Raw genomic sequence first — 144,179 nt, 5'->3', positions numbered from 1 at the left:
GAAATTCTCCACATACACCAGTGGCTGCTGGTTACTGCTGTTTGGCCTTGCAAGTCCAGCGAGGTGGATGGGGAAGACAGTCGGAAGACAAATGCTCTAAACCATAAATGAGCAGTAATTGTGAAGACAATGGGGATGTACAGTATATGAATATATAATATTTGCTTTACATGTCGCGTGGCATCAAGGACAGCTAATGCAAGTGCAGCATCTGTTTATATATCTGTGTTCTGCATGTAATCTATATTTTACGAACTCTTGTTAAATAAAACAGGCATTAGTGCTGTGAATTGGTTGACAAACTCTTTCCAAGCTTGCCTTTTCATGAAGGATGATGTTGAGGATGAGACATGTGACATTTTCATTGTGCAGTGGTAGCATTATGTAAACTTTTCAAAGCTGATACCCTGTGGTTAAGGCTCATTTCACTCTCTTTTTTTAATATATTATCAGTAACCTCACCAGAAATTATAATTTGCTAACTGATTAGATGTGTGAGCAGACACATTATTTAAACCAGTTCTTTGGGTTTATCCTTGTATTTTATAAATGTTAAATTGTGTTTAAAACCATAACTGACTGTACGCTGAGGTTTGTAAAGAAACAGTTGTCACGGAAGCAGAGAGCAGGAAGTGTTTTCCAATGTATGTGATAGGATAAGGATGGTAGCACTTTATTGATTGCAATATACAATCCAGCAATAATGACAGGCCGGTGTAGTTACTCACTGGGTGGATCTATATTTAATTGTTGATAGCATGGTTTTAAAAATGTACTGGAAACATTAGTAACATTACAACTAACAACATTTTTGTCATTTTTGAATACACATCCACAATGCAAATTTCTCCACATGCGAGATAAATAAAGGGATATCTTATCTTATCTTATCTTAATGCAAATGTCTTTTCCTCTATACCCCAAAAGCACGTTATTGGGTTGAGATCCAACAGAGTCAATAGAGACTGAGAGGCCACTGGAGTAAAGTGATTTAAGAGTGTTTAAGAGTTGAGTTTGAGATGGCTTGAGCTTCATGACGTGGTGTGTCATCCTGCTGGAAGTAGCCATCACAACACGAGTACACTAAAGGGATAGACATGGCCAGCAACAATTCTCAGTTCGGCTGTGGCATTTAAACAATGTTCAGCTGATAATAAGGGTCCCAAAGTGTGCCAAAAAATATGCCTTCAGGTTGTTTACTCAAAGTTCTAACAATACCAACTACAGTGGTCTTCTGCTGCTGTAGCTCAGCAGCTTCAAGGTTATACATGTTGTGCAGCCAGATATAGTCTGGTTATTTTAATTTCCTAGTCACATTCAATAATCTTGAACAAGTGTGTCCATTCTCCTCAGATCTTTGTAATCAACGAGACCATTTGGTCCAGAGAGCAGCTTCATAAGTGACTTAAATCTTTTTTTCTTCATAATTCTCATGCTTGGTTTGAGCTTTAGAAGCTCATCTTGACCATGTCTACATGCCCACATTTACTTGCTTCCTTGGCTGACTGATTATTTGCATCAACGAGTAATTGAACGGATATACCTATTAAAGTAGCTGTTCATTGTATATCATAATGATGTCATTGTACACAGCAGTGTCTTGCTGTGAATCTTGTTGTGGGTGCCAGTTTGTCTGAAAAAAACCCCAGAAATCTCCACCAACACACTTAATTCTTTCACAAAGACTGTAGGTTCAAGTTTGGTTTTATTTGCATCAAAGGCCTTCAGACAGCAAGCACCATACCTATGAGTGAAATGTTATTTTCAGTTATAAATTGTTTTTAATGAATTAGCAGCAGCAGGGTGTGCTGCCACCACAGTGGTCCTATACTGCCTCTACTTACCAGGCAGTACATCCGTGCAAAATCCAATGCTCTATTATTTCTGATGCTGTTGTATTTGTGGTTGCCATGGTCACATATCAAGCTGCAATGCAAGTCAAAAAGGTCATGTCACAAGGAACTCTGACTGCACCGAGCCAAAAGCATTCTCGAGAGTGGCAGCTGCCTAAGCTCTCCTTTCTCCTCTTGCAATTGCTGATCTTGATGGTATAACTGTGGGTGTGTGGAAAAAAAAGTAAATGCTTGCTGTTTAACTCCCCCACAGAATTTACTAAAGTAAATGGAGAAGAGGCCATGGTGGCTACAATTTTGTACAATTATATAGTGCATGCAATGTTTTATCATTGATATGACCACTGATGTTATACCCGACCCATTAACTAATTGCATTTTTTGGCAGTTTTGTGCAGGTTTTTGAAGATTTGAACTTTGCTGGAGTTAGTAGTTACTTTTTGGGGAAAAAAAGCACAAGAGAAACTTGAGCAATTACTTGAAAAAGTAACTTTTCAGACTACTATTAATCGTGTCTTTTAACTAGGATGTCCTAATCATGTGCACAGTAACTGTTTCATTGTAGTGTTGCTGTGACTTATAATGGCTTGAGTTGTCAGCTCTGTAATGACTGAATCAATCCACAAATTCAACTGAGGTTAAATCACCTACGGTACTACCCGTTTGTTGATCTGGATGGTAGCTCTTCATGAAATAAATAAATGTAGAAAATGATAAATGTTGGAGGAAGCAGGAACAAAACAGTGGGGCTAAACTACAAATATACTGACAGCTCTTATGAAGATGAGATTTATGAAATGCTACTGGGATATAAAAGTCTATTGTCCATGTTGCTTAGAGTCGAAGATCCTTCATGTTGCTTTCAGGAGGACATGGTTCAGGATGAGTGCAGACTCCTCCAGTAAACAGGAGTTTAATGAAATAGTTGCCATGATGGCTATTAGCTTTAGCTGAAGCTCATGAAAATGGAGTCGCAGCACCTCTACAGCTCTTCAAATGAGTCACATCGAGCATTCAGTTTTAAAATTCATCATTCTAACACTCTTTCATAAGCCATGGAGGTTTCTGAAACTGAGAGGAGATACAACACTTTTGTTAATTTAAAAATTGGTTTTTACATTTTGTAATATATATTTTGGACAAGGCCATGCTTTTTGCCAACATCATTTATTGTACTTTTCTGGACAGATTTGTGATAAAGACACAGTGTGAGGTGGAGAAAGAGCGTAAGACACAGATTGACATACACATTCAGATAAACGGAGAGAGAGAGAGAGAGAGCGAGAGAGAGCGAGAGAGCGAGAGAGAGAGAATTTTATTAATGCACACGTACAAGTGTTAGGGGAATGAATTACAGCTAGCTTTCAACAGATGTTTTACAGCGTGTGCTGTGTAAGTGCACTGGACTGTCAGAGTGCTTTATCATTCAGTATTTTCCGTAAATGCAAATATGCAGCCTGAAACTTTATAATTTCCTTCCTTGTCATCTTTTGAGAATAACTTTGTTAGTCCCATGGGGAAATGGGGAGAAGATGAAAAGAGGTGGAACTGTCAAAAATCAACTGCAAACTTGGCGAAGTGGAATTAATTTCGACGAAGATTACTATCTAAAAAGCCACAGTCTGCTTCAGCACCCAACTTGAAGCTGCACCGCCTCTTGGTTTGAAGCTGAACTGGTTTCTGTGGATATGCTTGTGTAAACTGATTTGTGCTTTATACCTCCTTCTTTAGGAGAACAATGGGAGAGAAGAAAAAAAAGAAAAAAGAATGATCAAATGCTAAATAGGTAATTTAGTTGGGTAATGACCTTTCCCTGCTTCAGATGATTAAGGATGAGGCATGGTGATGGGACCTGACAAGGGAAATGTGAGCCTGATTCTATGACTGTGCATATAGTCGAAGCAGAAGGACACCACCTGAGCCGTCACCCAGTTCTGAGATCAGAGGACTTCATATCTCTTTTATATTTTCACCCTACCGTGCTAATTTATGGTCCTTTTTAAGGCTGGCATAGCATGCAGATGCAAGGATCACTCCCCTTGCACTTTCCTCACTGTAATAAGCCGTCTCTGGCCCTCTAATAAATCTATTAGTGAGCTGAACACTGTATAATGGCTTCAATTGGTGCTTTGGCTCTATGAGGTGTTGCATATTAAAGTGTTAGTCGCTGAAATAGTACGACAGCTGACTTCCAACTGCAAGATGGTGGATCTGTCCAAATTGAAAGCCCGTACAATGTCGTTTTCTCCCTGGAGAAAATGAGGAAGAGGAGCCATACAATCATGTCTCTCATCTGCCTGATAAAAATAGTGGACATTGATGGGCACGCTAAGCTATCCATCCATCCATCGAGTTCAGGGTCATGGGGTTAAATAGACATTAAATATCATAATTACATTCATGATTGAATTTCATCTGTAAAAGCACTTCTACAATCGAGTTATGTATACACTGACTCATGACAGCTGAGAATGCCAATACATGAACACAGGAATGTTCTATTAACACAGAGGAAAGAGCATGATTGCTTCAGTTTGTTGTGAGAGGATTTCACGTTGCAATGGTTTCACTACATGGCTTTCTGGTCATCTGTGCAGCGTTCACACTACTCATCGCTCCATGGGGAAACTGGCAGGCTCACCTTTGACCGACCTGATTTAATTTTGTCAAATGCGTTCCCACGACCAGCGGAGACCGGTCTCGCCGCTCATCTCTCCCCTGCTTCTGTTCATCATGTTTGAGTCACTGAAGAGGGGAAGCATGCGAGAGAGCAGCATGAGAATAAAGGGTGGTGGTGAGACGGTTTTGCCATCCCTGCCATCTCAACATGCTACCACAAAATCTGGTGTAACTTTCTCATTCGTCCCACTCATTTTTCCGTCACTGTTTTGTCTGTCTCTTTCCTCTGCTGGTGCCCACTCTGCCAAATCCCTCGGCAGTTTGGCTGGAATATCAATGAATCAGTCTCTATTAGGCTCCTGTACATATGAAGCTGTAAGTGAAGCGAAACCAGAGCGCTTGATGAGACTGATGTGGGTGAGCAGCAGTGCCTCTGGTAAGGAACTAGACTCTCTGGTGAAGATTAGCATGAGTTACTCGGGAGAGTCGGAGCTCAGACTTAATTTATTAATATGCAATAATTAGGAGTAACCGATTCTCAGCATGGTTCGGACTTTATTTCGCCTCACAATGAATAGCCAAAGGAAAATGGATGTTGTAATAATGTTTAAAAAAAGGAAATTGTGTTAGTCTCCATGTAGATACTGGGGGGGAAAAGTGAGAGTAAAGAAGGGACAAGGAAAAGGAGGTGGTGATGGGTTGGGCAGGAATCAGTGAAGTCCAGTGGAGCTTTGCCACACAGCCCGTGGGACTGGAACACCTCTGTGCTGCATCACATCCCATTTCACACTGAATTCTTCTCACCAAGTCATTCAGATCTCTCAAGGCTATCGTATATACAGCAAGATGCCCATTTTATTGTGAATACACTCAGGACTCTGATGATTTACACTTTTGAAGAAGATTGAAAAAGTATGGCTATCATCAAAAAAATACAAGAAGTCTTGAACTTCAAGTTCTCCTGACTGGAAGCGGGTTTATGTAAGTAAATAATTGAGAAATTTATGGATTTTTAAAGTTTTGATCTGGTTTTAGTGCATTTCTCACAAGTGCCACAGGAGACACGTCCTTCCTGTGTCCATCTGAGTTCATCACTTTTCTTTGTAAATAGTGTGGTTTCTGTCAATCCCTTCTCTTTGTATAAATTGTGTGATACGTGTTCACTGTTAAGCCTTGGACATATTATTATCATTTTGTGGTGCACAATATGGTAGAAGGTCTCATATTAAAAAGAGGTGACGTAGGCGGACTAGAGAGGTGTGTGTGTGTGTGTTGTTTGTCCGTCGAATCAACGATGACCATCTATTCATCCTGGGAATGGGAGAGTCTGTCCCTGTGGGTGTGGAGATGACTGATCAGGCCAATCTGCGCTCTGAAGGTTCTGATGCAGTATGGACAGGGAATGGTAGCTGCTGTCGGAGACTTTGTGGCGCTGCTTCTCCTGTCTCGCCTGCGTTGTTCAGCTGCAGCAATCCTGTTGGTGAGTTGTGCTGAGTTGAGGTGTGCACACTGACGTAGAGGGTGGAACCGGAGGAAGTGGGAGCACACTGGGTGAAATGTTTGGGATGACAGCTGTTTGCCTGCATGTGAAATAATAAAGCTCTCAACTCGCCCGCCTGTCTCTGCTTTGACGACAATCACAATTTAAAACTTTCAACGAATGTTATGTTTTCTGATATTCTATTCCATGTGCTGCAAGAAATGTAATGAATTATTCTATTCTATTCTATGTGTCATTATAGATGTGTCAATGTGGCTGCAATGATCTGAACTGTTCACTCACATAAAGAAGGTCAATGTATTGTTTGTGTTGAGTTTGCAAGTTCTCCTTGGGATTGCAGAGAGCAAAAATATGTTTGCTGTCTTTGAGAAGCTGTAGCTAAGTTGGTTGAAAAGGTCTTCTTCCACTTTCAAGATCAGCCCTTCAATCCTTCACCTCTCCCTGTCCATATGTGAACTCCTGGTTCTTCCCCTGGAGGTCAAGTACCTTGCATAGAGGCTGTTGCCATTGGTTTGTAAATGTGTGTGGGTTGAAGTAGATTCAAGCTGTTGATGCATTGAAAATGTGATGTATAAGTGACAAATAATGTAATTGGTGACTATAAGTTGGTCTAAACGGTGAAAGCAGGATTTGGTTGGGCAAGAGTCTTTTTGGTTAATTGATTGGAGACTATGGTGAACCTATGGCTCACCGTAGGATCAGTGACCCTACTGAGGTTAGGAATCTCAGGAAAATGAGGGTGTGCTTGAATGGATCCATGACGAGAAGTGGTGAATATTAAAACAATGTGACACTACAGTATGTAATGTACTGTAATACCCCTTTACCTTCTTTTTAACCAATGTACATTAATATACAATTCTGCATCCCTCATACACTCAAGTCGAAATGGTGATACATCGTGACAAAAACACATTGAAATGCATTTGCATATGCACTGGCACTTCACATACTCACCTTGTCAAAATATTTATATAACAAGGTCTGTGTCAGATAATACTACTGTTGTGTTAACTCAGCTAGAAAGCAAAGCACTGCTCTAATCCTGCGGCAGGTACCTCAAAACATTGTCCTCTGATTTTGACTTTCCCTCATATATGTCGGCCAATGGTGTATTTTTAGGTGCCTCCAGCATTCCAGGAAGATATCAGTCTTTTACCTGTGCATGAGGACACTCAAGCTGTAGATTGACTCCTATTGATGTTGATCTATCATTCCACCCATCTTCTGTACAACTCTGGGTGATAGTGCACTGGAGCTGATCCCAATACCAATCATACAAGCGTAACGTTTTACTTTCGTTTTAACAACAAATGTGATGAATGTCTCTCTAAAGTCTCATTTTACTAGATGAACTACAGCATTTATGAAGTGCATTGTACCACAAATATGTTGACTGGCATCAGAAACAAGAGTACATGTTGCTTTTCAAGTAAATTTGTTAGATTTTTAACAAATATAACATAATGTGTCTCAATTAAAACTTATTATATGGAATGTATGGGAGATTTCTTACAAAACAAAAGCCCACAAACTGTCAACCTAGGGGGGGGGGGGGGAATACCTGAGGTATTGTTAAACTAAGTTATAGCACATTTAGGGAACATTTTTATTAATCTGCATAAGACTTAGTGTATAGGGATTCACTGCTGCTCCAGTGGCCTCTAAATCTCCGGGCGTGATGAGGGTGGGTGGTTGAAGGATCACAGATTTATCGATTGGCTGCTGTACAGATGCACCTTCCCATATCCATATAAGCTGTAATATAACTGAGAGCCATTAATCACCATGACAGAAACAAAATGCAGCGAGGCATCCTTTACTTACAACTGAAAACGAGAAAAAGTGAACGGGCGGGGGTCTGAGCAGACTGTTTCATGGGCTCAAATCCAAGCAGTAAGGGCAGTGGAGCACAACATGGTTTTTCTTTCTTGTCTGAACTAAGTGATTTATCGACGCTCTTCCCTATCAGTATGCTTCAAACCTAATCTGTTTTGTACCCCCCAACCGCTGTCAGCTGTTTTGTTGACGAGATCAAACAGACAATATAATAAATACACTGTATTATAATAAATACACTGAATAACCAGAATAATCCTGTACTTATTTTGGGAAAACATTGCAGAAAATATTACTTTGCAAGTCGTTTAAGAAATGTATTTAGACTCAACCGTTGGGCATATTTATTCATGGGATTGAGCAGTGAAATCTTTGAGGAGTTGTTGCAGTATTGCTAAGCTGAAAAGCTATGAACTTTTCTTTGTTTTGTCTTTTTTTTTTTTACTGTCTGTAGAACGCAAACTGATGATTTGTGTTGTTTTGCCAGCAGCACACTCTGCTCAAGATTTGTGTCACTCGAACAGTTGTACAACGTGCAGCATATTACATTGATTGTTATGTTATATATTTTATTGAATGTTTTTCCCCGTTGCTCAGTTCAGTCTTCTGACAGTAAACATTTGTTTTAATCTCTTGGCAGCATCACAGTCTTGCTCATCCTCCTGCTTGGTGATTTCTCACAGCGATATGGATCATAGAATCTGTCTTGTCGCATCCGAGAGCTTTTTCTTCCTCTTGTTTTTTTCAGGCCACTTCACTCCTCACGTTTGCAAAATGTTACTTACTGAAGGGCCTGTTTGTAATTTCTCCATCTCAGCTCGAAGCTCTGTCCAGTATGTGTTAATTTTATGCACTGTAAACACAGAGTTTGGGCTATATATGTGAGGAAATTGGTGTGAAATCAACATATCCATGAACACAACTCCCCTGGTGCCGTTCTGTGATCAATTATTTATGTACTGAAGAGAGCCAAGAAACTATATTTAAAGATCAACTTCTTGGCATTTCCATTTATTTATTTAAATTTTTTTTTATCTTTAAAGGAAACGTGTGTATTGGGTATTTATGTTGATGCTTGTGATGAATGTCAAATGAGCGAAGTAATGTGGTATAGGAAGAGGAAAGAGAAAAGAGATCAAAAGTAGACGGGGTGGGGTTCCTTCGAGAGCTGACAGAATGTGAGCTTAAGGTGGTACCGTGCTGACGGAGCATGTTGAGGAAACGTGCTCCTGTTCCCAACCTCATCTTCTCCCTCTTGTCGTTCACTCGCTGCTGTCGGACCACCGTAATCTAACGGGAGGGAGGAACTATCACCCTGCCATGGCTCTGGAAGCCAATCAAGGATGTTTGTAACTCGATTAGAGCAACCTTGCAACAAACAGAAATGAATTACAGAACGTGCAGATTCAGCACTTCACTAAGTGTGAACTGTACATGAGATAGATAACATCAGTCGGAGATACTTCTGGTTTAGGTTGGGACTTCCTGTAAGCTTTGGCAAGGCGTTCAAGCATTTAGTCAGGCGTAGTTTGGGCTATTGTTACTAATACTTTTGAGAATTTACTTATTTAAAGGGTATGTTTCCAAACATTCTGGCTGATTTGAAAGAATACTTGATCAGTTTAAAATTCATGTATACCTTAAATAGTCTGGGTCTAAGTTTTTTTTGGGGGGGGTTGGAAGAAACTGGATATTGATCAAAGAGTTCTTGTGCACTTAAGGAGGTCAAGTCAAGGACAAAATGTAATCTGTTTTCAAAAAGATCCAGGTGCAGTTTGATGATTTCAGATAATCTAAAAAGTCTCAAATCTTAATTTATGAGTCTGCCTTTTGTTGAATGGATCCATTTGTACTTTATAAACAACCCGATTTTCTTTTTCATGCAAGTATGTGCACATGTGTCATTGACATCCAAGAACATGAGTTCATATTGTGTTCAATTTCCATAAAAAAAAACAACCTGTTCAATTATTTTTTACACTCTTGTGAAAATGAAAACAATACAGTTTTTTTCTATTAGTAATGCAAATACTCATTTATGAAGTGCGGTTTTTTTTTTAATTTAAGAAAAAGAAGTTGTGAAATGCCTTTTAAAGGGGTCATATTATGCAAAAATTACTTTCTAATGGTTTCCCAACAGTAGTAATTGTCTCAATTCCATGGAGTGACGCCCAAGAAGTGAAGAAAGTCTGTCCTCTCTCTCCCTGGCTTATTTCTATTTTTAAAAAGTGTATGAGCAATGAGCAAATCAGAAATAAAACCTTAGATAGTGTCATTGGGGGTTTAGCCAATCCCAATCAAGGTGGGCTCTCCCTTTGACTCTCCCACAAATAGGCAGTTCTGCTCTGGTACATGGCACCAAGAGAGGAAGTACTTCCTCCTCTTCCCAAGATGGAAATGTGTGGGCGGAGCCAGTCCAGCTCACACAGACACAGCAGATTCTGAATGCAGCTCCTTTGCTCCAATATTCAAATGTTTGAAAATCGAGGAAAAGCTGGATTTGGGGCAATAAACTTTAAATACAATGTTTTTGGACCAGCGAGACCCATGTGAAAGTGCTGAAAAGCTGTATAATATGACCCCCTTAAAGTCAGTAGAGCTTCTGAATTTATGTTGTTTTCCAACTTTACTTTCTACAATTTTAAATCCATCTTTTACCTTTTGATAGTATCATGCAATTCATCCACTCGCCCCCTCGCTCCCACCGGCACAAGCAGTAAAGGCATAATGATTACAAATAATGTTCTGTGTATGGCTGAATATTCATTTTAGTGTCTCTTGTTTTTTCCACTGGTCATAAAGTTCTCATTGGCTCTGAGCCATGTAAACAAACAATGCGATAAAAGGACATGAGATGATTCAGAACAAATACACACCCTCACATGTGTGAGAGTTTTGACCTCACAGTTCTCTTCATGCGAGGAAACAAGGACTTAAAAACAGTCAACTTGTATTCAAGGGAGAAAATAATCATTTTTAATCTTCCCCACTTGCTTCTGTATACTTTCCTAAACTGTAATAGCACCACATCTTGGATGATCTCTCTCTCAGGTCATAATATGCTTCCTATAATATTATATCCTTGTTTTTTTCTTCCTTTACTTTTCTGTGAAGCGTGTCAAGTGTTTTTTTTTTCACCTCCACATGCTGAAGCTTGTAAAACCTGAGAAAAGGTCTCATGTGGGAATTTCAACCAATAAGTGCTCTCAAGCGATTTCAGCTAACAAGCAGCATTAGCAGCTCCCACTTTCCCTTGCATATTCTTATTTGCCCTGGTAGGAGGCATCTCAAAGCAGTGGCGGACCTGGCCCACTTCGCCTATAGTAAAATCTGCCACTGTCTCAAAGCAATTGATCAGGTCACCTGAAAGACATTTTGCCAAGTGGCTTAATCAGTTTATGCAATTTCCTTGACTAGGCTGGCTACAAGTAAATGGTGGTGAACTCAGGCATTTAAACTGTTTGGGTGGTTCAGTCAAGGTTTCAAAGGTAATGGACCTAGGTTCCGATGTTTATGGATCATAAGGCTTACGAGTCCACTCTGGTGTTTTATTGATGTTTATAATGGTCGTTGGTGTCACGTGAGGTCACACAGGGTTTGACCATGACCCTTTGAAGCTGGATAATTGGATTTGTTTAGCAGAGAAAAATGAACATTGTTGTAATTGAGAGCGAGATGGTGGCCCCACTTTTTACATGATTTTATACGACCAGCGCGCAGGATTGACAAGAAGGCAGTTCAAAATGTGCCTCGCTAAATCATTTGATTAAAAAGGAGATCACAATTTTTATTGACACCAAAACTCAAATGTGAGAAGAAAATAAATCCCGTTGAACGCTCTGAATATTGATCACTCTCTCGGATTTAAGTGTCATAGCAGTAAAGCTGTGATCCACAACTGCAAAATAACTCTCTGCAGTTTTTCTTTTGCGTGCACTAATTTATGCTTCAACTATTAATCACACTTCCATCACATACTTTTCAAGCAGAGACTATGAAATTCTCTAAAGTTAAAGCCTTTGACTGATGCAAATAAATTTCAAAAGTACTTGCAATAAAAATATGGATGGACAAACACATTTTTCTCTGCTTAGATTATAACCCGTCATCGAAACTACTTAAATTAACTGTCAGTTATTTTCCATTTTGCGGCTCAGGGGTAAAAGGACAGGAGTCAGTGGTTTGGAAGACACCGTTGTGGGCCGTGGGGCCAATTGTAGTTTGCTCCCATTAGTTTTTAAAGAGTTAAGGAGTGTAAGCCAATTACAGCCTCAAGAATTAAAAGAAATTGTGAATTTATCTGAAAATGGTAATTACTGGTGCATTGTGAAAATCATTATTATTCATATGTGTCACTGAGTATAGTCAAATGTGTCTTTTTATATATATGATATTCTTGCATATCTTATATTTACACCTGCAATTACACATGATGTCTTTCTGCTGTGCGAGGGAATTTATAAACACTATTAGATGCATTTGTCATTGATTAGGGACAAACTGACTCCCCACAGCTCTACCGGATTTTAAAAATGGCAAGTGTCCACAAGGACATCGACATCCATTGCCAAAAATTACGAGCCAGCAGGGAGCCCGGTTCTTGGAGGACGCTAGCTGCTGACTCCTTGCTTCCCCCTCAAGTAAGACCACACATTTGCATTTTCATCAAATTTGAATAATTGCATTTTGCTACAACTCACAGAGAAGTTTGTTTTTGTTTGATAGCTTTAGATCAGCATCATCCCAAGGATAATTATTCCCTTTGGTGAGGTGTCTGATTCAGGCTTTCTCTTGTGATACGATCTGTTTAAAGGACCCTTTCTCCATGACCCTGATGTAGCACTCTTTCATGCTCCAGTTTTCTTTCTTTGAGACTGAGATATACTGCGAGTGTGGTACCTGCCCATCGCATGCAGAGAGGGAGAGAGAAGAAAGAGACAAGACAGTGAACAACACAGAGTGAAAAGAAGGCAAAAGTGGGGAGAAAAAAAAAGGCAGAGGTGGTGTCAACAGAGAGACGGCACTGACACTCTAAGGAAGGACTGAATAATTGAAACAGCCTCTAAAGAAAAGACTGTAGTTTTGATGGTTGGGCTGTCAGCATACTGTGAAGTAAGGACATGATGCCAAGCAACTTTACAAGTTGTTGAGGGGTCTTCTTCAATGAGATGGTAATAACCAGTCCTCATAAGCTGTGCACACAGACACTACGTGAAAACGATAGCTTAAAGGAGAATGTTTCAGTCCCCGGACTTTATTAAACTACACAAGGCTCTGTCACCATGACGTGTCTGTGATTAAAGGGTGTGCCACACGAGCACATCAACTTCTGACAATCTGTTACAGCTGAACTGGCTGGTGTTTGCACAGTACAGTGTGTGCAGAGTACTATACTTTCACAGTGGTGTGCCCAGTAACAGTCCTCTATAATGACTCAAAGAGCACTCTAGTAAACAGTGTGTGGCTTTAGGGTGTACTCACTGACTGTGGCCATGTAGAGTGTTCACACGAGGTGTATGATTATTCTGCCATTTTCATGTTGCTAAAGGAGCTGCATGCTTACCTGTCACATAAAAATCTAATTAAGTTTTTAGTTTGTAGGCAATTTATTCCGAATGATTTCTGGACTGCTTGATATTCACATAATGCCTGTACAACATTGAGAGGTGTGGGCACTGGGGGCAGTATGTGGTCATTAGAGAAAAGGGTGATAAAAGTCTAGAATTTGACAGGCTGGACTATAATCATAATACAGGCCTTTGAATAGTACACATTTTGTTTATTTGAAGTTGCATGTTGTGAAACTACAAGGATTTTAACTGATTTTAAATCATCTGCAGCAATATCTAAGTTCCTTCAAAGCAGCAATATGCTGAAACTGTTTCAAGTATTATGGATATTATACAGCAGGATTAGTTGTCACACATGTTAATTATCACATTCATAATACAGTAACTCACCAACCAAATGGTGTTGGTAAAAACCCACCCATCTTCTACACTGCCTCACTCTTATTCAGGGTCGTTGAACGCTGGAGCCTGGGAGAGGGCAGGATACACCCTGGACAGGCCTCGCACCCATCAAGGTACAACACAGAAAACTCATACACACACACACACACATACACACACCTATGGGCAATATTTTGTGTCACCTTGCATGTATGTTTTTGGAATGTGGGAGGAAACATGCCCACACAAAAATCCTAGCTAGTTTTTAAACCTGGGACCATTTTGCTGTGAGGGGAGAGCACTGACCACTGCTCCACCATCATTAGTTTGGCAGAAAGACACCGGGTTTTAAGATGAGAGGGCTTTTACTGTCCATGTAAAAATTTAAGTATATGATAGTTTCATGCATACTGGGTTTATTGTGAAACAGTATTTTGATTGTAAACTATGAAGGGAGAGCTGTAGTTTATGTATTTCTTCTTCTTTTCTTTTCGTTTGTTCCAATTTGAATGTTAGGGATTTCAGTACATACTGGCTGTTCTTTGATTGCAGTGAGCAGGTTATGACGTTGAATGGATCGAGAATTAAAGGTTTCAAACCGTGTGCTTATTTTCTATAACATAGGGACAACCATCTTTAACCAACTCCATGATGGGGATGGTTGACACATTTGCACAAGGTGGACTTGGCATTCAATAATTTCAAAACAGAATAAACTTTGGAAGAATATGCTCACTCGATTGGTAATCGATGCTTTCGGCTTCTGTCGCAGATTGAAAATAAATTTGGCCTGCAGCGTTTGAGCAATTAAAATTAAAGTTAAAAAGTGACACAACTAACCTCTCACCACTAGTATAAAAACACTAATGAGCAAGTTTTTATTAAGACTAGTCTTTATATGTACTTTAGACGTATTTACCTGTATTTACATATGTGTTTGAGACTTTATAGATACAGTACGTGGAAGTTAATTAGAGCCGATAATACACACAGAAACTGTCAATTTCATCAAGAAGTAAGTGTCTATCTGGCTGCTCCCCGATTGCGACTTGCACTGTTGGCTTGGCACTTCTTTATGACCAAAGCCCCTACTGCTACATGTGGGATTTGAACCTTTCACTCAAGCCATTACAAAGTTCAGCTGATAAAAAAGAAAAAAAAAAGTCAAACATCCATTGTCTTCTTGCAGACAGATAAGGTTATTTCAGCTGTAAATCCAGTGGGAGTATTTTGTCCTCCAATAATATAACTACATATTCAACGTAAACCTACATGAGCTTGTCCTCTTTTATTCAAAACCATGCGGGCAGCCCCCCGCTCGCATTTCGGCTTGCAGATGTCATTACTGACACTCACTTGTCACAAGTCACCAGCGGAGAGGTTGGAGCAGATGAGGTATCGCTGCCATCAAGGAACCACAATAATGTGTGGGACGAGAAGCGCAGGTCATTTTAAGTGCAGGAATACAGGAGTGCAGACTCTGCTAAAGGGAAGGAACAAGTCCGCTCAGCATGGCACCACATTAACCTCACATCCTTCAACCATTAACATCTACCTCTAATGTTCTCCCTTTCTTTCCCCAAGACCCTTTAAGCGATTTAGCCTTTAATCATCTACACTGCTGTACAAAATGATGAATCCCCACGGGCAGATCAAGCTGAGCTGTGAGAGAGCATATTTCTCAGCAGTTTGAAAACAACTGTTAGAACATGTTCAAATTGGTCTAATATTAGTACCTATTTAGGTCATTATAACACATTGCGTTTCTCCACAGATCAACAGACTTGATCATCATAACAGCACACACAAATGGACACTAATTAGATGAAAGAATACATAAGGCAGATCTTCAATTTGGCCCACATATTGAGCATTTTCAACAACAAAATTGTTATTCATCATGTTTTCATGAAAGCCAGACAAAGAGATATCCTTGTGTTTCACAAATAGTGCCCATTGTTCTCTTTCCTTTCATCGAGACCACACTATTCCACACAAGAAATTTGAGGGTGGCAATGAGGTCAAAGCCCACAATCTTGCCAAACAGGAACAAATGAAGAAATGACGGAACAAAAGACCCTAGGATTTTTTTTAAAGATATTATATATTCATTCAAAGTTATCATACATTGAGTTTAAGTTTTGTGGTAGAGGGAATCACTGAATGTGTTTCTAGTCCAAATATAATAAACGATGCAGTGCACTTCAGCTAATCCAGTTATTATTTAGCTGATATCAGTGGTGTGGTGGGAAGCACTGTCGCGCCACGAGAATCCTGGGCTTTGTAATGTTTGCCTGCTCCCCCTGTGCGGGTTTTCTTTACACAGTCAGTCACAGTTAGAACACATATGCACTTAATATTTGAGTGACAGCATGAACCCCGCAGCATGCAGGTATAGCCGCTGTGCCACACAGAGACCCCCGGTCTGATGGCGACACCAGCTGCGAGCGAAGCTAAAGTCAGGACATGCCAACTTTCATAGACAGATGGGTTTACGATGCTTGTCAGAAGAGTGTTGACATGAATTACATCCGGTCTTTGTCATTACTGTGATTGATCTGTAAGAGAGGACCTCTGCAACTTAATGTTCAATGACTGGGACCTTTATATGTGTCCCAGAAAACTGTGTGTGTTGGAAGTGGGTTTTTATAGCGGTGGGATGTGTAGCCATAAACATATATGAGATATATCTGTAAACCATAGAAATATACGAGAAGACCCTTACGAGACATGTACACTTCTCTGTCGCCGCCTATTGCCGCCTATCAACTTGGCCACCATCTTGGATGAGTGCCTGCTTCTCCTTTGCGAGATTCACTTCAATTGCAGGAGGTCTTTACACCTTTAAAACAATCATTATGACGCCCACTGTGTGTGACAACATGTGTGAATGAGATTCTTCTTCTTTTTATTGAACCAAATGAGCTCAAATAGAATCAGCAAAGCATTTACTTCGTACAATTTAGTGTGCTCTACCAGTGCAGACAGGTGGCAGTACGAGACTGAGACGCGTCTATGATAATAGAGGTGGCGCTCATGTGCCCCTGAGCTCTCACTACAGGTACATCTCAAAGAATTAGAATACCATGAAAATGTTCAATATATTTTCTCACTCATTTTAGAAAGTCAAACGAATATATGATATAGGCTCATGACACATAGAGTGAAATACTTAAAGCCTTTATTTCTTGACATTTTGATGATTCGGGCTTACAGAGGGTGAAAACCCAAAATTCTGTGTCACAGAAAATTTGAATATTGTGAAAAAGTTCAGCTTTGGAAAGTCATGGTGTCACACCCTAATCAGCTACCTAACTGCAGGCAGTCAACAAGGTCTACTTCTATATGTCTGTTGTAGTCTTCATTTCATCAGTATATCAGCAAGAGATAGGAACATTTTCAGGCGCACTCAGAAATGATGTCCTTGAGTGTAAAACCGAGGCACAATTAATGATGGCGCGCACAGGCAAATTGTGAATTTTCATGGGTTGAGATCAGTGTGTAGAGGCCATATTCACAAATATGTTATGCACTTTACTGTACGGTACTTCTCACAACACAATCAAAACTGGTCCACTATTGAAACATCGAGCAAACCCTGGTGCCTACAGCAAAATGTGCATGCACAGTGAAAACATGCAAACTCTGCACAGAAAGGCCCAAACCGCAATGAGAAAACTTCTTAAAATGTAAGAAAAAAAATACATTGGAAAAAAAAAAAAATCACTTTGTTGCATAAGATGAGACGTGTGTGAGAGGTGTGACATTTTGGGGGTACTGGATGTGATTCAAACTCTGTGACGCTCATACTTTTAACATCTCTATGGTGAATTGGGAGTCAGTTCTCGTGATTGCCCAAAAATAATGGGACCCCATAATTAATATAAAACTTTAATTCTACGTCACAATGACAAAAGAGATTTTTTTATTTATTTTTTTTTTTAGCAGGTGGTGAATCAAAGGAAAATGTCAAGGGATCACTAACCCACCGAGGATGAATTTTCATGGCTCGAAATATTTTCTTTTTGCAATATTGTTGGTATACTGTATCAGACAGTATCTGACAACAGTTACAGCTTATTTTGTCAACCCCATTGTGTCTCCTTTGGTCCTGCTGTATAGTTAGAGTGCATTGTATTGCTTGTCAAGATTTCAATTGGGATCCGCCCTTCGTTTTCTGTAAGTGGTAGATCACAGTGGGTGCAGCCACTACTCTTGTGTGCTCACGCTTTTGTACGAGTCTGCTCAGGTAATTACAGCATCTGTTAAGAGCTTCGCTGATTGTTTTTCATCTCCACATGGTCACCACTCCAGAAAACCAATTACCCCGGGGAATGCTAAATCACTAAGACCGATTTGTTATTCTATTGCAAAAAGCAGGAAAAATGTGAATGGGAGCGGGGATGTGTTCCTATTTGTGCGCTAGTTGGTGAAATACATTAACAGAGACAAATCCATGAGGGAGCTTCATGTAAAGAAACAGGTAAAGAAAAAAAAAGGAACATTTTAAAACAACGTGTGGAGCAGGTCAAAGAATAATGACAATAACTACAGTTGGACTATTGAGCAGGGCAGAAGCAACAGCTTGCTAAACATATTTTCAGAAAATGGAACTTTAATTATATATATATATATATATATATATATATATATATATATATATATATATATATATATCAACACCCCTGCATCCATCCATCCATCCATTCATCTTCTAGTTCAGGGTCACAGGGTGCTGGAACCAATCCCAGTTTACTGTGGGAGGAAAGCGGAGTACCCGGAGGAAACACAACACACATCAAGGAGAACTTGCAAACTCCACACAGAAAGGCCCAGCCGGTATTTGAACCCGGACCTTGCGCTAACCACTCCGCCATCGTGTGGCCGCTTGATATTCATAGTTCTGTTAAATCAGGCAATGCAACTAGGACCTGGTAGTAGACCTCTTTCCTGTTTCCACAATACATGGTACTGATATTTCCACTATCAAGAGCTGCATGACACAGATGCGGAAAAGAGCCCTGGTGTTTCTCAAGTACAGAAGATGCTTCTAAGTTGGCTGCTGCTGGCTGTTGTCCTTCTCTGAAGTATTTAAAATGTCAGAGTTACACAGATCCATTACTTCAGTAATGTGACTCAGTGGAACCAGATTGTTTAGATGGATAAATGGTCTGACTCACATTAACTGTTGATTAATTGTTCTCATTTATTGTGCCGACAGAATAGTTTTCCTCCTCCCCTGACCTCAATCTTCGACGTCCTTTGTCCCCACTGTGATGACTTTGAGCTCTATTCTCTCCTCTCTGCCTCCTCTTTTGCTCTTGCTGCAGTGCTTTTGCGAAAAACCTATAAGCCGATTTAAGTTTCCATTTTAAAAATAATAATAATAAAAAAAAAAAACACATCCACAATGACAAAAGTGAAAAGCTTTATTCTCCTGGAACTGCGCCGGATTGCCTTTATAGCATGCCTGAACTCTTTTTTATTTCGGCAGTTCTTTAAACTACCGTGTCTAATTGCGATGGCATTTTTAATTAAAAGTCAAGGAATCGGATATGTGGTTGTTTGTGAAGGGAGACTAATCTGTTCTAGCCTCCATCACTTCCAGTGCGAGCTATCTCCCATCTATCTGCCTAATGAGAAAATAGAAGAGCCACTGCAGGACTTTTCGATATTTGGCTCTCTCTAAATAGATTTCACTGAATTTAGGATTAACCAATCCCCAGACTATGCTACACTGTAATTCACGACCTCATGGATTACTCATGATGACAAAAACAATTTTTTTCTTGGGCTCCATACATATAAATTCAAGGACTCCTTTTACCTTCTCTGCATGGTGGGATCAATGCAGCATGCGTTAGTTTTTATGAAAAATAATGTTTATCAAGTGAAGGAATTTATGTGTTGGAATTGTGTTTCATTGATTTTTTTTATTTATTTATTTTTTTTATTAGACAAATATGAAGTAGATTTATAGCTCAAATATAAGACCCACAATGTGCTTTATGCACCATTTTTTACACAAACTTTTTTCCTTGATCAGCTGCTTGGTGAGTACTGTATTTTTTGGAGCAGGAAGGTGGCATTGTGAATAGGGAGACAATAATTCAAGCCAAGGACAAGGGTTCAAGCCCCCACATTGGCAAGCATCCGTCTTGCTGAAGTGTCTTTGAGCAAAAATGCAGAATCCCAGCCAGTGCCTGACTCTCAGCACTGACCTCCCTGTGAGAGTACAAAGTACAAGCTCTATGATCAATGAAAGATCCAATTATTATTTAATTTCTGCTGTTGCAGCCAGCTGTCAAGGTTTGTCTACCTTGACTTTATGTTTGCTCTCTTGTGCAGTTTTATTTCCCTCATCCCCATGTGTTTGTCGGAATGTTGACAAAACACATTTTTATAGTTTATAGTTTGCAGATTTAATAATGCCGTAGGTTGAACATAAATCTAACTAATATGAACGTGGGAATAAAAAATCTGATAAAAACGTCAACACACTTCAAGTAATACTGCAGCTTCTTTTTCTACTCGACTCCTAATTTTTATTCATATAGAGATATTGTAAAACCTACTCACAGAAACTAACAAAAACTAAAGGGATAGAGTGTTTAAACCTTGCCTTCAAAGGTAAATTGAAACTCATACCAAACAACAAACTCATTAAAGCAAGAGCCAACATAATTTTTGAATGAAGTGTAACTGGGGTTCTGTTTCCTTGGCTGTACTGAAAGACATGCTGCTCCCCTCCACATTAAAGGGCCCAGTGGGGATGCAGGGCCACAGCTGGGACTCAGCAGAGAGGAGAGATTAACATTGTGCTCCACTATTCTGCTTCATGGAGGGCCCAGTGCCCAGCCTTACAGCTGAGGAGGCAAAGCCTTGCCTGTAGGCAAGCTAACCCCAGAGGTGGCCCACAACCACAGCAAAAAATCCAATTGATTCCAGCTCACACAACCATCAGCCAGATATGGACTCCAGTGGGTTTTTACAATGGCAGCCTTCTCAGCACCTAAGGGGAAATGTCACCTGAAATTGTGCGGCGCAAAGAGGACATTGCAGTTTCTGGAAAAACTACTCTGCCTTATTAGTAATTCAGCAGCTCATCAAATTTCCAAAATGTGTCTATTTTTACATTGTTTGATTAAGACTGTGAATTTCTAATAAATATGTGTAAATAAAATCATAGAGAAAGAATTATCTATTCCTCCACTACAGCTTTATATATAGAGTGGTCTGGAAGGGAACACAGCATCTCTGAAATAAAAAATGCCACATAAAGGTGAACTGCACACTGGAGTTATGTGCGATGAAAATGAGATAGGCTGGCAGATAGTAACCACAGGAAGCCTATTCATCAGCAACAGAAGTACAACTCCAAAGAATCAGCTTGGTAATATCAAATCAGCCAAAGGATCACACTCATGAATAGCACATACGAGGCTTGTATATGTCTCAAAGTAGGTTTTTGTTCCTTATGTATCCAAGAGTCCTTTAAAACAACCTATGCTAAATGCAGAGCATGATGAAACAGCAGGCTTTGTAAGAATCACCAAATCTGCTCCACATCTTGACCGAGAAGGGCACGACAATGACTTTTGTTCCAAGTCTCATTGAAGATATTTTAAATCTTTTAATGGTTGGATCTCTCTTTCGTCATTAGTCTTCTTGCGGTCAGTTTGAGTCCCTTTAGGTGAGCCTACAGTTTAGAGTTTTGGGGTGTTAAGAGCTGGGCGGACTCTGGGCACACTCGCACACCGACTGGCAATATATAGTGATACTGCAGAATTTTGTTCCTGACCTGCAATCCCCTAGTACTTTGCAGTACTTCATCAGACTGGTAATAACTGCAGCATCATGAAATTGAACCTGGAGACAGTAGGGGCCACGAGGGTCTGGATGCTGGTCTTTGTGGACACAGTGGTTGATGGCTGAAGGAGGGATTCACTGCAATCTTGGCTGTGGCTCAGGAGGTTGGTTGCTCATCAGAAGTTTAACAGGTGAAATGAAAGAGCACATTTAATTTTGATGCAATGGTGCAGAGCTGATTGGCTCCAGATTGACAGGCAGGAAGATCATTGGATGGGGAATATTGAGGAGGAAATTATCTGCAGGGAAAAATGGGAGTGACTTATAGGATAAAGCAGCAGGGAGATTACTTTTGAACATGTACTTTTAGCTACTTTATATACACAAACAGCCACAAGCATAAATGCACTCACTCACATATTTAGTTTGGATTCCTTTTCAGAACATCTTTTATTCATTTCCTACAGATACTTGTTCTCAAAAAATGCCATGAAGAGAAATAAAAAAAGTTGCACTGGTGTATAAGTTGCAATTATTATTCCACAATTTATTTCACAAAATGTTTTATTCATCTTTGAAGGCTGTTCTGTTAAACCGCAGTCTAAACAACACTTTTGAAATTTGTCCAGTTCAGGTAATACATTTCCAAAGTAACCTATTTCATAATCACACAATCTCTGGAGAAAGATGGCGTGCCATCTCCCCTGTTGCTGGGCTGTCGTTGGACTCGCCCCTGTCTTTGGATTGAGTTTGATCTTTCTGAACCCTGATTAGATAGTTGTGGTGGTCAAGTAAGACTTCATTGATCCATGCCACGACATGCTGGCAAGTTGCATGTGGCCTCCTACCAATTGCCACGAAGTCGTGTGATGTTGAATGGCTACAGGATGATGTATGAAGGGGCAAGCTTAGTTTTTGTCCCTAATTTGTGGGGTGATATACAGTATCTTCACATAAGTTCCATCACGGGAGGGGCATTGCATTATTTGAAGAAGCCTCCAGGGCACTCAAAGTAGCACTTTTGGATAAAAAAGTTCTTCATGTGTTCATCCATCCACTCTTTTTTCACTTGTCATCACAACAACGGGAAGGGAATTCAACTTTTGGCATTGTCTCTCGCTTGAAAATTACCCTCGACGGCAACGTGCAACCATCTCCACAGCATGCGCTGCTTTGAAGTGCAACTCCTCATGACTAGTCGTCACTGTGCTCACATGTTGTTGCCCCCATCTTTGCTACATTTTTGCCCATGGGGACTTCAAGTGTCAGGGGATCTCATCCGTGTTGTTTATATGATCTGGAAGTGTATGGTCTCTTTTTCAAGAAAGCATGAAAACTGTAATCTCTGGCTTGGAAGTCCAGTGTTCGTTTCTTACGCACTGTGGTTTGTGCTCTGATTGACAGGTTCTTACGCTGCATGAAGTGATAATGCCAAGAAGGTCCACTGGCAAAGTCAGTGATTTTTATTTCCTTGGCAATAACCTGTCCATGGAGATGTAACTGCACCGTTGATATGTCTCGGTCAGTGACTCACTGTTTGAGAATTCGTCTGTGAATTTGTTTCTCCAGCTCTGGCCATCGAAAGGCATTCTTTGTTGTGTTTTTTTTTTTTTTTTTTCCATCAAGGTAATGGTTTTCGGTGCTTTTCTCCAGTCATTCACGTGTCTCAGATACTCTGAACTCTTTCTGCTGCTCGGTTTCAGTTTTTGCTGCATATTTTTTCATCTTTAATTTAAATTATTAGAAACAACAGCTTGCTAAATATATTTTCATGAAAATGGTACTCTGATTTCGTCCTACAATGCTACAACATGCATGTAAGGTTAATTGGTGACCCTAAATTGCCCCTAGTTGTGAATGTGATTGTGGTGGACTTGCTCTCCAGGGTGTATCCTGCCCTCGCCCGTCGTTGGCAGGGATTGGCTCCAGCGCTCTGCAACCCTGAACAGTATTAAGCAGTATGGAAGATGGATGGATGCACGGATGATGTTACTGTAGCAGCATTCTGTCATCATGAAGTGTCATCTCGTTGCCCACGATTGTGAGTGCCAGTATGTTTTGATATATAAGTCACTCATTAGGTTGCTAGAACAGCCAAACAACAAGAGAAAAAGTGTGATTCATAGTCTGGTAAATTGGGTTCTTTACTATATACAACATGTTAGTGTAACATGACACACATTGAGCTGATGACAAATTCTGATCAAACTTGAAAAGTGATGCCTCACTGCACAAGGACTTCATTTCATTTATTTGTTGCCCAGGGTCATCTTGAGTTGAGTTTGCATGTTCTCCTTTTGTCTGTGTCTCTTCTTGTTGTTTTCTACAGTTGAAGGAAAAGTTTGTTCAGTTCATTGGTGACTCCAATATGGCTGTAGAGGTAAATTTATGTCTGGGAGCATTCCATTGTGTCCCCTGCCAGATGGGATTGGCCCAATCCCCTAGAGGGGATAAACCAGATATAGAGAATAGATGGATGGAAATGTAATGTCTCTTGGTGGGAGCTCGGTCTAGGACATCGAGGAAGTTTCTTGGTTTTGCCCCTGGTAGCACTCGCCACAACATCAAAGACCGAGGTGTAGGTGACATCTTATGATAGACTAGCGGTATGATTGATGAATGTACAGACAACTGGGCGCTGAGGCGGAAAACACTGTCACTTGATAAAGGAGTACTATTATTATATACATAAGACGGGAAGAAAAAGTAAAAGACTGGGACTCATTTGCAGAGTTAAATGCATTGCCTTGGGTTAGGATCATAGTTTGTGTATGGAATATTGCTTGGTGCATCAAGGCAGAAAATGGCTCAAATCTGCTGCCAAAACCCCTCAAGTGGCACAAAACTAGTTCATATCCCAAACTGACGATGCTCTGTCTTTGACCTCTATAACATTCATTTAGCACTGTGCTATCACAGCAGTATAGTGTCGCCAGTCTGGCACTTTCTTCAACATGCATGAATCAGCTAAAATGTGTGGAGTTAAGTGTTTTATGTGTGTGTGAGACAGAGAGAGAGAGAGAGAGAGAGAGAGAGAGAGAGAGAGAGAGGCAGTTCTTTTTTGTTTTTTTTTGTCTGTGCCTGCATGGAGATAGAGTAGGATTCATGGGGGCAACTTAGGGCAGAAAAGTCTGTTCATTTCTGGACGTCCAATAGCCTGTGCATGGTACTGTGTTGAGCAGGAGGTGGGTGGTGTAAATTCTCCCTGCTCTCCCAGGCATCTGAGCCCACTCGCTAGGCCTCTTTGGCAAGGAGGGAAGGGACCAGGTGTCGGCTCTCATACAAAGGGCTTTGATGCCAGAGTGCAGTGAGATGTCGGATTTGGAAAAAACCCCTTCTGCATAGCAGTTTGTGTGTGTGTGTGTGTGTGTGTGTGTGTGTGTGTGAGAGAGAGATGGAAAGAGGTTGAAGTCTGAGACTGTTAACCACAAGTAGCTTCTAGAGTTTGAGTACAACTAAACTCAAATGGCTAAATATTTGGTAACATCTTGTCAACATTTTGTAGATGTTCTTCTCATTGATACTTATGAGTTATGGATGTCATCTGAGTTCGCCTCATGTCAAAGACAACTCTAGTCCTCTTATTGTAAATCTTTTTTCATGTGACGATGTTCATAATCAGATGCATTGGGGGGAAAAAACAACATTGCTTTGGATTTAGGAACTTATATTGTCATTGTGCAGATGTTCACACAGATTGCTTTTTGTACCCCATGCAATCGCATATGGCCGTGCATAAATAATCATGGTGATATAGTAGTAATAGTACTGTACAGAACGGATTCAACTTTGAGGTGCGTTGTTGGTACACATGTCGGTTGTTAGAAAAAAAGATCAACTTCTCACACAAATTCATGCAAAGGCAAAAACATATCCAGAAATGTTATAGCTTTTTGGTCTCATAATTGAAATTGCTTTGTAAAGGGAAAAAAAATAAACGTGAAAGGTATCAGGTCCCTTTCACTTTTTGTAGAACTTGCTTGATAATGTCAGCTTAAGCAATACAAATTCATGGGGTAAAGTGACAAAAGTGTTGACAAGTGGTTTGGTGAGTTTTAGATCATTCATATCTCCACTACTGTCAATTTTGGCAAACCATGAATAAAGGAAATCCAGGGAATTCCATCACTGTGTATTTGAATGTCTTCAAGGTGACGCTTAACATATAGCAGATGCGAATTAGCCTCCGGCTAAATCTGGTACGATGCATCAAATGGCAACATTTATGTTTAAATTGTACACGGGTCCTTTTAAATAAATAAATGAAATGAAATGAAACACTTTTCTTACTGCATTTGAAAAGATAGTGGTTTTTGCTTATTCTATATGGTACAGAAAGATCATCACTTTTTTCTCGTTTGCTCAGTGGTGGCAGCAACATTTCTTTTTTTAACACACCAAAGCCAGAGGCCATTAAGAATGGGCGCCTTTAGTAGTACATCAAAGCACAGATAGCAGTGTTTGACGGGCACTCCCTCATTGCCCTAACATGGTCGAAAGATGACTCCCGAGAAGGTGAGAGAACGCTTAGCATCTCAATGAGCTCCGCGCTGTCACAGGTCAACGCTGAGCTGCTGAGTTCATAATGAGGAGGAAAGGTGGATCCCTGATTTGGGGATGCTGTTTTGTGCGGCTGGCACCTATGCCACGCTGTCCTTGAAAGAGGCATTCTCATTATGGATAGTCAGGATGCTTCAAAATCACATTGGAAATTAAATATACTTAATAAAGGTGATGGATAAATGGATTATGTTTTAATTGGTCTGTTATTATGAGTGGTTGATTGGATTGTCCTTCGCAGGCTATTGATCTTGGGGCTGAGGTTGATTAAGAAGTGGACTAAAGGGAGGTTGCATGAGTTTCATAAAACCGGGACGAGATGTCCTGAAGATCGGCTGTTGAAAGACATTAGAACTCCAATCATGTCCTGACTCAAATAAGTTTTTTTTATTCATTTATTTTTTCAAAATGGACTTTTTCGGAGCTGCGGCTGTTTTGGGATTCATAGGCGCTACTATAGTGCTGAAAGCAGCCAGCAGGAAATGTTTCAAAACCTGCAATACTATGAGCTCATCTTATATTTTCAGTGTAAAACCCTCTACTACAGGCGAACCACTGACAGCAGTTATCAGATACAGGCTACAGGTTCACAGGATGTCTTCAAAATCATTTAGTGGGAGTTTAATTTTCAGACTTTTGGGGAATTTTTGTATTAAAAAAAAACAACCTTTGGTAAAACATGTTTCACAAATTCAGTCATTGTGATTTCATCTCTAAGGTGAATGAAAATAAAAAGTATATTGTCCTGTATAATTATTATTTCATGTCGCTCTGAAGGCAAAGGTAACCTCTCACTATGACTCGGGGCTAAAGGTGTTCCTATCCAGGCCGTCAGTGTGACTAACATTTGCTGCCTCCCTGAGCACAGTCTGTTCAGGTCATACACCCAGAGACAACCCCTCATTGAAGTTAACCTGAAAACAATGACCTGTGTGATGCTAAAACACAATCAGATAACTGCACAATTTTGTTCTATGATTCTCCACCACATTTCCGAAAAACAGTCCTTTGCTTTGTCATGTGAAGTTGCACAGAGCTTTGTCTGCGTCAGATGGTTTAGTTGTTCAAAGAAACATACATCATCAATGAAGATGCTTTGGAAGACACACCACCACAAAACAGTTCTGTAAATCAGTGATTGTGTTTTACACAAATACTGAAGTTGAAAATAGATGACAGACAGAGGTATGTTGACTGTCTAAATGATTGTTGCAGGAGTTAAATTCGCAGCATTTCATTCAGCAAGAGCACTTTGTGCAGTTTCTCTGCACCGTACTACCCAACATTGCCTTTTAGCTATTCTCAAATCACCCTCCAACAGACATGATCACCGTGTCACTGCCAAAAGGCAGGCTGCAGGATACGTGTAGCTTAACCTAAAAACATTTTCAAATTCATATTCATTTCAAATTGCTGACTGCTGGTCGCATTTTCCAGCTTTAGTGGAGCTTCTTCCATGATATATAGATTTTCATTGTGTCTCCTGGTTGGGGCGGGGGCGAGTCAGCTCATCTTCGTGGTAGAGTGGGAGCTTATAACAAAGCTTCAACATTAAGTTATCTGAATATTACAAAATCTATAAAATTGCTTACTGTCCGATTCAAAATGATTTGATAAAGGTAAAGAAATACATGTTACAACAACAGCTGTCATAAGCGTGATCTTGTCAATACCAACTAATCGTACTGTTTTATTTGACTTACTTTGTACTAGTATTTATTTAAACTCCTGTCCTCTGCAACCATGGTAACGATATATAAAAAAAAAAAACTTCATGCATGATTGGATCTTTCAAAATACTTGACATTATTTCAACTGCACAAATACAAAAAAAAAAAGAAAACATGTTTGTAGAATGTGTGTGACTGTCCCCGATGAGACAAAAGGCTAATTAGACAGTTTGACACTGTGGTCCAGCCCAATATGTGTGTTAATACAATATTATTTCAAAAGACCGGTTTACAAATCAGCAAGTCAAAGCAGGTTGTAATTAGCAGCCTAGTTATTTGCATTTGTGAAAATACTGAAAATATGAATACAAAACAAGGTATACATCAAATTTGATTATGAATAAAGGAGTTTTACATTCATCCCAGAAAAATGTAAGACAGGTGAAGTTTGTTTCACAGGCAGAGCTGATATATCGTTGTATGAAGGTAAAGATAACGAGTAATGAGGAATAAGGAATCCATGTGGAACCACTGCTAAGTATTTTTAGTGACGACAAGGAAAAGCTCTTTGACTTGCACTTTGTCTGTACCTCCATGTTCGACTTGCTGAGTGACCAATTTTCAATCCCCTGATTGACTTCATCGCTCCAGGGCTGTCTCTTCAATCGGTCAAACAAAAAATGTTAATGAAGCTGCCAAGTCTCCTTTAAAAACACCAATAAGAAAATGAACCGGGTATAGCACACACAGCAAAGCCACTCCTGGAATTGTTTGCTCCGTTTGTTTAAGAAACAACTTTACACCATCGGTTCGATCAAGGTGAAAGACAGAGAAAGTCAAGCACAGGAAACTGTAGAGGAAAAAGACAAGAAGGCATTTTGGGTGTTTCTATAGAGGTATGCATGGGATATATGATATACTGTATGACTTATAAACAGTATATTAAACTTGTCCTGTACGCATGTTAAAATATATTAAACTTGTATCTGGTAATGCATGCCAAAGTATAAACTTGTGTGTTTCTTTTTAAAATTGGGACGCTCTTCTAAATAATTCAAATCATGTCACCAATAGGCTAGAAGAGGGACCAAACAAGGTATGAGGGAACGACAGGAAGACACAAGTAGAAACCTAACAGATACAGGAGGCCCCTCAGATATTAATTTCGGATGAATGAATGGTGTTCCAAAAATAACATGGGCGGATGTATATGGCAGTGGGTTGAACCAGAGAAATGTATAAAAGGCGAAGTTGAAGCAGTATAAAATCAGTCTTGGACCGGTCGGAGACTGTGAGTTTTGCCTGTTGTGGGAATAAAACTCATTTGCATCCAAGTGCAGCTTCTCATCTGCTTATTGCTTCGGAGATCAGTTGTTTACCAGTAGCGTTGGAGAACTAGAGATAAATGCTCGTGGGATCACCGAGCGCCACACCTGGCCAAGGACACCATATCTGCAACGGACCACAACAACACACAGCAGAATATGGAGGATGGAGAGCATGGAGGAGGCAATCAAACAAATCTTGCTCATTACATTGTTGTGCCCCCTCACTATAAACACAGGATCACCATTGGGGGATTTGCTATCATTTTATTTGAAGAAGAGCAGCAATGGATTTGCCAGAAACAGCAGCAGCAGAAATAATTAAAAGTGCCCTTATCATTTCTGTTTTCCCCTCGCCACATGGGAAAGGCAGCATTAAATGTCACTGCACAGAATTTCACTTTGAATTACATGTGTCACTCTGCTTATGAATCAATTTATTGGTCTGAATTGTATCTCAATTTGCAAGCTAACATTTATATACATTAATAACTCATAGACTCTCAGACCCTCAAATCCAAATATACAGACCAAACTGAAGTGATCACAGGAACCTCATATATGCACAAGAGTATTTACCTCCATGACATTGATACTGTATCCCTGAGAGCTTCTGACAAACAGTGCCAGTGAAAGGATATTCTGAATATCCAATGCACAACACTTGTAATGAAAGGCTGATTCTGCTTAAAATGTGAGGAAAAATGTTTCAAATGAAAAACTGAAATACTTTCTTGTACAATCCAAAAATACTGTCTAGTATTTGTGCCAGAGCCAAGCGGCGAGAGTTTCTGGAATTTTGAATGGTTCATCCAGTTCAACTCATTCAATATGAGTTCACTTTAGGTCTCTACAACAAGCTACCACGAGATTCATTTGTGTTTGTCATTTGTTTGCCCCAACAAAGTATCTTTGGGCAAATTATGATTATGTAGTACACAGTATTTAAAGAATAGAGCAGTGGTTTGGATTACTGGTTTGTATTTATAACATTTTTGTATATTTTCATAAAGTTATGTTTATATTCTGTTATGAACATGTTGATTGTTTTCTTCCCAAAATATAGCCATCAAACTTCCATACTGCTTTATCAGACATAGGGTTATTGGGGCTGCAGCCAAACGCAGGGCAGTTTTAGGCAAAAGCAGGATTCACCCAGAACAGACAGACAGACAGACAGACAGACAGACAGACAGACAGACAGACAGACAGACAGACAGACAGACAGACAGACAGACAGTCATTGTTTTGAAAATGGTAGAAACAATATAATTGATGCAGTTTTCATTTTGGGTCACTCGTGGGTGCTGTTGGGTTTTTCCTCATGAAACCACACAGACATGCACACAGAGAACAATATTCTAAAACCATTAACAATGGCAAGCACATGGACACTGGTATGGACAGATGACATAACTATAAGACTACTAAGTCCCTGGAGAATATTAATGTGTTTTCAGAGTCTCTGGGCCTCATTGTCATAAAAACAGATACCCCAAACGCAACAAACGTTTTCAGTTTTTTACTACCTAAAAATCAAACTCGGTCATTCATTGAAGACGTGGTTTTAGTTTATCAATAACATAATTGTTTTTCTTGCATACAGACATTGAAGTACTCCAAATGGAACCACTAAAAACAAGACCATCACTCTGATGAATGGATAAATGCTTGCATGTTTATTAGTTATTTAAACAATGCGGTCACCCAGCGGTAAAATCAACAACTATGATGTTCTGAAACTCCATTACATTTGCATTTATAGGGCGCAAAAAAAGTTAATAACTTGTCACAAGCTTGCCGTACCCTCTGTGAAAATGTCTCTCCCCCTGAAATCTCCCTGAAACAACAAATCTAATGTACGATAAGGAGAAACGCATTCAGTTAAATGTCAAGAACTTATTAAAAACGTATTAAAAAATGTGGATGTTACTCAGCTTGTGGAGGGATTTAATTTCACCACCTCTGTTCAAGCTGTTTCCCTGGGCTATAAGAGACTTGGAAACCAGTGTTGTTGAGGGATCAGAAACCCTTTAAATTCCCTTGAAGCAAATACAGGCTGATTGCTTTGACAAGGTGATGTCACACAACGACTCACCGCCGCTGTTCTCCTCTGCTCACACCTTTCAATTCCAGCAGAGGGAAACGGCGCCAGCTTAACAGCTTGATTGGTCAAGTAGCACATCAGAGACGCAGAATAACAGTCAGCCTCTGAGCTCAATGTTGCGGTGCGCTGTTTTCTTTTGTGTGCTCATACGGAATAAAAGACTAAAGATAATGGGTATTGACATCCTCAGTGTATTGCCTCACAATTTCTCTGCCCAAAAAAAAAGATTGAGGTTTTTCTAAAACTTGCACAAGAGAGATAGAACGTGGGGTGGAGTGGGAGAACAACAAAGGTTGGAGAGTTCCTTTTGGAGATGGTGGAGAGGAGAAAGCTCTGTGAATTCTCCTTGCACAGCAGTGTATATCAGAATGACCTCCTGTCTGGTGCTCTGCTGACTATTTCATTTACAGACAGGAGGTCATAAGGGGGACACGGTTTGGACTCCTCAAGAATTCATTACTCAAACCCCATTACCTTGAATAGGAAATGAAGTCCACAGAAAAGAGGTAGAATTAAGGAGCTGATGGAAATATGCTAGCTTCAAAAAACATGCCCACATTTGGGCTGCCAAAGGTTAACTCTTTAACATTTTACTGGCGGCAGCGTGGAGGCTTGCTCGATGCCAATCTGTGAGGAGACACAATGTGTTTCATATGATGTCAGCGACGGGGGAAATTGGAATCTTTATCTCCCTGTCTCTCTCCCACTTGGCTCTCTCTTTCCCTCACTCTTTGTCTCTCTCTATTGCGCTCCAGCTGCCAGGTTCCTGGTATTCCAGATATGTCTGGTTTTGTTAATTAGACACAGCGAGAAAGACACAGAGGCAGAAAGAGGCTGTGTGTCATACTTAAAATTCCATCTTTGGCAGCCTGGCAAGGAGTTTACACAGTTATCGTTTTATGAAGTCAGATATCATCAGCTAATGATCCTAGGATAGTGTTGACAGAATTATATTGTTGGGCTGCAAGAAAACTCTCTCAGACTGAGCAATTCTAGTATTTCAAAGCATGTTGTATGATTTAATTGTAACTTATATGGCATTTCTGGACAGGTGAAAGGAAGTTTTTTTTTGTAATAAGTGTCAACATATCTGGGTCTGTTGCAAGAAGGCCCCATAGAAAAGCACATGATTATCTCTCTATCTCTCTATCTGTCTATCTTGCAACGCTATATTATAGATGATAGATATAGAATGTAGATTATTACTCACTATGTTTGCACTGTTTGTTCTTCTTGTTGCACTTTTTGCCTTGCGTCATCAAAACAAATTCCTCGTAGTGTGTAAACTATACTTGGCAAAAAACCTGATTCTGATTCTGTCTGATGAGTAAATACCTTTGCAGCTTGATGCTGTTAAGGATAAAAGCCGTGGACTCCACAAATGGACATAATAAATTGCTCCTCATGGTGGGGTTAAGATAAATCTTGCCACAACATGAATACATATAATTTCACTCAGTTGCTATACGAACAAAAATGTCACTGGGAGAAAAACGCTCCCCGCCAGCTCCCCTGAGCGCCAGTGTGGCTGCCTATTGATGGGTCGATTTGTTAAAAAAAAAAAAAAAATTCCCCCGAAGAGAATTAATACAGTACAAAAAAAATAGAAAGATTTAAATGAATAATGTGATGGATCAAATAAAATTTAAAATCAAATCTAATTTGATGTATATAGCACTTTTCTGACACTGGGATGTAGGACAGTGCAGTTTGGATCCTTTGTTTGGCTAAATAATTTGCTCCAGTTTTATATTTGTCACATACACATACGTTGAATACATAAAATCAGTGTTGATTATCTTAACTGGTTCAGAATAAGAAAAATAAAGAAAAAACGACATTGACACTTTGGGGCAAAGAGACAATGTGTAGCCTTTTGTTTGGACAATTCTACTCATTTTGGTATCACAGCTGTGTTAGGCTCTGAGCTCCCAAGTTGAGTGAGAGAGGCTAACAAAGGCTCTGCTTTCAGGATTAGGATTAAAACAATGCATAAAGTTTACTGTTAGGGCTGGGTCAGGTCATGCGGGACCATTATCTAATTACAGGACTATAAGTTGAGACTGTTGGGAGACCTATGGCGCTAAACTTTACTTCTCTCCTCTCTCACTTTCCATCCGGTCATATTGCATGTCACTAAGATTCTGTCTCTCTCCTTTAGTCTTTACTTTCTCTGTTCTTCTCTATTGACTTCCTGCAGCATCGCTTATGTTGGATCAGGAAGTTTCTAATCTGAGTATCTGGCCCCCATTGAGTTTGCAGCGGTTTTTGTCTTGTCTCTGTCATGTCCTGTCCTTTTCTCTCTTTCTATCCTCTGACCTAAACTGGAAAAGCAGATATTCTCTGCCTCCGAGCCTGGTTCTGTAGGTTGTTTTCTGTTTAAAAAAAAGTTCATTTTCTTTTCCACTGTCACCTATTTTTGCTCATGAGCAGTAGCTTTTTGTTGTTGTTGTAAAACTGCTATGACATGACTATGTTGTTATCCGTGTCACATAAATACATTTGAATTGAAAATTTCCTTAAACTTACTACTTTGTTCTATTTCTTTTAAACCCCACTCTGAGTATTTCTCTCCCTATTTTTTTCTGTCCCCACCCTCCTCTCTGTGCTCTGAGGGTGGGAGGATGGGGGAGATGGGTGCATTAATAATGCAGTGCTGCCTGGAAACCAAACACGCTGCAGCGGAGTGCTGTGTAGAATTCTAAAGAGGTATTTGTTTGTACACGCATGCCACCCTCCACCCCCCCCCCCCCCCCCCTTGCAGCCCTCTCTCATCTCATCTCTACACCCCGATACCAGTGCCTGAGCAATCATCAGCGTGAGTGTACTGATGTGTTGCCACCTCTTAGGAGAGATCTACTGTTAGGGATAAGCAGGGACTCAGATATACACTCCCTTGAATTGCTGTTATAATCAAGTCAATGCTTTAACTGCATCCACTAAATTGGCTTTTTGTTTCTGTGAGGAGAAGTTGTGGAACACAGGGTAGATGATACTGAGACTCTGAAACAGTATTGCAGTGAAAAGATGTCTGCCGTGCATTGTCTGGACTGCGACGCTATGAGAACAGCTCAGACAAACTTCACAACTAAGACAGAGAATTAACAAAACTGTGAAAAACCGCACTTTGATGTATTTAAGTCAGAGTCACGGTGCCAGTACCAGCTAGCAGGGACTGCTCCGGTAAGGAAGTGAGTCTTTGTGTGAGTTTCCATAATCGTATGCCCTATTTTAGTGTTAGATTTAGATTGAATGCATTTTGAAGTAATGATAATAGCTACTTAAATAATATGTTGAGGAACACAGCCACACAATGAACACAATTCATTTTAAATTAACTTATATCTAAAACATGTCCTAAAATGTAAAGCCACTGGAACATGTGAAAATACTGCAATTATGTAATCATAAAATCGATTCATAAAGTCCTATTTGATGAGCTCGTGACATGTTCACAGAAGGGATATTAATAATTGAGCAGAAGTAAGTTGAAATGTTGAAATCAAATCAAATCAGATGTTATTAGTGACAATGAATCAAGTTAAAATCATATACGTATGGCTGACTGCTGCAGCACACATAATCGTAGTCTAAAGCCCCTAAACCTCTGAGGAACTGGGGTCATACCATTGTGTTCATGTTACAAAGAAATACATTTTTATTTTTTATGGGCAATTAATCTGCTCTACAAGTCTTGGTATACTTTGATATTCTGCCAAAAATAAAAATCTCTTATTCAGAAACACCTTGATTATCTTATTTAAATGTTGTTGTATAGGTTTCACCAAATGAATTGCTTTTTTAAAAAGGTTATTGATTGGTATATTCCAGGCAAGACAAATCAAATGCAGCCTAGATGGTTCTGATAAAATAAAACAGACTACACATTGAGATAAAGGTGCATAAAACTATATTTCTATAATAACTGGAGCCAATCACAATTGACTTCGGGCGAAGGCTGGGTACACCCCGAACAGGTGTTTCAGTCACCAGGCCAAAACAAAGACACACACATCCACATCCAGAGACCGTGGGCAGTTAACCTCAAATGGAAACCGGGGTAGCCACAGAAAATCCACACACACCGGGGGAGGAGAACACCTGATCTCCACATAGAAAGTGGAGAAAGAGTTGTTCTCACTGTGAGGCCCTGACCACTACATCACTGTATGTCCACAAACTCCCAAGAGCACCACGACTAATACTTAAACTAATATAGAACTTCTGAGTGTATTTGCTGTAGGTAAGAGTTCAATTAAATTTTATTTATGTAATGCCAATTACAACATACCCTGGCTCGTTGCACTTTCACACAGAAAAACCTACCAAATCCACATGAGCAAACAGAGGTGAAAGGAAAAGCTTCTTCTTCACTTGGGGGGAAAAAAAGAATCCTCTTGTTAATCTAAAACTAACCCTGACCCAGACCACACGTGTCAGTCAACTAAACAAGCTCATGCTCCAAACACCTCCTGACAAGTAGTCCAAGATTACGTTGCCAAACTGAAACCTGAGTAACAATCTTAACGAGAGGCTCAGTGGCGAGCTGCTCACATGAAATAGCAGCTGCCTCCGATGACAGCCAAACGTGGTTTGAATAAGTCAGCAACGCAAAGCAGCAGATGCCCGGATCCCGACGAACCTTTCAAGCACATCCAGGGGCCATTGTCGAACAGGCAGATTGGTGTAGAAAAACACATCAAAGGGTAGCTATACTGGTCTGAGCAGGGCATTAGCCACCACTTAAACTGAGTCTTTGTAACATTAACATTATGTTTTTAGTGAGGTCTGCATGGTGGTGTAGTGGTTAGCACTTTAGCCTTACAGCTTAAACACCCCAGTTTGGTTTAAGACATTTGACATTTCTGTAAAGGGGTGCATGTTTTTCCTCTGCATCCAGGGGTTTCCCAAGGGTACACAGGCCACCTCTCCAAATCAGAATGAATAAATAAAAATTAACGCTGCTCTGGTCTCTCCTATAGGTGTGAAGGTGTACATAAGTGACTGAATGTCTCACTGGATTAGTCCTTTATTGGACATGCAACAGGGTTGAGGATGTATTCTGCCTTTGGCCCTTTCTCAAACGCTCCTTGAAAAGCTATTTTGTATGAAGCAGTAATGAATATGGATCAATGTTAAACAGGGGTACAGATGACCGCTTCCTTTTTGGTGGCAGTACTTGCTTAAACTCCACAGAGTTAACATTAAAAAGGATTAACACTACATGGTTGTGGTTCCTTCATCACTGACAGTTGGAAAATCCTATCGAATTACATAATTTGTCACCGTGAAATGTTTATAGAAAAAGAAAAAAGTGATCTCAACCTCTGCGGGTGACTCACACAAACACTCTTACTAGATGTCAGAGCACAGCATTCAGATAAACCGTTACTTTAACTTTTCTTGTACTTTAATGCCTGACTGTCTCTCAGCGAGCCCGAAATACTTTTGAAACACACTTTCCTTGTTTCTCTCCTGTTGCCTTTGCTTGGTAAAGACTTGGATTTGGGCAGTCAACTACCCATGTCAGTTAATTATAGATTAACATGTACTGCTTTCTATGCTATTATTTTTCGAGCATTTTGTTATTGGTTGGCCTTTGCCCCTCAGCTTAAGTTCTTTCACATTCCGCGTTGATTTACATATTCATTAGCTTGAGCTCTGCACCTGCTTGCCACCCACAGATGAAGCTGAACAGATTAGCGGCGCATGACACCCAAATTTCCGAAGTGGATTTGGACTGACTGTTACATTGGGAATCATTGGAATTGGCTGCTGGAAAGCTAAGAATTAACCACTGGAACCTGCTGTATTAGCAGTGCTCTAGGGGCTAATGCATAAATCCGTGTTGGAAAAAAAGGCTTGTAGAAATGTTGGAGGAGCATTTATCATTTTGCACAAATGTGTGATAAATGCATAAAATTATCTTCTAATAGTGTATCATACTTATACCTTCTCTGCAAAAATATTCCTGCCTGCCAAGTGTCAACATTTACATATTTTGCTTTTGTTCCAGAGATGTTCCTCTGGAAACAGGACCATTATATGTTTACTAAATGTTATATAAATAAATGTATATTATATAATGGTGGCATTTGGTCCCCCCCCCCCAACCCAAGCATTGTCTTCTGTTAAAGCAAACACAAATGAGCAGCATATATGCATGCCGATTCATTATTGTTCTATGTATTAGATGTCAATACTTGTCCCCTCTCCAAAGAAAGAAAAACAATGTATATGACATTGTTGCTATTGTGACAAGTCGTTGCCTTTGCAACCTGATTTTTTCATGTCTATATAATGAGTCCAGTGTTCTTTATGCTCTCCACATAATACAATACCTTCAGCTTCCCTCATACAATTAACATTCCTGCCATTATAGCATCTTAGCAGGTCTTATTCACTGTCAGCAGACTAATCTGTGGGTTGATTAGTGTGGCACGCTTTCAAGTGGAGGCACTGTAACTGCACAGTCATGGTCAAACTGAACACAGTTCTGCTGACCCTGAAGACTTGGCTGGATTGATTGCCGCTGGCATTCTTTCCCGCTTACAGATGAAGGCATCCTATATGAATGTGGACATTTATCAGTCCTAAAAACATCAACATTCTGTCATCATCAGCTTTGGATGGAAACATAATTTTACCAGGTAACCACCACGCTCAGTCTCCACTGGATGGATTTGACAGTTTTGTGTCATGACCCTTTGACAAAATTCATTACCTAGCCATGTTGTCATCAACCCACACACTTGTAACCTTGTTATGATTTTAAGGATGGATGTGAAAGGATGTTGCTTGCAAGCAGCACTGTGCTGTATTATCAATCATGCCAAAGCCACTTTAAAGGGCTGCTGCTGGTTTGAAAACTCCATTAGAACTTCAGTATTTTGCCAGAGCGGCTATTTAAATGCCCCTCTGCAACCCTTCAGCCACAACAGATCAACACAGACAGCAACGCAGAAAGATGACTATGAGATAATACAGAATGACCTCATGTGAACGCCTCTATCCCAAACTCTCGCCGAGCAGTGGAATGCGTTCAGGGTTCAAAGCTATGTGTTCATGGGCAATCTAATTGAATTCTTTGTGATTAATAAATCTGAATGGCCCATTCATTTGAATACTAAATGATTGTTTGGCAGTATTTATTTGCACCAAGAGTGTAGAGTGATTTAGTCAGTGGATTAATTCAATAAAGGTTTGCATGATGACATTGACCAACCAGTTGCTTTGAGTATGATCAGGAAGAGATGAGCATGTCCAGCTTTTTGTGCAATCTGGCAGCATTGTCTTCTGCACTTTCCACTTTTGTTCTGCCATTTGTTTCTGAAAACGCAGCATAGAGCATCACATTGTGATGTTTCCTAACAGATACGCACAAAGCTTTGACAGTGGGAGAAAATCCGATGTGCCATTTACACGGATCCTAGCCAATCTTATCAGATCGGAGTGTTTACATGGCACGTTATTTGTAGTCTATATGACAACCACACATGTTCTCGCTTTGAGTTGGTAGGGGAGGGTCCTCCAACACCACTGAAACATAAAGTAAAAGTGCCACACATGAAATGTCAACAGCTATCAGCTGAATATAAATGAGCAATCTCAGCCACTGCAATTACAACATGAACACACAAGGCGACTTGCAGTAAGTGATGAGTACATATCCCCAATGATTGTGTCAAGTATCTGTGGGATGAGATGATGAAGGATGGTGAAGGGAATAATGTGACTCTCAGTAGCTCACTCATGAATCCCTGTTCTCGCTTATTAATAATAAAGCTACCTGGTATAAAAACATGACTGCACAGGCAAGCAAAGGAGATAATCATCCAAACTACATCATGGTGATGCTTCACAATATTAACACTCTCATTCATCTTCATGTTTTCAGTAAATTCAAATAAGCACATGCTGTCAGCAGAGCAAGAAAAGTGAAAAAAGGAAAGACTAGCAAGTAAACGTATAGGCTATACTGAGTGTGCCGTCAAGTTTTTTGGGGGGTTTTCTTTACGAGAAAACAAGAATCTCCTCAACCTAAAAATAAAGAAAACGAAAATGTCTGAAACATATAGGATAGTCAGAAACAACCCTGTGAAGCTACTGCATGCAGAATGCTGCTACAAATCGTTTCAACATACCAATAGTTATTACCCAAATAAACTATTTTACTTGGAAAATATCTATTGGGAAAGAAAAAAAAAAAAAGCACCGTGGCGTAATATGTTAAGGTTGCGGCCAACAGTTTAATGGTACATTTTTCTTTTATGTTTCACAACAATGAAAAAAGGTGGAAATTTCATTTCTACATTTAAACACATTGAGGTAGAAAAGAGCAGCCACCATCAAAATTATGAAATTAACAGCTATGCCACCGCTAATGACAGCATTCGGTTAATCGTTGTCATAGTCACACAGCACATTTCCTGCCTGTTGCCTCTGTGGTCAGGAAAATGGTCACCGTTGATGTCATATTTGACAGTCAACTCATACTCAGGTCGTGAGCCATTATAATTACTTTGAGTAGAAGCACGGATGACTAACAAGAGCATCCGTGGACTGCTGCTCGTGGAAGAGCGTTATCCACCACCTAATGCGACTGCAAGGTCTCAACGACACGTGTTCTTTGGCTCTCTCATCTTTCTGTTTTGTTTAGTCACTCTTTTACACCTTGAATATAAGCAAACTTGATCTGAAGAAAATCAAAAGAATACATTAGCTTGTTTAGCTCCAGTCCTGGTTTTGAAGTATATATTCATTTGCAGAACACCTGCTGACTTCCAAGGTTGCTATTGTCTGAAATGGTCGGGGAGCTGCTGCTCGTCTACTTCAATAAGTCCTAATAGAATTGCAACACAGTTCAATGAGGCCGCCGTTATAAAAGACACCCTGAGAGCAACCTTCTGTGCTGAAATGTTCTTCAAGTTGGTCAAAAAAACTGTCTGACCAACTACACCAAGCTGCAACGTACGGCCATAAATATCTCATAATGAGCCAGGAGGCCTGGGCAGCTCTGCAGACCTAGCAGTAGGAATGAACTCACCTGCATTTCATCAGGGGAGAGGTTGTCCACTGGGAGCCTGAAGGACTTCTGTTGAGGCGAGAGAAAGTTCAGACTTAGTTGACCGCCTTTGTTAGGAAGACTGATCACTTGTTCTACAGTAGCAGGCAGTTCCACAGTCTTTTTACCTCGATTCATCGCCTGTTCCCGAGACAGCGCCAAATCTAAACATATCGATTGAGGGGGTTGCACAACTGGAAGCTTAAAACATGTTCTGTTCGTTTTGACCACAGAGGTTTTGGATGGGGAATTGCTTTTGAGTGGTTTTTAATCTATTCTTTTCTTTTGGCGTTTTTTCTTTTCATGCTGTATTTTAACGATAAAGTTCAGCTCTAATTTCATTTGTGAATAGGAAACCTCATTGGTCAGTGGAGCGTGTGAACGTGTCGATGCAGCATTGTCCTAAGAGAAGTGCATATACCGGGAAAATTAGGAGGTATTTCCTTCTTCCATTCACTTAATTATTTGAAGTAGGTCGAAATCCAATAAAATAAAAATGTTTAAAGAAATCAATTGATGTCTTGGCTACAAACATGCTATAGTAATAAACCTTTTCTATAAAATTCTGAGCAATAAACTGTCCTTGACATGTTTATTGTGAATGTCAAACTCTTCTTTCAGTGAAGTTTGTTTTGCTGGATGTAAATAAAAAAGAAAAAGTTGTTTGGACACTTTCTTCACCTGCAGAGGTCTCTGACCAGTGTTTGGTTGAATACTTCATAAACCCAACTGACCAGACCTGGTGTATATGACAAGTCTGAGCTTCAGGCGTTGCAAACTGCTGCTGCAGAGCTGCGGAGGATAAAGTGGTATTATGTATTTATGGCTAAAACAAGGTACCCAGTTCAATTTCAGACATTTTGCTGTGTGCTTGCTCTGCATGTCAGGAGGAGTGGTCCTGTTATATATAATGAATCTCAGGTAAAAGCAACTAGTGGGAGGCGGATCGATCCAAATACTGACATTATCAATGCTTACGTTGGTATGAATATTGAACGATACAAGTGCAATGAGATAGATACTTCGTTTTGGTTTCTCTCCTGTGTGCTTGCATGCTGCTCCATCCTGAGCATTCCAGCTAAAACATTATTTTGTCCTAATTTGTTCTGGAGTGAAAGTTGTGTACACGTTGTTTATTTAAGAAAAAAATACAGACATTATAATATTTGGGAGAAAATTGTTTTGTTATTGCCGTTTGAACAAAATCGTGATTATAACGATAAAGTATTTTCTGTTTACCTATAAACTTTTCCCAAATTATGTTTAGGTTTAATTTATTAATAAACTGAAGGAAAGTCATAAAAATACTTAAAGGTCATGAACATTCATCCAAATTTAGCAATCTGATGATGCATCAACCTTAAATATTAAAACGTATCGTATAGGCAATACTGGCCCTGTATTTACTTGGTATCAGATTGATAGCAAATCTGGCAATATCCATTATCTTCCCGTCTCGCACACCACTAAAAGAAACTCCGATCACTATATTTAATGCTTTTGAATCACTATGACAGGTGAAACAAATATCGAAGCCAAGATCTCATCCATTGATGCTGCCATAGCCAAGAACCATAAGATATAAAGGCCAAATATATTGTTTTTGGGCAGTGCTCAGTGACTTACTGCACTTTAATAAAGCCAACTGCAATCCACTCCAGTGTCTCTCAGGTATGATAGAGAGGGCTTTGTTATAAAGACAAATGTTGGTTCCGTTTTTAGGCTCATTCACAGTGGTGGAATAAATTATTTCATTACTCAAAACTGCATGGGATCCTGTTAATGAATACGACTCCAACGCTTCTTTTAATGTACTGGAGAGATATGGCACCACATAAAACCACTTTAAGGGAAAAGTGTGTCTGGATGATGCATCGAAGGCTTGTTTTAATTCATGTGTGTGTTGAGAGTAGACAGTAAGCCTGCGGTCACGTTAAATTAGCCCTCCCCTGGGACAGCCATAAAGTTTGCTATTGCTCAGTTTCTTATTCGAATTAAATATCACGGCATTCACAATTAATGCCATCTAAGAGTAATGTTCTTTTAAGTGTTTATGAATTATATATTTGAATGAATTCATTTAGCATAAACACTTGAATGAAATTAAATGCACAGAAATAGCTGCAGATGGGGAAAACACATTGCTATATTTATTCATAAGGAAGTAGCATATCTCGGTCTTTCAGCATGTGACTGGGTCTGTTTTAAAGACAGCAGTGTGTAAGCACAGCATGTAGTTTTATCCAAGTGTGCTATAGAAGAGAATAAATCATGGAATATGGTGAAATGGGAAAAAAAACAAAAAACTGAAAAAAGTGGAAAAAGAGCGTTGATATTAAACATTCATTCATTTTTATGTGCGCTCTTCTCCCAGAACTCATACATTATATAATGTGCGTCAGCCAATGAATACTTAGAATTATCTGTCATTTAAAAAGGTATACATTATTTTTCAATACTTCAAAACTGTCACTCCATGAGAAAACAACTCAGTCAGCCGATCTATTTGTGTTTCTGTTTGTATTTTTTCTTTAAATGGCCGTTGTGCATTTGTGGATCTTGTGATGTCATTTCACACGAACGTGTGTTTTTAACAGCAGGAAATGAGAAACAATTTTTTTGGTGTCTGCGCAAAACAATCTGCAAATTACCACAGATTGGACTGTGTTGTCACAGTGAATTATTGTCATGCTGCAGCCTCGTGCAGCTGGCTCTTGTTGAAAAACCGAGAAATGTTCTAATGATGCCACGGGTTCGGCAATCTATTTTCAAATAATTGTGCATTTGTGGTTGACATGTCCCCAGTTTAGGTGCCGCATGTATTTGAGTGTGGCTGTCTTTCCGAAAGGCGTCACACACATGCCTACGTGTATATATTCACATATACAAGAAAGAGAGGCGCAACTTTATGTACCCGTCACTGCTTGTAGATCGTATGTATTTGAATTCAACTTTATAATACGGGATCTGGAAAGGAAAATTGGAGTAAAAAAAAAAAATAGGATGCGATTGGTTTGGTTATGATAAAAACGATATGAACACATGCTGTGCTTTGACCTTAACCCTCACAAGAGGTCAGAAATATCATAATCTGTTCTCTGGCCCATATGTTATGAATTAATGAGGTTTCAAATTTAGGAAATAATAAAAACTGCACTAATGGGCTATTTTATATAGAATTAAACAATGCAGCTTTTCTTGTTAGACGATGACAATGAAGACAATTTGGAAAGATATTAAAAGTTAAATGATTGCCACCTCTCTTGACTGCTTCGGTATTGGTGAGGTTGTGTCATCTATCCCAAAATAAATGTCAGACGAGTGTAGAGAATTCCTAAGTGCTGTCACATATTGATCTCTGTCCAACTGAGTTTTTAAGGGATCTATGGCTTCAACAGTTGCCCTTGCTATCAGACTTGTTACCTCTGTTTTAAGGTCATCGGCCATCAAACTTCCCTATTAAGTCATTTTTTATTTAACAGGCTTCCTCGTCTCTTCAATATGAATTCCTATGCTATGATTACACTGTCATCGGTTGGGAAATACTGCAGATATCAACGTTGCTGATATACGGTTAACAGCTGTAATGTTTGTCTATTGATGGTTTACCCTGTTTGGCCATAATACGGAACTATATTTTCCCTTTTCAATTTTCGTTTCAGGATTGTGTTGACTAAGACCTGACTGGACTATTTAGGACGGTAATGGATGAATGCGTTCTAGCTGTTGATCTGAGTTATCCGTCCATTTTGTGTGCATTTCGCTCTGCGATGTGTTTGTGTAATATCTTCCTCCAAGGCAGGATGACACTATCGCACATCTGCTAATCTGAGTGTGGCCATGAAATGAAGCTTCACAAAGTCTTGTGGTGCAATTACTGGTCTGCCTTGTCCTCTAAAGCACCCTATACAAACACCACGCTGGAGGACTTCACAGCTTTCAAATCAAAGTGAGCATTAGAAAATCAGCCTTTTTTTTTTTTTTTTTTTTTTTGTCCACGCCAACAACATTACAAATGTCAAACGCACTGAATAGTTCTCTGTCTCCCTCTTTCTCTGCCCATCTAGCTGTCTCCTTCTCATTATTACCGTCCTGTAATCGGGCTGTTATTGCGTCTCTTTTGTGATTTTTATTTCCATGGCGTTCCCCTGTGGAGTCCTAACCTTTAGTAGTCTTTTAATATGCCAGCTCTGCTCCCAATCTTGGCAAGCAGAGTGGCAGTCTCATTTCTGTTGGTGAGTGCTGGGTAATATGACAAAATACCCTTTCCCTCCAGCCAAATTCACCAGGGGACACGATGAGTCAACAATAATGTCTGCGTCACATAAAAGGCAACTGACATGTAAAGAGATTTGGATTTTGACCACGTTTCTGTTGTAAAATGAGCCTTACAATGTTCTTTATTAAATGGAAGTGACTTATAGTTTTAGTCCCTGCACAGAGCCCAGACAGCGAGAAAACAAGCCTGATTGTTTGCATAAAATGGAGACTAATCAGTTGCTCTCTACCACTAATCAACGCTAGTTAGTGATTTGAATATTAGAATTAAGCGGCTACTATAGAAGCGTCACACACTTAACCTTGAAAATACAGATTCTGTAGCTTTGTGCAAAGTTTTTACATAATTTACCTCAATGTTTTTGGATAATGGCTCAGAAACATCGCAATGCTCCCATTAAGTAGACACTTTAAGCAAAAAAAAATACTGTTGTTAAATTTGCAAACATGCTATTTGTGCTTACACATTAGCCGTAACAAGTTTATTAGGCAGAAAATTATCATGTACTTTTTCCAGTTCCCATGTGGCCTGAAGAGAGAGCGAACCATAATTTGTTTTTATCTTGAATTAACTTATTTTGAAAAGCATGCTGTTTGCGAGCTTAAGAGGAGGTGAAATGAGGAAAATACTTTGGGGATTGCTTTTTCAGGGTCATAGAGGCATCCATCCAGGCCTCCGCGTATACTCTGATCCACTTAGCATGTCAGCAATTACTTGGTTGTTTTTAACAGCCTGACACATTGAGCTCAAATGACCTCCATTTATGATCCCTAAAAAAGTTTGGGTCGGGTTTGCTTAGCATGGTGTCGTTTGGTTAAATTCCCAAACTTCTCTGTGCGATATACTCGTTGTTCACACATGCAATCTACCATCCTCTGCTGTGTGTCGGTTCCTTTCAACTCCACTCACATGAGGCTGCAGTCTGCATCTCAACGGTCTTCTATGCTGAGCCAAAGCACGGGCTTTAGGAATTTCCAATATTTACATTTTATACTTTCATGCAAATCATGTCATGGGATGAACTGGTGACTTGTCCAGAGTGTACTTTATATTTCACAATGCTTTGGCTGGGGAAAAAGCTCCACACTCCTGCTTACCCACTAAAGCACATATAGGAAAAATGTGTTGAATGCTGAAAGTCTGTCGGATGAGTTTAAAATTCATTCTGCTACACATTTATTATCTAAAACTCATCCAGGAAACAAGTCTGTGAAATATGGCTAAAAGTTCTTCTTCATACTTATTTTCGAACAGTTTGCGATTTTCTGCAAACTTTTTATCTATGTAAACTCAAAATTTAATCTCTCCCCACTTCCCAGCACTTGCGGCACTTGCAACAGTGTTACATAAAGTAGTGGGTGAGCAAAACTGTTCGCGCAGCATATTACTGCAGGTGAACACGTTGCCGTTTCTTTCTTCTTCTTTTTTTTTTTAATTGTGATAAAAAGTGATGTAACTCTGATGATTCTTTATATTTACTGGTCAGTTTACTAGCTGTAACTGCAGACGCCTGATTCCTCGATCGTGTTCACACGTCTCTGTGAGTGAGCAGGGAGGAGAAACGTTTAGGAAGCTACGGAGCTGCCAAATCTACAGTACAGCCAGGATCAAAGTAAATATACCAAAAAAAAAAAAAACACATCTGAAGGGGATGAGAAGGATGACAAGTATGCATAATTACGTCAACTTGATGCCAAAGACCCTCTCGAGCAGCTAGAATATCTTCTATTTTACGAAAACCTAGAAAATACACCTTTACCTTGAGTAAAATGATAGTTGCGGAAGTGCATTATGGGAAAGATGGGTCTAAAATATAATGCATCAGCATTATCAGAACCCACGTCAACATGCAGATTCAAACGCAGCAGGAACTGAACAATAAGTCAAATTACAAGCCTTTTTGCAAGGTGTTATAGTCGCTTGAAAGGAGAAATCTGAGTTAAAGCATTTCCTCATGTATACCTTCCACTGGAGTGCTGATTGAACTGACAATTTTGCATAATTTTCCACAGGGAAAAAAACCATAGCCTGAAATGGCAATGTGATATGTATATCTGGGTTTTTTTTCTACTTCTATTTGCACAGGTCGAATACTAAATATGGTTTTTTTCCCCTCAAAATGTCACATTTTCTCTGGATATTTCTGTCACAAATATTTTAATGCATGTAATCATCACATTTTTCAGATTTAGGCACCTCTAAACCAAATAAGCAAAAGAATCAAGACCAATACAGAAGTTAATAAATTTGACATTTTGGAAAATGGGGACAGAAAACAAGCAACAGTAGCATCACATCTCATCCTGAGAGAGAGAGAGAGAGAGAGAGAGAGCGAGAGAAAGAGAGAGAAAGTGAGAGAAAGAGCGAGAGAGAAGCCCACAGCAATACTCTCGTCACTCTGGGCCAGCGAGCCCGGACGGCGCCTCCCAGCACCTCGCCAGACCCCAAGGGGGTTCCACCAGCGAATCATCCCAGAGAGCGACATTCCCCAGCTCACAAGGCGCCAGAGGAAGAAAGCAGAGAAGATCACCCCCGGGAAACGGAGAAGGGATACAGGGCCCCAAGGCCCAACAAAAGCCACGAAGGCCGAGACCGGACAGGACCCAGCGTGCCCAGCGAGCAGGCCACGATCCTGCCACATCCCCAGGAGCCTCAGCCCCATGTGTGGGTTCATCACAAAAACCCACAACATTGAATATGCAGTGTCAAAATGCATTGACTCTGTCAGAGTTATTACAACATCAGCTTGAGTAAAACGTCCCCCAGTGTTGGAGTTAATAGTTAAATGAGGCGGTGTTAAAAGTATTCTGAAGAGAGTTAATTTGACACTGCAAAAGAGTAAATTCAGTGTAAAATGAACATCATTGAGATCAGTGACGTGTAGGCAGGGTACGCAGTGCCTTCCCAAGGCTGAATTGAAATGAATGAAATATTCATTTTGATTATTTGTTTTAATTCCGAGTCTGAGTTGTTGTCATCTTCTCCGTGTTTCTGTGTTTCCAACGCAAACAACGGATGCGCTGCCATGTCATGAGATATATCTTGTTGGGAGAGTCTGGAGACTGCTATTGAATAATTGTTTACGTTCCTTTAATGGTGTTTTATGATCTTGATTTTGTTAGGTTAACACTTGCCAGCCGAAACATATTGTCGCGATCTCGGAGCTGATTACTGAAATGCATTATGGGAGTTGGGTTGGCGGTGTCTTTATTTGGGGTTATATTCCTGTTAGTGCGGGTAATGATTGTGTCGTGTTGTGTTTTGGTTGCTTAGTTTGTGTAGTTAGTCAGTGTAGTTCAATATTTGTAAGTAACCAGGAGTGAAGGCAAAAGTTCACTTCTATGTGACAGTACTTCGAATCTCTCGCCACAATAAGAAACTGCCTTCAGAGTCGACATTGGCGGTCTTGATTTGCGACGCGCTGCCAACCCAACCCTGGTGCTCAGGCGCGTCACTGATCCAGAGATACTTTCAGAAATATTGTCAAGTTATGTTAACACTGTGCAGTGTTGACGGATTTGAGTATTTACTCTGAGTTTAGTCTTCACTGCAAGAGAGTAAATAGTTAACACAGTAGAGTGTAACTTGTTTATTTGACCACCAATGCAGTGTAAATGAGCAATTACATTTACCTCAATAAGAGTTGATTTATTACCACGGAAGAGTAAATTATCAACACTACTCAGAGGACTATTTACACTCTCCAGAGTTAATAAACCTGTACTGTTAAATTTGAATAACACTATACAGTATATTTTACTTTATTTAGTGTTAATTTTACTTTAAAAGTTTAACACTATGGAACGAGTCATTTTAACACCAGTTCAGGTTAGGACCAAATAGACTCGGGAATAGTGTTAAATTTAACTCTTTAAGTGTTTATCTCACTCTGCAAAATGTACTGTGTGGTCATCAGTCCATCACAGGGAAAACCCGAGAGACAACCACACATACTCAGATTCACTTCGACATGCAATGTCGGGTCAACAATTAGCCTCACATGTATGTTTTTGGACAGTGGGAGGAAACCCACATCCACATTTGAAACCAAAACCTTTTTACTATGAGGCAAGAGCGCTAACCAATGCAGCCCTGCATTCAGATTAATATGGTAAATATGGATTTTACACGTCAGCATGTATATATTGATTATAAAAAAAATTTTTTTATAGAAACAAAATTGTCATTATAAGTGACACAATCGTAAATCATTAGGAAAGGGAAAAAAAAAGAACATTAGAATTATAAATGGTGACACCATATTTCAGTGTGGGGTGGCATGGGAACTTATGATGGTTTAATTATGGGGTGCATGAAAAGAAATGTCTATATGGGAAAAAGAAATGTAGTTGATCTCTAAATAAGTTCTGTTGATTTATAATCAACGTCTGAAGATTGTTCTGCTGGAATTGTTGCTGTTAGTGCCAAAACCATTTTTAGAGGGGTTAAACCCGAACTTCAACCCTATTTTTATCAAAATTTTCTCTAATATACGGGCAAACGTGCAGGGATTGTGCACTGATATGTGGGATAAACAACCAACTCTCTACCTCAACATCAAACAAACACACTGGCATCTTTTTTTCTTAAAAAAGCCAATTTCTTGTATTTTACACTTGAGTTAATTTTATTGAAATCCATTGTTTAATTTTTTATTCAGCAGTTAATGGGGTGACTTGCAGTGTGCTTTGAATTTGTTGGCTTATTTTCAGGCTCAGTTGGTAGAGCGGTCATCTCCCAATCAAAAGGTTGCAGGTTTGATTCTCGTCTCCACCTATACATGTGTTGAAGTGTCCTTGAGCAACACAGAGAACCCCAAACTGCTCCCATTGGATGGATTGGGCACCTTGCATGGCGACTGCCTCCATTGGAGTGTTGAATGTGTGTGTGGAATGGGTGAACGTGACTAACAATGAAAAGTGATAAATAAGTGTAATCCATTTACCATTTACCCTATTTTAGACCAACATTAACTTATCATCTCCACTGGAATCCTTCACAGAAGAGGTGTGACGAGCGGCAAAAGGTGTACCGAAGTGATACAGTGTCATGACGTTAACCAAGTCAAGTTAAGTCAAACTCTGTGAAATGTAGGTAGTAATCACACACTTAAGTAAGTTTGCATACAGGCAATTTATGTGAGTAAGGTACGCACTTACAATGAACTACCTGAAAGCAAACGCTGTAGAGAAAACATGTCATTCATGTACACAAAGCCGTGCTATTCATTCAGCCTTCAGAGTCTCACTTATGCATTTTCTGAGCACACGGTTCTGGTTTCTGGGAAGTAAAAGAACAATAAATGAGGAAGAAAATCGAGAGGATTTCTTTTTTTTTCTTCTTCCTGTTGACAATGTCTCTTATGGTGACTTCAAATCTGTGTTATGTCAGAAAGTAAGCATGGCCCAAGGCCATCATGCAATTGCCGTCATGACTTCTGGCTACTGATCTTTCCCATTTAAATGCATGTTGCATGTTGAAATGCATGCATGTACACTGTCGCAGTTTTCCAACTCCAACTCGGTTGAGATCAAGATCTTGGAGTGAAAGTCCGACTCAAATTCTTGAAATCCATGTTGCACAATGTAGCAGGCCTTCTTATAAAACACCAAATGCTTTGAGCTTCAATATTACTTTTTCTGTCTCTTTCCTCTCTTTACTTTGCTGTTTTCTTGTCTCGTTTTGTCTTCAGTCCTCTTTTGAATTGCATTAACCTGCCTGAAACGTGCAATGCAAGTAAAGACTCGTTCACTGATTGAAGACTGTAAAAATACACTGATTAAAGCGTTAAAAAAAACCAGTTGTTTATTGAAGAAACAATGTCATGTATAGTTTGTTTTTATCAGTGTGTAGTAAGACATGTCACTCCTTCATTAAAGCCTCATTATGTAATGCGTGAGTAAGAAACTTGAAACAATTTGACCCACTGTGAAATTTAATCAGTGTGAAAAAAAATGTGAAAAACATTCCAACCTCACGCTGACCTCCATCATGTCTCCACCGACCATTTTATTCTGCTCAAGAAAAGACATTACAGTCTGCCCTTTGTAGTCCAAATACATTTACCGTTTCCCTTTCTCCTTTCACATATTTAATTCTCCTGTCAATCTTCTTCAGTTCGCCTCACAACTTCTTACAACTCACCAAAAAGCTTATCTTCATTCTTCTATAAGCCTCCTTTTTTATATGCAAGGATTTTTTTCTTCCCCCCTTCATTGTATGCTTGCAAACTTAACTTGCTCTTCACTTCAGTTTTTTTTTTTTTTTTTTTCCACCCCCTTCAGATACCCACTTCAGCTCTTCACTCAGTTCTGCAGATTGGCCTCCCTACTCTTGATCTCGCGAGTTCCCTCTTGGGTCCCTTGCCCTCCTCGGTGTCTTTGCGGGCCCTCCTTCAGTGGCCCTGTCTGGTGTGTCAGTCTGTGAAGCTTCTGTGCTACAGTACATCCTGTTGATAGGAAGCATCCTGTGCATCATCACTCCCAGCTGCCTGTGGGTTCAGCTGGCTCAGTCTGGCCCATCTGTGTGATCTTCTGCCAGATAACTGGGGTTTGGCTCCACATGATCTGTCCTTTTCCAAATCATTTGCCAGGAGTAGGAGGTAGGGAGGCAAGGAAAAGAGAGGTGCAGGTTGGACAGGGAGCTCGGAATTGACTGCTCTGCCTTAGGGGGCTCTGTGGCGCTCATGCTGGCTCTCCTGAGACCTCTTGAGATTGCTTTCATACGACAGAGGAACAGTGAAGCCCTATGCTGATGGAGGGATGTGTAAGGACGCTCTCCAGGTGTGGTCGTGACGTCAGAACCTAATCCCGTGTGACATTTAAATGCCATGGCTACTATTGATACATGGTTGAAGTGACTCCTGAGCATTGTTCCAATTCTAAATGTCTGATATATTTTGAGAGAAAAAACCTCATAAAAGTAACATGAACTTAAGCATCAGCTCCTCCAGTGATTCTCTTTTGCCCTGAATTTTATAGCTCTGACACAGTAAGAAGAAGCAAATGTGTGGATGTGGCTTGGAGGAACTGTGTGAAGGTCAGAGCTGAGCGAGCATTCAGAAAATGAGCTTTGGCTAGAGGTAGTGTGCCAATGTAACCACATCCATGATTTATGTGCGAGTTTCGTCCAAAGTATAAAAAAAAAAAAAAAGTGCATCAGGGAGACAAAAGTGTTGTTTTGACAGCACAGAGACATTAATCTGTGTGCTCTTAGACACACTGCGAATGTGCACGTAGAGCCTAAAGTGTAAATATAGAAAATATTCCATTTGTATGAACACACAAACAACTTTTATAAAAACCTCGGCTTCACAAATAAACCAAAGGAAATACACAGATTTACATTAAATGAAAAATAAGTCTTGCGATACATGTGGTCATTTTGGGTCCAATTTTTGTGCCTTTAACATCATTATCATTAATATTAGATACAAAATTATGAATTAATCTGATATTTTGACACACTTAAAATGGCAGGGTTGTGGGTTTTGGTGCAGAAAGCCTATATTATAACTAGCAGCAATGTTTTGTACTGCAAGATTTTTTGCACCTAGGGATTATCTGGTATGTTTTATAGAAATTATTCTTAAATCAAAAATACCCCCCAAAAAATCCTATGTAGTATTATTTTCTGCAAAATAAGCATCTGATTTTAATGGGAATACTCATTTTACCATGCTTTATAAAATGAAAGCTTTTCCCCTCTTGTTCCATCATTATGATGATAGCATGATGAAAATGTAATGTGCAATCCATTAAAAAAACATTGCAGTCATTAGACATTATTACAAATCTGTCTGAGAACTCTGCTTTCACGGCCTGCAGTCGTGTGATGCCTGATTCGGTGCTTGAGATTGGTTGGAGGTCAATTACTAGAAGATTGCTCATATTGTACGTAAGACGTTACAACCTCTGGAAAACTACAAGCAAACAACGATTGACAAGTACTATATCGTCATGTTTTAACACTGCCAATGGAGCACTGTGCAGCAGATGCAGCCTAACGTTAATGTTGCATACAGTCGCACATCTTTCATGTTGGCCCCAGGGGTACCGAGTCAATCCCAGGATTAACGATGGCGCTCATCTTCCTGTTAAACAGGATTTTAGTGAGCTAGTAACAGAGCTGCTCTTCGGTGGCGACAGAAGATCCCGCTAATGCTAATGGCTTGATGAGCGTGTCAGACAGATAAAAGCTCCTGCTGCTGCTCTGGGACTGTTTTCACACATGACAAAAGTAATGAGTAATGACCTCTAAATGAACTCTAGCAGATGTAACCTTGTGGCTAAAAAGTTATTAGTGACCACGACCACTTACCAACCAAAAAGTTTAAACATTATTAGTTTTGTTTGAAAATGACAAATGCAAAACATAATTAAGCCATAATAACAGTGTGAATATAGTTTAGTAGTTTGTCTTTTAGCAGTCAGTTTTGGTTTTTTTTCTCGTGAAGGTATCACGCACTGAAAATAAAATCTGTATAGTAGAGAAAGTGTCACTTAAAAAATAAAGTAGGGATTTGTCCTGTAAGACTGTTGCTGTGGGATCACACAGTAATGAATGAGAGAAGTTTCCCCTGTGCTAATCCAGACATCATACTCCAGAGGTCACCCATAGTTATCCTTAAGAGGATTTTAATTAAGCGGCATTAACTCTACCACACCAGAAGTGATAGGGTCAAGAGACTTTCATATTTATGGTTAATGATCATGTGGGATGCACACTTACTATAAGACTCTCTCTCAAGGGCACTATTCAACGGTAAGCTTTTCAATCTCCATGAGCGGCGCTAATTTTCTAAATGAAGCTTGAGAAAAGGAGAAAACATCCAATAGGTTCTTCTAGCTGTTTCTGGAGCTCACACTTTCCTCACTATTGCGTTTTAATGGCTTCTACAACTTTGTACAAGATGTCACAATTTAATGGAACACGTTTGATGTCATGTAAGAGGTTTGAAGCTGTACTTTAATATGGCTGTTACGTGGTAATGAGACTGAACATTGCTTTGAGAGACCACGATGGCTGCTTAAACACTATAGTTGAGAAGCCCCCCCAAGCCCCCCCCACCCACCATCCCCACTCCCTAGTTCCCCAAGGGTGGAGACACCAAAATGTTAACTGGATTACACCACCACTTCTTTGAAATAAATATAATCCTCTGCTGGAGCTTCTAAACGGCCTTGTTATTTTTCTTTTATTCTCTTTTTTTGTACTTTTACTTTGATTCTCACCTCTACATGAATGAACCTAACACTAAGGCATCCACCGAAAGATTAATTTATTATTGAATCCCTTCTGGGATTCATAAAATGCCCTTAACACGTGAGGTGTTACGTCCTACAAGTCAAGTGGGAAAAGTATTGATTGCTCTTCCAGACAGAGTGGATGTGATATAAATGTAAATTTGCGATAGAGTTTGAGACAGTTTAGATAAAGCATTACCCCAAATTTACTGGTTAATACCTTGACAGGCCTTTAAAAATGCAAGGTAAACCTGTTACAGAAGCTGCAGTAACACGGAGACCAGATGGTGCAGCCCTGAAAGCAAATTAATTACACAGCGGCCGTGGTAGGTGTCTTGGTTCCCGCATTATGTTTGCCCCTCAGCCTTAACTTTAATTATATTCATAAAAAAAAAAAAAAAAAAAAAAAAGTCAACTCTGTATGAAGGCTCAAACGCAACAACTGGACAGCTGCACCAACCCTGAATCCTGAAAATGTCTTTTTAAATTGTTAAAAGCAACAAGCAAAAGTACTGAGGTTAGTTAAAAAGTGAAGCAAAGTTCCTAAAGTTGGAGAAAATCCTTAGAGACTTGACACACAACACATTTAATAATGTTTCATTTGTGTATACAAATCATTCCGATTTTTTTAAGGGAAATATTTACTTGCAGTCGTGGTGTAGAAGTTTAATTTCCAGCAGACTCAGATAGCAGCGAGCAGGTAGATTGGTCATAAAGTAGTAGAAAACAGACCCCATTGTCTTCACATCAAACCATGCTAAAGCCCATTAGCTGCTGTGGAATAGATGACAGAAAAGAACTGAATCCAATCAGTTTAGTTCTACAGACGAGTCTCAGTTTCAGACTTGTTGACGTCTCATGATGGATCCTCAAACGTTTTGTCTGTAATATTCGTGTTCAGGCCTAAAAATATGTGTAGCTGAGCTAAATTTCCGAATTCTCGCATGACTACTAGACAAGGGAACATGCAGCCTGAACACATTTCACATTTTTTTCCACTTAAGCCTCCACCTTGTTTTTTCAAGCAGTAAATACACACTTTCACACTATTTGTTGTCATCGTAGAAAGTTCGCTCTATGGGTGAGTGAGCATACGCCAGTTTTCTCTCTGCCAGTCCAAGAAAACATCAACTTGCTTTTGAGGGAAATTGGCAATATTAAAATGCCCATAGGTATACATTTGTATTTGTCATTGTCTGTTTCTGTGTTTTAGTTATAATGAAGTATGAACCTATCCAGGGTGTACTCTTGCTTTGCGCACAGTCAGCAGAAATCCTCCCCGGTGCCCTCAGGTCCTTAGTTTGATGACGCATTTAAAGAAGATGGATAGCGTTTGAGCAACATACTTTTGGTCAAACAAACCAGTAACGTATTTAAGTATGTCCATAAATGTGGTTTCAGCTCCACAACAGGAAAGTTATTTTTAACAACATAATAAACAGAACTTCTACTGCAGATTGTACTCTGGTGCACTATAATGATTTGATACCTTTTTCTCTTTTTTTTTTTTAGAATTTCAACAGAGCCCTCGCAGTCAGAAAGCAAGAGGAAATTAACCCAAATGATGTGTTTTCTGTTTGTACAATGTTTTATCATTTCAAGCGGCCAACCTGAATGTGGAATAAAAATAACACTTTTATCTCAAAAAGGAATATGAAGAAAATGTGTTCTGACTATTTGTGTTAAGGTAAGGTGATTATATAACCTAGTCTCCCTCGTGTTCCAGTTTGCTGTGAGCATTCACTCACCTGTCACTCGAGGTAACCATTTGCACTGGGGTTGTTTTTTTTCCTGACGATAGTATTATTATTATATTTTTTCCTTCTCACTCCTGATTGATAGCATCCCCCCCAGACACAGAAAACAAATATAACAAGAACAGTCTTGTGTTGACCTCTCTGCACCGCTGGGCAAAAGCTGCTTTGAGCCTTAACCACATTATTTCTTCTATTTTAAACAAAAGCCAGCCTGACAAGTAGAGAGGGACAGCGCAGATAACTGATGCAGAAGAAATACACCGCAGGATAATGGATATTTTAGAGCAATCATTTGTCACCGGGGCCACAAATGAGACACACATTTAGGCCTTGAAGCCAAAGAATATTGGCATGTATCAAAGGACTATACAATTAAACATCTCATTTACATAAAATAAGAGCATTATTGTGTCTCCGGAACACATGCGGCACCGTCACAGCAGCTAAATACACAAAATAGATTGAACTGACAAAGTACAGCTCATTAAAAAAACCAAAATTAAACCTGATGTGTGATGATATGTAAAGAAGAAAAAAAAAATAAAAAAATTGTGGTACCTATTAGTTTCTTGATACACCAGGTTGTGTCAAATGAACTTATCAGAAGCAGCAGTGGAGCACCGGGCTTAATATCGCCTCTCGGTGAAGTCGTCAGGCTCCTTTGAGGTCTGATTTAAAGCTTGTTGTTTTTATTCCCATAAATACTTGGATCTGGGGAGGGCAGTGTGTTTTATAGGCTGGCTGTCTCTGTTTCCGCTTACCAGGGTTTACAGGAGGACGGGTGTCATATAAACATGGTAATATACCAGCCTCACTCATACACATTTGGAAGAAATACTTGAAGCTTTAATTCATTTTATCACAGTGTTTTATCATCGGCAGACAGGGGCAATAATCTGCCGTGTAAATGATTGCAGGAATATGCGCGGAATGGATGGAGTGATAAACAGGTGTAGAAGAGATGAAGTGGGAGGCCAGGCAAAATTAGGAAATCCAGGGCCTGCTGTTTTCTTTTGAGGGGACAGAATATTTGTATGAAACCCGGAATTGAGTAATTAGACAATGTTAAATGTATGAAATGTTACGTTTTAACCACTTTTTCTATCTACACTTTCACGAAATCAAAGACTTGTCTACATTACCAGATTATGTTCACTGGCAGAAAAGCGACAACCACTAATGATGCCAACACCTTAAGAGGAGTTTTACAATATCAAACTCAGCATCTGCAGCACCTTATCATGTGACACCAGCTTGAGGAAGGTGAATCTTTCGAAGTCCACATTGTTCGGAATGAAATCTTGTTTATGCCAAACAGCTTCAATGGAGAATTACAAAGCGCGTTCCAAAAAGCTTGGGATGATGAACAATGTGGGGGGGGGGGGGGGGACAAAAAACAAATTGAGGGATACAGTGGTTTGCAATTACCATCCACCTGCATATATTATACTGACCATAGAGATGTAGATGGAATATGAAGAAGACATTTTACCATTTTATAAATATGCATTTGTTCAGATTGAATTTATTGCTGGTGTCACATTTGATGAAAACTTGAGACAGGGGCTGAAATTAATAAGAGCTACTCATCTATCTTCTCTGCCACTTCATCCAATTCAGGGTCGCGTGGTGCCGGAGCGGATCGCAGCGGACTATATTCAGAGAATACCCTGGACAGGTCACAACAGAGAGACACACTCAAATCCACATCTACTTGCAAATTAAAGTCACCTATTAACCTCATACCATGTTTTTTTTTTTCTAACGTGGGAGGAAACTGAAGTGCTCGCAGAAACCCAGCACAGGCACACAGCGAACATGCAAACTGCACACAAAACGTCTCAAAAATGTAAACGAAGCAGGGAAAAGAATAACTAGAAGAGTCATTTATTTCTAATTTAATTGGCATCAGACCAGTAGCGTAATTGAACATAGGAAGATTCTCTTTGGCGTAGAGACGGGTGAAGGTTCACCAATCTGTCTAAAAAAGTGGCAAAATCATATTAATTGTACATTTGCTCAGACCTTAAAGATCCAACCACCTTGACAGAGATTCAGGGAATTTGCAGAATTCCCTTTGTGTAAGGACAAGTCCAAAGGGTCAATGATAAATGTCAGGGATCGTCAGCCCTCAGGGAAGCAATGTGTTAATAACTGGGAAACCACTGCGTGGGCTCAAGAACATTTCCAAGAATATTTATCATCTAATTGAAAGGTAAAGCGAAGTACTGGAAGGTTCTAAAATGCTACTTTCATCTCTGTGCAAAATCTCAATTAAAATGAACTGAAACAAGTTTAATCCGTTTATTAGTCATAGGAATCAAAATGTGAAGTTTGGTCTGCAAACGATGCATGTCTATACCTGCAAACTATAAATAAGTGCAACTCGTGAAAGAAACCCAAAAGAAAAACACTTTAGCCACAACACAAACATTGGTGTAAACACTGCATCAGGCCTGATGCTATGTGGTTGCATACCTTTAGCTGGCGCGCGATTTAAATAGAAAGTTAAAGGAAAGAGAGCAAATCAAAAAACAGATCAAACACCAGAATCAAACAGTTTTACCATTTTGTGCATTATGAAATAAAAACTACTACAAAGATGATCCACAACTATTCTTATCCCAGTGGTGGGAAGAGACATCATCGTCTTTGTCATTCTGGATGCTACAGTATGTTATGTTTCAGAGCTTGTTGTCAACCTTGTCATTCTTCAGTAAATGTATTGCTTTGAGTCGTAGTCATAAATACTACTCGACAATTCTCTGTAGGTTTTCCACAAATGACTTTTTCCATTACAGTACACATAGTGATCTAGTTGATGTTTCACAAGACGGTATAGGAAGAGTATAGGAAGACTTCATTGGAACATCAAGAGGGGAAAGGGTGAAAAATACCTACATTATAACTATGCTGATGACAAACAGCTAAATGAAACTTTTCTTGTGCCACTATAGATGTTTAGGGTGTTTTTAATGACCTGGAGGAAAGGGAAGTTTGCAAAGTCAAATCTTCTGTTGCTTGACTGTAAACAGTACGTCCACCCCGCACGAACAATGGGCATGCTAATTAAACTGCGACGCACTTTACAAGGTGTGTTAGTCAGCAGCTGGTTCATTCTGCTTGGATGTAAAAAGATAGTGAATGCTGCAGTGATGCATTTTCTTTCAGTGAAGACGGATGAGCGAGCATCTCATTGCTCACATTTAAGATGTGCGGAGACAAGACCATCCAATAAATACAGTCCGAGGGTGAGAATTACATCTGTCCTCATTGTGAGAGTCTCATCAGGACATGCTCTTTTGATTGAGGGACACATGGCGGCAGATTATAGGGAAGAACTGTTTGATGAAAATGTACTATGCAGGGCAAAAAGATAAATAATGCTTGCAACTTGAAGGTGAGGTCAATCCATCAGCCCCCTGTGGAAATGAATGTTGTTTTTTTGTTTTTTTTTCTTTCGCAAGAAGAGTGAGACAAGCAAAGACCAGACAAATCACACACACTCTCTGGCGACACGAGGAATAACTCACATGTTCAATCACAGCAAAGTGACGTGTGGTTCTCAACTAAGTGGTCCGAATTCTGTGTCATGACAGTAAGTCATACATACATGTACAGCGGGTGACAACAAAGAATGTTGTTGTTGTGTGTGTGTGTGTGTGTGTGTGTGTGTGTGTGTGTGTGTGTGTGTGTGTGTGTGTGTGTGTGTGTGTGTGTGTGTCCAGAGGTTGCCCTCGTCACCCTAAAGGATCTGCCCTCACTAGTCCAAACTGTCAAATTGATGGACAGCCTTCCACATTTTCTGCCCTTGTTAAGCATATTTGCTCAATGATTTAAAATAGTGAGTTAGCACAACCTCCGGGCATATCTGCGTTCAAATATGTGGCTTCTGCTTTTTTGTGGGGGGTAAGTAGTTTTTACCTTGAAAGGGGATGGTAAAGTTAAACTGAGGTTCAGGATCGGGGCTGGGATGCTTAAAGTTCAGTTTAAACCATAGGAAGGCTGACGCTGAGGCTGAGAGAGAGTTTTATTCAAACACTCCCATTTATGAAATGAATTGCCCTTGTGCGGACATGAAGAAGTCATCATAAAGTTAAACAGAGTTTATAGTTCAGTACTGTGACTGAGTTTAGGGTGAATCTGCAGAAATGTAATTTCAGTTAAATAAATCCGAAGGAGTGCGCTTGTTTTACCTTTTGTGTGGAGTCCCATTCCTGAGAGCACAATAAATCAATGGCAAATGGGCAAATCGATGTACTTTGTCATGGGTTTTCAAAGTGTGGGACGAGGAGACCCTACTGAAAGGAGCACCCAAAGGTGTTAGCCCCCCAATCGTTATTTACTATTGTCGGGACCGAAACGTGTCAACAAATTCATATTATCGGGGATTGGTTCACTTGTGGGTGCAAAAAGAAGAAATACATGTTTTAATGTCAGACTAAAGTTGGAGCAATGGCCCAAAAGTTGAAAGATCCGGCTTGAAACTTTCCTCTTTGATAAAGTAGGGGTTAAGTCGTGTCATCTTGGGCCAGTTTCTAGTTAAGCTGCTCGGTGTACACTGCATGGCTTAGTCAATGCCACCTTTGTATGTCACCAAGATTAATGTCTCTCCTGTAAGTTTGTGTTCTCTTGTACCTGCCTGCAGGATCTCTGACAGTGGAACTGCAAATTGACAATCTGTGCCTCCTTGTCATCTGATAAACTTTTTTGTTTGTTTTTCTCTGTCTCTGCGCTGTCCTTTCCTCTTTCTCAATCCCTTAACCCATCCAGTAGAGCAGAAAAACTGGCACCTCTGACTTTGCTTCTGTTCAAAGTTTCTTACGAAGGGTTTTTTTTCCTTCCTCCCCACTGTTGCTTGTGCTTACTAATGTGGAAATGGGTTTTTCCTTCTGGAAAAAAGAAAAATGCCACGAGGTTACTATGTTGTAATTGTCACCCAATAAATAAAACTGAATTGCATGTCTCAGACAGGCATGAAAACAGAAAGGGTGTGTGATTAAGCATTTTTAAAATCCCTTTAGAAGTGCAATCGGAATGAAAATTGAAACATCTGACAGCCATCTTTTCCATGAAGTTTGTGATTACAAGCTTCACTGGCTGATTTGGTACTCAGAAGCGCTGCGTGTCAGAATTAATGAAAGTTATTCATGCTCGCACGTCTGACCTCTTTCAAGACCAAAGTGTCACATGCTGGAGATGTTGTAGATTTTAAATTTAGATCATGCTGAATAATGGCACACAGACCCCATCCAGGGAGAGACATAATTGAAGTGCCGCTCAAGAGCACAAGATAAGTAGATGGTGGTTTTTTTTTTTGTTGTTTTTTTTTAAATGACACTCCGCTCCCAAGAGTTCACCACTGCAGTCATTTTAGGAGAGCGCAAACGACCCTCACAACAAAGGCTTTCGCTGCTCAAAGACAACTGGCTGCACTTGAACTTGCTCAGTATCACAGCAGGAGGCCTAAAGGAAGCAGCACTTTGTGGGGTTGAACAACAACATCAGGCATGAAGATGCTTTCTTTTTTGATTCTTAAAATTTTTTTTTAATGTTTTTTTGCTCTCGTCACCCAGACAACTCTCCTCTAATTTCATGTTTGTCATGTGGCTGGAGGTTTCAAAAACTCATTATTCAGTGGCTGCATCTGTCATCGTGCAAACACACCACCCAATTAGAGTGGCATCTCAGCGATCGTTTTGGGAGGTTGTTCTTTATCTTTTTAATTCTGCTTGAAAGGAATGTTTGCAGCTACTTGCCAAATAACCTTTTGGCGATCCTGCAGGGAGAATAATGCAGTCAATATCAAGTGGTACACATTGGTGGTAAATGTGAGATAATGACTGTTTGGCAGTTCGCTTCTGTGCTTATTTTATTTGTGTTCACTTGAGAGCCTGGGGCTCGAAGTAAGAAGATAAGCATGTTAGCTGTGTAATGGGCAGTAGTCCTGCCCCCATAATTGATCCTCATCTGAAGCCATGTGAAAATTACAGTAATGAGGCGAGTGATATGAATGTTAATTTGATTCCAGCTGGTGAACTTGCTCACCTGACAGCTCCTCTTACAGTGTAATCAACCGTGCATGATGTTTAGCAAGTGTAAATATAAATGTGCAATTCACTATATAGGGTCTATATACATATATATATATCAGTTGATGCTAAGAACAGGGAAGAAGAATCATCACAACAGCACTACCTCCACACTGGTGATGATATTTGTTAATAGTGAAGCAAGAACATGCTGTGGTTTGAAATATTCAACCTCAGGGTAGCATGAGCCTGCAAAGATCATTTCCCTTTTACTGCTTGATTCAGGACAAATCCTAAATTAAAAAACACTGAAACATGAAAAAGTAGATATAACCATTATAACAATTTAGAGAAATCTGAAAAGAGCCAAAAGGCAAACAGATTTGACTCATTTCATGCATGACTGCCAAGCCTGAGCCACTTTCAAAATAAATGAGAAAAATACATATTTGAAAAACATGATGTAAGGTCTGTAAAATCTGTCAGGCAGTACTGTAAATCCGTTAGACCTTTCATGGGGGGGGGGGGGGGGGGGGGGGGGGGGGGGGAACGTCCACTGACAGTTTCTCTTCCTTGTCGCCCTGATAGATGCCACAATTACACATTTAGCGACAAGTCAGATCACATTTGATCAAGCTGCTCTTTGCTGTCAATTTTTCAGGCCCTGTCAGTCATTTGAATAATGTTGAGGGAGTTTGGGCTGATCCAGCGACAGGATGTGTGGCTCTGTCTCCACACCGTGTTTCAGCATATGTGTACTCTCTCAGTCTTTTTCCACCTATGTAATCTTTTCTTTATTATGATAGTTTTCTTTTCCTCAGCAGAAAGCTCTGTTTTGGAAAGGGGATATTGTCAAGTCTCATTGTAAACTCACAGCTTTTATATAAAACTACAGCTAAATCTGGTATTTGAAACTGAGCTGTATCAGGGTAGTACTATTTGCTACAGATGTATTGCTTTATATGATTTTTCTTCAACCGTGCATGGATTAAATGACATGAAGCAACATTAGCTATGATTACACCAAACGTGAATCATTTCCTGGCATTCCCGTTCGACTCGGCACATGTTTGTCATTCTTCCCTCCTTAATACAAACCCTGTCCTCTTTTCATGTCTCATTTTCATTAGACATCTACACAGTCGTATACACAGTTCAAGTGTAAATGTACCCATATCCCTACAGTAAAACAGTGTCAACTCATGTCAGTTAATTTTTCTTTTCACCAATGTCTCTTGCCGTTATTGAATTCCCACAATTAATTGACCACATGAACGGTACTTTGTCTTAATCCTGTCTAAACTGTTGGGACGCTCTATAACACAGTTTTTTTTTTTTGTTGAGGAACAAACCTTCATATTGCAGAACCCCCCCCCCCCCAATTACCCTCTCGGAGACTGAGTCTCAAAGTTTGACCAGTCCAGCAGGGGTCACTGTGGTCTTTGCATTAGTCCATTAAATCACTGTCTCTCCCCTTGCTGCACTTCTTCTCCTCCTCCTCTGCTGTCACACTACAAACACACATCTCTGGGTGTTTTGGCAGAACCAGACATTTTCCCGTGGAAGGGTTAGGGGTGCCTGCATGCTGAGTAGGAGTAACAGGGTCTTTAATGGTGTTGGCTGGAGTGATGCTGCTCGTAGTAATGAGCTGAAGCACACTGAAGAGTATGAGGATGATGTGAATGCATAGCAATGTTTAGGCTGAGAGCAGGTTCAATAATGAGCTAATTGGCTCAAAATATGAACATCATCAGCATCGCCTTTGTGAGGAAATACCACTGAAAGAAAGAAAAAAAGGCTTTCGCTGCATGAAAAAAAAAAAATAAAATCTTGCTTAGTAACTATGTGGCAGCAAAAGTGCTTGTGGTATTTTTTTTTTCACGATGCAATTTTCTCTTGTGTTGCACATTAACCTTCAGAGCATGTCTGCCACTCCCTTATTATCCAGAGAAAATTTTATTCAAGTTGATGTTATTTGGAGACTGAGAATCATAAAAAAATGGTGTGATCGGGCTATAGCAAGACACCTGAAATAAATCCCATCGTCACTGTTGGAATCAAAGAGATTGTTCTTCTAATCGAAGATGAATGGCAGCAGGCCACCATTTCTTGACTGAGTGTTATATTATTTGATGTATATTGATTTAGTGGGTGTGTGAAAGAGAGTCATATTCAGACAAGGCCTGAAAAGACTATACATGAAAAGATCCTGTGCTTTGATGCAACAGCAAGGTATTTGGGATGTGCTGCAGTGTATTTGGGTTTTCTTCCAGTTGGCTTACATACTGTAGTACAAGTATTCGACAAGGAGAGAGGAGACATCTATAGGGACGGATCAGTATGTGTGCCTTCAGACAGATGTGCCCGCTGATAGCAGTTAATAAAGCACATCCAAGGACAACAAATCCCGAGACATGGAGCAGCTTCTAGTGTGCATTGACACGTTGGTGTTTTTATTTTAATGCGTGCTTTTATGTGAACACATGTCCAAGTGTCAGCGTGTTCAGAAGCATATATATTCATGTGATGTTGAACGCCTAGTGAGCATGCACGTGTGTTTACAGCACATGTTAAAGCCGTAGAGAGAGGCACTGGAGAGGCTTGGTCGCCCTGCCCTCTTGTCCCTAAATACCATTAATAATGCAGACATAATCTGTGCAGTTTGCAACAAGAACGTGGGCTTTGCTCTTTAAGCTGTTGTGGCCTTAGTATTCAGGGAAAGTTTTCATAGAATGTGAGATCAGGACACAGTGAGGTAAGATCATTTCATCGATGACTTGCTGCGTAGGAACCCTTGCCTGAAAGCACTTTACAAGCCTGTCAGCTGGCGCTATCAGGGAGCCCTGTCAATGACAGAAACAAGCGCAGGACACCGTGATAGATCCACCATTGAAGAGAGGGTGAGCGCTATGAGAGGGGCAGAGAAAGAAGGACGCAGAAAGAGATAGAGAACGTCAAACCAAGGTAAATCGATGTTGCCTGCTCTTGTCGTGTGTCTCAGGATTGAGAATGATTAAGTTAATTAGCTAACGATCCTCAAACCCAAGCTTGTGCCTAATCCCTGGGTGCAGCGACGACCCCCACTGAGTAAAGGCTGTGAGACTTTCAACTTGAGGTGTCACACTGACTCCACTGGGCGACATGCAGCTTTAAAGCATGGAGTCGCACAGTGACGTATATATGTTTCGAAGGGAGATACTTTTTCATTAATACAGTGGAAACAGCACAGTGGGTGGATTTATATATGGGACACTGGATTGGATCACAACTGAGGGGAAAAAAAGGCATAATGCATTGATGGGCTTCGTAAATGTATGGAAGTATCTCTGCATATGAATCAGACATATCGATAATTTATGAGCGTGATCTATTTTTCTGTTAGCAGTAGTTTTGCCAACGTAATAGGACATATTGTAACTTTACAACACGGATGATACAGATCTGCAGTTGGTGCTCCCAGAGAGCTCAGTCTACTTCCAGATTCAGGTGAGTGCGGATCATGCAGGAGACTATGCTCACATGAAACTATAAACTATCGTATTTTTTTATTTTTTTTTGCAGAAATGATTGGCTTCACTCTTCTGAGTTGATTTGATTTGAAATCATCTTCCATAACATGGATTGATGTTTTACATAGCAACACAGCATCTCTCAGTCGAACAGCACCCTTGTTCAGTATAACTTATCAATATTGTCATTTTTTTCTATATTAGTGACCACCTGAAGAAATAAACGGATGAAACACAAACAATTCTTCAAGTAAATTTTAAAGACAGTACACCAAAAGAAAAATACTACCAATTCTATAGCCTAACTAAGAAAATGAGGCTATAATATGTGTGACATATTAGAAATGAATGCCCATCTGTTCATAAAGGAGAGCTGTTCTGCTCTAAACAGTGAATCAAATGAAACCATTTTGACAAAACTTAGCACACGATCACAATCACCCACTCGTTTCTTTGGGTCATGGGAAATAGTTAACTCTCACCTGTTAAATGCACTAGTGATACCTTGATTCGAGAGACATTCAGGCAGCTTAGACTCATTTTTGATGCACAGAATATGCAGGGTCTTACCATCCAAAGATGTAATTGTACTAATATCTAATATTGTTGATGTAAATCGTGTAGTACCCATTATTTTCCATTTACATTATGGCTTTTGAGATGCAAGAGGTCAACTGACACCTTTTATAAGCCCTGGGAGTGGATCAGATTTCGTTGAGACACTGTATGAAGTGCACAAGTGTGGACTATTTCTCAGCTTGCAGCCTGAGCGTTACTGTTGGCTCCAAAGTCATATTTGCTGTGGGATTTCAGCTATCATGCCATGCAATCGTAAGGAAGCATACCCTTCATTCACATTTAATTTGAAAGCTGTGTTGATTTCATGGGGCTCAGTATCAGGGGAAGCAGGGTGAGAATGTAAGAGAGAGAAAAAAAGGGAGGAATAAACAGGGTTTCTGCTTGGTGCTGGTGCTTTTATGCAAGTAAAGCTTTCCTTTCAAAGGAAGGTGAGGGGTCAGGAGAGGAGGTGGTGGAGGAGGGAGAGTTCCTCGATAGAGGCTTCCTTGACCTTGTACGGGTTATAAAATCAAAAGCCCTGCACATAGTCACACGTACTTGCTCCTACACATGCATGCACACGCACGCACCGTGGACAAATGCAGATGAATGCATGCACACAGCCAGGCATACTCACCACCACCACCGCTCTTTCATCATATATTTGTAACAAAAAAAAAAAGAATAATAGTCCAATACATTTCCATTTGCATCTTTGAGTAAAGCCAGTGTTTTATTCACTGTGCCGTTTGTAGAGTATGGCACCTTTTGAAACAAAAAGAGGTATAGAATAATTACAACATGCGCATGAGACGTTAATTTACTTTGCTTTGCATTCAAGCCAGTATGTCACTAATCAAGTATCCATTATTGAATTCCCCTTGTAACCAAAGACAAATTGTTTTGGATTTGTGTTTGGACTATGGCATTGGCATGATTTACAGTAACACAACAAAACAATATGTTCTTATAGTCTCATGTAATCTTATACAGCAGTATTCCTCAATGACTATTTACATTGTAAGAAAATGCTTTTTCTTGAAAGAAATTAGGTATATTTTGCAATAAAAAAAATGCATGCATGTCATAATAAAGATAAATCTTGAATTGACTGAAGCGAACACTGAGGTACAATCGTAACATTCATTTTTAAGTTGGGTTAAACGACCCAGCAGTAAAATTAAGATGTAGCAATAACGTTGGCTTTAAACAAGACAAGGTCTCAGCTGACCCATTGGTTTCCATCCCATGGGTGCAGGAAAAACTCAGCCCAGTGTTGTTATAGTGCAAAATCAAACCAAGACTGTACCAAGTCAGTTTGGATCCTTATCTACGACTGCAAACCTAAAACTCCTTTTCATTCTGACATTTTCATCCACATTTTATAAACATGTGCACACGCACTCTTACACCCCTCACACACAAACAGGTGACAAAGAAACATGAACTGAAGTGATCTATTCACAGAAGTAAAAGCTTGAATGAGACAAGGGGAACTGACAATGTGCATGAACTTAATGTGCCATGTATTTTTTTTTCTTTCTTTCTTTTAGTTCTTCCTTCCTAAAGAGGTGAGCATGGAACGAGGAAGATTAACTGCCAGGCTTGTTCTCTCTCCCTATCAACCATAACCAGGATCCTGTTGACGGGGAGATGCACTCCCACACGGCATTAGCCAATCACGGCACTCGAGGGCACATCTAAGCATGAATTTTTATCTGGTCTCCAACATAAGTCCTTTGAATTGAATAGCATTTGTCATATCACCTTACTCCATTCGATTTATCCTCGCTGGGTCATGTAGTGCTCTTCAAATATAGTGTAATGGAATGACAAATAAACCATATTCACAATCAAATTGACCCTTGAAGCAGATGAGACTTCCAATCTCCAGAATATGTCCCGAACTGTCGGTCCGAATTTGCCGAGCCCTTCCAACTACTTAAGTCTCTTTAGAGCCCAGACTTATTTATTTGTCTGCTTATTTTAGGGTGAAATAAAGAACAGATGAGGGATGGAGGCATGTGGCTCTCCCCAGCACCGCAAGCTGTGTAACATCTCAACATGATGGATTTGTCTGGGCACAGTTGTGTATGTGGGTACTGTATGTGCTCACTGTAGTTGTTGAGCACACACAGTGTACAGTATGCATGTTTGTGACTGTCAGCTAGTGCCAGAGTGTGTTCCAAAAAACAAGAGAAGAGAAAAGGAAAAAAAAAAACACTGTCATCCTTCTCCTAGCCCACCATACCCATCTCAGGAGGCAGGTATCACAATCCTGTATTTGCAAGCCAACGGGACAACACCGCGGTCTCTCTCACTTAACTTGACTTGTCATCGTGTGACCAGCAAAAGATCTTGAATGTACCAAACATTCTGCTTCCATTGTGCCATTGTAAAACAATTTTAATTTAAGAAAAGTACTGCCTTCAAACGGCCAGCAACTCTCTTTTAAACTCTTAAAGGTTTGTGCAGTGGTTGCTTTCCACATAAAGAACAACATAGAGTACTTATTAAACCCTGTCAAGCAAAGTGGACACATATTGTCAGAGCATGGCAAGTAAAACAAAACGCTTATAGAATTGCGTGTTCCTGAAGATAGCTGCTGCATAGGATGCGTTCTCAGTGCAGTATCAGAAATCCCTTTAGTCATATGAGAGTATGTCAGGTTGCGACTGCTGTTGTTTTGCAAAAACATCATCAGATGTAATGTAAAATGGCACGTCCGTCCTCAAACTGTGCATAAGGTATGTGGGCCCGAACGTAGGTGGACACATGCAGAGGATACGGTGCAACAGAGTCATAAGGTGTGTTAATCACCGACTTTATCCACTTTCACACCATACATTTACCCAGAGGACCATCGTCTCTTACCACCTCCCACTCTATAATAACCACAGTCTGCTCAGCATCTGTTAAACAGCAGTGTGAGTGAGCACACAACACATACCACCATTACAAACGGGCTGCTGCACAGCGGGCCCTATCTTATACACCTGGGTGACCAGATAAGCCTGAGAATAAGAGCAGGGCAGAGATGAGAGCTGGGGGAGGGATTAACCCATCAACCAATGAAACCGACGAAAAAGCGACCCAGGGTTCACTGAATCAGGGTGAAGGTAAGGTAATGATAAAAACCAGAGAAGAGATTCATGGAGAAGAGATTGTAGTTAAATCTGTAAGACATTTTAAATGCATGCTTATTTTAAATATATGTCCATTGTTTGGGGGAAAACAAATACTTTGGGATCTTTTTAATATTAGAGGTCAATGACAATCACTAAAACACAAAGAAACAGCAAGAAATAGGTCAACCCCACACAATTTAGAACTGACTGTATTTGATACAAAAATGACCTGAACTGTTTTCTCATCAGATCTTGCATCATGTATGCATAGCAGCTTCTCAAGTTGTAGGATGTTCGCTGACTTCCCAACAATATTTACTGTAACTGATTTATGTGTCACCAGGAAATGCATAATGGTGATCAGTTCTGCAGAAATTAATGCATTTTGCCATAGACATGAGACTATGGCAACAACTTAGCTGATATAGATTGCAACATCATCCTTTTTTTTTATTTTATCACCTTTTTGCGCCTCACTTTGATGTTCTTACTTTGCTTTTTATAATTGAAACTTTACTTCCAAAGCGGAGGTACTTATAATCATAATATATTGGTTTGGCAAGTGAAAATACAGCAACAACAATTAAATTACCTGTTGTTATTTTCCAGTGCATTAAATTATTCAAAATTAATCTTCATAAACAGTTTTTATTCTTCTCTTGGACACTGTGAAACGTTTGTTTGCACAGTCTAATTGGTTAAAACCTGATATAAATGCAGATCTTAATTTCTTTTAAACACAATTATTGTATTCTAATGAAAACTCGCAACTGTGACAGGGCTTCGAAATGAAAAAAAAAAAAAAAAGGGACATGTGTACTCAAATGGAAGGATTTTTCCAATGGATTTTATTTTAGATTTGAGTCCAAAGCGATAAAAACTAATAAGGAGACACAAGGTCCCACCTCTGTTTAAAAATACATCCATGTGAATGTTGCGCTGAACTTCTCTGTGTCTTTCCTTTCTGGACTACAGAGCAGTTATTTGCATGAAAAATATTTCTAATGTATCGTGGCTTGCTCTTTTGTTGCACTTGCTTTCATTTTTTTTTTTTTTTTTTTTTTAGTTTTGCAAAGCCTAATTTGCTTGTTGCTTCTAAGAGCATCACTGTGTTCTTCCCTCCTTAGAGTTCCTTTCCATCCATTAAACCCAGCCTCCAGAATGTTGGCATATTGCTTTTACGAGCTCGTTAGGTGGACAATATTGTACTTAGTGTCAGCTCATTAGCGGGAAAATTGAGAACTGTAAACACATTGTTTGTCCATGTAATCGGATTCAATGGCGAATGCGAGGTGACGAGCAGATTTTCTGGATAAATGAGCAGACAGGAGAAATTTGTCAATAATGAATCCTTTTATGCTCATGTGGAAAGTATAAAAGGAGAAGAAGAGAAAACATTTAATTTATTCAGCCTCGGGAACACACACTCAAGGACAGGTGTAGACAATTAACGTCATTTTAAAACGACTATAGAGAGTATTCACTTTTTTGTCTGGCTCGGGCTCAAAAGCTCCAATTGGAGGAGGTATATTTGGCTCGTGCGGCGATGCAACACTCTTCTGAAGAACGAAACCTTCCCAGGTGCAAATCTCCACCAGGTGCTCGTGTTAGAATACTATAGCTTCCTGGGTTTTGTCATTTGCTTCTGTCCTATCACATTATGTGTTATTGACAGTGGCTCAAGCATGCACATACCGTGGGGATCCAAAGTTGGGCATGCTGTGCTTCACTCCTTCATCTGTTGTATTCTCAAACCTGTATTCATTTTTTAGCACTCATTGTTGGTCTCCCTCAAACTTGAGCGCCAGACTTAACTTTTAGTTCTCAAAAGGCGCGTAGCAAATTTAAAGATTACTCCACCTGCAATCACCCAGACGAGCCACTGAAAATGTGAGATGATGCACAACCTCAGCCTGTAGCTGTGCATGTTAGAAGAAAATTCAATTTACACTGAGTGACGCATGCTAAAATTTCAGGTTTGAGATGAAAGCTTTATTATTGGAATTTAAAACAATAGATCCATCTGAATGTTTTAACAGAAAAGTCATGGCATAGCTAAACCTCTAAATTGTTCAGGGTATAATAGAATAAAACTGAATTGAATAATTAATTAGACATTGACAGTTTTACAAATTGTGCCATGCATTATAAATTGAACTTTTAAAAGGGGAATGAGGAATAATAGATTATAAGCCTGCACATTGACATCTGCCATGAGGCATTTTCCCCCGCTTGCTTGACTCAGTGAGAAGCTGTACCTTTTATTTTAGAAGTGAGTCAGCCTTCAAAATGTGCCTGATGTCAATCAACACCAAAGACACAAGTTTCCATGGTAACCGTGGTCCAGCCAATGATTACTCCCACCATCTTTTGAAAGACGGTGAAATATCAATATCACATGTTTCTGGTTGGCTTAAATTGGAACCTCCTGGCACTTCTGCTTCTCATCTCATCCTGCGATGGCTGTAGCTTTTCATTAAGGCAATTTAATTGAGAACCAGAAGTCAATAATTTGAAGTCGTTTGTCGGCTCCAAAAAAGCAGGAGGAAAAGTCAATACACTTGTTGTATTTTAGAATGAATATGGAGGATGATCACTGTTTTTTTGAATCACAACAATCTTTTCCGCCAAAATACGAGTTGAAATACACAGCTGCGGGGTTTGCTCGCAAAAGGGCATGATGGTTTTTAGCAAAGCCCTCAGGAAATAAGTACCTGTCAATCGAAACACACGAGCACTACCTGTTTGGAGCTTATTACAGCTCCCTCTTTTCAGATTCAAATTTGGTTTGCCTCTCACGTCTTATCAATGATTTAGGATGACCTGATTCACTTATTCTGCTCCTTCATCTGGGATGAGACACAATGCACAAGAGGGAGAGTGTGAGAGAGTGAATTATGTACAGTAAGTGAGGGGGAGTGAGCGACTGAAGGAGATGGAGTCTAAGAAGTGTGGTGAGTGAAGTGCTTCCAACTGAATACATGTATTTCTTTGTAAATTTGAAAAATAGTGCTGCTTTTTTTAAAGGTTCACTCATCCATCCCCCCCCCCCCCCCACACACACACACACACACACACACACACACACACAGACACACACACACTTCCTCTGTTCCTGCTGATGGAGAGAGACCTAAAAAGTGCCAACCCTGTTCAATCTAAGCCTGAACTCTGTGTGCAGACGGAATATAGAGTTTAGCTTTTATTTTCCGTGTGACTTTTTGTTCAATGAGATTTGGAGAAGGTGACTTTTATCCCTTGGGGAAGAAAAAAAGAGAGGATGCTCTTATGCACTCACAGAGTGCTGCAATTGGTTGACTGAAAAAATAAAAAGGGGAGTGTGGGGGCTAAAATGAAAAGCTATTGCATAGGGACCCATTTGCTTAGTAACCGCTATCTTTGTGTTTGACTCACGGATTGCTTACTGGGACGAAAGCAGGCATAGGATATAATGAAATACAAAGATGTATTATAGGATATAAGTAATGGAGCCATGCACCCAGATATTTCAAGGCTTACACTATGTGTGTAATTTCCTCCTCGGAGAATGAAATGACCCTCAGTATTAACCTTCAAGGGGAGAGGGAAGATGCTTCCTCTTAAACAATAAAAAGAGAGAATAATCATCAGTGGATTGCGCAGTCACTGAGGACAGAGTTTTGTGCTGAACTCAGGGTTACTCCTCCTGCCTATAATGGGGCCACCATTGCAAGTTCTGTACATCAAGGTGCAAGCCCAGTGCTAAGTTCCTTCCTTTGGCGGCACTGATCAAAACAGTCACATTCAGCATGTCTGACAGAAACACAACATCCATTTCTAATGAGTCCGGCGGGGGCATCTTTCCCGAGAGGTTGCCTCTGAATCTGCCCTGAGGGTCGCAGCAAGATGGGACGCCGGGACGCTTTAAAATTGTGATTAGCCCCTCGGGTCAAAGTAAAGTTGATCTGGAGTGCACCTTGAGGTCCAGTTCAATATACTACTCCCAAGTGAGTGTGCTGCTCTCCTTCATTTACCCTTGTCACTGTCCACATGAGTACAATCGCTCTAATTTCATCTCTGTCTTACAGCAATACTCCCTGAGCTCGCTGTCCTTGTGTGTTTGACAGGATATTGACAAGCCAGAACAGAGGGCATCAGTGGTAATAGTATTAATAATAAATAACAAATAGAAGAAAAAAAAATGCTTGTTATTGATATTGACTGAGCACCCACAGGCCCACAGGTGCGTTTCTTTGCCACCAATTTGTAAACATCATAATTTATAGTAAGTTATAAAAAGTGCAGATATAGTTGATTTATTTTGTACAACCATACTTGAGAGAGAGATAGTGATGCATATTATATATCTTCAATGAAAGAATATGATGACTATTTATTTCAATATACTTGTATTTGATTAGGTCAAAACCTGCAAGAAGTACAGCCCTATTTGTGGATTTTTACAATATTAGCGATAGTTATTACATTTTTTGTTATTAACATTAGTATTATGTGTAATGCTATTTCATACGCTATTAAAGTATGACATTTTGTTATTACAATAATGGATGAAATAGGTTATTATGGTATTGCCAAATGATTACATCGTTGACTCTTTCATTGAAAAAGCCAGGAATATTACATTCCTGGCAGGTATTCCGTCATTGGAATTTTCTTTTTTACGTTTTTGGTTGTTCCAGACCTGTTAAAATCTGGGCATGGAGAGTTACTATATACATCGCTCTTTCTGCTTGATTACTTTAACCACAGTTTTCTCCCCTATATTGTGATTAAACCTTGTTCACCACCTGAATACAAAGCCTGTCAAATAAGTATATTATAAAATCAAAGTTAAGCATAGATGTAGTTAACTCCAAACTCAGACGCACTCAGTTTACTAAGTCATAAATGAAAGTGAGATGATGTATTTCCTTTGTTTTCAAAATAAAAGAAATCTTGTTGACAGATTGACAGATGCACAGGCAATAAAGGACCCTTGTTGATGTTTACCTGTTGATGGTCTTGCACATTTGTTTTTGCCATGCATCATAACATTTATTAGACACACTGTTACATGGACATGTAGTGAAGTTGTCAAGCTTTGTGGTAATATTACATAATTCTCACACTACTTTGTTCTTTTCATTAAATACCTTTCGTCAACCAGTATGGTCACATGTTGTGTTATTTGTTAAACTTATCGTTGCACCCAGAACAATATGCAACATAAAGGGATAGTTGTTATTCATTAGATATGCTATTAAACACAATGGAGCTGGAAACACTGACATAAATACTGTACAACCAATCAATTCCTGCACATTTTTTTTTAAGTGGCAGTCTTTTAGTATATCATAATCTACCATATTAAATGGGTGCTCTTTGTGTTGAGCCTGATGTAGGAGTGAAAACAGTTTTCACTCTCCAGGCTCAGGTTGGACCACACTTGATTTGGCTTACTCTGACTCCTGAAAACTCTTATTAGCTGCGTATAATCTTAGAAGTGTGTTTTTGCCCAGAGGGAGAAATGTGGATCGTGCCTTTTTATTTATTTATTACTAGCAGTGTAGAAACATTAGGATGCGGTCTTCAACTTTGTCAACAACACTGTCAGTGGTGTGGTGCTGTACATTGTGTGAATATGTTCTATTATTGCAGTTAGTGAGTAATTTATTTTTGTTGTTGTTGTTGCTAATAATTGTTAACATATGCGATGGTCTCCAGGTTTGATTTGGACACCCATATTTGGAAGTTTTCACAAATAAATAATAAGTGGATTACACTGACAGAACACAGAGTGTTGTGTATAATACCAAAATGAATGTTTTTGGAATCAGAGACTATGTGTAAAGTCAAGAATGAGTGAAAATGACAAATTGCAACACTTTTGCTTCACATGGACGCATTTTGTCCCGTCACTGTCGTCAGAGATCGTTTTCTCTTGTCAGTCTTATTGACGATTTCAACATGAACATATGAATTATTTGCAGTCATGGTGACATCATAGTTTACGTCTTCAAACAAACACAGCATATTAAAAAATGTGTCAACAAAGTGAAAAGAAAAAAAAAACCCTCAGTATTAAAATATTTTCTTCATAGCACACTCGGTTTGAAATGTTAGATGTCCCACTATTTCGCAAATTTGACTCTGTGGTTAGTAAGAAATTGTTTTTGTTTTTTTTATTCAGTAACACTCAAAAATGTCCATAACTAAAGAAAGTATGGACTGCACGTTTTGTATGACAGTGTTTTCTAACGTATCTTTTATATCTAAATATATAGGGTCAATTTGCATCTATGTATCTGATGTGGAAACAATATGTTTTATGTCAATAAGTTCCCTTTGTGTTGATGTGGATAACAGAGGTATTGAGTCTATTGACTGTGAAAAGGACAAATTCCTCACAGTGTGACCATACCACACTGTCACTTGCAGGATTAGCCAGGGACAGGGCAAAAAACCTCTACGAAGTTTCTCACTTTCCAACAATGTTTACATTCATATTTAATCCAGGTATGGTTGTGTGGGTACTTGTGGGTACTTTTTAAAGGAAATCAGGAAGTCCTGGGTGATGAATGATGAATGAGTGACGAACCTCCCTGAGTTGTATAGTTTTGGTGCTGTCTTGTGTATTTCTGGTTGGCAGAACAACTTTGAGCAGTTTCTTGATAATTTCATAATGCGTCAAGATACAGTATTTGCTGAAGTTTTATATGGGGCTATTTTTCTCCACTGCAAAACTTTCCAGTTCCACTGAGTAAAAGTTGAGAGGCAAGAATCTTACCAGTTAATGCGATCTATAGGAAGATCAACAAAAAAGTAAAACTATTTTGAGTGAAAGGCCCGATAGCTGAAGACGATTCCCCCCTTGTATGTGCTGTGAGGGTGCCGCTTAGCTCTCTGTGCTAACTGAAGTCACATTGAATTACAGAACAGCACGTTCCATGTTAATAGATGAGTCTGATTCTTGTCAAGATTACCCATGCAGCTCAGAGGCAGGCTGTTTTCTTTCTTGCACTTTTTTTTTGGAGGGTAGGGGTGGAGTGGAGGGGCTCGAGTCAAACTAACAAATGACAAAACAGGCAGATCCAATCATGGTTCAGGCCCTCTGATACGGCATTGCACAGACACGTCCTCCAGCGAGAGCCCTATGATACATCTCCCTGGCTGTTTTCTGTTAACTCGGCTCTTTCAAGGCCATCCATTCTACCATGCTGCCTGATGTCGCAGCAAAGTCTTCCAAGTCAGCCCCCTCCCCCTAGGTACCTTTACAATCCGTCTAATGTGTGCTGCAGATACAGTTTTTTTTCCCCCTTCTGTCTGCAATGAGGGAGGAATAGTTGGCTCGCTTACAAAACAAAAACTTTACCTCCTTGCTGTCCACAACGTTTCGTATGAGATGTTGCCCGACGTCTATGAGCCATTCTCTTGTCTTGTGTTCACTATTTTAACTTGATTACATGTGAGAAGATTCCTCGTACATGGTTGAGCACATCTCAAATGCTGACCGTTCACTTTCCTCTCCACAGTGAGTCCTTTTTTTATTGCTCATTCACCAACCTCCGGCAATGAAGAATGCACAATGGCAAGTTGTTGTGTAACGGAGCCCTTTTCAATGGCTGTCTGACCACTTTATAATTCCGATACTGTGGTCAAGAGTACACTGGTGAACTCCAAATGCTTTCCTTCTGACCAACAAACCAGAATCCCGGTCACAAATAGAAAGAAAGAGGTTTCATGAGCAGAGATGTTTGCAGAGAAGAAAACCTTTCAGCGAGGACACTGTGAGATTGAGACGTTTTTCCCCTATCAACATCATCTATCATTGACATGCTTCTTTTCTCCGCATTCAACTGGAGTCTCAACATTCACAATCACTACTGTCACACAAAAGAAGAGTGGAATCTCAACACATTGACATTTCGAGTCATTCAGCATAGGCCGCTCAAGATGAAAATTTGTCACCACCTGAACTCCCTCTTGACTGCAGCATAGTGTTTTAACTAAGAGAAACACATAATACATCAAGACACAATGCCCCTGCAGACCCCAGATTACTGCACTAGATAGCTCATCCATAACCTTTTATTTCTTTTATGCCTCACTCAGGTCACACGAAGCCATAATCTCAGAGGCACTAAAAGGAAGTAAACAGCTCTCTTGAGATGAGGAGGAAGCACTTAAATATAGTTTAAATCCCTTTATTTTCTTCAATGTAGTCACTTCCCTATTCTATTTTTTAAGCCACCTATCTGCAGATTACACTCTCACACTCTCACTCACAATCACACTCACACTCACAGTGTAGATGAAAAGAAACACCACAAATATTTTTTTTCCAAGTAAAAACCCTCTATAGATCTTAAATATAATGCCAACATCTTAACAAAACAGACCTACATCACCTCACAGTGGTGCACACCCAATCAATACATAGATAACAAAAAATGCTCACAGCACTTTGCCATCAATCTAACTGTGCAGAGTCAGCTGCTGCTGCAGGTGGTATAAGGTGCAATCACTTGAACGAACGGGGTAACCACAACAGCCATGTCACTTTTACTTCTTTAAATCTTCTCGGCTGTCTCACAGTGCAATGTTAACATACAAGAAAAAAACTAAAATCAAGCTAACAAAACCACATTCACATATTTCTACATATTTTGGTTAAAGACACAAGAGAGCTGCTTTACTTTCACACAAAAATAAACCCTCATTGTGTTTATGAGGTTGACAACGAACCGATGTCAATGCTTCCTTGTAACAAGACTTAAATTCCCACTTTTCTGACATTATTCCATATGCTTATTTAGCTATAAGCAGTTTTGATGTGCATTATGGTTGTGATGACAAATAACACGAGCTCACTTTGCCCTTGACATACATCTTCTTTAAGGAGGAATCACTTAGTATGAGAGACTCTAGAAGTGAAAGCAAAGATAACTAAACATTGTATATGTTAATTATGCACTACATTTTTATGATAAACAGTGCACGGTATTGGTTTCCCTTTAGCAAAATGACACACAATGTCAAGTCATGCCTGTAACAGTGTAATCAAGTATTAATGAACATATGGTAAATTGATCACCATGATACCCTCTGATTGCTTTGACCTATTTCTGTACTGTGTGGCAGGTTGTATAAAATAACCTTTCTCACTGCAAAGTTCTTAATTTGCATAAATCAACAAGTGGAGAACAACTTGTTGAAAAAAGTTTGCAAGAGCTCCTGACATGAAAATAATAGTTGAATAATGTGGGACTCAAACCTTTTTCTGTATATAAAAAGCTATTTCAATTTCCATACAGATTTTACTATGCACAGTCTCAGTAGTTTGGATTGTAATGATCTTGCAAGGGTGAAAAGAAAAAGAAAAAGCGAGACGTCGTAAAAACATCAAATGGAGAGCTTGATTTACTTTTAAGATCAAAGAACAGCAGCGAAAAGACACGATGCAAGGATGTGTCAAGTATTCAAGGGGAGGGTGGGGTCACATATAAATTTGGCCAAACAAAATTACATCAAAATCATGGGTCAATAAATATACTCAGCTCCAAAAAGTTTTTAATGTTTGTGGGTGTTTTGATGTATTTCACTTGGATAAAAAAAAAAAAGAGTTATTGCAAGTTTGAAGGATGTCAGCCTTGAATCAGGCAGCTTGTCATCTGCTACCTTCAACATACAATATAAGTAAAATTACTCAATCTTGTTGCATATTCACATGTTGGCCTTCTACTTCCTTCATCCATCCATCCAACCAAACACCCATTAGAGTTTCAGGGCGCTGGATGACTATGGATACTAAGAGACACCAAATTACCACAAAGGCATGATTTGGACCGTGAGAGGAAGGTAGAGGAGCTGGAGAAACCTCCACACCAAGGAAAACCTGCAAACACGGATAGGTCCCCGGTTCAGAAAAAGCTTAATTTCGTAATGAAATAGTTAATTTATCGTATAAAATAGATGTTTTTGAGTTTTGTTTTCCAAAAGGTTGTGTGTCATTGTTATCTTAAAATGTATCCCCACAACAAATCAAATGCAGAATACACGAGCTGTGCCACAGAAAATTATGCCAGTTATTATACTGGAACCAATTTCTCTGGTCCATTCATCAAAGCTGTTGGGAAGCCAACCTCCTTTAAAAAAAAAAAAAACTAACAAGCCCCCCCCCCCCCACAAAAAAAAACCCCTCACAATGCTAACATGAAGCAATAGAGACAATACATATCAGTCCTGAATATAGTGAAAAGGCGCAAATTATCACTCTGCAATAAACAGCAGGTGCAGCTGTTTTCAACTGCACAGCCAACTCATTGAGGCTTTTATGCTAATGAAGCCAGCATTGTCTTTTCATCTCGTCCACCAGATGGGAGGATCAGGTTGAAAGGAAAATAAACTTTTGCAGGTGTATTAAAACAAGGCAGGCTAAATAAAACACATGACGTGATCATAAATCAAAAGCTCTGACTCTATTCCCATTTTAGATGTTCAAATATGCAAGGTTACAATGAGGATTTGTTTTTAATCATTTTTATAGTTATATAAGCATTTAATATTACTTTATCCTTTTGGCAAAATATGTTTATAGGTGTTAATTTGTAGAAATGATCATGGGAACAATGTAGCCAGGTAAAATAAAAGGCCTTTATCTAGGAGACGACAACTAGAACCTGAAACAAAGACAATATTAACGTTCAAACCATTTTACTCGTCTCAAGTCAAATCATGACATTCAAATGTACTTCATCAAATAATGTTGGTGTTAAATAAAATTGACTGTCTATCTTGGTTTTCTGCGATGGGTTTTAAATCGATATTTAAATCGAGTTGTTAAAAAGAAACTGATGATTTTTATGTTGTTTTTGTTCTGATGATGTGAAAAAGGCAAGTTGAAGTGCAGAACAGTCCGATGCTAGAGATCAGATGTATTATACATATTTGTTGAAGGAAATTGAGCTCTGAGAAGTAATATGTCACACACATCCTTGGATGCTACACCAATTCTGAGGCTACTGTGTGTGTTCATGGCTTTTTTTTAAATCTTAATTGGTGTCTGCAGGACATGGAGTCTAAATGGACCCTGTTCAAGACCTCCAAAGTGGAAGCAGATATTTGCCGCTGTGGCCAGAAGCCCATTGGCGCCTGTTATGCCGGAAACCCAAGGAAATGCAGGTGGAATCAAGCGATCCAGGAACCAGGTAATGGTGGAGATCAGATTCATTATAAATGTGGGCTAAAATGGCCACAGCTGTGGGAGCAGCTTGGGGTCCCAGGCAAGTTGCAAGGGACTAAGATGTCTATGCTTCTTTGCTCTCTATACAGCCTGTTAGGTTTGGCCTGGGAGAGTTGGAAACAATATGCCAGACTGATCTACCAACCCACCAGGTGACGACTATCACACACTCAGGCACAGGAGAATGACATCGGCGTGTGGAACAGCAATGAAACACATGGAGGGGAAGCCAAGGAGCCTCAGACAAAGTCTGAATCTAGAAGAGACAACACTTGAACCGTGTCACTGCCGCCACAAACCCATAGCGACTGAGCAGTAAAGAAGATGGATGGATGGACTAATGGATGGATTTACATATGTACAGATAGATGGATGAATTGGCATAGGAAGTATGTCCATTTGTAGTGGCTGTCTGTTCATAAATTGTCTCTTATCTTGTTGTTGTTGTCCTTTCCCTGTATGACTGGTATCAGCCTGCTTTCAGGCCTCCAGCAGACTGAAAAATACTTCATATTTAATACCATTATTTTACAGACATTAACACAATTTCCCCCATCAGACTCAAGTAAATGTGTGTTGTTTTGTTTATGTAACATTCAAAAATAAAGCATATTAATTTGTATCATTCATTCATCCATTCAGTTTATACCTGTGTTCCCAATGCATACACAAGCATGCATGTATTTAGATTTTTGGAGGAAGCCACAGTACCAGAAGAAACACCTGCACAGCGAGAACTTGCCCCGCATAATTTCATCTCAAATATAGCTAATCAGGGTACATGTAGGGGTGATTACTTGGCCAAATGAGTTAAACGTCCACCCACTCTCTGTTTGATACCTGAAATATTAATTGGTTTTACATATGTACAAAGCTGCTTCACTCACGTGCAGCCGCCAATCTCTGTTTGGGATCACTGAGCAAATGAGACAGCAGTGCTGAAGGTGACAGTTTTAAAACATAGCGGTGAGAAGTTTTGTTTCATAAATGGGTTGTCAGTACAGTTGTAGAAAATAAAAACAATGTCGCATGTAGGCTAGATGGTAGGTAGTGCAAGATCGTCTTGCACTCATGGCTGCTGCTACTGGTGGTGCTACATGTGCTGACCATTTCACGTTGTTGACCCAGAAGATAGTGTGCTGGTCTGAGAAATTAACCGTGACAATAACCTCACAAGCGATTCTTCTATTTTTCAGTGGAGAAGGTAATTTTTTTGTCTTGTTTTCCTTAATAGAAATAACAGAAGAATTAGCAATGTGTTTGAATGAACAAAAGCGTCCTCCTTCAATCAATTAACCATTGGGACCGAATATAGTGTCATCAGCATAAAGCCAGACACAAAAGAGTTTATTCCATAGATGGATCCACAAGAAGACAGCCACAGTACTCATAAGAAGCAGATTGTTGTACGGTTTTCTGAACCGACACATGCAATAAAAATCCACTGGGATTTAAGTAGAGTGACATGTCTCTCTTCCACCTGTAACCTTTGAACTGTCACTCAGAAGAGAAGGAAAAGCTGGAGAACACATTTGCTGTTTTTCATTTACATCAGGGGACTGTGATTCTGGGCACACAGGCTGTTCTTAGCTTGCAGCAGGCCTGTGTACTGCATCCAATCAGGGCATCTCTCACTCGGCAAGCTCCATCTGTCACTGAGGCAGGGCACTGTGTGTGTGTGACCCAGGCCATGTGGGTGAGCTTTGGTGAGACTGTTTTGAGTTCACAGGCCCAAAGCCTGAGAGATAGGAGGCGTTGAAGACCTTGGCACAAGAACCTTCATGGCTGACAGAGAAGGGAGAGAAACAGATGCCTGGAAAATCTTCATGTCATCTTGGATAATTCACTCCTCAGCCCTCCAGTGTAGTAATACAAAGTAAACATAATCTCATAAATGAGACACCAGTGGATTAATGGAAAGAGTGATTTTCAAAGAAGATGGACAGCAGGGTATTTGACATATATTAGATAGTTATTCTCCTGGCAGCGATCGGAAAAAAATATTTAATAGCACATCAGCAGAAAGCTAATCGGTGCACAGGGTTTGGTTTCTTATCTTAAACATCCCCCAGTTAATGTTGGATTCACTCCCCAAAAATATTGAAATGTTTTTTTGCTGCGGTTAGATAAACATTAATCAATATTTTCTCTAAAAACATGCTGCATGTTGCTCATCCTGCACACTTTAAGAACCCCAGACATTGAAAAGTCGTTTTGACACTGAATGTAACGTGTAAATAGGCAAAAGCTCTGGGTGAAATAATGAAAGGCAAAAAAAAAAATCATGCAATATATTTTTACTTGGGATATCTTTTCGTTGAGGTTTTGCTGTGATTATATAACTAAAGCATTTAGATAAGATGAGGGAAACGTTACCACTACAATTTGTGAAAATGAAAACAATCATTACACCCGGTGTCGGGTCATCGGCTCTGATCCCACATGTGAACTCCCCCACAGCAGAAAGGAAAGGTGGCAAGTTAAACTGCTCAACACTACTTGACCTTCCTCAAATTTCAAATTTACACCTTTCCCAAACTATTGCCAATGCTACAAGAGTGTGTCGCCCAACTTCTTTTTTTTTTTTGTCCAAATTGACTTTTCCACATCATCTTGAAATACCTGTGCAATTCTGCCGGATGGCAAACAAATACCGAATTGAACACACTAAGAATGCGACAAGGCGAAAGTACATCTATTTAAACAATACAGTATTTCTGGGGAATACTGTCCTAATGTGTCAATCTGTCTTGTTTGAAAATCCAGGTATGTCTCTGTGAACCTTCTATTCCTCCACACCGCTCATGTTGAGGTATCGGCAATTCATCTATTGTCTGAACAAATCCCCCCCCGAGTGTGCTTGTCATGTTTAGCTGCCCAAAGGAAAACCTTGATGACTTATTCCACACAGTAATGCTGAATCAACAGCAGCTAGAGTATAACTTCAGGCCTCCCGAATTGGTAATCAAGAAGTGATAACCAGACTGATCTTTTTGCACGTTACAGAGAGCACATCATCCTCTTGTGTGCTCTCCTCGATTAAATGTCGGCCTTAGATTTTTAACTCTGGCCGGGTGTGAACAAGAAAATTCAACAGGGGGGCTGGACCACCGTCTCATTCTCCTCCTGATTCCCGTTCTCTGCTGAGGTTTCAGGACTTTGCATCTGAAAGTATTTTATATTAAAAAAAAGCTGTTTACGTCAAAGAGATGACAAGAGAAGAGTATAGCAAGGATGGGCTGAAAAAGCAATACAATTTATTTCACTGATCTTCCAGGAGAGGAAACACATCTGCCTCCACAAATGTCTCATTATGTTAGACTTTCTTCTAATTCTCTTCTGACACAATTAGCGCGCTGCGATTTTGTTTTTAATTCTCTCTTTTGGAACTGGAATAATTCATGTGCAATTCAGTGGTAAGCCTCGATGTTTTTTAGATTTGGTTTTAAAATAATTGTGGTCTCATCGCCCCAATAGACAAAGGCCTTGTGTTTCTGAAACCCCTCACCAATTGCTTATTCCTCAAAGTATTATATCATGGTATTTGGACAGTAGATTGTGTTTTATCTTTTATGTATTTAAGGATTATGAGTGCTTAAATAACCTATTAGTGCTTAATCAAAATGTTCAATATTTACACACTTCGAATTTATCGATATTTAAGCACTGAAAATCGTATTTTGAGTGTTTGACTATGTTTACAGCTTAAGTAACATTTGAACTGATTTTTCTTTTTTTTAATCATAATACAAGCATGCCAATTTAGACGCCCTGTCTATAAAACATCACAAATTAATAAATCTGACAATTCATTAAGTGGTTGGCATACTCTGCCATCTCGTAGCTCTGTTATTTTGGGTTAAATATATTTCTGGTAGATGTCATGGTTAACATTACGTTTAGGTTTCTTGTTTAGTTTACTGCAGATTTTATGTTTATGTTGTGGTGATGGAAGTGTTTTAGTTCATGCTTCGCTTCATGTTTGTGTTCATGTCCTCTTTCGTTCATCCCCCATGTTGTGCTGCTCATAATGTCTCACCTGAATTACCCTTGATTGTTTCCTGTGTGTGTGTGTGTGTGTGTGTGTGTGTGTGTAAGTTCAGTTTCTCGGTTTCCTGTAGCACTCTGTTTAGTCTTGTAAAAACTCTGTGCCTTGTGCACACATTTTTTCTTTTTTTATATTGAATTTCATTTTCTATTCTTTCCATGGATTCATTTGGGGAATTTGGTTTTGGTAACAGTACAATTGGACTCTATAATTCAGTGTGAACCTGGTCTGTGTTTGAGTCCTCAGTCCAGGCACTCTGACAAATGCAAATGTTCTCAGTTAAGATGAATGATGAAAAGGTCTGTTTGCGCCCTCATGTAAATATTTATCACAAACTGCTATTTTTGTTGGAATATATTGCTCCCTTAATCTTTAAAAATCTGATTTAATGACGAGTGAAAAGTTAGTAATGGCCAAATCGTATTGTTGGAAGGTTTTATGAATTTTTGCTCAGGAAAAAAAAGCATCCTTTATCATTTTCTTCTCTGTTGATTTTAAGTTCACCATTTCCCTTTGTATGTGTCCAAATGTAACCCCACAGTGCAATAAGATATAAAAGTAATGACATTTTAAATCATACTGCACTGTTAGGTTACATCAGATATGTATTCCCTTAAAGACTAATACAGTTTATGATGTCTTGATCTATAGTGAATTGATTACTGCAGTATTTCTTAACGTGGGCTTGTTTGCTCTAACTTTATTCATATGCATACTCATTAAAATGATTTCTTGCTATTTTGTTCTGCAAAAGCCTCTGGAAGTCCCAAATTAGATTGAAATTATGAAATGAAAAACAGTGTCTCCTGCTATTGTTTCCAGTCCCATATATAACTTTGCAATTTTTTTTCCAAGAAAGTGTTGTGGTCTTATAAGTAATCCCACCTCCATGTGACTCGTTCTTTGTATAGTTTATGGGAATAGTCCCTGTTCCACAGTAAAACAAATGTGAAATACACCTATAACTCCTATATCTATGGTAGAAAGTGCCAACATGTGATAGACTATGCGCTTCCAAAAAATGTCTTTTCAAATGTGTTCTTAGCACATTAAAACTTTCAAAAGCACTAAAAGTACATACGTACTTCATGTATTGATACAAAGAAACATGTACAGTCAAAAGTCCTCCCAGAAGATGATAATGTGTTTGTGGTGCTATTGAATCAGGTGTTGATCCCAATGAAAAGTTATGTCAAATGTTATTAAAGGTTTTCAAATAAATCTTTTTGGTGTGATTTTTCACCTTGAATATTTTCTAGAAACCGAAAATATCCCTTTAGGAAAAATGTTGTTTCACCATATTTATTTTTAGACGTAATTTCTGATGTTCACCATTCGATTATTGTACTGAAAAAGGTAAAAGCTCTCATAGTGAAGAGAATCACACCAACAGAGTTTACAGCTTTCTGAAAGTGCATCATATCCACAGGAAGAGGCGCTGCTTAAACATGAAATTGACTCCTGCTATTTGCAACTTCTTCCACTCAGCTGGAGCCCTTCAATCTAAAGAGCCTGGGGTTTACGAAACCCTCTCTCCTTGTACTGTTGTTGGAAGTGCATCCTAAACAAACAGTAGTGCTGCTCTGAGAACTGTGATGGCAGCCAATATGCTAAATGTATTCAAAACGGCAGCTTTTTGCATCAGCTTTTGAAGTGAACTCAATAGGATGATAGGTTGTTTTCTTGTTTTCTTCGCAAATGAATGAGGAAAATACAAAGCAGCATTTTGCATCTAGGTCAAAAATCATGGATTGATCATTTCACACTTCTCTGTAAAAGGCTGTTAGCCCATGGAGAACGTTGATTACAAAAGTCCAGCCTCGGGATAAAAGACATAAGAACAAGAAGCCTAATTACATTTTCACTATGATGAATGGATCTACCACGGCTTTCTCACCGACAAATATTGCATCCTAATGATTCACGTTTGCAATAGTCGGTAGTTAGAAAATCGTTTCAACTTGAAATTTTTGCCAAAATGCCAACACCTAATATATACGGTTCAGCTGAAAAAAAGCCACGGTTTGGATGTAAACAAACACATTAATTCGCCGATAAATTTCAAACACACAATTTGAAATGTCTAAGTGTAAAACTTATTAAAAGCAGAGTGTTTTCTCAAATGTAAGCTTTGAGGTGGCCTTTAATTCTGTCGATTAAAATAGTCGTGGTTGGTGACTGGACCTGCTCAGCCGAGCAACATATGACTGGTAATGTGTTAGGTGACAGTGCGAGTCACTACACCACTATGCATCCCCGAACTCCCTCTTTATCCACTTAATGATTAAATGCATTATTGTTCATTGAGATTATTTCGTGTTAGTATGTGTGTATGACAACTTTATGTAGGCAGACCATAAGCTAAAAAAATGCCTTGGGCGAACATGGAGCAATTTCAACAGTATATTCACTTGTTTTTGATTGTAAAATCAATAGTAGATACAGGATATGTATATATATATATATATATATATATATATATATATATATATGACAACAGTTCAACAATTTCTGAGCTTACTAAAAAAAAAATCTGAATCTCTTCATCCCATTTAGCTGGATCTGTTTGCCGATTTTGTCCCACTTAATTTTTCAACTCGGCCCCCGCTTTAGGTTTTTTTTGGGGGTCTTGTTTGCTTCCTTCCATCTTTGTCGGTCTGGTGCTTTTTGCAATTAAGAAGCAGTACCCTCAGTTCATCACTGTCAACTCACAGTGGGGAATGCAGAGTGTATGAAAGACGACAGGAAGACAAAATGGGTTAGAAGTGGATCTATTGCTCAATAGCTCAAAATGGAAACACACACAATCCTTCATTAAAAGGCTTTTTGGGTAAATTCAACCAATAGTAAGCTCACTCGTAAAACAACACAATCTGCTAACATTACAACAAGCATAAAAATACATTGCATCATTGAGCTGGTGCAGAAAGAAGAGATTCATGCTCAGCCTGGATGAGTGTATACCTTACTCAGTAAAGAACATGGGATGCTCTTTAACCTATTTTTTTGTCTCTGGAGGAGGATGTGACTTATCTCTTATCAAAATGCACATGTGCTCCTTGGCTCCCTCATCGTACTTGCACAAAGTTTGACGAGGGATCACAAGAAAAACTCCTTTAAAAAATGGCTGAGTCCAGCATTTTCTGCTAAGACCAATGATTAAGCAATAGTGCTTCCAACACATCAAGATTGAAGTCACCCAGACACTTGAAATGCTGCAATTAAGACGTTTAAATCGGCAAACGGGTCACTTGTGCAAAGATGTTGCAGTAAGAACATCTTCAATAAATTATTCCTGTTTGTGTCTGGCTATGAGGTTCATTAGTTGAAGGCAGAGTTTTTCGAAGTGCGCGATTTAACAGATGCAGTTGCCGAGCTGCATCTTGATTCAGTTCCTCACAGCGGATGTTTTTCCCCGTCTCTGCTCTTGCAGGGCTTCATGCTGTTGATCTAAAATACAGCATACGTAAGCATATAAGACAAACTTTAACTTTGGAATTTTTTGCACAAGGAAAGTTGAGAATATGCATATATTTAAAAGCAGGATATACATATGGTAAAATTTGAATTTGTTGGAATAAGAGAACCCACTAAAAGTACTTGAATAGCCTAAAAGATGAGCAAAAACTTGAGTTTGCTCTGATAGTACGACAAATCATTTCAAATTTGATGCAACTGTGAGGATATTTCCTAATTTGTATCTTTAATCCATTATATATCATAACAGTGCTTTCTAATAAAAAACTTTCTTCCCAGAGTATATAATGCATTAAGTCATAAAACACATGGTTTCTCTAAGAGTTTGGAGATACGTAATTGCCCATATTCAATATATACCCTCGTGGGACCCTTAAGTCTGTCTTTTGTTTAAATCATCACACAGAAAGCATTACTTGAATTTTTAACAACTTGTATCCGATCTGCTCCAAACATCGACTGGTTTTTACTGTGACACAGAAGCAGCTGTGTTTTATAATGCAGTTTGCATTCTCTGTTCCCCATTAAATTCATTCCTCAGGACAGACTTCAACTTGTGACCCCTCTATTAGCCCTCATGCACCCGGCCTGGTGATTAGAGGAACATTAGGAAATTAAAGGCAAATTGCATTACCAGAGAAACAGATGGAGGTGCTACTGAGGACCCAGCATACGGGACATGGAACCTGCTGATGCTCAGGCTTTTCACTCTTTTATCGGCCTACGTATGACGCAAAGTGTCACCCTCAGGTAAGAGTTTCTGAGGTGGCGCATTCTGATGAAGCACAAAGCCTATTAGCTGTGCCAAAGTCTCCTCATCTTGAAGTTTATTCAGATACATGAAAAGACTCCAGCATTATTACACTTTGAAAATAAATAATCCCAAATTGCCAATAGGACTTTTCTTTTAGTTTTTTACCAATTCACCATAATGCCTAATTGTACAGTATTTCACACATTCGATGTATACTTTTCATTGTAGTAAATGAGATTAATTAAATATAGATAGAGCATTTCATCAAGACATTGCTCAGCCTCAGTCTGGAAGATTATCTCCTTCAGTCCCATGTCTACACCACCTTGACCTGATCTACACACTTTATATAAAAGGCAGATCATAAATGGGGACATCTAATGATAAAGAGAAAATTACTCCTCTGCATTTAACTCTTCCTATTCATAGTTAAGCCGAACACTTATTCACTCACACCACTGATGTTGACAGCCTCCTTGTAGGGCGCTTGCACGCCACTGGCGCCAACTTGGTGTTCAATGTCTTGCCCAGAGGACAACCTTGAGATTGGAAAACATTTCACTCCACTAACACCCCTAAATGATCATTTTGTTGCTTTAATGTTGCTTAGTTTATGAAAGAAAAATAGGTGCAATTAGAATTCTAGCAGTTCAAGAAAGTGCACACAATCTACAGACTTTCACAGCTGAAATCTCAAATGGGACACTAGATTTTAAGTACTGTTATAAATTAGGAAATAAAAGCGCATACAAGTTTAGTCTACCTAATTTATTCTGAATATCCTCCCCGTGATTGTCCATTCCACTTCTGGGATAGCTTATGAGACATATTAATATTTTAAATGTTGCCCCAGTGGAACTTGGACTCATCGCTCATCTTCAGATGACATAGGCACGGCAGTGAACGGTGGTAAGACTTTATCACATGCAGCCCATGCACCTTTTACTGGACCAGAGGAGGATTCTTTTTTTTTTTTTAAAAAAAAGGATAAATTATTAAAATGGTTTTGCTGCATCCGTCGTAATGTTTAAACAATTCAAACCCAATTAATATTGCCTTCATGTTGCTTCATCCGCTTCTGCCTGAATATGCTGAAAATGGTGCAGCGACTGAGTTTGTTTTTCAGACTCACACGTGAACAGAATGCCTTAAGTTACATACTTCATTGCTTGTATTTTTCACTGAAGCTAATAAATATGTATTTTCCTGTAGTCTCACTCTTGGCCGGTGTTCAGCGCCTGGAGATATGGGAGCTATGCTTTGACAGAGTGACGGGTTTAGAGCTAGAGGATTGTCAGATGTTTTTTTCTGCCAAATGTTGTCCTCACTATCTACTCACAGATTTCCCCTGAGTCTACATTTCCTCACAAATACAAGCCACACATTAGAGTCACACCAAGGTGACATTTGTAAACTGGCTCAAAGGATTAATTTAAATATATAATGAATGTAATTATTCATTATGATATGCTGGTTTATATAGTGTTTCTTTTTTTTATTAATATATCAGTGAGAAGCTGCCAACTGTTAAGATAATTGAGTCACAAAGCCATTTCGCCATATGCACTCATTGCTAAATTCCCCGTTTCCTTCAATCACAATGCTATTTCTGTCTATACAGTCTTCCACTGACTGACAACCTCTCCTTGCAGAAAACCCCTTCTTCACTCTCTGACAGACCGCATTCATAGTATTCCACTTTGACGTTATTGTAAATAAAGTCATTCTCAACACTGGTAACGTTTTTTTGAAACCCTGAAACTCGAGTGAATAATTGTTAAACAGAACCGATAGACTGATGTTTGCCTCTTTTATCTATTTTGACTCAGAAAATCACAATCTACCATTGAATGACTGGTCAGATCAAGGTTCTAGGCCAGGGGCCGGCAACCCGCCACTCCTGAGCCGCATGCGGCCCACACCCTTTGACTTTGGAGAAACAATTTGAAACGATTTCATCAGGAAGACCTGTTGTATATAATGGACACATTTCAGGTCATTAGGACCGAGGACCCCCTTGGAGGATTGAATTCCATTCATAATGCTAAATGGTAGACTTTTTGTATGGCTCGATGTGCTGCCTGTCTCCCATATATCTTGGATGTAGGTGGAAAGTGTTGCCCGATGTAGATGTTACAAATGCTATGGAGTCATTTTGCCGGACACATGTGCAATGACAATAAGGTCAAAAAAACAAAAAAACTGTGCACATTTTCATGATGGTTTGAGCAGTTTAGACTGTATAAAAAGAACAAAGTATAATAATAATAATAATAATTCTTCACATTTAAATCAGGTTAAAGCGAGGCTGTCCGAGGTCTAACTTGGTTTAGTTACACACAGGAAACATCTCCTACATATATTTCTTATTTTTGATGGCAACGTACCATCTCCCTCAGCAGTGCTCCAGAGTGGTAAATGATGTATTCATTCTATATCACAGCAATCGTGATGGATACAGAGAGGGACTCCCTCTCCGAATGTGGTAGTTATGTCTCCAAAAGCTCCCATCACCAGACCATCAAGTGAGTGCAACATTGTCATTTTGTCACAGTCTGCATGTTACTGAATAATCACTCTGCTTTGATGCAGGGCGGCTCGAAAACTGAAGTGAGACATCCTCTGAAAGCAGTAATTTATATCCATCTTTCGAACTTTGAAAGACAGACTTTTTTTTTCTTTTCTCATTTCTGTCCCCTCCTTGTTCATCAACCTTTCTTTTTTTTTTTTTTTAATCCTTGGTGAGCTTTGATAACGGTGATTGATCCAGTATGCGAGTTTCAAGCAACTGACTTCTCATAGATAATTCTTCCTTTTTTCTCTGTTCATGATTAGAAGCTGGCACGTGGCAACTTGAATAGTGCCCAGAAATGTGATTGTGTTAACGCGATTGGGGTGAGGTTGGGGACTGTAGAGACCCATGGTAATCATCACACAGGGATAAGTGACGGCTTCAAAGTAAATCAAAGTGAAAAGGCCTCACTCTCCTTAACATGTCCCTGCCGTGATTTGAAGCTATTCTATGGGGTTTTGAGACACATCACAGGAGGCTGTTTACTGCTCTGGTTTTCCTCCTCCCTCTTTCTCTGACTGTTTTTTTTTTTCCTGTTTTTTGGCACATTTATGTGGGTGTCCTCCTGCAGGTTGTTCCAAGTTTGGTATTTTGATATGTCCTCATTGAAATTATCAGCATTTTCTTGCACATTTTTAAAAAATTGGGGGGCTACTGTGTTAAAATGTGTCTCAGAGAAACATCTAATAGCCAATTTCATGCAAGAATGATGAAGACAAAAGTGGAGCGTTATTAGTGGATAGGAGAATAGTTTGGTGTCACACCTCAGGGATGTTCGATAACGAGTGAAAGGAACTATGGGCAATGGCAGAGTGGTGAGACAGTGGTAAAGGCTCCTTGTGACACAGTGATAAAGTAAACAAACCCACAACAAGGCAGAAGCATGTCTCACAGATTAATACAAACACACAAAGAAAAGGGATTGACAGTCCTATTTGTGCCGGAGCTTACCCATGCGGAGCTATGGACAAGGCTGACATTTCAAATGTTTACATCAAAGCATAAAGCATTGTGCCCGCCTGGATAACTGGTACGCCTATTAGCCTCTTAACATATGTCAACATTGCCTGGAGAAGCACACAGAACAAAGTAAACACTGTTAAGGGTCCTTCAGGATGAAGCTCTTCTTTTACACAGGCAAATTAAGGAAACGGGAGATTAAACATTTATGATTAAAGCCATACAATATGATCTTCACCCCTAACTCTTCGCTATATTTGATATGTTTAACAATCCCAATCACATGCCGGATACAAACAGTGCAACTGGAGCAGACACATCTGACTAAGCCCATGTTAAAACAGCAGACTTTTTAAAGCCCAGTAATTCAGTAGAGAAAAATTTTAAAAAGGCATTAAAAGTTACCAGTTAGTTATGTACATTTTCACCAGTGACATACATTTTAGTCGGTCACTGTGGTCCACAGGGATTCAATGGAATATGACGAGTAAAATGATGTGGAAGAGATGTAAAAAATATTGAGAAGGGGACAAAAAAAAACAAACAAAAAAAAAACTTTGCCAAACCTTTTATAGCATCCATCACAGCTCGTGATAGATCAGCCTGTTGGTGATAATTTCACATGAAAATGAAGCAGAGAAATAAGTCTGAATGAAAAATAATCCAGACAGGTGAAAGCTGAAACTTGGAGACTTTCTACATTCAATAATAATGAAAATGATAATGTGTCTCAGCAGCAGTCCAAAAATACAGCCGCGTTCCTCTTTGTGTCTTTATTATGCCGAGAGACCAAGATGTCTTTTAATGTTTTTCATTATTTCCAGAACATATTAAAGAAAGATTAGAGAAAGTCGGAAGTATTGAAGATGTGTCAACAGAGAGCATGGTGGCATCTACATTGTTTCTTTGAAAGAATCGAGCAAAAGCCTCCCTGTGGATTCCTCAGCAAGCGATGACAGTCAGTATCACATGCTATTTAACAGTTTGAGAATCATATCAACAACTTGATGAATAATGTAATGAACATTATTGGAGATTGCAGAACCATGCGTGTTGATGCTTGTTAGACGACCTCCTCGTATTCCACATCCATAGATTGGTACTGCTTACCTTGTATAGTTATTTGTGCATAATAAACTCTACTGCCAGCATGCAACTGTAAGCAAGAACTGGTTAAAGACCAAAAACCTCTTAATATTCAGTAGATCCAATGACTGTAGCCATTATCTTTGGTTTGGGTAATACAATCCTTAACCGTCCCGGTAAGTACAGGAAATGCTACACCTGTCATACTATGACAGCAGCACAGCAATCTTTTGTGAGACCAAAACCCAGTAAAAACCCTGCAGTGAAAAAGCGTGTCACAAGCCCAAGCTATTTTATGAAATCTTAACTCTACTCTATGAATTTCCAATGTAGCATAAAATCTAACTCTCTATAACAACTCTCCATGGTGGAAAGTGTCTGCACTTGCAAGCTTGATTGAATGTCTATTAGTGCATGGGGACATGGCCCAAACCTGGCAGTTGCTATTGTAGTGTAATTGTGGTGTAGGGTGAATTAATCTCTGACCTCTTTGAAGACACTGCACAAAGGGAAAACGAAAGCACAATCATAATTGGTCACTTGAGAGGTGTTTGATTTGCCCTGCCTAATCTGGACTTGATCTAAATAAATGTAGACCCGGGACACCGAAATTTGTCTCCCACTCTTCCAAAACATGCGGTTGCATCATTGTAAGGATGTGAAAAAAGACGAGGTAACATGTGTCCATCTCAATGTTTTCTGTAAAATGAACACAAAACCTTTTTATATTTTCAGAAACTGGTTGCCGTCAGTGGAACACAATGTTCTGTATGAAGCGCTGTTTTATTTTCATAAAATTATTTCACAAACTATTTTTCTGTGACAATCTGTGAACGGAGACTAAATTTCACAGGAGCTGGCATGTCTCCATTCTTTCTGGTATGTGAATATTTATTTGCATACCAGATGTTGTATTTGTATTCATATACCATCAGAGGTAGGTCTGGTTTGGACTACAACTGAGAGTTTCGCTTTATTTTCAGGCCACACCGTGGTGCAAGGGTTCGTGCTCTCACCTCACAGCGAAGAGGTTGGGGGTACAAATACAGGGTCTTTCTGTGTGGAGTTTGCATGTTTTCTCTGTGTGTGTGTGTGCGGCTATCCTCCTACAGTTCACAAAACACGCACGGGAAGTCCCTGAACAAGACCCTTGCTCCCCACCAGCCCCCCAAGAGCGCATGAATACCGATGGTTCAATTAGTGAAGAAAGTTTCCCAAGGGGAATATAAAATACGATTCATCCTCAGGTATAACTGACATAACACACCCTCCTGTTTAGAGTTTACAAACGCTTTTGACATCTTAAAAGAATGACAAAGAAAATCAAAACCAATCTGAGGTAGAACTCAAATTGCAAAAAGGTTGCTAGAGTAGTATAAATAGTGAAATGGATTGTAAAATGTGAGCAGACGACAATGGTTCACAAGTCTGGAAAAATAACAATCACTTGGATCTTACACATCAGTGAAAGCACTATCAATATTAAAATGTGGTTTGAGAGAAACATCTGTTCGGATGTCCTTCATGGCATATTTCACCAATACCATGTAATACCACTTACAAACAAATGGTGTATCGTGATCAAAAAGTATTTCACTTAAAATAACTGATGCTCATGCTATACAATGGTAAGGCTCTGCATTAACTTTTTCGACAACTGTTGTTACTATTAAATTCAAAATGAAAATAACAGCAAATATTTATATCTACAATTTGTATTTAGTGAACAGACAGTGTTTAATTATTATTGAACCGCTACTAAATTATATGAATAAAAAAAAAAACAGAATGTCCTATTCCCCTGAAATTTTTAATTACCTCCAACAAATAGTGCCTGTGAGGTACTAAGCCAAAAAATAATGATCAATATTAATACCAAACACGAGACTTACTTCTCAAAAGAACATCTAATTTTGCTGTGTTGAAAAATGTTCCTCAAATTTCTCTGAGAACACATGAACATATTTCATAAGTGAAGAGATGTTGAACTCATGTTCTGTTGGTTTCTAGGATATATTTTGTAGCTGTAGAGCAATAATAATGAGTGTGAGCAAGAGTGGCAAAGTATCTTTCTTAAGGATTATTTGTAAGTCCTCTATATCAGAAGATAATCTGTGTGATGTGGCAAAGATTCAGAAGCCTATTATTCCACCAGGGTGCCAGAGGGTCGAACAATAAGTAGGAGTGGATCAGTGACCCGGTCAGGGACAGATATTGGGAGTGAAGGAACAAAAATGGAATTTGGTACAAATGAAAGGCACAAAGGGGGCCTGACATTATGAAATTCTTCAACGCACTTCAGCTTTTATTATTTGTACTCCATAGAGTCCACGAAACTGAGGCCAAATTTCTGCAAGTCTTTTAAAAGAGCACAACACAATCATTACCTCCGCGCGACAGAGAAAAACTTTTTCCAAAGCGAGTCGGAGGTCTTTTGAATTTTAATCATGCTCCAGTAAGAAGGACTATGAAACCACAACGCAGTTAACCATGGCATGCAACCACTCTGTTCTGTGTAAAGTGAGTGGGCAACTCAGAGTTGTACAAAGAATAGCGTGAAATGCAGCTGCTGTCTGTCTGAGAGAGAGTTGACAGGATTTCAATGCGTGGAGAATGGAAATAAGAAGTGTCTTTGGAAGTGGCGAGTTCCCTCCTGGAGGAGTTATTGGTGTCTTCTGTCTGTCTCTGATTACCTTGACAGTGCAATTTCCTCAATTCGCGTCTTGTTTACCCCCCATTTATATTTACATGCACAGAAAAAGAAGAACAGTTATCCATGTGGCGACTAAGTGAAGATAAAGTAAATTCCTATTACCCATGCTTCAACTTAATTTTTGCTTTTTTTATGCAAAGTGGAACTAATGTTGCCTGGCTCTGTATTTGTCTGGTTACAATACAATGTGCCTCATTGTACTATATGCACATCCATGTGTCATGGTCAAGAGCCAAAATAACCATAATCATCAAGAATACAGGAGACATTTATGCATCTATTTAGTCTCTATCCAGGTCACTTGAGCCGATTTGGATGGAGGCTTTGGATGGAGGGTGGACCTTGGTTACGAATATAGAAACGCAACTACAGACACACACGTTCAGATTGGGCGGGGGCGGGGGAACCAGAGTAACTTGCAGAAAATCCTTGAGAGCACACAGAAAACATGCAAAAAACCCTCAAAAAGCTACTCAAGTCCAGCCTTGAACTGGCAAACTTATTGCTTTGAGGCAATTGTGCTAACCACTACCTCATTATGAACCCCAGGCAGTAATCACCACTTGACAAATGTGATAGCACAAAGACGTTCTGCCCCAAATCCCCATCCTTGTTGGGAGAAAAAGAAAAAAAAAAAAGAAAGATAATTGCCCCCTGAAAGAGTACAATGATAAAAACTGAAAGCACTTGAGTCAATAATGTAACAAAGTGATGCATCTGTAAAGCTTTAAAACGGTATGGATCAAGCTATAAAGCCATACGGATCAAGCCTCTGGCAGATTTTATCATGATTTACTGATGGAACCCCCCTAAAAGTGTGTGTATATATATATATATATATATATATATATATATATATATATATATAATATTATATATATTGTAATAATATTTTGTGTTTTCAGGATTTCATTAGAATAAATGAGAGATAAATGAAGTTGCTCGATAATGTGTATTAACATCAGGTCTGGTCTCGCTGTTTAGTTGTGATGATGATGTCTGTCATGTTTCCTTGTTGGTGCTTTTCACGTGTGCGGCACTCAGAGGCGGAGGACACAAGAAAGGGCTTGTACAGGTAGGGTGAAAAGTGTCTTGCTTCACACTAATTTTTGTATGGGAGAGGGTCCTTGCTCTCAATTATATCCATGAATTTTTCATCTCTCACATAAGCAGCACACTTCAAACAGCTAAAAATGCTCCAGCAGAACTATACAGCCCACAGGCAACCATCAACCGTCAAACAACCTCCGCACTCTCCGTAGATCTGTCTTGAAGCAGTGAATGCAGATCATCACTGGCAGAGCAGGATGTCAGGGTCACTTCAAAGTGGAAGGACATCATGTAGGAATAGAGTTATTCAAATGCCATTAAATACGAACATCTCTTCTCATAAATAATGCACATTTGTTGGATAGCAGCTGAATATCATTTGTCGCAGTTTTAGATAGGGACATATCAGAAATCGGCTCCTTCGTTGATGGGACATGTGTTGAAATCGAAATGATCTCATCTTTTACTGACAGCTGCTCAACCGTCTGTTAATTATTTATGTCAGTCAACCAACCATTTCTTTCATCCTTTGTCTTTAACGCACATGCAGTTCCCCTCAAACATAAAGACATCAGGAGAGCAGAGTGACTCAAGGTAAGAAAACAATTTCTGTTTAATTTGCAGTTTAAAGACCACTGGAGAGGGTCAAACTAGCCTCCCAGGGATGCTTCTCATCCGGCTTTAACAGATGAAGGCAACCATATGTTTTTCCTGACTGTCAGCACTTGACACAAACCCCTCAGAGAACGTAGTTAACAACAGGTGAAGGCAGACCCGGGGGAATAGTGTTATTGGCTCAACAGAATGATCAATTCAACCGCATCATTAGCATGTGAATCTGCTCCTTACAAAGGAAATAGTGTTCTCAGCCCCGATACTCTATGCAGACCCAGCATAAAGTGTGATTGCTGCAGTCATGCCACAGATAATTTACTGTGGTGTGACCAGCCCTTACAGCATTATGTACAGCATTATGTACAGCATTATGTACAACCTGCAGGATCTGACAAACCCAAACTCAGAGGCTTTTCTGATATTTTACAGAGAAACAAACGGCACAAAAGTCATGACTGGATGAAGTGTTTTACATTTAAAAGTGAAATGTTTTAGCTATACGTCACTCAGCAAGAACATGTTTCTGATGCTTTTTTGTGAGCATCAAGGTATCTATTTTTATTTTCATTTTTTATTATCAGTTCATTTCAGACGTGGTATTTTAACCTGTGTGCAATCATATATACTCCATCTATGCGCGCACACACACACACACACACACACACACACACACACACACACACACACACACACACACACACACACACACACACACACACACACACACACACACACACACACACACACCCTTTAGTGATGATACAATGAATTAAAGTTTATTTAATGAAAATGTATTTAGAAAAAATAGATCTATATTCGAGTATACATAAATACATACATACATATGCCTGAAAAGAGTGAATTATAGCACTTTCATGTACTATGGTGCCATTCAAAGTAAAATACCTTACAGACTAGAAATGAATGCTCACTACTCACTGATGCTCATTTTTAGCTTACAGGTTAGGGCAGCCACTGAAATCGATAGATTTCAGATCAATTAAAAACAGAGTGAGGAGTATCTATTTTTTTCTAATCTGTAGAGCGATTGTAGCCCAGGTTTTGCTGTTCAGCAAGCCTCATGCTGGCTGAGATATCCCCATTACCCCAATGCAGTCTTGTATAAAACGAGGTGAATCATCTAAATGTGTAAAAACTGTCACTGATGTGTGCATTTTCATCAGTAGTGTGGAAGGCAGGACTTTTGTTTCATAAAACCCACTATCAATGTCAAAAAGCAAACCAATCAACCATAACAATATAACACCCTTCCATGGTCTCTGAAGACCTCGGAAGGTATGATGTGGTGTCTGGCGCCAAGATGCCATTTGCCATTTAGTGACCAGGAACAGCTCACAAGACCTGCACTTATGGAAATGCTCTGGCCCTGTCATCAACCCATCGCTGTCCACCGTATTTTTCATATTAATATTGCCACCTCTGCATTTAGTAAATCACAACATCAAACATTGTGATGCAAGTTTATTGTTGATTCTTTTCCCAGCCCTATATGTCCCACCCATCGAAAGGGATTATAAAAAGAAATAATCTGTGTAATTCATTTCATCAGTGAATTTTCTTTTGTAGGAAAATATGTTATTGATACAAGATGAACCGTTGGAACTGGTTGTCAGTAAAACCAATACAAAGGCAGATTTCATATGAACTGGAGGTAAAACTCAGCCTGACTGACCTCAGGAGAGGAAAAAAAAAATACACCGGAGTTTGTAACTTTGACTGAAACTTGTCAAAAACGTAACTCTATAAACTAATCTGCACTTTATGACTGAGGTCCTTTCTAACTCCTTTAACTTGAACCCATGAGATGACTCTTCAGTTTAACACTGTGAATCCAACATTACTGAATGAGGTCATTCTAAATGTTTGTGTAGCTGGATTGTGTTTGAAGTACCAGGCAAAAGTCACGGGATGTTTCAGACCAATGATGTAACTTTGTCACTTAGTTATGCAACATTTGGCAAACCTGTGGTGTAACTTGAGGACTCTGCACTCCCTTTGTGATAGACCTCCGTATTTGTAGGACTACTTTTGCTCCAGTAGTTCAGCTTAAAAAACAAATACCTGAGCAAAATTATTTTACAATTACTCCCAAAAAGAAGACAGCCTTTGTTGTAGCAAATGATAAATGTCTATATCCTAAAAGTAAAAAACAAAACAAAAACAAAAACTGCTCGGAACAACAAAAATGACCAGAAGTCAAATAGCAGAACGGTTCTGTGGATGTGTGGCTGTAGGTTAATAAAATTTCAGTGCATCCAAAGTGTGTTTTCTGAAAGCATCTCAGCTGTGAGGGCCTCCAGGCAAGGAGCCCAGTTCAATTGCATCACTCACACAGCCCCTTCAACTGTGCTGTGTGACAGTCACTCACTGGAGCTTGGGCATGACTAACAGAGGTGAATATATTGTAATCTGCGCCAAAGTACCGAAATAGATCTGACAATTTTGTGCCTTGGCAGGTTTTCGTTGCTTTCCTTTTTTAGTTACTCAGGTTTGCAAAAAATAATATCAGTACATTTTTCATTGAGGAACTGAGTGAAACATGTTTTTCCAAACAAATCCTTTATCTTGATTATGCCTTCATATGGAATTATATATATATGAGTGTAGAACTAAGATTATAGACAACCTAAAACGATACAGGGATTTCTACAAGATATAATGTATGTCAAGCAATACATGAAAAAAAGTATTTTCTCCCTCTTTGACTTATAAAAAAGGTTAATCATTCAAAGGAAATCAGCAACAGTCCACTGTTTTCGGTTTTGTGGTTACAGACTTATCCTTAACAATAGCATGGCTATAGCATGAGACCAAGTCAAAGATCAGTTACCGAGTTGAGGACGGATCTAAAAGAGATGGCAGCCAAACAGAAACAAAGAGGGCTGCAGTCAGCTTGATGCTGCTTATCACTCTTTATCAATATTACAAATCTGCCTTTCTCACATGTACTCACTTACATTAGGTATATCATGACTTATTGTTACTTTGATGTTTTTAACTTTTTCACTGATCATTCAGTTTAAGTCATATTCAAAGCTATATAAAAACTATTGTCACTTCTTGATGTGCATAAACCAAGTGATTTCTCTGAGATGATAAAGCTTAACTTCATACATGAGGGGCCGCACAGTGATTATAGTGTTTAGGACTTTAATAGTGAGAATATCACAGATCTGAACCCTGCCTTGACCTTTTTGGGGGAATTTGTGAGCTCTGTGAGGGGCACCTCATCCTCCCACACTTTGAAAACCCTGCGGTATGTCGTTATTCCGCACAGGACACACACAGAATTCTCCGGAGTGAATGTCTGTGATAAGTTTGCCAAACCGAATCGGCCTTAATTAACTTCACAATCTGTATATCATCACATGACTCTCTTGATTTCTGTATAATCAAGGAGAAATTAATTTCTATTAAAACTTATCTCAAAAGATGTTAGTAATTGACCATTGCTATCATAGTGAGGGATCCAACAGTTTATATTAGAAAGACTTAAATGCAGCATTTGTAAAGACAAAAATAACATCAGCAGTTTTACCTTGAGATGTTTACAGGTTGTTGATATTCTGTCAAGAAGGCACTGTGACTTGAATTAATTAGTGAGTATTTAAGCATTTAATTACTTGTGCGTCCAATTGTTTTGTGAATTTTCTTTTTCAGCTTAACTCGATTATACAGCAACATAATTGCACTTTTCACAACGTATCAAACAATCTGATACAGCACAACCCACTCGGGAATTGAGGGGGTTTTTTGTGGTTGGATTCTGTATGGCAGCCAGACCTCAGCTTGACAATGGGGCATCCTGATCAGAGCCACAGATAGGTGGGCCGGGGAGAAAACCACTTCTAATTGGCCTGGTGATTAGCTCTGAGGTCAATTGTGGGCCAGGTCTACAGGTCAGAAGAGAGACCAGTGGTGAGCACAGAGCTGTGGTTATACTCCCCAGGGGGCATCGGTTGCCATTACAGTCCTGCACACATCAAAGAAATTGATTCGATGGGAGGGATGGAGCCTTTTTTTCTAGTATCGGGGTTTTAGAGTGGAGTGGAAGACGGATATCGTCTTAAAGGAAAAGTCTTTTTTGACTGAAGGACTTAGATTTCCTGAACAGTTTAAATTCTAAATGTCTCTATACTGTTTCATGCCACCATGTGTTTATTAAGATATGTGGATGATGACTGCTTAAAAGCAAGGAGGGTATTCGTGTTTTACATTTTCATAATTCTTTCATTTCAAAAAGCTGTATATGACATTCACAGTTCTAAAAGAGCCACTGAAATTATCTTGTGATCTGTTTCATCTTCTTATGGTCCAAATACATAGGAGAAGTTAATTAGCACCAACTGTAGCAGGTAGAAAACATGCATTGTCTGTTCCTGTAAACTCATACACATCCTGGACATTTTCCTTATTCCTTTCTGAGTGCACAGTGAGAGCCTCCATTCGGACTGAGGTTGCATAACATCAGCAGGTCAAAGTAAGAGTAAATGACCCAATGCAGGGTCGACGTGTCTATTTCCTGAGTTCATGTTGCTCTTGCTGTTGTGATTTGTGTGAATTTGTCTGTAAGAAAAGCAGACAGACAGAGGAGTGATCTTATTTGTGCAGGTTTGATGTGGAATGACTTGTTCTCGGTGAGCTTGTATCTGATTTGGTTTCTGGCCTTTCTATCCAATTAACGGTGATCACAAAGATGTTGGATGCATCACTCGTTAGTATTGTTCTTTTTATTTAGGCATGGAAGCAACATTTTTTTTAAAGATATTAAGTCTTGTTAGAAACTACAAAAAAAATACAGTTTCATTAACTTTTGAGGTTTCACATGAATGCCGTGTCCACTTATTTTACTGTCAGAGAAGTACCTCATTAACCCGTATAGATAGAACTGATAGAATAGATAGCAGTCCTTTATTGTCACTCTATCAATGTTAAAAAGGTGTGAGCAGCAGTGAAATGTTGTGACAGCAATAGAAAAAAAGGGAAAAAAACACAGAGAGATAAGATATAAATATTGAAATATTAAAATATGTACAACCAAGACATATTTACAAGTCATGCAGAAGGGAGTGTAGCAGCTGTGCAAATTGTTCAGTGCAAAATTATTATTCAGTGTGTATGTACGGGGGGGGTCACTTTGAGGTTGGATTTGGGGGGTGGGGGGCTCTCACAGCCTGCGGGAAGAAGCTGCTGTACTTGTAGCAGTATGTTTTCATTTTTAGTGCCCAGTTTCTTTTACCGGAGGGGAGGGGGGAGAACAGGTGGTGCCAAGGGTGGGTGGAGTCATGGGAGATGAAGGTGGCCTTTTTCTGGGGTTGGCCGCTGTAAATGTCTTTAAGAAGAGGTAGTGTGGTCCCAATGATTTTCTCAGCTTCCCTCACAACCACACCGTGCAGCAGTAGGTCAGGAGGTTCTCGATGGTGCGCTTGTAAAAGTTCACCAGCAGGGGTTGAGGAGGTGAGGCTGCTTTAGCTTCCAGAGGAAGTAAAGTCTCTGGTGTGATTTCCCCACCTGGTGGGAGATGTTGTTGGTCCAGGTGAGGTCAGCACCGATGTGCACACCAAGGAACTTCAAGCTCTCCACCCTCTCTACCTCCTCTCCGTTGATGCAGAGGGAAGAGGGCATAGTGCTTTGTGCATGTGGATCGTCTGAAATCCACAACTCCTTCCTTGGTTTTGCTGGTGTTCAGGTCCAGGTTGTGGCTGTTGCACCATCCTGTCAAGTGCTGGACCTCCTCCCTATAGGTTGGTCCAGGTCAGCAAGTACGGCAGAACTGATGTGACTCATGATGAGTTTCTCGAAGCATTTTGCTACGATGCGGGTCAGAGCGACTGGGTGGAAGTGGTTCTCACTGTGTTCTTCTTGGGGACAGGAATGATGGTGGAGGTCTTAAGGCAGGTGGGAACCGCAGACTGTTGTAGCGAGAGTTTGAAGATGGTGGTGAAAACCTCTGCTAGCTGGTCTGCGCAGGCCCTAAGAATCCTCCCTGAGACGCCGTCTGGACCAATGGCTTTCCTTGCGTTGACCCGACGCAGGGTGGCCCTCACATGGTGCTGGTGCAGCTGGATTGCTCCTCACGCTTCTGTAGGCCTGCTGGTCCCCTGATCTGAAAGTCTTGGTCTCTGTTACACACTCAGCACAAAAGGTGATGTAGTCCAGCACAGCCTGTGTGTGTTCATCCAGGTCTGTTCCCTCAGCAAAAACACTCCAGTCCGGCAAGGCTGAGGTGGCTTTCTCAGTCCAGACACTGACTATGTCAGCTGTATGGACATATTGCTACTGCAAAACTGAATCTGTGTCTCAATCACTTCCAAGTCCTTGCATTTCATCATATCACTGTATCGTTCAAAATCCTCTTCAACATAGTACACTTAAAATAAGACCTATGTTTGTATATCTTGTATAGAGAACCTCTCAGATAGTTGTTTACAATGTTGGTAATAAAAGGCCACAGTCCTGCATGTTAAAGGTGTCTCTTGTTGAGTCTGGCTCAGAAGAGGACAAGACACTGTCTTTGGTGGAACAGAAACTCTTCCATTCAATTCCATTCCACTCAAGGTTGAACCTAAGTCCATGAAATCCACTTCACATAGTGTTACTATTACCAGTGCTAAGCTTGTAGAGCCTTTGAGAGGAACTGAGTTACATATAGATCTGTACATATAGGGGCAGTATAGTAGCAGGTAAATCTCAAAAACTGTTAACACTCCTGACAACATAATCTTATGAGAGGTGAAAAGGTTCCTCTTACCTAAAGTACAGATATTTAGACACAACCTGGCAGGCCTGAGAGTTTCTTACTGAACGCAATTCCGGGTGTTGGCATATGTAAAGGTCATAACAGTTGAAGAAAAAGTGTGTGATAAAGAACAGAAAGGTAGAAAACTGTTCACGAGGGAGGTGGTGCACTCAAATTTTAAAGGTCTCAGTTATATTTGACAGTGTAGTGGAGTTTGAGAAGCATTTATGAAAAATCATTTCAATTCAGTTTTGACCTTGGGTTGAATTTTGAGTGGAAACCTGTACTGCTGCCTTTATTTCAGCATACTTCAACATGGGGAAGAGTTTGGTGGAGTGAACCGTTTCTCTGACTTGAAGTGTAATTAGTATAAGGGTTTGGGTTTTTTTGGCCTTTCCAGTTTACATAATGCAGATGGCATTCTTTCTTTTTCAGTGTTTGTCAGCTGTTTTGGATCATGTGGCTTGAGCCTCACAATCCAAGTATTATTCTTAAAAAATTAGAATGGGGAGACACTGAAGCGAGATATTTCGATTAATTCATCTTCATTTGTGTTTGCAGAAATCCATATGTAACAAATAAAGTGACACATAAATTGGTCATTTACTGTGCAACTTATCATTTTCTAAATGCTGAAGATAACAATTCACAAGTAGGCATGAAACCCAAAGAATGAAAATCCAAATTAACTTGATAGATTTGATTTCTATCAAGACCAACAATATGGGTAAAGACGATGTGGAAGTGAAGTCAGCTATTTCATCAAACGGATTGTTCCATTGTCAGGTGCAATTACCTTTTTTTTTTTAACAAGAAATTTGGGCTTTCTGACAACAACATACTCTACTGCGATTATTTTCATGTTATAAAAAAATCCCCTTGGTGATGTGATGAGCGACACAAATCTTGTGTTCACCAACATTATTATCTCTGTGCAATACACAGCCATGATACGGCGGCCCATCCTGTGCTCATGTCCAAGCAGGAGAAATGGATTTAAGTGATTGTGAGTTGTCGGTGAAGTATACATCAGCTTTGTTGAGTATAGAACAGCAAGAACACTTTTTCAAACATTTAAATGGTGGTTCTTTGACCTGCTGGTCGACTCACATCTGCACACGCTTGTCGATCTTGATGCATGTATCTGCTTCCCTGAATGACAGATAAAGTCTCAATACAGGCAAGAGTAAAGCGAGATCCTGCTTGTCTGTATCCAAAGCAAAAACAGGAATACAGTTAAAGCAGTACTCTCAAGTTATGTTAGCTGGGGGGTGGTATCAAGTGCCACATGGATTGTAACTGTCAAGTGTAAAAAGTGAACTGGAGTACAGAGCTTGTGGTGGACACTGATCGGTTGGGGAATTGAAGGGAGGAGATAGTCATCTTCTTTCATCATTCTACCTCTGCCTCTAAATAACATTTACAGTCAGCGTAACACAGACAATCAACAGCAATACAAAAACAATTTGTGAAGAAAGAACCATTACTATACCAGACTGGTAAATAACTTCACATACATGAGGGAATTCTGGAAAGACGCTTGGACTTGGAACACAATAAAAACATAGCCTATCAATACGTGTTTGCACAGAACCGCTGCAGAGTTACACATATAGTCGGAAACATCAGCGAGAGCCTGTCTGTGTATTTTTATTGCCGTACTGTATGAAAACAGCAATATTAAACACAGTCTTCTACTTTTTTCATATTTTTTTGCTTCAATACGCAAAAAGTAACATTAATGAAAATAAGATTTTTAAAGAGCTTTTCATTTGAAGTTTTGCTAAGCACACATTTTGCTCATAAAACATTTAGTCATCTCAGGTTTTGAAAGCAGGGGATATTTTAAGACGTGGCAGTAAACCTGATAACCCAGTGAGCTTTGTTGTCAAAGAGAATCCAATCTTTCAGCCACATGTTTTTGCTGCAGTACATGGATAAATGGCATGATTATATAAATAAATAATTGAGACATATTCCACGGTGACTTAAACTTCTATCAGACGCCTCAGACCACAGCTTTTTATTGCAGCACACATTATGGCCGTCACATCTCTGGGATTACAGCTATTATTTATTTATTTACCTTTATAGAAAGCAGTCATCAATCCTCTGTGACAAACATACAGTGTAGTCAGCTCCCCTAAGGCGCCGTGTCTAATGAAATATACCATATACCTGTCCTCAGCTGCTTTTTCCTCTGCTTTGACAGCCACTGGCCATTTGCAACTGCTTTGGGGAAAGCAAAATCATTCAAAAATATACTTGAGCCATTTAGTCATGTTTTCGTGGCCCGAGTTTTTCTCCCCTCTGTGTGTATGACTCAAATGCAAGCATATTTCCTGTCAGGCTCGAGATTAATCAGCTTTAGTCGTGTATAAATGCCAACATGCTGTTATCACTGTGAAGCTGATGGGAAACCACAGAGTGACAGTTGCTGTGTGGGCAGTTCAAATGTTAACTTACCTTGTAATACAATACTCTGTCAGCGAACCAGGACTTACGCATGATTCATTTTTAGGTCAAAAGGAACAAATCCTCATGTTTAATGGAAATACTTGAAATCCTGTTGAAACAATGTTGCCAGTGGAAAGTGTGTCACAGAGCGCTGGAGCTGTACTTCGACTGCTCCGTGTCTTTGCAGGATGCTGCATTCAGCTGTGAAATTCTCATTTTCAGAGCCAAAAGGTCCAGGCTCCAGACACTGTGTTGGTGGAGTATCTTTCAAAGATTTTAGGAAGAGTCATTTGATATAATGCAACACTTTGAATTAGGCTTTTCCGTTTGAATTTCAGTATTTAGTAGCATTAGTATTTGATCAGTGATTTACTCATAAAAGATCATATTTTTCATTAACCTTCAACAGAATGTTGAAAATTAAAGTGAATGAACAAGTTGTCATATAAACTGATGGGAATTTGTATTGCTTTTCCTTTTTAACAATCAGCTAGGATTCTTTAAAGCAGAGGAGGAAGGGGAACGATATATTAGGCATTAGCATCGATAGAAAGTTTATATTATTTAGTACCAGGGTTATTTCCTTTCTGCACTAGATGTTCATACCTTAATTATTTATTCAGTTTCCTCCACACTTGCATTGCAGTCATAAGCAGAGGGCAGAATACTGAATAGCAAACATAACTCCTCAAACTCATATTTTGGCACATCCTGCTTTCACATTATACTGTACAGTTTGAAAAGGTGTTGGTAGATAGCATGTTGGACTTTTCATTTATTCAAAATCTGGGGTTGTTTGGCTGTTGGGGACTGTGTGTCATTGGGTCAAACTTGGGCAAGTGTGATTTTACAGTTATTACTGCCTCATTATTGACACACTCTTTGAAGACTATTCCAGAATGTGGCACTGTGGTAATGCCATTGAAGGGTGTGAATGGTGCTACTGTTGTTCACACACTATAAATATGGACAGGTCTTAGTTTGCTTTTCATATTACTAATGAAATTGCAGTCAGAATTGTATAAGGACTTGCAAACTCCTTCATAATGAATTATTTGCTGAGCAAGTATAGATGAGCGAGACGGGCAGTCTTGAAGTCAACATACCAGCTTAGTGGTAGTGGCAAGCATATGCGCTCAACAAAAACAGAAAAAAAAAAAAACCCTCCAATTTTGAAATGTATTTGTAGACAATAAAAGCAAAACTCAACTTGAATTGAGGTTTTAAATATTCATAGATGTGGAAAATGAAGAAAGGTTTGGACCAATAAAACACTCTTGACAACCAGCTCGAGAGATCTCTGTTGTAAAAACAGTGGCGAGGACGAGGTGGTTGGCCTCTGTGTGTCCCACTGCTGGAGGACAGTAGTGAGATAGTGTGTAACAGCAGGATACAGGACAGAGGCAGGCAATCCATTAGCAACAACCGCTGTGCTGCTTTCTCCCAGTGGAGACAGACATGACTTTTGGACAAACATGTTGGTGAGGCAACCTTGTTGCGCTTCAGCAGCCTTCGATGCCAGTTTACAAGTGGAGGAGCTGTTATTTTCATATGGAATTGTACAGTACAGGTAGCTGTGACCTCTGCTTTTACCGTAAGAAGCAAAATAGAAGATACATCTCATAACAGTCACACTAAAATAAATATTGTAAAATAAAGAAATAAAGTCTAAATTAGAAACTGTCAAGAGTGAGACAAGAAGTGAACAAAATAACAGCTAATTCCTTATTGATTAAGTCAAATATATTATCGATACTACGATATGTACCTACAGGACATACAGAGTTTCGAATTGCCGTTTCTCTCTGGCCCATGGTGTGGTACAGTAAACACAAAAGCATAAAAATGAATAAATATAAATAAAAGCAGGAAAATAAAAACAGCAAACCAAAAGACATAAAAACAGGTCCCTGACTTATTTTTTATCTTTTTAACTTTAACCGATTTATCTGTAATTTAATTCTTAGTTTATTATCAATGTCCTTTTTTTTAAAATACAATGTTAAGACTGAAAATCAACCAAGAGACCTTATCTCCATTTTACTTATTGAGTAGAAGGTCATTTTCAAAAATGACAAAGAGAGAGAAAAAAAATAAAGTCTAAAAAACATAATCTTTTGAAAATAGTTTCATGCAAGTCAAGATGGGAATCAAAATACCACTATACATGAGCATTAGAACATGACTACATCTGAGCTCTCATAACTTTGACCCTCTCCACAGACTGCTGTTAGATTGTGAGTGCTTTATTTTCAATGAGCTGGGAAAAAAATGCTGCACAATGCTATTATCAAGGCTTCATAAGAACGATAACTCCTTAAAGTTTTACTGGCAGCTTCCGGGGCCTAAATTGAAATAACCGATGCTCAGCAAAGCAAAGGCAATAGTGGTTGCAAAGCATTTTCACTTCTGTCTTTCAGTAAGCGTATGTGAGTAATCAAGACATGGCTGTAACATAAATGTACAGAAGTTTTTTTGGACTTGTATAAAAACTGTGAAAAACTGTCTGAAAGATTTACCTCTCGATTCACAAACACCTGAAGAAGATTTAGCATAAAAAGTTGAAAAAAATTATATTGTGGCTTAAAAGTGAAATTTACTTCACCAGCCTACTGAAAATAATTAGTGATGATCATAATCGCAATGAAAATCAGTGAATATGTTTAGTATGTTTATGCAAATGTTTAGTAAATAATCTTGAAAACTTAAGAATGTAAAAAGAATTTCAACAAGACCTGAAACCGTCCAGAGGACAAAAAAGGATATCCAAACCAAAGCACAAGTGCTTTTGAGAAAATGAAGGACGAGCTGTAGGATGTGACAAGTAAAACAAAAATGACTGAAGCCTCTGAAGTCTGCCCAATGAAACACATTTTGTAAAAAAAAAGGTCCAGTGTATGAATGATAAGCTGGGCTCTTATCAACACAAAAAACAGTCCCCGACAGATAACTTGACTGAACACTCTAGTTTACGGCCGCCAAAAATGTTGTAAAACTAAAATGGACTTGCCTGGTGTTACTTTGAAGACTTGCCCAGCTTTTCGGTGCCCTTGCAGTCCACCGGTTTCTCCGAACAGAAGCTTTCCTTGCAACAAACACACATGGCATGCTGGTGAGCACGTCTATCCCCGACGTGTTGTGTGCCAGTCGTCGGAGTTCCTCAACGCTGCCGCACAAGAAGGAAAGGCTGATCAGTCGACACAAAACAGCTGTGTCAATTAATCTCATGCTGGCGACGTTCCCCTGAAACACCTACACAAATATCTCCCCTGCAGCTGAACACAAATCTTCCTGGCCACCTCCGAGAGAAAAATAAACCATTGTGCAATGGACAGGATGTCAGCAGGGATACTCCATGATCTCCAGAAATGACTCAACTTCAAAAGGTCAAACTCCAAAATCTGTCTAAAAGAAAAACCTTCCCCAGGAGACCCTGTAAAATGTCTTCATCCTTCTGACATACAACATATGAACATTTTGCTGAGTTAATATGCAAGTCTTGTAGGACACAATGAAATTGAAAAAAACGGAAGATGTTTCGCTCAATAAATGATCAACAGAGAACAATTGAAGAATGAAAGTTTAATTACAGACCTGCGCGATTCAACAAACCTAAGCTCTGTTTGTGCAACCCTTGGATATCCCAAATACCGTTGCTAACCTCCCTAGCTAAATGATATGTGCCATAACACCTTACCTTTATATGTAGTCATTGACTGCCATTGTCCAAATGGTTTTGCCAGCGTCTGTGTTTATGTGAGCTGTACTTTGGGGTACAACTGTGAACTTCCAGTCCTATTGTCGGAGATCCTGCTGGAAGGGAGAGAGAGAGAGAGAGAGCGTTAGTGACATATTCTAGTGAAAGATGTAGTGTGAGAAATAAAAGGATGAAACTCAGTGTAGGTCTCTCAGTGCTCACTAGAAAATGGTCCAGGCTGGTCTGAACCATTGTCAAGCATAAGAGCACAGTTGTGAGGTATGGTGATCTCAGGATATAAAAAAATCAATTCTATCAGTGACCAGTTGAACAATGGTTATTTCTGCTAGACAACTTTTTATGCATCTTCAGTCACGTCCGTGCAGTAAAACATTAGAAACCTCAGACTTTAGCTCAATAGACACGCTCCATTGCGATATTAGGAAATGCTTAAGTGTTGGGATGAACAAAAAAAAGCAACTACATGAAAGTTCACATGCCTTAGGTTTTGCTTTTCAATCATCTTTCTAACACAGTGAGGACCTGAAAGGCACTATGCTGCATGCATCCTATACTTCTTGTTACAGTCTGGAGCAAAACATTGACACAGAACAGTGAGGATATAAGATCTGTTCTCAAACATCAGTGTGGAGTTAGGCTGAAGCCTGACAAATGGGTTCTGTTTAACAACAGAGTGGGCTTTTTCGAAAAAAAAAAAAAAGAATTATTTCAGCTGACAATAACTCAATATTTCAATTGTGATCAAGAAACACACATTTTGGTCAGAGAATAATGATGAGAAGTGAAAAAAGAACAAGTACTGAATGACAGTGGTAGAGCGGGTGATAACACTACTGATCAGTCTCTTACGTTATCTAGAAAAGACTCATCACACATTGAGACCATGACTCATGTCACAACTCGTGCGATGACAGATTTCCCCTCAGTGACTCAAGGTGACAAAGACTTTAGTCAAAGCCAAAGATCTTTCAATACACAGTCTGGACCAAATATGAAATTCATAGAAAAGGTGAACTATCCTAAAGAACCTTGAACATATTCAGCTGCCTCCAAAACAAACATTATATTCAATTTACTGGATCCGAGACAGAAATTCACAAGCATCGCAACACGTCTTTGGTTTGTAATACATGTGGAATCAAACCCAGAACATTGGAGGAGGATAATCCAATATTAAGTAAATAAAGAGATCAAAATGAAATGAAAAATCAGAAGATACGCTGAGAACATTAATAGACTTCTAGGGAGAGAAGCCACCACGGCCGGCCTTAAGAGACCATTCATCTCTTGACTCTCTGTGCTTGTGGATATCAAAACACATTTTGGTGTCGGGCCATCAAAGTCACACAATGACAGACTAACCAAGAAAAGCAATGAAAGACCTGAAAGTCTCTCATTGTGCCAAGCTAAATGACTTTTGTGGAGATGGGGTCTTGCAGTTTTGAAGAGAGTAGTGTAATGGCTTAATTTCCGATCAGATAGGGCTGCCCAATTGCAGCGTAAAGCTGTGAAAATATACTAAATATAGAATACACTTTCACTGATATTGATTTTTTTAAGTGGAACCTCCTTCAATTGTCGAAAATGTTTTGTTGCTGAGGACACACTGACCCCTATACTGCGAATAGTAGACGATCAAGACGTACTTCAAATAACTTTCACAAAAGTCAAACTAATTTTTTTGTAATGTGAGGCCTGCATTTTATTTTTCTATCCATAAATTACCTGGCCAATGGTCATTCCATGAATGCTCTGTTTTAGCAAATATTTGTGTTCTTGTCCATATCCAGAGTAACTGCGGACTATTGAAAGTGCTAGTGTACCGGCACCTATTTTCAATGGCCTTTCAAGGTGAGAAAATTCAAGGAAATATTTCTGTGGTGTAACATGAACAGCACCAGTGAATGTGGGTGAACAAAAATTAGTTTAGAACAACAGCAAAAATTGCAAACAAGAATGAATACTGCAGCATGAAAGAAAATAGTGGAAGAAGCTCGTGGTACGACTTCATAACACCGTCATACCACAATCAATCTCTACCGGGTAAGTTAAAGGTGCTTTTTTTGTGAAACTAGAAAGTTTGGACAGTGGAACGGTGAGCTGCTATGTTAGAATAGAATAGAATAGAATAGAATAGAATAGTGTTATTATTATTATTATTGGTAGATTTGTGGTGATCTAGCACTCCATGAAATCAGATGAACATGTAGTATATAATGTGCATTTGAAAAGTTTGTCACCTAAAATACAATAGAAAGATTACAAAGGCATGCTTTGAATATTTGTGTTATTATGCCTGTGGTTGCAATTACATTTTTAATGTACAGTTGTGTGTTGGACACATTCACAACTTAAAGATAGAAAGTAGTGCTGTATTTCCTCTTCAATAGCAGGGCCATGTGTATTTTGTGCGTTGAAATTACCCTCGGATCACGCAGTTCCAAACAAGCTGCCCTTTAGTCAATAGGCTAAGCACTTGCATTTTGTTTTTATTATGTCAATGCCAATGTCATGTTTCCAAAGCTGGTTTATTTTATTTCCTCACTTTCTAAAGCAGTAGGTCGCCAACACATTGCGCGTGGGTTTCTGGTAGCCTGCAGGAAGCTCGTGAGTGGCCTGCAGGACGAGTTCTGAAGCTATCGAAGTTCAAATGCTGTACTCTGTCCCTTCAAAGTGAAGTAGCTCAGGGTTTCAAAACGGCTGATGATCCTTGTTCTGAAGAATATGTGATACATTTTACGTAGGCCAAAAATGACTGAGTTCCGATGATTCAACAATCAAAGACAATGAAAAAGCAGAAGGTGAGCCAATCAGTGCGTCTTCATCTACAAGTGAAGTTTAAGACCATTCATTCCATCCAGTATGACTATTCAGTATTTGGGTTCATACTGTCCATGTGTGTAGTCTGTTTAATATTGAAAAATAGTTCCATTTCATGAAATATTAATGGGTCACAGCTATTTTCGAAACACAGAATTGAAACCTACTACTAATCACCTCGCACCAAACAAACTGAATGACTCATTTCATTACGTTTTTAGCCAAGATAAAATGTCCAGGTGCTTTCATCATTCTCATTGTCCACTGACAACATGCCCACCTAAACCTCTGCAGGCCTTAGAGGTTTTCAGCCCATTCAACCATGATCAAAATGACAACTCTGCCATAAGTTGAATTCATTTGTAGGTTTCGGGGAGCCCGGCTCGGTAATTGAGTGTGAGGAATTGGGGGCTATAACCATTCCCCATTTTCTCTTGTCCACCCCATCACCTGCCATCTTTGTAACTGTCCATCTATTGTCCTCATGGGAATCCTTTTCATCATTGCCTTTAATGGCTTTTGCGTTGTCCGGGTATTGGCTATGAGGCTTGGTTGTAAATTCCTTGTCGCGTTGGGATGAGTGACAGATTTGAAGCTGCGCATACATGTATTGTATTTGAGAAGTTTTTGTCCCAGATCAATCAATCATATATCAAGTGATTGGACATGAGAATTGCAATTAATTGAAACATTTTGAATGTTGTAGGACAATCTTGTCAGAGCAAGGTGGCATACTGGATTCAGCACTGTTAATTGAAGAGTAATGTATCAATGAAAAACACAACCTCTGCCTTGGTTAAACATGAGCTCAAAATCGATATAGCAAGAATATAATGGAGGGGGACGAATCATAAATAGGCTATTGAGGCTGTATCAACTAAGTGTGTATTAACCTCTTTTTTGACGTCCTTCGTTTGTAATCCTCTAATGAGTCTATGCATGCACAATCCCATCACACAGACCAGTCTGCAGGCTCCATGTGTGATCGTTTCTCTCAGGACTCTTTATCTACACTGTTTTCTAAATTGAGGGAGTCTGAGTCTTCCCACTGAGTGTGCATTAAAACAGAGTGAAGCATCAACAATGCCACCATAAAACACAGCAATTTGATTAGATGATTAGATAAGCTATGCTGCCTTTAACTAGGCTAAGCACCAATTATAACATGTCGGTCATCTAGTTACAAAGCTATTTCTTTGTCTGGGATACAAGACCTGCGCCACTTTGATTTCAAGGACATTTTATGCTGAAGGACAGCACTCAGAATCACTTAAATTGACATAAACCCAATTAGGGTTTCCTGCATGTCCATGATTGAATTTTCCTTGAAGGCTAAAGACAGAGTCTCTACTGTACAGTGTACCTATAGCTTACTCGTTTGGCAAGGGATTGACAAAACCAGAAGAAGGTAATGTTAACAGAAAGTACGCAAAGACTTTGTATATGAATGATTTAATAGACTTGTTCTATCCTCCCTCCCATCTGGCCGATATGTGGTGAATAATAACGTGTCCAAAATGCAGTTTAAGCTGTGCTGACTTTTCCCTGATGCACCAGTAGCGGTTGGTTTCATTCTCTGCTTGACAGCTTGTGACATTCTATTTCTTTATAAGAGCTGTCATTCTGTCAAGCTGCAGGAAAAAAGTAGGGAATGGGAAAATGGCGCCACATTGCATACTGCAAATGTTGGATCTGGGTAGAGGGATAGTGCTAAAACTGTGCATAAAAGCTGGTTATAGAGGACATGTCTCTCATAGATCAAAGGGACACTTTTACATTCTCCAGACTGGATATATTGCAGTGTTTCTTAACATACCTAACAAAGTATAAAATATGTTTAGTGGTAGTTTATGTGCAATATGTTTTTTAAGTGCATTTTTAATTTATGACTTCGAAGGGGTTAGTCCTTGGCTTGCAGAAAATAGGAGTCAGTGACTGCAACATTAGGCAGATCTTTTCACTTTTTGGAAATGTAAATGTATGGTTTACCAATCCCATGGTGGCAGGCCAAGGCAACTAGTAATGTGTATATGATTAAGAAATTCTCTTTAGGCCCAAATTGGGCATTCATTAGAAAAGACAGGTTGATTTGGCACTGGCGTGCTCGACGTGCTCAGCAACCTTTACACTAGCACCATTGAGAGTGTTTTGTACCGGGAGTATCATCACCTAGATGGGCAGCAGCACTCAGCAGGACTTTTTGGCCCTGAGGAGGGTGGTCCACTCGGCGGAATGCACCATCAGAACCACCCTCTCCAACCTGCAGGACATTTACAACAAATGATGCAGGATAAAGGCCAGGAAGATTCTGAGTAAGCCCGCCCACCCCAGCCACAGACTGTTCTCTCCGCTGCCGTCAGGGCGGTGTTACCGCTGCCTGAAGGCAATCACAGAGAGAATGAGGACAAGCTTTTTCCCTCAGACTGTCTGCCTGCTGAACTTAGAAAAATAGACTCAGCAATTTGCCTTGTATAAACTGTGTACTTGCACTCTTGATACTGGTCTACCTATATTTTTGTATATTTATCTATATATCTTTTGTGTGCCTTAACTTTCTTTATTATTATTAATATTACTATTGTCATATAGTGTGTATTTACATTATTGTGTTCAAAATGATTTTTTCCCCTTCTATCCTATAAAAACTGTTATTTCGGTGCGGAACATGTAGTTAAAGCATTTCACTGCACAATATACTATGTATAATTTCTGGGAGTGATAAATAAAGGACTTGACTCGAATTCTTCAAAAGCTGCTGTTTTATTGGTATCCACATGTCCAACCATCTCTTGGGTTTACAGACAATGGCTTAGAAGAGAGCAGCAGTTTTATGGGACTTGGATATCTTGCTGATTCCAGAGGTTTGGCGTGGCCAAAATTTGGCATAAACAAAATGATAGCCTTGTATCAGTAGTATCAAGCTTCTGGTGATGGGGTCATGGTGTTTTTTGAAGACCACAACCTGAGCATAATTACTGAGTATGACTTTAAGACCACAGTGCATCTTCCACATCCACCATGATAGCACCACTCAGTGCTCAGATGATCTCATATCTGGTTTGTTTTCTCTCAATTTGCTTCATGAATGTCCAGTCACAAAGTAATGTGGTAAAATTAATCTCTGCCAAAAAAAATTAAGTCAGTTGTGAAGGGAAAAGAGGGTCCAAAGTTTACCCATTGTAAACATTATTCATTGGAAAATAAAATGTGAAAAAAAAGAAGTTCATTCTGAATCTTTTTTTTTCTGTTGTCTTGTATTTTAGTCCTGTTACAGCAGAAGCAGCCCATTAAATACAGATGAAGTACCAAACCTCAGTACACAATAGCTGATGATATGAAAACAAACTGTCAATCAAAGATTATTACATATATGGGATTTTCAATATACCCAAGTCTACTCTCAGTGAAATACACTAAGCTTATTTGGTCTTCATATTATTGTAAAGGCACAGTAAAACAAACTCACCACTTTCTCCTATTCATCCGAGTAGATAAATATATATACAATTTAATTTATTTATTTTTGACATTTTTATTGTTCCATAAGAGTTCATCCTTAAGGTATTTGTTAATCCCTAAGATATTACAGATCTGTATATATTAAATGCAATGCAGTGGACATCATAATCGAGACCAAAGGAAAACAACTCCGCAGCCAAACATCTTAAGATTTGTTTTCAAAAGGGGAAAATAAGACATGAGACATTCAGCTAAGATGGACAGAAAATTAGCCAGATCTGGTGAAGAGGGATTCTCTGATATATGGATGACCATCAGAGCTATATATTTGAAAAAAAATAATGCACAATTAGATGGTCACGGCTGCCTCTCAATGTGACCCAGCCGTGTGTGTTTTTCAGAGCAATTTTTAGACGTATTCCAGCTGCTCAGTAAATATGTCATTAAATCTGAGCTTTAATATGTAAATGTGATCCTATTTAAAATGGCAGATTTCATTTCCTCACTTAAAGAACTTGTTGGTTTGGTAATAAGATTCACAATGCAACAGAATCTGGTTGTGAGCTTCTCTCTGGGATCAAGAATGTCAAACAGCTTCGACTTTCATCTAAATACATTACATTGTGTTGAGGTTTAACATCATTTCACATCACTTCTGATCAGTATAACTGACTGCCGCCTTTTGCTCTCGCATGGAAACCACCACAAATATACCGTCGCCGGCACAAGCTCAAGAAGAACGCCATTGCACAGACGCAATGATTGGATGTGAAATTTCACAACAAATAATGGAGACTCTGTGTGTGTGTGTGTGTGTGTGTGTGTGTGTGTGTGTGTGTGTGTGTGTGTGTGTGTGTGTGTGTGTGTGTGTGTGTGTGTGTGTGTGTGTGTGTGTGTGTGTGTGTGTGTGTGTGTGTGTGTGTGTGTGTGTGTGCAGGATAGAAAGCAGTTCAAACAAGCAGATAGTAACTACATAGTGTATAATGGATCAGTGGATAGAGGTTTGGGACTGCAGATAGAGGAACTGTGGTGATACAAAATGATTGTTCAATAAGATAAATGACAGAAATAGTATACAGACACCATCACAACATACAGGCCAGCAACATGGTCATTTTAAAGAATAATCATATTTTTCCCCCTGTTATGAGTGTCAGAGTGCAGTATTGCTGCAGTGCAGAGTGGAAACTTAATCAAGTTTTGGAAAATGTGAAGTGGAATGAATTTATTCCACTATACATGCCTTATCATTACTCTACTGAATAAACTTCCTATCTGTGAATATTGACATGGCGGGAGCTTTTTTTCCATGGGGCTGTAAACACACAATTATAAAACATCAAATATTACACATCAACATACATTTTTACAATAAGGCCAAATTGAATATGATGTTGAGCTCTGCCCCCCCAGAAGAAGGCAATGAGGTTGTACTCAATTTTGTGACGTGAGGGTAAAGGGAAGGCCACAACGGGGTTAAGATGGATCTGTCCTGTAAGTGTTGATAATCACTTATTGCTAATTATCCTTGATGCAACAATGTCAGAAACATGGGACGCTTTTTTTTCCCAAGGTCATATTTGTAGGGAACACATTCTCAGAAAGGAAACCGTCTGTTCACAATAACCTCTTTCGTTCAAAATAGATATGTGGCAACGCAATAAAGAAGAAACATGATTTGGTGCACCTTTCTAAACCCGCCAATGCCGTTAACCCGAATTGTCTCTGCATGATCAAAAAGCTCCTCTCTTCCTCATGTTTGTTGCAATCTAACCTTGCATCCAAACATAATTAAGCGGGATTAGAGGAAGCCCTTTCTCATTATCTCTTTAGAGTGTCTCAGGCTCATAAAGGTTTTAATTGCGCTTGACTGGCAGGGCCTTGGTGCCCCCTTGTAAGCATTTGATCTTCAAAGAGTCCCCTCCATGTCACAGCACAAAGAGCACCAGATGATCTCCTCTCGCCGCTCTGCTTCTTGGCTGCTGTCGGCACCAGGAGCTCATTTATACCGAGCATGTAGAGAGTTGTGTACACCTCACGGCACGGTTACACAAAAAGATCATTATGCGCCGCATGATTACTGTACGCAGCACTTATGAACGTGTGATACCGAAACACGACAGAGCAAGAGAAGAAAGGAGGAGAACAGGAACACCGAGCTGCACGGTGTGGGTGTCAGGACATAGTATCAGCTCGCGCACATCATATGAAACTCTCTCACCCGAACAGCGTCAGATCACAGAGAGAAATGTTTGTCAAGTCTGAGGCGTCCTCCATTTGATGATCAGACGTGCATCAAACAGCTTCAAAACAAAAGGCCTCAAACAAACGTCTCACAAAACTGTATTCCAGAGAACAGTCAGGCCGCCTGTCCTGATACAGTTTTATCCCTCACACCAAACAGCCTCAGGCAGATTTTAGCAAACGTTCCCACTCCTCTTCATCACATGAGTACACTATTTCAATGATAGAAACATTTCTGCTTCTCAAAGCAAAATCATTTTTTGGGGGGGGGGGTTGTTTTTTTAAGTGTACAACATATCTATTGAATGATCTAAAACGTTTCACAAAAACACCCCAAGTGAATACTTGTTCCAATTGTGTATTTGAGGCTACAGACTGACTCTGTCCATTCAGTCGTTTCTCAACAGTGTAACATGCTCTTGTTTAGGTCTGCAAAGATGATGATGCGGGACAGAAAAATAAAGAAGCATATCCGCGTTTGGTATTTCCAAACGATTGTGCAAAATGCAATATTATATAACGTGCAAAGTGAATCAAATAATGACTGACAATATGCACAATGCCTGAAAAGTTTCATTTTTTATCAAATCTTTTTTTTTCTGTTGTTTCGTTGCTTCTTCCCACAGTTTGGCAGAACGTCTCACAGTTATTGTTTATTTTGTGTCAGATTTTATTTAATTCTTTTGCTGTAACGCTCCAGATTGTTTATGACAGACAGTCACACACACAATATAGTCATTTATACGGGAGGAAACCATAGTACCTATGCATGCACAGGGAGAACATTCCAACGCCACAAAGGAAGGCCCCAAAAGCTCAAACTTCTGAACCACAACTCTACCATGCGGTTTTTGTATTTGTCTTTTTTTAATTATTATTAACGTTCATTGAGTAGTGCCATTGAGACACAGTCACATTGACATAAGTTACTTATTTTAGGCAGAAGATCATATTCAGTAACTGATCTAGTGTGTGGCAGAATACATATTCACATGAAATAGAGTAACATAGTGCTGACTGGGTTGGATATTTCAAAACAGTAAAAAAACTAGAGAAACTTTCACCAAACCCTTCAAAAGGAGCTTAAAAGTCCTGTTAAGGAGTCTTTGTGTTTGTTTCTTCGAATGAGTTTATAGGTATTTTACAGCAATGTATCAAACTGAGTAAAATTTAATGAAAGGATGAATAAAAGATAAATGACTTCATTAGAAAAATTGTTTCTTTAAACATGTCTTGGTAACGTGACATGTTTCCTGCAGTCCTGCAGGATGCGACTATACAAGAATGGTACACTTCCTCAAACTATTACTGTATATAAAACAACACAAAAAAAAAAAAAGTAATTAGATAGCCTGGTCTTTAAAATGTGTGTTGTGACGACATATGGGGCCCAATATAAAAATAAAATATCCAAGTCATTTAAGCACTGCGACAACTATAAAACAAGGCAGGTCGTCTGCCTTTTATTTGGAATAAAATAGTATTTCTAACAGATGATATTGATTCTGACAATACTTACTGGAAGCATATGTTGACGTTAGTGCAGCACATGAGTGAGGGCATCACTGACCCGGGGCTGTTTTCCCTGACAGTGTTTTGTCACAGACCGACTGGATGTTCAGCGGTACAGCACTTCACAGTTGACAGTATTTTCCCTGAATCCCGACGCTTGTTGGCCTCAGGAATGATGCACTTCAAAAACATTGGCGATGCTGAAATGGTTTAAAATGGGATTTCTGCAACATGTTTATGGGTTCCAGCTCTCCCAGGTTAATAATTGTTGTCAGTAGAAGTGATTTTTTTTTTTTTTTTTTTTTTTTTTTGATCTTACAGCTGCCATCAACTTCTTTATTGTTTCGTTCTACCTCTTCGTATTGGCGTCTTTCACATTGTTTTTTATCTCGGTCTCTTCCTTTGGTGGGCACTCTCTGTGACACAACACAAGCATGAGTGACAACTTAAGTGTGTGCAGAACATTCAGAGCGAGGAAATTGCAGTGCCACACTCATGAGTACTCGTGCGGCGACATCTTCTCAGTAATGTGTCCGGGCTTTGTGTCTGTGGGCATTATTGCAGCTTCTGAATAAAAAAATAAAAAAAGATGGAGCCATACTCACAACATCAGTGTGAAAAGTTCAATCTATTTGAAACTCTCTAAAATGAGTTAAAGATATAAATCCTTAATCTCTAATCCATCATCTGTCTAATCCACTTCATCTTGAGTAGATTGACTGCAGAGTTCATCACAGGTCCAACACAGAGCGACACACAACCGCACGTCTTATGCCCCCACTGCCTATTTACAATCACCAGCTAATCCAGCAGTGGTTCCAAAATGTTTTAATAATACTAACATTTTAGGTCACTTGTTTGGACACACACACACACACACACACACACACACACACACACACACACACACACACACACACACACACACACACACACACACACACACACACACACACACACACACACACACACACACACACACACACACACACACACACACACACACACACACACACACACACACACACACACACACACACACAGTCATTTTTACACTCAAACTCTGCTCCGCTTGTAAATAAATAAACATCTGAGACACCCTGCAAATTCAATATAAAACAAATCAAATATATATAAAAAATCAAAAATCGCATCAACAGTGACACATTATCAGAGTGTATGTCTTTTTCCATTGTGTAATATTCCGATATTTGTTCTAGAAAATATGGGCTTTAACAGGTCAGGTTTTAATGAAGTTCATCACATTGGCTTTGAGCTGAAAAGGAAGCTGGAAAAAATAAAATCATATAAAACACGAAGAGAGCATGCGCACACACACGCGCACACACACACACACACACACACACACACACACACACACACACACACACACACACACACACACACACACACACACACACACACACACACACACACACACACACACACACACACACACACACACACACACACACACACACACACACACACACACGCATAGAAAAGTAGGTTTGGTTTCAAGGGTTAATATTTAAATATATGAATCCAGCTCATTTCACGTTTCACTTTGCTGCATTGTACAACATTGTGCAACACACAGCTCCAGCGCAGGGTGATTAAATTGACTGCATTTCATTTGTCTCTCTGTTATCACTTTCCATCGTCACGGGTTCAACAAGAATGGTGCTGAACTGAATAAATCATTTTTTCATCTCCATCCTCAGTGAACTGTGTAGTGTTGACACAGAAAGAAAATATGAAAAAACAACAACAAAAACAACAAAAGATGGAATATTACACAGCTCTCATGTGTGAAACACCAAGAAAATTGCCTAAGGTGGAGATGGAAACATCTACTCTGAGAAGGGAAGAAAAATGTGCTTGGACGGGGTTCTCTAGAATTCATGATTTTGGGGGGAAAGATCATGCATAATGTTTAAGTATATCTTTGACAACAAAATGATACAGTAGCCTGCACTTGCTCACCCCTGTCGTATTAGACGGAGGCACAATGTTGGGTAAGCATTTGTGTTTGCTGTATGAGCCGCATCAGCAATTTAACCCTCAGGTTTATACTTTCACGCAAACCTGGTTTAGTGTAAATAAAGCTGAACTCCCGTATGCAGAGACAAAGGAAGGTACTGAATAACGTGGCTACATTGGCCTGAAGAACAACCTCATACTTGAAAGACTTTAAGGTTGTTGTTTTTTTTTGGGGGGGGGGGGGGGGGGGGGGGGGGATTCTTCTTCTTGTTAATCCGTGTGTGGCACACCTAAAAATGTCACCAAATGTATTTAGTTGTGGTGATAAGTGTACACAAATATTTATTAATTATTTCACGTTTCACTATGATTGTATCGTTTTAGTTTATTAAGAGGATTTCCGATTACGATACCTTTGTGTCATTGTGGTTGCTGGGGAAACTGGTGAGTGAGCACGTGACCCCCCCCAACCACCCACCACCCACCACTCACCTGCACCACCACCCCTCTAGAGACATATTGGAATGAAATGTGATTCACCTCATTTCCATTGCTTCTCATTAGGCCTTCTTTTACAGGTTGGCAATTTCTTCATTTACAGTCCCTCACCCTGGGACCTGAAACAGAAATCATAAAAAAAAAAAAAAAAGGAGTTAATAATCTACGTGTTCTTTGTTGTTTATCAAACGCTCAATTCATAACATTTACTTGTAATACCCCGTGTATCACGTCTCTTTATGCTATTTCAGTGGCTTGTGTTCACTTGACATTTGTTGTTGCATGAGGCTTGTTGATTTATTGGCGTATTGATCGTTAGGGTGATTTGCTATGTGTTAGCACCTGCACCAACAAACACATTGTTCAACCTTTGCTCGGACCACATTAGCCTTTTTAACCGTGCACACTCCAGAACTCGATTCACAGTCTGTTCACGGTGCAGATCTAAGGCCAGAGACACCCGGGCCAAGTGGCAATCTCACCTGAAGTGAGTCCAGATCTCTTTTCTGAGAGCACCAGTACGGAAAGAATTATGTTCCCAGATGATGAATGGAAGGATTAAACAAAAAAATATTTATATATTAGGTGAATACAACAGATACAACAGTTGGCTTCTACTGTTGGCCTGTCTCACAACATTTTACATTTATTCCATTATTGAGAAATCAACTAGCCTAGTATTGGATTATAAATCTTAAAAAAAACATAATTGTGTGATAATATCATAGATGCAGAAACAACAACCAAACAAACTACAACTTCCGCTCCTCACCTGTTGGGAAAATGTAAATAAAACAGTTTGCAATGATTTCCAATTCTGATAAACTAGTATTTTGGGGTTTTTTTCAGGATATGGGATCATATACATAATAGTACATACAGGTGATTTTTAAGCGGTAATATATGTAATATATTTCAGTCAACAAAGAGCATTTTTTAAAATCTGAAATCTTCTGAAGCATAGGCAATTTGCTAATTGTAAGACAATTTAAAATATGATCCTGTTGTTCACAGTAAACAATATCAAGATTTAATAACTTACAGATTTTTTGTTCAAAACAAATCATAGCCATAGCACCCAGACAGTCTTGTCATACCAAGAAATTTCAAGAACTTTCCGACAACAGGAAACTAGAGCTTCATGACCTCCCAGGACTTCAGCCGTACCATCTTGTGATCGAGGGCAAGATTCACCAGAAGAGTTTCTCAGTACCATTGAACATACTCAGTAACACTGATCAACTGCCAGATGTTGGATCCAGACGTTCAGTTCTTAAGAGGGTTAAGAATGAACACATCCTAGGTTTCTGAGCTGTCACTGCTAACTATTTTGTTAAAAGAAAACAAAAAACATTTTATGTAAACTAAAAGGCCTTACTTTAACATCTGATATGTGAATAAAGAATTGTCTGATGAGAATTGAAAATTGTATATAGGCTTTTACAACAAACCACGATATTTGTACCTTGTTTCATCTTACTGAATATTTCCATGTAATCCATTGTTTTTGAAGCACACTATAAAGGTTTGTGACTGTGGAGTTTAATGATATAAAAAAAAAAATATGAAAAAATGCTTTCCAATCAATTGCAACTCCACAAGGACATAATCTTCATGACTGCCATGTGCGATCTGCAGAGGCGAGAGACAAATACTAAATAGCCCAGGACTACAGATAAAATTCCACAGTTAAAATATCTCTAAGTGTTGAAGAGTGAAAAGACCTTTAGAATCATTTACCAGCTCACACAACAACAAGACGTTTACTCCGACAGTGAGACCCTGCTATCACTGCGCGGTCTCCTTCTTTTGAATTTTCTCAGATCTTTGTGATTTTACTCTCTTGGGCATGTCAAAACAAGCACCACGGGACAGAATATTGATTATAGCTTCAATTCTACTACTCATTGTGTGTTTCTTTTTGTGGCCTGTGGAACTGGTGTGACATCAACACAGAGGGTGCCCCGTTGGAGCCGTGAATGAGGGCTAATATCAGACTGTACACAACACCGCGCTTGACTTTGAAACTAGGCCCAGTACCAGTGGGCCATTGGAACGGCAATCCTTTTCACTTCCGCTGAATATAACAAGTAGTGAGTAAAAAGACATTTTACTCACTGGGGGGGACGCATGAGGATTTGCATGGGATATTTGTTTGGACGGCCTCATCTAGAAAATCACAATCATCGGCTTCGACTTCAGAAATAACAAGTGTTTTACCTCAGAGTCCAAACAGGCTTCATGCTACCCAGTAACTAAAATGTCACACCTGTGTATTGCACATTTAGGTTCACACAAGTACTTAATACTGTTAACATGTTTTTTCAACATGACGCTGAAAATGTTCTGATTGCGATGCTTCTGACAGATATAGCTATTTGTGATTCATTCATTTGTTAAAGTTTTTCTTTAGATCTCAAATACATTACAGGGTATGTTTCTTGTTGCTAAGATCCACTCACAGTCAAACTTTCATGCTAATTATCCCGTGGGAAAAGAATATTTAGTGCAAATATGGCTATAAAGATCTAAGCAACTCCAAGGAACCATATCTGACTCGGAAGTAAGTTGCCACGGTGCGGTGCCCGGGGTCACAGTGGGGCCTAGGGTCTTGCTCACAGTGGTGTCCTGACGGCAGTGGGATTTCAACTTGTAAACCTTCGGTCCCAAGTCCACTCCTCTTACCGCGAGGTCACCACTTGTCTCAGCTCTAACTTGTTGCATATGCAAACCAGTTCGACTTCAGTTACCCAGAGACCACCTCTTCAGGCCGCTATTGGAATGGCTCCTGTAGTGCGGCCAAGAGTGAAGGTTTGCTTTCAGATCAGCTCAGCTGCTCTGCACTCAGACCCAAAACTCAACAAGGTCAACTTGAATATGGCGGGTACCTTCGATGTCCATCAAGATTACTTTTCTTGCAAGTCCACGATACGTAGTGCAGTGCAATTTATTATGAAAATAATACTATTTTTTTTCTGTACCGTGTTTTTTTTCTGAGCAACTTGACCAAGTGTACAGATGCTCGCTCTCTCTCTCTCTCTCTCTCTCTCTCTCTCTCTCTCTCTCTCTCTCTCTCTCTCTCTCTCTCTCTCTCTCTCTCTCTCTCTCTCTCTCTCTCTCTCTCTCTCTCTCTCTCTCTCTCTCTCTCTCTCTCTCTCTCTCTCTCTCTCTCTCTCTCTCTCTCTCTCTCTCTCTCTCTCTCTCTCTCTCTCTCTCTCTCTCTCTCGCCGCTGTGAAATCCACCAAGAGGAGGCGGGGTTTAGTTGCGGTTTCACCAATTACTGATCAACAATAGGAGTTGAGTGTAAAGTGAATGACATAAAATTAAACCAATCAGAGTCATTTGATGTCCGAGACTTGGGGCTCCTTTGTCCATCGTCAGACCTGCTCTGTAATTGGTTAAAGTCAATTCTGGGGTTTTTTTTGGCGCGTTTCGACGAGATGTCAAGATGTGGCGATGGAGACAACGAGCAGTGAGTCCCTGATTATTAAATCTGATATATTTTTTCGAAATGACCCATTTGAAAGGAGAAAATTGGCTGAAAAGCTGCAGATCAGGTTCGACTTTCTCTATTATAGTTATTTTTAAATGCACACAAACATAAATGTGTTTAGAATTTTGCAATTATGTACTTGTCTGTAGACGTTTATAAACATTCAGGTATCTTCATATTTATCAATGACGGAAAATTAGCTTAAAAAAAGCAGTTTATTTTGCAAATCTTTTTTTTTTTTAGGTACAATACTAAAACGCTTTCATGGATCCATGTGTTGGTGAAAATATACCTGAGGTTGACTTGAATTTTCACTAAACTCAGACATTTCAAGTATAGCAGCCCCAAAACACAGTCATTTTCTAAATGGGACTAATCAAGCTTGTATCTGTTTACATTATGTTAATAAAAGAGTCATCTTCATAAGTGTTCTCTATACACTAGCTGTTTAAAAGTACATTCATTTCTTATCACTGGAGACCTCTCTCAACCTACAAAAGGAAAGATTGTTGCAATGAGCTTTATAAACACACAGTTTTTAAATTAAGTTTACACTGGCTGAGTTTAAATGATAATAAGGAAGAGCCCCACCTAAGACATTTATCACCAGCCACCACCGCTCTCCAGCTTGTTTGTTGTTGTTGGATGGATGGATGGATGGATGGATGGATGAATGGATGGATGGATACTACAGTATTGGGCTATTGTAGATGATTGACAACAAGGAGAAGCACTCACGCGATAGGCTCAAACGTTTTGCCACTCCGAGATGAAAGCCATACCTTTATTTCATTCATTTTTAAATTTATTCATCAACTTGCCCCACCACATACTGGTTTTATCATCGGTTCAGTGTACCAGAGTTTTATAAAGGATAAACTTAAACATGGATTACCTTTTCCTGCAAATCGGAAACAGCTGACCACAGAGCCAACAGTTTATCTGAGTTACTATTTGCTTATCCAGTTTCTAATTAAAACAGGAAGCGTCTCCCTTGTGGCCTGAGCAACTGAAAAACAACCGAAGAGAAACTGGTCGCTGGGAGCCACAATAATGTATCACCAAATGTTTGTAAGCCAATACTTCCATTAATTCTCACAGCGGCATTAACATCTCCCTTGCTGACCTCAGCAGAAACGCATTAGTCCCTGACGCGATGGATTCTCAGTGGCTCTATGCATCTTTTTTTCCCCCTCGTTCACTGTGATCGGCTATGTGTGTGTTTACATATTAAGTGTTGGTGATTATGTGAGCAGTGTGAACTTTAGTGTTAGGACCCAAGAGAGTACTCGTGACAATAACAACGAAGCAACGTAGAACACGGAAGGGGATCTAGACGTGGGGAACTGGTCATGCCTCACAATAAGGAAAATGCCAACACTTTAGTGCCACCTCAGGGGCTGAAGTTACAAACATGGCCTGGGTGTTATGCAAAAGCATTAGAGCATAGCCCTGTATTACAGGTCGGATTAGATAAGTGTGGCGCTTCACTTGAGTGGCAGATTCAATTTGCTCAGCTGTATTGCAGACGAGGCCTGTCTCAAAGATGAGGGTGTGGGGCGGCTGAGAAGTGACTCCGCTCAGCACAATATTGAGGTAATATCTATTATGTATTACACCTGGTGAGTGGAGGTTTCAGGCCACAAACCGGAAGAGAAATAATAAATCTTCGTCTCAGCTGTTTAGAAATAACATTTAGACACGGTTCCTTGAAACGTGAACAGAGAGTATGACTTCTTAAGACACTGTGTGGTGCTTAACAGTTGTTAACATTGTGCCACTGTTGGATTCTGGAAATCATGCTGGCATGCAAAGAACCAGAATAGAACTACTGCTCAGGAGGGACATGGTGATTGTGGAATAACAAATATGTGGCGTGGACAGTGTCACTGTGTTGTGTGTGTGTGTGTTCCTCTCTTTGCAGTGCCTCGGTGAAATGCATTGGAGCAGCTCTACATGAACTCATACCTAAAGGTGAAAGTCTCATCAAATCATTAGCGTCTGACTCACCACTCTGAGTGTTGTCAAAAGAAATCCTGCTGATATACAGATAGGAGATTCTGGGAGACAGAAAACTATTTCTCATTCCCAAAACCAGCCTGCAAGAAGGTTCATTTTGGGCCATTTGGGATATCTTTGTGAAGCTGGTCGTCTTATAACTTGCAAAAAAGCATTAGAAAATTGTACTTTTGAGAGATTTTAAGGTTGCTTGTATTAGACTTGATATAAATTTCAATGTATGCAGGGTGCACTTGTATTTCCCGGCACTAAAACCCATGCACAACTTTGGAGCTGTCATTTCATGTTATATATCAATACATTAGTCCCACTAATGTGAAATCAAACCGGGCAGTATGTGGACCTTGCGCGCTAAAATGAGTTTGACACCCCCCCCCCTCTCAGGGATGGGGAATTTACCCTACACATCCTTCCTTTCTGCTGAGGTGTTCAACTGCATGGAGGAAGCAGCGGAATCGAGCTGATTAATCTCTCACTGTGATTAAAGCTACTCCATTAACAGACCAGACAAAACACATCAATTCATTGGATTTCAAAAAATCCATGCATTGAGAGTAAAAGTCACACTATGAACACAAAGATCACATGCGGCATGTTTAGTCTCATTGCTTTGGAGCAAATGTTGGTTCACGTCAAAGTTACTAATGACTTAGAGGCTTTTCAAGTAGATGCCAGATGTGGAGACAAAGATAAGCATGACCCTGGTATGCGTGTTTATACTCAGGCTTATATATACAGTTTGTTTTATTATTTTTTTTAATCACGTTTAAATTATAATCACTTCTGAACATGTTTTAAGCATTAGATGTAATTCATATTCCTTTACCATTGTTTCTTGTAAATACATTTACAGGAACTAAGTGGGCAAAAAGACCACCATGTCACCATCCACCCCCTTCACAAATGTCCCTCTGGTCACACATAGCAGAGGAAGACAATATGTCCACCGTTAACAGGATGGGTCAACTGGTAAAAGTTAATTTGGTTCCCTGTAAGCTGTCAAACTGTGTATCCCAGAGCTGTTTCAGCCCTTGTTAACTCAGCATCTGCAATGACCTCTAGTTACTCCAACAGCTCAATGCAGTGTAAATAATTACTGAATTGAAAGCATCACACACTAAATGTAAACATATTCACACACGCACACGCCATACCGCAACACGTGTCTTCAGGCTTTGCCTTAGGTGATGTCCACTCATTTAAACGGTTTAGAGAAAGAAATGCTGGTAATCAAATAGATCATTATGGATAGATGCAGGGTAAAAAGTCTGTTGAGGCTCAGGGCATGGCCTGTGGCAAAGACTGCATGTAATTGTCTCACACTGAATTGAGATATCTGAACTTTGACAGACTTGCATATAGGTGGTGAACACAGGAGAGCGGGGATATGGACAGCAGCAGGGGAGAGCAAAAAGGAGGAAATCAAAGTCTTGTTAAACAGTGTTTAAATCACTGAACTCCAAAACAACAAGTAGGAATAAAATATAAAATCAGTCGCGTCAAAGAAGGGTTGAGATGTTATGCAGAGGCAGCGGATCGTTGCGCTGAGAGTGAAGTAATCCAGATGTCAAATGTATTGTTCAAAGTAATTTCCAATCTAATTCTAATCACTCAATTACACAGTGACGTCTGAGATCCAGTGTGACTTTGTCTTAGGGCAAATGATTAGCTGTGTGCGGTAAATGTCTGCGAGAGGAAGGCGTAAGTATGCGGGATCTCTATAGGCGTGCATTATACAGCCATCTGTATCTGTACATCAATCTAGTGGAATGACATACAGGACGTCTGCAAAGGAGACATTTAATGCCTTGTCAAAACATTACCCCTGTGACTGTTCTCCCTAACTTTGACAGACTACCTTGTCAAGCCATGGAGCGTTTTATGTCTCCCATCTGCCTCGTCCTGCTGACAGGCGGCTGAGTCAGACGGTCTGGCCTAAGAATGGATGCATAGTGCCACACTCAAGCACGCACACACACACACACACACGCACACACGCCGGCCCATTTATCTTTTATTTGTTCACTTATGCAACGTGCGGCTGATGTGATATATGAGTTTTGTGTGTTATCAATCTGTTTATCTCCAAATTCTGTCACGACACTGTGATTATGGGGCTATGGTCACAGTCTTAATCAGTTTACAGCTTTATGAGCCAAGACAAATTGGTCTGACTTGAAATGAAACTGTGACACAGCTTGTTTTTTTTTTTTGTTTTTTTTTAAATGTGGGGTAAATTCAACTTGTATGAGACATCGTGGTCCATGTTTAATGCAGAAGACGTTCAATGGCAGGCTAAGGTTCACATGACAAGTTTGCATTGCATTGGATACTCATTGCTGTAATCGTGTCCTCAGTTAGTTTACTTATAAAATGTATGATTTTTAGTTAACTGGGGGTCATTTTAACAAACTGTTAATTTTTCAGAGTGATATGATTGATTCCTTCAAAGTATTTTAGATGACATATTTTTGTCCGCGTGTTGTCTGATGGCCATATTGTCTTTATAAAGTAAAACTGATGGTTTGAGGTGAAACACCTGACAGACGGCCTTGCGGCAACATTAAGTTTACAGTGGCCTCACTTTTTTTTTTTTTCCTCTTAAAAGTGACCTCTTTCAGACTGTCCCTGCTCCAATAAAAAAAATATTTATTATAGCCTTTTTTTTCCACCGTAAAACTGTAAATGCACCGACTTTGCAATGTTCGGCTACAAATCAGACGGTGAGTCTCATCGCAAACGTCTCTTTGTCATCAGGCGAGCCTTGCTTACTTCGCATCTTTATGTCCATGCCATGAGCCAAAGGCTACAGCTGTACCCTTGGCACAAGCCTAGACTTTCAGCGCAAGTTGAAATATTTTCCGACTTGATTTGTTGTATGCCTTTAGCTATATTTGGATCTATGCACCCACGATTTTGCTTTGCAATTCTACCATTTTTTATTTTTTTTTTTAAATCCCGGCTGAAAAAGTTGACTAATTTCCAAGTTTGAGTTTACAAGTTAGTAGCTATGTGATTCTTCAAAAGCTAGGTGCATCCCACGCGTTAAAAAAAAAAAAAAATAAATAAAAAGTGAATACATTGAATTAAACTACGGGAAAAATCAACTTTTCCAAATGGTGCAACTTCTATGCATAATTTGTTCATTATTTACCAAAAAATAAGTCATTGTGATTTTAGCCTATAAGTCATAAAAACAAATTAAAAAAAAAAGGTTCTGAGCTTTTTTGAATACGATGCGGATGAACAACAAATAGTTCATGAAATAGCTGACTGAACAGTTACACCTTCAACTAATTGCAAGTGTCTTTGTATTGGATCTAAATTGAGCATCTTTCTGACGACAGTTAACAAAACATTTTGCTGTCTGCTTTGGGCACATTTGATTGCCGAACGGCTGAATTTGAATTCAAAAGAATAAAAATAAAAAAACAATCTCTTCCTTCTCTGGAGACACAATGTTAGTCTTCCTGTTAATTAAATGTACAGACATTTCACGCACGGTTTAGAATTAAACAACTGGCTTTTTTTCTTTTTTTTTTATCTGTAAGCACTTGTCCAGAATGTTTTGCCGTTTAGAAAATGTGTTTTTAGCAGATAAATGTTTACTACTTTTCTTTATTAATTACTCGATTGTTCAATCGTAATAGTAACAGCAGCACACTAGACAGACCTCATGTCTTTAACACAATGTTTACATTATCATTGTCTGCTTGTATTTTAGGACATTATTTTTATAAGGACTGAGGGGAAAAAATGTAAGCATCTAATTCCACTCGCTGAGAAATCAAATGTGGTTCAAGCAATCAACCCCTTTTTTTTTTTTACACTTCACAGCTCATTTTTACCCACAAATTTGTTGACATTTGTAAGCTCCATGCTTTGGCGTAGATAATGGAACATGGCATCTCTCACCTAAGGGTTGGCAATATCAGACAGAGAGGGAGGAGGATATAAATAAATAATCAAACACAAGTGACACAATCCTACGCGGTGTGATTGATTGTCACAATAATTCACTGGGTATATATATATATATCCCCATCTCTGATGTAATTAAGCTGAAGCTGTTTTCCTCATATGAATGATCAGGAAATGATTTACGGGCACATAGTATATAGCACTATGCCCCCCCCCCCCCAATAAATTAATTAATTAAATTAAACTAAATAAAATAAAATAGATGAGAAACAAAATCTTTTCCGTGGTTGTAAAACTGGTAATTTCACATGCAAAACACTGCTTTGCTATTTGTCCAATTGCACTGGGGAAAAAGAAAAAAATTATGTCTCCTAATGACCAAGGATAGAAGTTAATTAATTTTCTCAAGAAAAAAGCAAACGTGTTGAGTGGAGAAGGTGGCGGAGGTCACAAATCATTCAGAGATTCACAAGTGATGTATGCTTTGTTAGCATTCGCTAATTAATCATCATCCAAATAATGGATGTGGATTGAAATGAGGTTTGAACAGGCAGGGATGACAGAAAATGGCTGTGTGAACATTATGATTAAATATAGTACATGTGAAAAATGCATTTGCTATAATGTACTCCATTTGTTTCTGTTTAAAAAAAAAAAATACATAGTGTAAAGGGCAACGCAATTTGAGTCAGCCAAACAGCTATGACACATTGTACGGGGGAAAAAAGAAAGAAAACTCTACATTTTCCATTTAAAGAATAAATCCCACTTAAACCTAAAACTAACGCTAAACTTTTGTTGAATTTTGAGCGTCCGTTTTATATAACAGCGGGAGTCGGAGCCACTGAGAAGGACTTTTTGAAAAAGCTCCACCAATGCCACCAGATCGTCATGACTCCCCGTCCATATTCTTCCGGGACTTGATAGTTTTATAGTTTAGAGTCACCCGTAACAACAATCCAACTTCATTGTCTCTCCATACGAATGCTCGTGTATTTCCTATTGTTAATGCTTATGGCGTATTGTTCTTTGCACGCATGTGTGTGTGGTTTCATCACAAAAACAAACACTATCTGGCCCGACATGCAAATGACATCATTTTCAGCTCTTCTACCATTTCTGTGTGAATGGACATCATTTTTTAAGCATTGGTATGGAAACACTAAACCTTTGTGAAATGTGCACGTGAAATCCAAAAACGATACGTTTTTACTTGAAATTTTGTGGTGCAAATAGTTTGCATGGATTTGTCAGTCATCCATTTTTTGGTTAAATAATATTTGGTTCCTAAATTCTACTACTTATTTGTAATACTGAATCTTTAATGTAACAATAATAAACTTTTTCTTTTTTTTTTTACTTCTTTTAATTTGCAATCAACATAATGCACAATTCAACACAACAGATATTTTTTTTCCGATGAGTGTGACTTTTGGATTTTATCAAACATTTTGAGAACAATGGTGCACTCCTCTTTATATGTTGCCATAAAAGCACACAATGGACTTTGAAGAGGCTGTTGCTCCTCTTGTGGTCTTTTCATTTTTGATGGGTTTTTTTGTCATTTTAAATGGACTAAGCAAACAGATTGTGTGAACTCATATGAAATTTGGTGTAGGACTATCTCTTTTTTTTTCATGCGAGTAACACTGACGACCCCTCCATCTTGTCATCAGTGGCAATAATGGAAAAAAAAAAAAAAGTGATTTAATATGATCTCTTGTTCCACCAATTTTCAAGCTCTCTGTGATTCACCACTGAAATAAAAAGAATCCAACTATAGCTGGGGAACAAATAATGTTACTACAACTACTACGAAAATGTATAATAAATCTTATTCTTATTGATGTTGTTGTTGTTTAATTCATTGTAGTACAAGAAAACAGATTCCCCCTGGGGATTGCATTATAATTTTACGCATCAATATTTCTAGTGAGTCACTTCGACAGGGAGGTAGATTAAGGCGAGAAACTGTGATAATCGTGGCAGAAATTATAGCTCACCGTTGGTATTTCTTCCAAAGTGTGAGAAATGATTTGCAGCGCTGAGAGCTTGGCCCTGTATGGTAAGTAGGAGATAATGCTACAGGCACATGGGAAGGCTGAAGGACAGGAGCTCTTAGGACTGTCAACCTCAGAGCACAGCCAGGCCCACTGGGATGATGAGCTAATGCAATCTCTCTCCATGCTCTCCCTTGCCTCTGATCCTCTCTTCAGCCTACCCCACACTTCACTCGCCTCCCTTGTTTCCTTTCCCCTCCCATGTCTTATCCTCCTCCCTCTCCCCCTCCCATCTCGTTCTGTTACCTTTAGTTTTTTGTCTTCAAAAGCATTCCCTTTTCACCCTCTTATCCTTCCCCGCCTGTATCTCTTCTGTCTGCCTACCACCAGCTTTGTATTGGAGCTGCCAGGAAATGAGAAAGGCACTCAATTACGGTGCTCATTGAATCATTAATGTCAAGGTGGTGTCTTCTGCTGGCCAGTCGGCAACCACTAACAGACAGTGTGCCCAGCAGCAAATCTTCTGCTGTATGTCCGAGCAAAGGCAGACATGGTTTGATATGGGTCTCACTGATAACAAAGCCCTGGATGGAAATCACGGCAGACACAGCGATAAGACCAGTATTAATGACGGACCTGGCTCGCCCTGTACACACAATGATAGGATGGGCTGGGCTCCTAATAGCAACACGAACATATCAGATGGAAGATTGTCCAGCCAAAGAGACTCATTATAATGTAACCTTGTAAACCTGCCTGTTCTGTGAGCTTTTATACTACTTAAACACACATGAACGATTATCTTGCGATCGCATGCGGTTATTGGTGACAAGAACTGCCGTATTTGTGGCTATCTAATTCATAAAAGGCACATGCACTGTACATTGTATTTTTTACAAGGGAAGCCATGCTTCTTGTGTGCGGCAATATTGAGGTCAAACAGTCTTGATTTGAAGCAAATTTTATTTTATTGAAGGCGGGTTTTTTTTTCACTCTAGCTTGAGTGCATTATTAGTGTGATACATTTGTAGAAGAGGGAGCACTGCCGTTCAACCCTGCTGTGCACCAAATGAGCAGACTGAGACCGTTTGAAGGGCAACTTCCAAACAACACAAACCAAAAGCAAGAAAGAAGAAGAAATCCCTGTGTTTGGCACGTGTACACAGTGTTACGATGAGTCAATGCTGCCAAAGGTTTAGGAGCCTTGCTCAAGGGCCCCAGTGATTAGAGATGGGACCAGCAGCAGGCCCCAGGGATTTGAATCGGTGATATCATGGTTTTCAAACTTGCTTTACTTGCAGCCACTGCTCCCCGGGGTGGAGCATGTTGTGTTTTATCCAAAGGATAAAACACAACATGTTTCAGGAACTTTGATCTTGCACCTTTTCCTCTCTATCAGATATTGTTTATGCATTTGGTTGGTTTGTTGGCAAGAACTAAAAATGCCACGGTGTTAACAGCATCTACTATTTCTTGACTTGTGTGGCACTAGAACTCCTCTTTTTACAGAAATTCAGCCAGCTTCTTGAGGGATGTTTCTTCGACAGCATGGGAACCAGAAATAGATCGAAATAGGTGATTCTGCCACAAATGAGACAGTGCTGCAGACATGGCTCATGCCAGGAATACCTTACAGGAAAAGATATCCACCATTGCTTGGCTGCTTTTACGTCGTTGTTGAATGATTTCAAGATTATAATGCTATGGTTGACTGGTCTTTTATGTCTGAGTAAAGGGATTCTACTGATGAATCAATCAATTGAGATACCTCCTCGCCACCAATGGCGTTCACAATCTTCATTCACAACATCATGACCACATGTGTCATATAGTATAGGTCCTTCTTTTGCTACCCAAATAATTTAACTACAGTAGCTTGCCTGTTGAACCAGACCACATGGGTCAGCCTTCACTCCAAACCAGAAATAGATCCACTTCAGTGATTCTGCCATAGATGAGATTGTGTGTCCGATATTTTAAAATGAAAAATTTCCGCTATTCCTCAGCTATTTTTTTGTTTCGATTTTCTTTTTTTTTTTTAAAGGATTTTTGAAGATTACAATTTCACCATGAAGTATTTTGTATTTTATTTTATAACAGGACATTTTCTACTTTGTGTTTCTCTTTAATGAAAATTAAAATACTTCCTCAAGAAAATATATTGCAATGTTTGACATGATGACGTGATTCATAACATAATGTATGTCTTTCATTTGCTCCTCCCAACAAATGGTGATAGACTGTGTACTCTGACACCTCTCTTTCAAAACCAACATAAGCTAAAGTCTGAACTACACTTGCTGATGTGTTGGATCAGAACACTGAGACATATGTTTGTTCTCCATGCTCATAAAGGGCAATGATTCTACAAATGTGGTTGATGAAGCCAGTTCAGCCTATCAGGATACATATTCTCTATATTCTCTTCACCACTCAGTGGTCGTAATGTTATAGTTAGTCAGTGTATGTATGACACGGCATTGAGTAATCCCTGCATGTGAAGTATTTGTTTTCCCTTTTTTTCTAATTAGGATTGAGATGAACAGTCTTTTAACTTGGCTCATCTCCAAGTTCCATTTCCCCTCTGCCTCCAGACAAAGGGAGGTTAAATGGGCACAGGTTTCCCCCTTTGTACTCAATAAGCTCCTCTCCTGGCTGTCCATGCCTCTTGACCTGCTGTCTACCACAGGTCTGACTTTGCTCTGCTGCTGTCTGTAAGCTGGATGAATAGCATATGGTAACAAGTAGTATTCCCCAAATGACTATGGTGAGCCTACTCATGCAAATGATAGTGTTTAAATCATTTTAGAGAGTAATTCAGGTGCACATCCTTCTTGATACATTGTTTTCAGTGTTTCTGCCCTTGTCGTGTAAACGTGAAACGTTTCTGAAATGACTGAGGCGAATGAGGCAACCCGGAATTGAAACAAGTCAGATAAAAGATTGATGGATGGATTATGTTTTGTGGATTAAAAAATCCTGGTTGGTAAATTTTCAAACTATGTTTTCAAAAGGGGAGAAAAAGCAGACTGTGTGTGTGTTGATTGATGTTTGAATGTTCTTCCTCTCCAGCCATTTGGCAACCACAGGGGTGTGTAAACTTCACGCCAAGGTCTCTCCATAGGTTAGAAAATTGTTTGTGAATAGGACTGCTTTAAATTCAGCCCCTCACAGCTTCCATGTAATTTAAATATTTTCACTGTGTTGCAGCCTTGAAAACATGGACCATACACTTATTTCTTTGCAGTTTTTTATGTCCAGCAATGCAACCCAAACCCCCAGCCACACCACCACCTATAAAACCGTATTAAGCATCACAACGAAACATGAAATGCTCTCGACTTTCCACCACTACAAATACTTAATTATACAACATCTAAAACTGATTCATTAGTTTTGTCACACACATAAGGGACTGCTGCTGTTTTGCGGAGGTGTACCAACGCACCCTTAATATTACACTGACAACCCGTTCAGAACCACTGCCAAAATCCAGCTTGAAACAGGACAGAACAGATCATTACACAGTCTCTCCCTAATATAATGAATTGCTTTGGACTTGTACTGCCTGCCCATGCTCTGTTCTCCAGCTGAGCTTGCCCTATCATTTCTAAAAAGTCAACAGATGGTCGGTCTTTCTCCTTCACTTCACTCATCTGTGGTCTGTCTACCCATCTTAAGGAATCACCCACAGCCTCTATTTTTAAAATCATACTGAAAGCATAACTTATATAATTTGGACTATCATCATTCCCCTCTCTCACTCCACATGACCTTGTTCTGCTCACCTCAACCCCTGAAGGCTGTGGTAATGTTTCGCCTGGCACACATTGATAGCACCAGCGAAAACATTTAGACTGAAATTACACTGCTAGATTACAGTGACTCATTCCTGGCCCTTTCTGCATGTTCTGTCTTTGCCCCGTGTAACTCGTGCCCTTGTCTGCAGCCTTTCTCAATTGATGCGTTTCATTTTTCGCCCGTTTTTTTCCTGCAGTCTCTGGAGCAAGATGCCCTCGTCTCTGAGCTGCCTTCAATCCTACTCAAGGTTGCACTTCACATCTTTGGGTATGTTGCTTTCTCTATCCTTGTACTAACCTTTGACCAACTGGCCATTTTTTTTTTCTCTAAACCCTGGCCCCTCTAATGTCATCTTATCCCCACAGCAATGACTGCAGAATCTCTTCTGACAAGCCATCACAGCATGGAAACCCACCTTTTCTGAAAAGACACCATCTCAGATTGCATTTACTTTAAGAAAGTGTCTTTGGGGAAAAAAATAATCAAACTCAATGTGAAAACTTTTGTGTAAGCTGAGTGCCACCTATGGATATTATATGATAACACATGCCATTCCTGGTCACGAATCCAAGCAATGTGTAAGTTATTCTCTCTGTTAAGTGTATCGTGCTGTTATTTGCTTTGGATCCCAAAATGCCAAAAGGTATAATATGAAAGCAGCAAATATAGCCTACAAGAATTTAAATGTGAATTTTTCTGCAACCATTACAACAAAGAACCCCGTTACAGTAATTAAATTGCCATCCAGCTTGCAGAACGGCTTGACCTCATCTGGGCATGAAATCAACCAGTTTCTAGAACAACTGCAGAGAAAGTTTCCTCCAGCTCTCGTCAGTCAGCAAAGCTTTCAGTTCGTCTGCACAAGAGCATCAATGCTGCTCTGCCAGCATGCCGCTTTCCCTCCACAGCCTTGGTAGACACTGTGAAAGGTTAAAGCTGTCTTCACAGACAGTTTTCTTCTGCCACATTTCTCATTCACCCATCACATGCACATTTGAAGGAAGAGATATGCTGCTATTTTAAAACATCCAGGAAGCAGCGTAGTGCATCTTATACTCGTGCAATACACCAATTAGGGCACACAATTTTAACAAGCTGCGTCATAGTGTGTTATTGTCCAAGCCTCAGTGGTAACTTGTGGAGCTAATTTGCATGGTTTACTACTGTTTGCTTCTGCACGGGGAACGTGTTGTTCAATCTGCAACATGTGCACAGACACTAATTATTACAAAGTATTTTGATTGATGTACAATGTGTTGTGCTTGTATTTTCTTGTATCATTCAAGATTCAATGCATGTTCAGTTAGAATTATGATGAATCTTGCCAAGCTTGTCAAGAAAAGTCGAACCATATAGAGCACAAATAACAAAAAACACAAGTAGTGGCCACTGTTCATTTGGAAACTCAGTAACGAAGCATTCTATTTGCATTACTAAAAAGAGAAACAGAATCAATTATCAAATTAGAGCCACTAAAATGTATTTTTGAAGGAAAATAAATGTTCAGACCTCAGTTTATGAAAGCCAACATCACTCAATTTATTGAAGTTCCCCCCCCCCCATAAAAAAAGAAAAGAACTGAATCGATATATTGAAAAAAAAAAAATCTTAAAAATTTGTTTCCATTTCATTTACAAAGATGGTGCAAAGTAAACAGCAATTAATGGAGCTGTATGAAAACAGCCATGCAGAGAGAGAAAGATCTGAGGCAGTGATTCCTGCTTTGAAGGAAGGCTTCTAAGAGTCCTCGGTTCCTTTCATGTATAATAGAGAAATAAAGTGGGCACTCTCTCAAACAGGTACTATATTTCATTACCATTCCTGTAGGATAATCATGATGCCCTCAGGAATGATTTTCCCCATGTTTACCCGATCAGTGCAAAATAATAGTGACAGATATTGTGATACTAAGAGTCCAAAGATATTATAGAGGATTATATATATAGGATGTGTAGCAAATCCATCATCATCATCATCATCAGGAAATTATTCTGACATAAAAAAAAAAAAAAAAGTCTTCAGATTACTCATATACAAGTCATCTTAAATCTTAAAGTACCAGATAACAAATTATTATGAACTAGAAGATATTCAACAACTAAAATTTGTATTTAGCTGGCTAAAATGTGTTTGAGAGCAGACCTAGGTATTTCATGGCACTCTGGCAGATTGTCCCTGACCGGCTTGTGAAAGGGCAATTAGAAATTATGGTTCAAATGGAAATGTGTGCACATAATGCTTACGATACAGTGTATCATGCTTTTCATTATAGTTCATGTGGGTTCACCTTCATCCAATGTTTTCTGTGTTAAACGATTCAATTACACAGGCAACATCATCAGACAAGTTCTTGTCGGTAGAATTGTCTGTCACACATCCCCCCCTTTGAGTCTAAGCTTGCGGGCCTTTCTGTGCAGAGTTTGCACATTTTTCTGGCGGTAAAGTGATGATCCTGTGTTGTTGGTATGCGTAAATGTGAGCGCTTGTGACTCCTCCCACAGCCTAAGAACTTGCATGTGAGGTTAATTAGTAACCCTTAATTGCTCCGAGGTGTGAATGAGACTGTGTGGTTGTCTGTCCCACTGAGTTTCCCTGTGATGGACTGATAACCTGATCCAGATGGATGGAGGGAACTTGTCAGTTGACTTGACAATGTTGATGATATGGGAACCAAGAACGACTGTGGCAAAGTCCGACATTGTTTGTACAAAACGTGCTCCAAGTACATTGTGAGACAGAATTCACCAAGTGTTGGATTGTTCTCCCACGAATAGGGGACGTGAGCTGGGATTAGACCGTTGTGAGACAGGCTGACGCTCCTGATCAACCTTACAGCACCTTCATCTGGACGATACTTCATCTTCCATTGTGGACGCTGCCGTTTGTGTCTCATGCACTTCTTTTAACTTGCACTGATAGTTGTCATTGTAATTACGCCATTGCCAAACTTTTGAGCAGTTCTGGGATGACCCGCATGGTGCACCCATATGGTGCTCTGTCCACTCTAGCGTGAAATCTCCAAAAATTGTGCATGCGGTCCCAACGCGTTTAACACAGGGGTGGCCAGTGAGACACCTTGCCTCATGCAGCCTCTCAGGTCTCACTGCACACGGTCGACCTCACCGAATGTCGTGCTTGCCCACTTGGAGGAGTTCAGCTTTTTGATCACATCTCACATGTGTTTGTATCAAATTTGCTCCCCCCCCCCCAAAAAAAACAATGTAGTACTTGATGTTCATATTCTTCACCATATCTTGAGTCAAAATTGACTGTATTGATATCTGTTCTGGTCATCTTTTGTGACAGTTGCCTGCAGTGGCAGCAGGTAGCTCAGACAGAGCTCCAAACAAACACAGCAAGGTGATGAGTAATACGTTAATTTTTATATAAGTGAGCATGACAGGGATGAGACATTCCCAGACAACAGCGATTACTGCTGATTGAGGCGTCTGAAAAAACAAAAAAAACAACATATACTATGACAGTTTAGAGGACCACATGTGACCAAGATGGATGTATTAATGGATCAGGTCAATTGAAAACAGGCAGGAAAATCCACAAATCCAAAATAAGTACTTTAAATGTGAATGTTGATTCATTTACAAATGCCCTTGATTAAAATTACAAATTGATTTAAAATACATATTTGCAGAACTTCTTAACGGACTAGAATTAGTTGAGCGTGCATCAAAAATACATTTGTAAACCGGATTTATTTTACGTGTGGATTTTTTTGAGGAATTCCCAGATGATCATAATAAAATGTGGGTGCATTAAAAAGCATGCATACACAGAAAGAGAGAGAGTGAGAGAAAAAAAAAAAACTTTTTGCAGAGCAGGATTTTTGAGGTACCAACCATCTGCCTCGACAGGTTGGAGTTAAATCATCTTTTTTTTCCAATTCTATTAATCTGATGAACACCAGAGGAAATGATCACATACATCTGCAGTGTCACAATGTTAAGGAGCTTTTTACCACCTTTCAGATCTTTTTACAATTCCTAGCTGCTTTGGTTTATGCGTATCTTTCTGAGCAGTGATTCCAGCTGCTTCTCACAGCTGTTCTAAAAAAAAATAAAAAAGAAGAAGAAAAAAAAAAAGGAAAAGAAAGCTTAAATAAACAGTGTTGTTTACTTGCCCAGCAGGTACCAGCAGCACAACTGTAACAGTTTTATCGTTAGCTATCCATCCGTACCGTCTATATAGGCTCATCCATCTCAGGGTTGTAGGGAGCTGGTTAAATGTTATTTGTGCACTTTTTCATGTGAGCTGGGGATCAGCGAAAATTAAGATATACAGCCGTCTTGTGACTGTGGAGTGGACAGAAGCTTGACTCTCAAAGAAATGTTCACTTTTCACTGTGTCAGCTGCTGTTTTATTAGAGAGCTGTGTGGTAACATGTTGCTTCCATCAGCTTCATGAGAAAATATCACGTGTTTAATCCGTATACAACTTGACAATGTTTGTTCTGAGTTGTAATCACACCATTTTAACAGTGGCCAATCTCTTATAATTAGCACAACATTGCCATTTTTCTAGACTTGTTTCTAATATATATTCAGAAAGGTTGTTCTCAATATGGTAATGTGTACACAATACCTTTTGTTTTTGTTTTAGTCTTTTACATTGTTTTGCTGATCAGGCTGGCAACATGGAGGCGAAGGAAAAGAAAGGTAATTAGTTTTGTTATGAATTACAAATAAAAGGAACATTAAAGCAAACACTTTTACATCCTCATTTCTAACAGCATTCCCCCTTTTAGTCAAGTTTAGTGTGGTTTTGTCTTTTTCCCCCTCTTGTTTGATTTATAGTCAAACAGTTTTTCATCCAAATCCGCTGAATCGGTGCCTGCACTGAATGCTGAGTAATCACGTTTCAACTGTCAGTCATTTTTGTAGAGTGATGTCCTTAGAAGGAACGAGGGATACTAAAGGACACTTAACTTAACTTAACTAACTTAACTTCTTAACCAAAGCCATGATTTGCAGGAAGCTCTTGTCCATAAAATGAAGCTGCTGGCGTGACGCAGAGCACATAAAAAGCTGCCGATTATCAAGGCTGTTTATCTTTTTCTCTTCCTTTTTTTTTTCTTCTTTTTTTTTTTTAATGGGTGACTTCATGATCTGTATTCAGTAAATGTTATTAAGTGTATGGCTGCCTAAACCTTTGCCCCCTGCAGTCAGCATTGTGGGTACATTTGCTTACTATATATATATATATATATATATATATATATTCATCAAAGCACAATGGAATTTCTACCAAGTTTCAATCCATGATGCCACTATTTGTTTGCAATATTCTGGCATGTGACAGTGTGCCCAGCTGGGGTCCTTCACACCAAACTAATGTGGGAAGAGGTGGTTTCCTCTATGATGAACTGCTTCAAAACTGATCCCATTATTTCCAGGCCTGTGCCTGGCAGCGGCTGTAAAAGACATAAAGTCTTGGTGCTTAATCCTGTTAGTGCTGCAAACCTGACACTGCTTATTGGCTCTGTGGTAGTGTGTGAACATTCAGGCCCTAACTGTTTGCCCTCTAAATATACTGTACAGAATTTAATTATTACAGTTATACCATGCTGCCATTTCACAGCAATGCCCCTGTTCTGTTACGTTCTGAGCATGTATGTAATGGAAGAGTCCTTGCAAGATTAAAACATATATAGCCTATACATTATGTGCAAAATAATGCAAACATATGAACAACATTAAGGAGCAATTCTTGAATGTCGTAATCAAGGCAAAGTAGTGGATATTTTAACATATCTATTTCAGGTCTCCCCTTGATAGAGGGCGGGAGCTGATGACAAACGGAGTAAAGTTACTCTGCAGGTGAAGATGGATTGGCTTGTCAGCCCCGGGGATCAGAATGAGCTGTGGTTTGGCAGGTCTTTGTCACGACTGGGATCAGGGGACCACGCCTAGAGGGGGGGGGCATCAATGGTTCTAAGGTGGTGCCAGAGCGGAAATAGGACAGTAATGTTCACTGTGGCATGGAGATGGCACACTGTGACTGCTGAAATGGCCATTTGTCTACGAGCAAGCTTGAAAGACGAAGCAGGGGTCAACAGTCACTTTAATAAAGATTCAAGGTCCTGTATAGTCACATTATTCTAAGTACAGTGCAAGATGGTTCAAGTATTTGTATTTTTTTATTTTTTTAAAAGGACAGAGAGAGAAAAAAAATTT

The sequence above is a fragment of the Lipophrys pholis genome, assembly GCF_963383615.2.
Source record: "Lipophrys pholis genome assembly, chromosome: 11".
NCBI lineage: Eukaryota > Metazoa > Chordata > Actinopteri > Blenniiformes > Blenniidae > Lipophrys > Lipophrys pholis.
This window is presented reverse-complemented; position numbering follows the sequence as displayed.